This window comes from Myripristis murdjan, chromosome 1 (assembly GCF_902150065.1).
Source record: "Myripristis murdjan chromosome 1, fMyrMur1.1, whole genome shotgun sequence".
Classification (NCBI taxonomy): Eukaryota; Metazoa; Chordata; class Actinopteri; order Holocentriformes; family Holocentridae; genus Myripristis; species Myripristis murdjan.
In genome coordinates this window covers 17912577-18021338 of record NC_043980.1, presented here as the reverse complement: position 1 = coordinate 18021338, position 108762 = coordinate 17912577, and the positions used below count along the sequence as shown (strand labels likewise).

Sequence of the window (108762 nt, the reverse complement as noted above, 5' to 3'; positions counted from 1 at the left end):
TCAAGTTGTTTTTTAAATCTTAAATATATAAGCCCCTGAGAGGTGTTGTTTTGTCTATGGTGTTGAGCCTCTTACAAAATATTCAGTCAATTGTGCCAACATGTAGAACCTTGGAATTTTAAGGTAGAGGACACTTCTGAGATACTGAGCATCAAAGTTTTGACCCCCCCACTCCAGCTGGCAAAACTCTTTGTGAAACCTCCAGTTAACAAAGCCTGCAAGCCCATGGCACTCTGAATGCAAAGCACTACATTCCAAGGATAAATAGAGCTTTGATTTTATTTTTTAACAGGGTCCAAAAAGGCCTAAAACCTTGATAATTGTGTAAGCTCATTCTGGGTTTGGGTTCTTCAAGAGTCTGTTTTTGCTGTTTATTGTCAGGGAAACTGGATGAAAATGATTTCATGGTAAAACGGTTGTTATTCAGTAAAATTTGAGCACACCAAGACTACATGGCATCACAAGAAATCAATTTAGATATATATTTTCTATTTGACAGAAAATTATGCATAATTGCCTTACAATACTTTTTTTTTTTTTTTTTTTTTTTTAAATATGGATTCAACATTTTTCTGTGACAAAACCCTAAATCAATCAGCTACACATTTTGGTTTCAGGTTTGATTCAAGATCAATGGGAAACAGTACTGATTATTCTATGTCAAAGCCAGAGGTTTAGTTGGTAATCGAGATGGTGCACTATCACATGAAAAGCTGCCTTCTTGTTGTTTCTTTCCTCTCCTGACCTGCATCTCCTCAACCTACAGCTCTGACAGTCACGCCTGGCTGTACAGAGTTCAAAACAGCATCGAGGTCACAACCACAAGTTGTTTGAACAGTCCACAAAAACATATTTCAACATTCAAAATGCATCAGGCAGTGTAAATGTGATATTTATAAATCTGCAGTTCCTTGTATATGTGTGTTAACCTTTGTCAAGTTTGCTGCGCATAAAAATAGCAAAAGAGAAGTCAATACTGTAAATGTCATGTATGATTATATGCAATAGTTAATAATATTCTCTGTGCTGGTCATTGTTAAGCAAATAGTTTAATCTATTCAGCTGAAATAAAAACCGTATCTGAACCAATTCATATTTATTCTGCCAACTATATCAAATAACAAAAAAAAAAAAAAAAAAAAAAAAAGAGTTACATATTCCAAACATCCTGTCAAAAAGACACAATACAAGAGTGGGACTGTTTTTAATTAATGGTTGGGATGTTAGCTGTCAGCCTTGTCAAATGGATTTAGTGAAAAAGTATTAAAGGGGACATAGTATGCTTTTCCCTCTTTTCTGTCATATGTTTAATGTTACATGTCAAGTGTTCACATTAAACATGTATCAAATAATGAGGTTCAGTTAAATTGTATATAAACGTATATAAAAAACTTATATAAAAGTAATCCCTTACTACTTTTTTCTACTTTTTTCCCCCTTTTTTTCTCCATGACAAGCTGATGTCAGCTCTTCATGGATTTCTTTATATGGTCATCTGATTGAGGCATAGCAAGTGAGCTGAGCACTGGTGAAAAAGAGAGAGAGAGAGAGAGAGAGAGAGAGAGAGAGAAAGAGGGAGAGAGAGAGGGAGCGCAACAGCAGTGGTTGAGCAAGCTTGAGAGTGAATGAAGAGAGGGAATGGCGGTAGCAAGAACAAAGCAGCCAATCAGAGGAATAAAACGTGACTTTCTGATTGTTTCACTGCGGTTACATTCAAGAGCACAAATAAACACGCCAGCACCTCGGCACACCTCAGAACCCTGAAGGAAGGTGCCAGATTCTGTCGCGAGTTTTCTGTTCCTAAGATTTCTGTCACTCTTCAAGGAAAAAAAATGGCCAACACCACCTCGGCAGGCTTCCAGACGTTGGCCAATCAGAAGGAAGTTGTTATTTTAGGGGAGGGGGGGCCTCAAAGAAACTGGAGCTAAAACAGCTTGTTTCAGACAGAGGATGAACTGAGGAGCTGCATGAAAGCCACAATAAAATAAATTAGGATTATCTGAAGTGCAAATCACGCAAAGCGACTCAAGTGGAGTCCCAGAATTAAAAATGCAGAGCTGGAAATTAGCATAATAGGTCCCCTTTAATACCTAAGAATGTGATACACATTCTAAGTCCTTTTTCCAGACAGAACCTGGTTGAGGACTTGTAGACACAGGTTTACTTTTTGATAATCAGATAGGATGACTAAGAACACAGATTTATTTACAGCAATAGTCTGGGACGTAGCTGCAGGGGCTGCACTGCACATATAGAAGCACAAACACTTGGGAGCTGAGCAGCATCTGGCAACTTAAAGGTTATATAAGTTGCTCAGAGCCTCCTCAAAATAACTTTTTCAGTGCGCAATGTGATCATTTAGCACTTCAGCTTTAGTTTCACTTTTTATCTCATTATTTTGCACAACAGTCAGATGACAAATAAAAATAAAGACAACCAAGGTGACAGGAGTGGTCAAGAGGCTGAAGGCTTATGCATTGGACCTGTCACAAAAACAATTATGATGTAAAAAAAATCTGATCTAAAAAGAAGAAAAAAGAAGAAAAAAACAGAAGAAAAAGAACACATGGCTATATAAAATTACAGAGATTAAAACGCTGTTATATTCAGCTAAATTACGTGGTAGGCTGGGTTTAGTCGTCCATAATCAACATTTTTAATGGCCCTCTGAAAACACAAACTGAGGAGAGAAGTGTGCAGCAAAACAACGGTTAAGAACAATATTAAAAGGCTGAGATTGACTGCGATCCCCTCCAGAGCAGACCAGCCGATCTGCAAGAGGGAAAAGAAACGCTGAATCAGCAACCTGCTCAGTGACTCGGGCAGGAGGTCACAACTTGTGATTTTCAAACGAATACACTATTTTCCACATCAACCGGATCCATGGAACTTCCAGACTATAATGTCTGGCTTTGAAAAGTGTACTTTTTATGAAACTTCATGAACTGAGGGCCCTGATGAGATTCAACATTATGCCAAAAAGGGGGAAAACAAGGCAAGAACATGGCTTTTACAAGATTTTGTCTTCCTAATGCACAGTACAGGTCTGATCTGTTCTTACATCCTTTATATATCCAACTCACTCGCTAGAAAATCAGCATTGTCAAAAAAAAAAAAAAAAAACAGAGAAACAGTGAAAACAGGTGTTTAAGACAAGAGGGAAGTTATTTTTTTGTTATCACAAGTCAACGTGCCCATATTTTGATGTTTGACTTTTGAAACACTTTGGCATATTCTGAACAAATGGCTCATGTGGTTTAACATGAAAATATTGGTTTTATTTCTAGTTGGATCAGCATGCATGTATGAGTAAAAACATGAATGACTGTAGATTTCTCTTACACCAAATATGCTATCTGCTTAATCTTGATTGTGACTGAGAGGATTCAGGGTAGGCCCACAGATATGATATGCCAGAAAAAAACAAGGAATGATGCAGTGAACTCATTTTCCACTCTGATCAGTTTGGCTTTTGGAGGATAGTTTTGGACTATCCTTGTTCTGATTCATACAGATTCAATTCTGGGGGGGAATGTTTCATGTAAAGTCCATACTTGTGTATGAATCATTTTTACATGCAGGACATATTTGGATTTAAAGAATGACCACTTTGGGTCAAAAACCTTCAATAAATATAGGCCCTGTTTGGCAAATGGGTTGTGATTTTTTAATATGGCCCCTTTAGCTGAATTTTAGATTGAGTTTGACACCCCTGCATCACAGCCCTAGAATGTAACCTTGGACATACATATTCATTTACAGGGATGTGAACAAGTATGGGGGTAACCAGCCACAACTAGTAGGGTCCGGGGGCATTCTCCATCTTAGGAACATTTTGAAAGATATTTACTTACTTTATAGTTACTTTTAAGTATATTTGCATTGCCCTGAAAACTTATTCCAACAGGCATAGTGGGCTAAAACAACCCTACACAAAATGCAACAGGAATCAATAGATGTGGGAGCTGAATGCATCAACAGGACCAAAACAAGAAGACAATAACAAAATTTAAAAAAAAGATGCAAACAGACAGCCCGTTGTACCTGCAGGGACAATTATTAGCCCTGGCCTATGGAATGGAGAGGTTTACATATGGATGACCTGTAGATGTTCAGTCAGACCATAAGCCCCTTGAAGACACAGTCCAGTGCCTGAAAAAGACTACAGCACAAACAGATGTGACTAGGGGGTGTGAAGTTAAACTTTGATCCTGCCTTAGGAGGCATTTACCCCTGGTTGACTCACTGAGCCGAGCATACTGCAGGAGACCAGAGGCCCGGCTGATAAGGAGGCTGAGTGAATCAACATGCTGCATTACCTGCCAGTGTCTACTGACACACTACAAGCTATTAAGAAAGCCACAGTGTCATGTGCTGGGAAGGAGAGGAGGACCCAAATGCAGGAGACTCAGGCAGGACGGCTTGAAATGAAGACTTAGTCAATCATAACTCAAGACAGGAGCTTGGAGGATAACAGGCAGGACAACAGACTGAACAGCAAACTGGATTTAAATATGAACTGAACACATCGGCAAACTGAAGAGGGGAGGGATATAAGACTGGAGGGAACAGAGGATAGGCTGAAACAACAAGGAGATAATGCAGCACAGGTGTGGAGATGAACAAACTGACATATGGGAGAACAATAGGGACAAAAGACCACAGACACAGTCCACAGTCCAAAACCATCCCTGCATTCCAATACTCATACTATCATACTATTTAGTAGGGAAAAAAAAGATTTAGTGTGTCCCAATACATAGTATGTCAGATGCAGTATGCCAAGAGTACCAGGATGTTCTACTATATCTGGTCAGATTTCGCAGTATGGATTTCAGCATGCTGCTCTGGCCATTCTGACCAACAATCCTTTGTGCAGCGGACGTTACGTCGCACTGACTGAGTTGCGTGTACAGGCCACGCCCACATACGGACGACAACAAAACACACATATCGCACAAAACTTGCTCAGTGACAGCAGAAGCGACAGGAAGACAGAAGATAATAAATATGACAGAGGACAGCACAGTATGAAACAGCACCGGCATTTTGACAACAACATTCAAATTTGCCGCTACGGACGGCGGCGGAAGTGAGCGAGAGGGCCGGACTTCAGGGATGATGTATGTAGTGTGTCCCAATAGTATGCATTCACATGCATATTTCATACTAAACTACATACCACAACCTGGTCCTGTTAACCCCCAAGTATGTCCTTTACCAGAATTTCCCTGGTTGGGATCAATAAAGTATATCTATCTATCTATCTATCTATCTATCTATCTATACTTTGTAAGGGCAGCTGCAGTACCTACTAAAAGTAAAAAGTATAAGTATGCGATTTGGAACGCAGGGCATGAGTCTTAAAGAACAAGAGTCCATACGGAAAACACAAAAGTCCAAAACACAGACTTGTGACACACCCAACCAGCCAAATTTTATCTCATGCACCAAACACATCTGATCTCTGAAGCTCAGAACAATGGAAACGCCTACATTTTTGCCATATTAATTTCTGTCATACAAAAGCAAACAATGTCTTACCAAACCGTTTTAGGTTACTAAATCACTTCTTCTACCATAGATGGGGTCATGCTATGACCGACTGCCAATTCTCCTTGACATGCACTGTCACCTTCAAGTACCTTTATTAAGCTCCTTCATTCAAGGATGTAGTATGTGTTTGGATTGATGTGTGACCAAACTAAAGACAATTCTTCCAAATTGTGTATTATTCTTAACACAGATTAGAAGATTTTTGTCCCAGTGCTTCTTATTGAGATTAACATCTCTCTCATCTTTGTAGGATTCAGTCCTTTATGTATGCATCACAAATCTGCAGTGGTGGCCTGTCCTTTTATACATACAGCATTTAGGATGTGTCAGTCTCATGGCTTTTTTGCTATGTCCTATACTGTAACATGCTACAGTGTCCAAGAGGTTGAAATGTACAGAATAATGCCTAAAAAATAATGTAAACACCATGTTGGAGGAGAAATGACGCTTACAGTGATGATAATCTAATAAAGTATTGGCAGCTTCTGTAACTAGCAGGAACTCAGGATTCACCGTCATTCAGTTGCAAATGAATCATTCTTTAAATGTAACTTCATTTGCATTTTACATTTACATACTACCATGTGTTTTCAGCAGACTCTGTTTTGCACGAGCTGGGGTCATCAGGCAAGTCCAGTGGGCTTTAACCTGCTGATCCCTCCACCCACAAGAGAAATCTGCATGTAGTGTATGGTGTATTTTCAGATTGCACCTATCACCCTATCACAAAGTATGGCATATTAGTTACACACAGACAATGCTTTCCACGTAAGCATAACACTGCAAGGATGAAATTATTTTTCTGGCTAATGGAGCCAAATGTGAGCTTGTATTAAACAGTATAGAGAGAACCTGGGAACTGTGCAGATGAGGATGTTGAATACCATACCAACTTAAAAAGTCACCATTAGGAATGTGGGCAATAAATACTCAAAACGCTCCTTAAAAAACATATTTTATTAGCATGTTATTACATGTGATTAGTATTGTTTTCTCATTGGCTGTTACAGCTCTCATAAACTGCTGGAGCTTTACTCCAAAATGCTAAACATGTCACACAGATTTTTAGATATCTGAAATCATACAACAGCTTGACAACGTTGCTATTATAACGGACTATATTCAAAAGAGAAGGTAACATGGTTTGAAAGAGAAACATGTACAGTGGTCCCTCGTTTATCGCGGGAGTTACGTTCTAAAAATAACCCGCAATAGGCGAAATCCGCGAAGTAGTCAGCTTTATCTTTTTTTACAATTATTATAGATGTTTTAAGGCTGTAAAACCCCTCACTACACACTTTATACACTTTTCTCAGACAGGCATTAACATTTTCTCACTTTTCTCTCTTGTTTAAACACTCTCAAAGTTCAAACCTTCATAGAAAATTAAGGACGCAGAACACAATGTGCTGTAAAAACAAACAAACAAACAAACAAACAAAAAAAAACAAAGCATACCAAATTGCACTAAAAAAAATCCGTGAAACTGTGAGGCCGCGAAAGGTGAACCACGTTATGGTGAGGGACCACTGTATTACAAAGATATAATAACCCCCCCAAGCCTATACCTACAATACCAACATAATAACAATAACAATAATAACAATAATAATAATAAAAACATATCATCATTGTCAGGTGAAAGCCCAATTTGGCGAACTTCATGTTCCAGCTTTGTTTGAAGGGCTACCTACTCCTCTGTGAGCCAAGAGAGCCATCTAACTCCTGAATTTATAAAGCCTCATTTAACCAATGAGCAAGCTGAAAAATGCTCAGCAGCCATGCCAAAAACAAGGACGCTTCTCTTAGCTTCTAAGAAGACTACACCCCTGTTGTAGGTTTACATTTACATAAAATTCTTCATACAAATTCACACATAAGCATTTGAAGGGAAACAAGTAGACTACATTGATAAGTGAATGGCATGATCTACTGAATGCCCCTTAATGAGGAAAAACAATAAGAAAGGTGTCTGCGGCTGAAGAACAGTGAACTAAAGTGCATCCTGTTTCACTCAGCTTGTGGTGTGAGGTCACACCTTGTGATATTCAAATGGCTACACTATTTTCCACCAGCTCTGGGTCCATGTATGTGTATGGGACCGCAAGATTTATGTTTCTGGCTTGGATAGCTGTACTTAGAACTCTAAGCTCTCCTTGGAAATCCTGTATCAGCTTGCGGGGAACCTCCTCACTGAAATGCTCCTCCGGGTAATGACCAAGAGGGGCCTGATGAAATTCAACAAGGGGAAAAAGCACAAAACAAGGCTTTTACAAGATTTTCTTTTTTTTTTTTTTTTGATGTCAAGATTAATTGCAACTGTGTTTTTAAGAATATGCTGTTACACAGTTCCACAAAGATAATATGACATTAAAAGATAATCACAGGGTACATTACTACAAGTAGCATATTACCAGTAAAAAAAAAAAAAATGACACATTTGTAACGTAAATACGATTTAGGCTGTTGAATAAAACAAAAGGCACTTACGAAGTCAGAGGATTGCTTGCTGAGCAGCCACATGGTGGCCATGCCTTGTGCTGTTGTGTTGACAGCAGGCAGCGTCTGCAGCATCGTTCTTTCATCTGATGAGCCCTTGGTGGTTGGTGGAGGGAGTTGCAAGGAGATGGGAGTGTTGGGCATCCAGCCACCGTAGTCATACTACAATAAACGAATGAGTGATGGATGTGTGATTAATGCTGGTCATTATTTAAAGCCCTAGCACCCTTGAACCTTGAGCATGCGGGTAAATTCTGGATGAAACCTTTATTACCATTATTGCCAAACATATTACATGCAATACGAGTTTTATTTATGTTATCTTTACAGAGGTCTCGGTTCAAAGAAAACTACAAGTACCATTCAGTGATATTAAAATTAGTGGTGTCAAATTATCGCGTTAATTGAGATTAATTAATTACAGTCATATTTAGCGCGTTATGTTTTTTAATCGAGTTAATCTAATTTTTAATCTCTAACTTTACTTTTTGTGTTTGGGCTTGTTTAGCATAAGCTGATAGGCTCCTATTGTCAGGCCCGAACTGTACATCGGGAGATTTCCCGAAGCCGGCCTGTCACTGGCCCGGTGGCCTGCCCGTCTTTTTTTTTTTTTTTTTTTTTTTTTTTTTTTTTTTAAACAGGTCGCCGGCAGGCCAATCAGCTGTCGGTCCGGTCCGGCTGGCCTCACCAGTCTGATCTTTTTTTTTTTTTTAAGTCAGAGAGACAGGCCAGGCCAATCAGAGGCCAGCAACCTGTGAAGAGGTCAAGACATGATTGGTTTGTTTTGATTAACACCCGCCCCAACAGTCCGAGTCCGTTGTAAACAGGCAGCGCATGTTGAGGAGGGGGTGTCGCGACTCGTGTGTGTGTGTGTCTGACTGTGGAGGAGAGAAGAGGAGAGAGGAGGTGGAAGAAAAGGTTGCGTGATCGAAGTTAATACATTACCGTATTTATCCGAATATAAGACAATAGTTTTTCCATTGAAAATGCCCTGAAAAAACGCCCTCGTCTAATATTGGGGGTCTAAGCAAATACACATGTATTGTGCTTATGTAAACCAGTTGGTAAGCTCGCCTGATGCCGCGATTACCGGCGAATGGCCGCATTGCGCAGTCATTGCAGCCGCATATGAACAAAAATTGATATGGCAGTAGGCGATGTGTGCGCCGCTCACCTGTCAGATCCGGGAGACCAGACCCGGTGCCGCGGCCGGCTCGCCTGATGCCGACCGCTGGCTTTTTTATTCAAACAAGATTTTGTCCGTATAATTTTTTTTTTTTTTTTTTTCTCCAAAAAAGGGTCTTGAAAAAGAGGGGTCGTCCCCCCGACCCGCATCGGACTGATCTGCTACAATAATGTAATGAATTTAAAGGGAAATACCTCAAGTTGAGGGCTTTTCTCAGCAATTTTAGGTGAGATTAAAAAAGAGATTAATTAGATCAATTAATTAAAGATCATAATTAATTAATCTCTCAATTTTTTTAATCTCTTGACACCACTAATTAAAATATTGTAACTCATAATGCTGATTAATTACAAAGATGCACCTGTCCACTGTTGACAGCAGAGTGCTGGGCTGAACTAGTGAAAATCACCATGGTGACAAACTTGACCAACTCTGGCACAGTCCTGAAACTTTGGGGAATTCCTGAAAATTAGACAGAATAAGTTACATTAGTTGCAGTATAGTTGGCTTGGTGCCCGAATTAATGAATAAAATACAGATTTTATTGTTAGGAATATAAAAGTAATAATACAGGAAAACTTATTGTTATTAACATTATTATTATAATCATTATTTATTATCGCAGTACAGCCTTTTGTTCAAGCTTACCTGTGCCTTGTTGGGAAAGGAATCCATGGACATGGATATCCTGAAGCCATTTCTGCAGTTCAGAGTCTTTCTGGACCTCAGCGTCATTCTTGTAGTAGTAGGTAAGCAAGCCCTTGACAAAACTATTAAAAATGAAGAACATAAAAAGTTCCTTCTCAATTAAACCACATTTTTGAGAAAATTTAACCAGGTTTTAGGCCACCACATATTGTACTACAAAGACAACGTTCATAGATAATTGATAATCTAATGACTTCCCTTTTATAGCAGACGCTTGATTCTGTTCCTTTGATGCGCCATTGGAAACAGTGGATCATAAATTTTTAACTGACTACTTTAAGCAGAGGGCGAGCATTACAGACCCCTTTCTTTCCAATACAGCCATGTCTGTCATGACAGAACTTAATCATCTTCCTCGTCAGACATCATCTGTGGGGTGCTACAGTGCTTCAAAGCATGTGTTCATGGAAAGAAACTGATAGGACTGGGGAACATCTTTGAAAAATTTGGTATTTAACTTATTGATCTGAGCCCATCCTCGTGTGTCTCTGATTGTCACTAATCATCACAAACCATTTGTAAGCTTATAAACTATGTTCTCTCTCATGTTTGCATTTGTCGAAACTGATTGAGAATTTGTCATATCATCTTTTCTTTTCTTTTTTTGTTGAAAAGGCTTTATAAGATCTAGGATGAGCTTTTCAGTGGGTTGACAGTCCCGACTATTCATCTGAACCAGCTTAGCCGTATATCTCCCTGTATTTTCTTTTTGATATTATTTTTCATATGTGGATGTCACCTAGTCCCTAAATGCTGTATTTTTCCTTGAGTAGGTGCTTGCTGCTATGTGCAAACCTTTACTCTCGATTGTGAATTGCTCTCTCATTACTGGCTGTGTCCCTGACTATTTCAAGTGAGCTATCATTCAGCTTCTGCTGAAAAAAAAATAGCTTGATTGTATCAGACCCAACCCCAAGCTACCATTCCTGTAAAAACTTCTGTGTGACTTCCAGGTGTGCTGTAAAATAACAATGTATTTGATAAATTCTTATCTTGCTTTCATCAGTAATACCCAACTGAGACCGCTCAGCTCCTCCTCAGCTCTGCGTTTGATACCACTGATTACAGGATGCTGTTGTATACGCTCAGGCAGAGGCTAGGTCTACCTGGACCTTCCTATGCTGTGTCATCATATTCATTAAACAGAAAATTCTCTGTTTCTGTAGGTAATTATGTTTCATCTCCCCTTCTACCATATGCTATGCCCGAGGCCTCAATTTTTGGGTCCAGTTTTGTTGTCACTATATTGGTCCCCTAGGCCAAATAATACACTTCTTAGTCTATGGAAGAGGAATTGTAATGGAGTGTCAGTGTCGAGAGGGCAAAGAGAAAGTGCCTTGGCAGTTAAGAGATTTAGCAATGAAAGCATCTTAACATATTGAAACACATTCTTCCTGATAGACTGCCATAGCATTATGTTGGCCTTGGGTAAACTGTGAAGTGCTTTTAACTGAAGGACTGTTGTGGATGTGTCTCCTATTACTTGCATCTAACTTATATGAGGAAAACAGGTGCAGCAGGAGCCAACCTTCAACAACAACTTTTTTTTTTTTTTTTTTTTTTTTTTTTACAAGTAAACCAGGACGCCGCTGTGGACAATGCCTGTAGTACCTGTAGATGATGTCCCACAGCTTGAGCCCGTCATCCCTGTAGTAGAAGTTTGGAACAGATTCCAACCCGCGCTCAGCGATGTCGTCTGGTATGCAGAGGGAGGTGTATGTCAGTGAGCTCTGTGATCTCCTCAGGATCTCAAACATGCCCTCTCCACCAGAAGCTGAAAACTAGGAGACAGTCATATGTTTGACACATTAGTTCAGGTAAGCCACAAAGTCAAGCTCAGCTCACAATCCAGCCTACCTGAGGTGATAGTAGCTGATCTTAAAGCCAGCCCTCAAAAGCTGATGGCTCAGCTGGTTCCTTTCTATGCATTCAAATGGCAAATCTCATTCAGGGCACATGGGAGGTCTGGGAGGTCCACAGAGCCATACCACCAAATATAACTTACTGCAAATTGCAATAAAAGTTTTCTTTGACTAAAGTGGTCCTGACTGAAGCCAAGTTTGACGTAGAAACACAGTATCAGAAAAAAAGGATTTATGTAATTGTTTAGGCAAGGTGTTAGTCGGCATGTTGGTCATTTCTTACCTGAGTGAAAACTCCAGTGTCAGATATAAGCAGACGTCGGGCCAGGAAGTTGATCTGGAGTGTGTAGCGGGTGTGCGGGATGAGGAGCTGTAGAAAATAGGGAATTCTGTCAATAACATTACCCACAAAAACCAGTTTGGCAAAGTCAGTCTTGATGTTGCTATGTTCTTGCTATTTAACATTCAGAATATGAAACACTTGCAAAAATATAAACAGAAAAAATACAGTTGTTCTCAAATGTGAGAGGCATCATCATCATCATCATCATCATCATCATCATCATCATCATCATCACTATCGTCATCATCATTATCATCATCATCATCATCATCATCATCATCATCATCATCATCACAAAAACTGCTAAAAATAAGAAGAAATATTCTTGAATGAAGTGCAATATACTACTATCCAATTACCTTGTACAGGGGATGCACCATGGGCAGGTTGCGCAGCAGGGAGACGGCAAAAGCCTCAGCCAGCAGGTGAGTGCGCAGCAGGTGAACATTGAGTTGGTGCTCACTAAAATCTGCACTTCTCACAAAAATCTTGGCCAACAACCAGTCATACTCAGGGTCAGTCGGAAAAAAGATTGGATTGTCATCCGCTGGCTTCTGCTTCAACTACATGTGAAAAGAGCGGAAAACTCATTAATACAGATAATTCATTCAATGAAAAAAGGCATGACACAACCCAATACCAAGTAACTGTCAACAATAGTTTCAGTCAGCTGAATGATGGCCTCCCCTGCTCTATACTGTACCTGCAGCCAAAGTAGTGTCAAAATTTGTAGGTTAGCTTCTCACCTGAATAGCAATGGGCATCAGTTTATCATCAGGAGTTTTGTGAAGCAGGACGAGGGGAGCCATCAGGTACTGCTTCTTTCCATTGATGACGTTTGCCTTCACTCCATCCAAACGCTTGTAGTCACAGAGGAATATGTTGCCATTCTGTGTGAAATATTAGAAAAATTATTGCATTTCACTACTTAATCTTTAAGGCGTTATATTTTCACAGTAAGGACACACTGTAAATGCAACAGGTAAACTCCAAGAGATGTCCAGATATGAAACATGGTTCTAACATTAAGAGCGATTTGCCACGTCTACAGACACCTGGGACAAACTGTAACTGCTGGCTGAATTTATTGCTGCTTGAGCCAAGCACTATTAGTTAAAGAAGTAAGGAAGAAGCCCCAAAGGGATGACAGATAGTGTAATATGCATACCTGAGCACATAAAGTGCTGGTGTAATCTGCAGACAAACATACCTGCATTTCTTCCGATAAGCTGTGCCCACCACGAAGGAAGACCATTTCATCAGTGACGGGGAAATTCCTTGGCAGGACTGAACAACGACGGATCAACATGGGATTGACACCGTTAAGAAACTGGTAGGCAAAAAAATCGTCGTCCTTCCAGTGGTCCTGGGCATATTCTGAAAAATAAATAGATAGATAAATAAATAAATAAATAAATAAATAAATAAATAACAGGGTTTTATGACTCTCCTTTAGCTTTAAGCTTCAGGCATGAAAATCTCACTGACATTTCGTCACCTTGGAATAATAAGGTTCTAGCTGACATTTTTCACAGAAGTGAATTATTAACATATTCTTATTCTGTGACAACTTATTAACATTAGGTGGGGTGTTATTTTAAGTTTTATGCATTTTTCTTGCTTGGAGAAAATAGACTTTTTTTCACAGCAGCCATTTTGACAGGAAATGGTAGGGTAAAGTAACACCTGTGTTTACCATACTGTTTCAGCAATTTTGCTATATGGGATGCATACATTTTTCAGCTCAATATTCCAAAAGTGCTCACAACACCGATAGAACCTTATAATTCCAAGGCGTAAATTTTTAAAACTATTAACTACAAACTACACTGCGTACAGGAGCAACAGAGGATGAGTGAACATGCATGTGATTCTGCTGAATTCAGAATCACATGCATGGACATGGACTGTTTCAGAGCCTATTGGCAGAATAAGTGTATCAGACCCTTTTGCATCAACCAAATGTAAGCATAACTACAACATTTAACTTGCATAGCACATAATGACCTTTTCCACAGCAGCCATTTTGACATGAAAAAAGCAGGGTAAACACAGGTGTTACTACTGACAATACAGTAATTTAGGTTCCATTCCATAAAGGTCTAAAGGCGTATTCAGACCAAATGCGAAGTGAGTTTTTAATGCGGCATGATTACATACAAAGTCAACGCAAAGACGCAAATAGATGCAAATTCACGATGGACGACGCGAATGATGCGAATTTCTGTGTCGTGAATGACGCGAACTGGAAGAATCTGCATCATTTGCATATTGGGATCAGTTGAAATTGTTCAACTTCAGCAAATAATTCTCAGCTGTGTTTGCACAAATCCATGACGCTTCGTGTTTGGTCTGAACTCTCCGGAACAGAACCAGGCTCCGGCTGATGTGCATTCTGGTTCATTGGAAAGGCTCTGCTAAACTTAAATGGAATGAAAAGGGTTAACTGGATAGATCTCTTTAAATGTATACCATTACAGATATCAGCCACTTGGTCGAAATGTGAAAAAAGTGAGAAATTATTCCAGTCAAGGAAATCTGATTGAGGTTTGCACATAAACACACATTATATTATTTTCTTCATTTTATAAATACACAGAGCACCTGCTGTAATGTAGTGAGAACAAAGCAAAGCCCCTTTAAGAGACAGTCTGAACACTCCTTTACAGAACCAGGGTCCTGCTGTTGTGCTTTCTGGTTCATCGGAAGGGGTCTGCTGAACTTCAATGCAAAGGGTCTGATACCCTTTATAAGCCCCTTTAAGTGGCAGGGTCTGTGGTCGAAGTGAGAGAGTCATAATACTACCTGTGTATGTGAACTAGGCTGCAGTAACTGAGTAATAATATTTGTGAAATTAGTTCCAGTGGAGTTTTGATGGCCTCACGTGATCAACAGAAGAACTGCAGAGGCAATCCAAATGAAATCAGTGAAGGAGAGGGAGAGACACCCGGGTACATCATATTGAGGAGTGTTTCAGTGTAACTGGGGGGTTGTTGGTGAGGAGAAATTGCATAAGAACTCAGTGTATAATTTTCACATTTTTCTTCAGAAAACGCAGACTGTAAAAAGCCAAACATTTGTGAAAATGGTGAGACCACTGCATTGGTCAGTGTTTGAGAAATGCAAATTAAAAATTTTAAATTCCCTTTTTGTTTGGCTCACAGCCATTATGGTGTTAAAAGTAATGTGTCAAAGACAGTTTCCACCTTTCAACAGACAGATCCACCACTTGCAGAGTTAACAATTTTACTGGTAGGACATGCTCAGGCGCTTGGACAACTACTATTCAAAGTTATGTATCTGTAATTGGAGTCAGTTTTTTTAGTTAAACAAATATATTTTTTTGTCTTTTTTATTGAGTATGTAACACCACATAAGCATTGCTACTACCCATCCCAGCGGCACAGTACCTGATATTTCAGTCTTGTTTAAGCAGAAGACTCGGTTGATAGCATCGATGTCAGTCCAGTTCTCCTCAGTGTTAGACAGCCCCTTCAGCCTCAGCTCTGTCAGCCTTATGGAAACAAAGACGATCATTAATTTGATGACAGGAAAAAACAACAACATGTATTCATTCAACCTCATCTCCAGATTCTCAAAGTGGATCAATGCATCTGAAAGTATTACAGGAACTTATTGAGTTTTAGGGGATGTATTTGAGAAAATTTTGATGTAATCACCCTGTGGCTGCAGTGTACAAAAACTCTGAAGCCTTGGTGAAGGAGAAGCGGACCTCACAGGGCAGATCCAAAATGTTCCCTACTTTTATGGTGTGGGGTATCCCCTCTGTGTACACATTCCAGCTGTGGAAGAACAGAGACATGTGGATTAATAGGACAGTTTGAACCAAAATGTCATGGATTAGCAAATTCAAATTACAGTATTTATAAAGTATGAAGGAAAATTACGCAAAGCAAATATATAATATAATTTATTATTTTTGCTCTTCCAGTATATTTCCACCATGTTCATGAACTTTCAAGACCTGTTTTCTTCTCTATAAAGGTAATTTCTACCACATGAAGTATTATATAATATATTAACTGACAAGTATTCATATATCTTATAATTTCACGGCGTTCATACAATCTAATATATAAAAATAGGCCACAGCATAAGAGCACTGTCTGGTGTTTGTATCATTATGACATATCATATTTCAATCATAGCTAATCAGTGGGGGAGGAGGCTTGACTATGGATTGTCTGTGGAGCACTTAAAGGCATAAACTCAAAACTCTCACCGATACTCCTCCTCTCTCCACATCAGCTCAGTTGCCCTGCTGTGCTTGCCAAGATGATGACTATCTTCAAAGACTCGCAGAGCTGAAAACAAGAAAAAAAAAGAAAAACAAGATTTACAGCTGTTGATACATGTCGGCAAGAATTTATTCTAACCTCATTACAACTTCAATCATTCATTCATATGTTCTGTGGTCATGGTGTACACACAACATAGTAGAAAAGTAAAGCTTCATGAACCTGTGCCCTCTCTGAACAGGTGATCTTTGCTGTCCGTAATCCAGCGGTAGATGGGAAAGTGGTAAGTGTGTCCCTCTGGAGACTTGATTTCTACCTTGGAGGGGAACCAAGAATCGTCCGGAAACAAAAGGAGTGGCCTTTTGGTTATCTCTATCAGCACCAGCTTTCCAAGGGAGGCAGGGCAGCTCACCTCAAAGCTAGAAACCTGGACAGAGGAGAAAAAGGAAGAATGGGAGACAAGCCCTTACACTAAAGGAGGTGGAGAAAAGGCACATTTATTAGCTGTTTATTGATTTTGTGCTTGCCTTGTCGATCAGCATACAAACAGTGGTATTGTTGAACATACATATATATACAATACAGCACAGCACTGAATGGTCACCACTAATTTAGCATTATGACATGTAAAGTTGAAAAAACATGGTGCATAATGTACAGGAATATTCCAGACTCACTGCTCCGATGGTGAAGGCGGCAGCTCCTTTGAAGCTGATGAGCCACTCGCGCTCACTCTCCCCATCGGTGCCCACCAGCTTTATGTAGATATTGTTCAGGGTGGTAGCATGAACACGCGGTGCAGTAGTCACAGTCACTTTATACGTCACCATTTTCACTCTGGAGAGCAGATGAATCCTTGAAGGGAGCCCAGAGCATTAAAATAACCATTCTCCAATAGAGTGTGTGTGTTTATGAAGTTATCTGCCATTCACTGTAAGAATAAACCGATCTGTACAACCTTCAAGAAGTAGGAGTAATTAAGATACTTCACTAAATGTTGAAATGGCAGGCAATGCAATTACAATCGAAGATTACATTTGGGCAGAGAAAAGAGCAGAGTGTATTATAAGGGTGTTCATAAAGGGGAAAAGTTATGGCATCATTAAATTGTTTGCAAACCAACAAATATAATTGATATGCAACTTCATCAAACTAACCCTTACATATGGTGAATTATTCCTAATGAGAAAGTTTTTGCTTTCATCCCATTATCCCAGTAGCATCTCTCTTACCTTGTTTTGTGAGGCCAAGAAAAGTTCCTTGAAGAATACAAATCCCAAATGGTTGCTTCTGTTTTTTTATACACACAGCTTTGTGGGTGTGTCGCCCATGACAGTGTTGGAGGAAGTGCCTTAAGACATGAATGACAGTTGTACTAACCACATTCGCAACAGTGGAATACCTGATGATGAAAGACAATAACGAGTGTCGTAATGGTGCAAGACAGGGTTACTTCACCATAAAAAAAAAAAAAAAGCTTTCCTACCATTTATTGAGGATTCCCTTAAATTCATCAGGCTCTTATGTACATGAAGTTGCTGACATCCTGAAACTGCCATCAACAATGGCATATAATCCATAATTATGAAGACACCAGACCAGCATGTGCATTATTCTCACTCTATCAAACATACAATATGGTATTCGAGTGAGATCAAGTGACTGACTGTGAGCAGGCAGCACCTGTACATCAAGCTTCGACTTAGTTGCAGAAAGATTTTTTTTTTTTTTTAATCACTGCAAGGTTTGTACTATACAATCACACAAAGCTGTTTTCCACAGAAAATAAATCATCTATTCAACCGTGTGATAAGGAAACAGGGAGGCATAAAAAACAGTTAAATGATAACAAACAACTAGATAGTGTAAATGTTTTATTTAATCTAGTCTTTTATTACTTGTCACACCTTTGATAAGTTGTCCGATTTATCCAGTGAACTTAAAAAAAAATGGGTTAAAAAAAATGAATATTACTTGATACAGATTTTCATTGTTTGATCATTGCAAGGCGGTGATCTGAAGCACAGTTCTTTGAAGTTAGTTGCTACACACGTCTACACACAATGATGACATTTTTCTTTCATCTTTCCTTTTCAGTATCAGTACAAAACACGGTTTGTTTCCTCTGCTGCCTTTTGTTCATGTGAGGGTGAATTTGACTGTGGAATGAGGGTTGTGGTCAGATCTGGGGCGACGGCACGGTCAGGAGTCCAGTGGGCTTCATCTTGTTGATTCCTCCATCCAGGATACAAACCCGTGGAAAGTTCACTTTGACCAGATGGGCTGCAAACTAGGAAGAGGTAAAGTGGGGGTGGGGGGTGGGAAGAGAAATAAAGTTTTTTTTTTTCTTTTTTATGACGTAAACCTGTCTCCAAGCATCAGATGACCGGGCCATGAGGGGCTTCCAGGGATTATTCAGAGGCTTCCTTGCATCATCGCTCATGACTGTTGTGGGAAACAACACCTTTGCATAATAACTGCACTTTTGCACTTGAGAAAGACCTCATGACTTATTACATGACACGTTCAAACATGCTCTTACTGTCAAGGTGATTCTTCATAACATAACTGAAATGAATCCAGTGTGTGTTTACAACTGGCCAGGTGTAAGGCAGGTTTATTGGTGCATGCACTGATGATTCCCTTGGAAAAACACAGAGAAACAGATCTTGTATCCAGGCATTTTTAAGAACCTGTATTTAAATATACCCTTTCATGACTCACAGCAGTATTATGGGAAAATAGCACCTATAACAGAAATATGAAAAAATCTTTTTTTCTATTCCGAAGATCTTTTCGCACAGCTGTTGCTTTAATATGCCGTGTGTTATATGCCATGTTTAACACCTTTGTCTAGTGCTGTACATGTTAGGCTCCTGTGAGAGCGCCCTTAGATGCCCTTAGACGTCCCAGGGGGAGATGTGATGAAATTTAATTACAACACCTTTCTATCTGCTTGTAACATTACAGTGTTTAATTAAATGAAATTCTGAAATGCAATGAATGATGCCAATTATAGCTAAGGTGCCTAAAAAAAAAAGTCCCGCAAAGAGGATTAATTTAAATGCCACCTTTTCGGATTCACAGCCCTGGTAATTCACCCTCATCCACAGCCTATGGATAATTCATAAAAAATTTATTGTAATGCAGATCAAGATCAGCGGCAGAGTCCTTCTGATGTCTTTCAATACACCTTTCAATATCTAATTCATAGTGTGTTTGTTGTTTTTACTGCTGTTTTATTGTTTTTCCAGCTTACCATGTACAGTGTTGTCAGTGTAACGGCGTATTCTAACTCTTTTCTTGCCTTATTCTATATGCTATAAACAAACAAACAAACAAACAAACAAAAACACAGTGGCTTACAAATCACTGAAGATCCACTTCCATCTACTATAACAGTGTTTCCCAACCGGGGGTACATTGCAGGGGGTACGTGAAAACATAGGCGGAAATCCCGTGGGTGTCGGGGGGGACAAGAGCCCTCCATCCATAAATTTTGAGTAATATAGTAATATTCAATGAATAGCGGTGCTAATTATAAATGTAAAATAGTGGGTTTTTAAGTGTTTAAAAGTTATGACCCCCCCCCCATGCCTCAAAGTGGTTTGGTCCGCATCCTGCTCCCAGCAGAGCAGCAGCTCGGTAACTTGCAGTCAGTCCGTCAGCCTGAGAGGCAGCAGCCTGATGAGAACTAGCAAGAAAACCTCCTCAAGTGAAAGCCAGTGAGTCATTTATTACACCACTTGTTCACCAAGCACAAGGTTGTAATATGAAAAGCGATATTTTTCCCCTGCTCGGTCCAAAACCTGCCTCTTTCAGCTCAATGTTTAAGCTAATAGCTAATGACTGTTTCCAAGCTCAAGTGAGTGCAGGACTGTGAGGGAGAGAGAGGACAGACCACAGGAGGAGCAAATACTGAGCTTTTGATTCTTTCAAAAAGTCTGTCAGGATATTAATGTCAGAAATAGTTCATATTTTACTGATATTTTACTGATATTTATGGATGGAGGGCTCTTGTCCCCCCCGACACCCCCGGGACCATGATAACCCTAACCCCCCCCCCCCCGTAGCCACGTATGAGTGAGGGGGTACTCGTGGTCTGACAAAAAGGCTCAGGGGGTACACAAGACAAAAAAGGTTGGGAAACACTGTACTATAAGACAGCCTCCCCTTTGAGGCTGAAAAAAAAAACCAACCTGTTAACCTAGAAGTGAAAATGATTGCTCAGTGCTCAGTGTGTTTATACATTTGTATACGGATTGTAACTCCTAATATATCTATTTTTATGAATAGCTTTTTTCCTGGATCGAATCTTCTCGGTAGTGGTACATATTCAGCTGTATGTTGACAGTGGCTGAAACTCACACTCTGATGTATGTGAAGTTTACCTTCACAAATATCATGCACACTGGGGGACTTTCAGGGACTCAGTACGGACTTAGGACTTAAACCTGCTGAGGAACCTATCATTGAGAGGTATATGTGTCCACAAAACTTGAGACAGTGAATTTGTTTCAACACAAGGGGAAATGGCAGTTACCCCACACAGGTTAACTGAGGAATCATCCGCTTTCAAAGAGCCACAACAATGCCCAAACGCAGACAGAAAAGTCAGAGAGCACAGTTCTGCATTTGCAGGCCAAATGAAAATCCCCGCAATTCTTCAAAAGCTAGACAGGATTTTTTCTACATCTCTGATGGATTACTTTTGTTATGCTATCAATTTAGTCATTAGTACACAATCACTGGCAGGTATTATTGTCAGAAATGAAAAAAAAAACAAAACAAAACAAAAAAACTCAAATACTCTGGAAAAAAAAATGTAAAATTTGGCTCAGGTGGCTCCCCATGGAGCAAAAGGGTTTCCAAATCAAGTATTGACTCAACTGCGCCAAAACCTTAAACCTTTCTCGTAACCCCTTTGTTGCAGTGTGGGGTGTGGTAAGAGAAGTATCAACAAATGTCATCACGAGGGGATAAACCACATAACGCTTGACTGAGAATCGAAAAGAACGGAGTGACAGCTGTCCCACTGTAAGATCAAATGGGATCTAGCCCCTATGAAGTACAACAAACACATAACATCTGACATATGCCTTTGCAGTGCTTGAATCAAAACAAAGCCCACAAACAAGTCTGGTCTTGATGCCAAGAAAGCCCCTTTGCTCTCCATTAACATTTATGAAATGTGGTGGAAAAATTAGTTTGGACAATGATGATATGGCTTTACAGTTTAGTATATGGTGTTCTCTATACTAATACAGCTATGTAATATTAAACCATAAGAGGAGATACATGGGAGACTGTTCTTTCTTTTAATAAAGGTCTAAAGATAGTCCAGTATCAGCTCATGCTGCATGTAACTCATATCATATATAACTACAAGAGAGCACTCAGTATAGTGCATATCTCCACCAGGTGTATCTCCCCTTCTCCAGCACTCAGACGGCAAACCTGCCCTTTTTCACTCACCAGGAGAAGGGAAAACATGGAGGCACTGCTTGTGTATCTCCCCTTCTCTGGTGCTTAGACTTGAATGACAAACCAGCTGAGGAGGGAACACTCAAATGCAGTATAAAACATGTTTTTCAAAGGTTTTGAATGACCATAACCACGAGAGGTCCTTGATCATACAGTCAGGCTGACAGGCTCAGTAGTATGTGAGATTAGCTGCAGACACATGTATGAACACATATGCAGAAAAAAAATGCTGCTTTCCCTGCTATTATAAGACTTCCGCACAGAGTCAAAGTCAACTGAATGGGGAAAAAAGTTTTTAATATGCAATGCTCAAGGTAAAAAAAAAAAAATCTCTGAGGCAGATCCTTGTCAAATATGAACTTGTATTTTCCAAAAAGAAAAGGTTTGCTATGTGCCCATTTTGGTTGTAGTCTTGTAGTTCTGCTTTCGCTCATGTTCCAGAAAACCACAGTCAGGTCAGATATGGCTTCAGATGTGAGAGTGAGAGTGAGATTGAGAGATTAAGAGAGTGAGAGTGTGAGAGACAGAGAGACTTTTGTCTTTTATCACCTTTAAAAAAAACCATCTCCAAAGCTTCAGATTCAACTGCTAAAAAAAACCTACCCACCACATACATTATAGAAAAGATTAAATAGAAAATAAAATGAAACACGCTGCCCCTCTCCTCCTCAGACACACTCACTAACTGCACATGCACACACACATGCACACACATGAACACTACATTATCCAGAGACCCCCACCAACAACATCACATCAAAACAGATCCATACAAACAAATATACAAACCAACAATTGCACACAACCTGCCCACAGCATAAGAGGAAAAAAAAAAAAAAAAACAATCCCCGACAAATTAAAAGATTCCCATCCCTCAATGTACTGACAGCCTCACCTAAACAACAAACACACTGAAACCCCACTGAAAACTCTTTATCATTAACCGAGCAGTAATATTTCAAGTCAGCCCTAAGGCGCACAGAGAAAAACCCCTTAAACACCAACATTACATCCACAAGCCCCCCACCCTGCAGCCTGTCTCCTCTTGTGAGCCAAATGGCCAACTTTGCCCAACCAAACACAAAATTCAGCAAAACACTTTTGGCTCTCCCCTGTGCGCTGCACCAAGGCCCCAGGATGAGCGGCCCCACAGAGAAAAATACCCCTATCCTCCAACAGATCCCACACAGCAGTGCAAAAAGAGGTGACAACCTGTTTCACTCAGCAAAGACATGACACACATACTCTACTGCAAGTCTCCTGATCTCCTTGGAAGACACCACCTGAAACCGGACATCGTCTGTCCCCTCAGCTAGCTCTGCCAATAATGCTCCTGCATGTCCTATAGAGCCCTGACATTCCTGATTTTAACTAGTGCAGCATAAAGGACCTTCCCCTTCACCCCCTGAATGGACCCCCAGGCTCGGCATGGAGAAGGTCAGAAGGTTTTCCCTTCCTCTTCCTCCTCCCACTTCACCAGAGTGAGAGAGAGATAACAGCAGTGGTCGAGCGAGCTAGAGGGTGAATGAAGAGAGGGAGTAGTGAGAACAAATGTTTTTCAAAGGTCTTTCATCATCCAGTCATAACTGTGCACAAAAAATACTAGGCTGATGGGTCTAGTAGTATGTAGGCGGTCCAGTGAGATTTGTTGTGGACACACACACACACACACACACACACACACACACACACACACACACACACACACACGGTTGCCTCCTGTCTGCCACCTAGTGGAGATAATTATTGTATATAAGGATCTTTTTTTTGGCTTGAATCTTTTTGGTAGTGATACATACATATTCAAAGATTAACAAAACTGTTTACCTTGAGGACACATGAGCGCACAGTGCTTTATGTCCACTATGATCTATGTAAAGCTAGCCTTCACAAATATCATCTCAGCCTCAGTCAAATTCAGTATTTTGCAGCACATAGCTGATGGTGATGTTCCCTGTTTGTAGGGAGGAGGAGCTAGCTCTATGCAGTGTTACTCTGAACACAGTATAGTGTGAGGAAGACTAACGTCACTGGTGTCACACTCAGTGCTCACTAGCCCCATACGCTGGAGGACTTTTAGGGACTCAACAACCCCCACTAACATAAAAAAATGAATTGTGGTTTGGTTTGCTTATGGTGATGGTGATGGAGGGAGAGGGCCCCTTTGAGCAAATAGTCAACCAAAAAAAAAAAAAACCTGCTGTGCTCTGCCTTAACAAAGCTGCTGTGAACTGGAGGAGAGAGAGAGAGAGAGAGAGAGAGAGAGAGAGAGACGTGGAAAACTGTCAGATGTTTTTTGTCTGTTAATGAATGCCAAAAGAGGGAATAAAGTAAGCAATTTCACAGGGGGTACTTTTGAACCCTTTTATTTTAGAGCAGCCACAATCTGTTTTAACCTTTACGAGTCTTGCCACACTTCAAGCAGACTCACCTCAACCCAAACCGAATGGTTGTGCCACCGGTGCAGCACACATGTAAACAGCGATCAAGTGAGCTTTTGAGCTGAAGTGTCCAATGATTCATTCTTGCTCATCACAAAAGTCACACAGGGAATGTGGAGGGCTTTTACCTCATCATCCAATCATCCAATGAACTACTCTCAACCTTGATATTGATGACTGATCAAAACAGTAAAACATCTTTGCTTCTCTCTGCAGATAAATGCTCCCTGCAAATCAATACCCACAGGTCACACTGTATGAAAAATTGCTGTTTCGATTACCATTAGTTGATCCATCATATTCATGTCTATGTGGCAATTCTGATTTTGTACTGTGCTTAAACATAATGCACTGCATTGTTCTACTTAGTGATAACTCTGCAAAATCTGAAAGGTAGAGAGCCAAAATTTGTTGGAGAGTTATGACCCTGTGCTGACTTCATGAATGTATAAACCATAAACAAACTCAAGACAGCTTTAGGTTTGTCCCACTCTCTTTGGAGGTAAATCCCCCCATTACTGTATCATGCTAATCCATTGACAGTAAGGCACAGGTCTTCCGATGTGAGTGGAAACAGACCTCTCTTGTTGCTACTCACTTACAAAAATGTAGGACTGTCTCTATAATTAAGGAGAAGTTTTCTCTTTCTCTCTTTTTTTCCTCTTTCCAACATATGGAAGGAGGACACAGTTTTCTAAATCGGGAAGTAGCCTGGAGCACTATCCCTGCTGAGTTTTTAAATATAAGTTCGGCTAATTTATTCCAAAGAGAGCACAAAAAGAGGAATTTCATACGAGTATAATCATTGGTATAGTTCTGGTGTGTAATGCTGATGCAGACCTAAAGTTATTTTCGTGCACTGAAATGTCAAACAGAAAGATTCATGCAAAATGCTGTTTCAGCTCCTGTCTGTGTCCTGAAAAAGCTCTTACCTTCAAAAACCAACTTTGCAGGAATTAAAGAAATACCTTCTCTGCCGATTCAGACCCATTTTAATTTGTTTTCTGCGATAATTACAATGATTTGGGTCATGAAACATTATCTTTGACTCAAGTCACCTGCAACACTTGAAAATAACTTTCCAAGTAAACATGGTAAGTCCTCCACTGACAAAAAGGTGAAAATAGAAGTATTAACCTGTTGATAAGGAGGCTACTCATTCAATACAATTGCTTTTGGCCTAACTTCACTCACATCACTTTTATTCGGCTTTCCTCTCTGAGCCTGATAGCTGATAGCCGGTCTGTCTCATTATTGTACTGTCTGCTGGCCTTTGCCTGTCTATCTCCTACTCTTCCAATAAGGCGGTCATGCAGTAAATATCAGACATCAAGTGAAAAAGTACACTGCACTTTTCCATTAAAACACCTCTCTTCATTTACTGTATAAAGTGAGAATGACAATGTTGAGAGAATGATAACCTTTTTTCACATATTAACATCCTCCAGAATGATGGATATTCATTATATATATATATTTTATCTATTACATTATGATTTAATTTCCACAACATGTACACAATTTACTTCTATTAGGGAAAATTAAATTACATTCACAATGACATTCATTAAAAAAAGTAAAAATCTGTAAAAATTCATTGATGTAAATTAAGATTTTGAAATATTTTAGAGGTATGTATGTAATTAAGTCATACATGTTGCTGATTGATAATTGAATGCTGTCTAATGGAAAAATAAAGCCCAACACCGCCTCTTTTCTTTCATAAAATGCCAATTACAAATGCCAGTCATATGCAGAAAAAAATGACATAATGCGTAAAAAACCTTAGAAGAACTGCAAAATTTAGGGTGGAGAGAATGATACTGTGAAACAGCCTGTAGCTACCTCACAAATTCCTTGGAGCTGTCTCACCAATGTTGGGGATTTGCTGATGAAAGATCCCCAGTGTTTAAAAAAAAAAGGAAGATGAAGAAGAAGAAAAACGGATTTTATTCAAATCCTCCTCTCACCCATGAAGACCTAGTTAGCCTTCTGTTTGGGGAAAAGCTGGTGATGAGGGTGAAGGAGGCAGATCCACTCAGTGATCAGAGGAGCTGTGGAGGTGGAGGAGCCAGTGTGACCCTGAAGTCCACCCAGACATGACCCCCACCCAGGACCTTTACAGAGCAATCCATGAAACATCTCACTAAAAAAGCGGGCTTCGGGGCTTTCAACCTTCTGTGATTTTTTTCTGGAATGGTTCTATAGTTTTAAATAGATAAGACAAGTGTTCTTGTAAAGATATTCTGTGTGAAGATTGTTAGTTGTGCTAGAAAAAAGCAGAATGACTGTGCTAAAAATGAAATTAATTGCAAAATAAATGATTAACATGCCTCTACAGATTTTATTTATTTACTCCTTGGCAGATTTTACTCTACGGTTAACCAACATGAAACTGTGGTGTATTGTCACTCAAGGTAAAAGTTGTGCATGCAAAGAGTAATGAATTAATTAAGACTGTAGTTTTGTTGTCCCATCATGTGTCTGCTGTTATAGTATCAGATTCTGACCATCCCACGGTCCTTTTTAGAAATGTTCTGAGTGTAAACATTACACAATTCTTCCTGGGAAAATGAGACTGTGCCCTTACAACACAGAACAAAAACCAAAAAATAAATAAATAATGAAAAAATAAAACTCAATTCCTCTCAGCAAAGCCAATGAGGTCTTTTTCAATTTCAACCTCCTACAATGCTTTGCAGAGGAAAACTCTTTGCCATCTTTTTAAACCAGCACTGCAGTACCAAGTTTTTATCTGGTTTGCAAATTTTGGTAATCCTTGCAGTTTTACTGGAACTGGACAGAATGTCTTGCCAATTTCCTAGCAATTTTCAGATGATTTGCAGCAAAGTTGAGCATTAATTTGCATCAAGGAATAACCCAAGGAAACTGTAAAAGGCACTATTGTGTGAAGGGATTGATTACAAAAACCAGCACCACCACTATCAATGTGGGAACAACGTGGGAGTTTCGTGTCAAAACCTGCACATGAATAGCTGCTAACCATCATGCATGTTGAAATGCCAGCAGGCCTGAATAATCAAACAATCAAAATCAAAATATTATTGGAATTACAATATGGCTAAGTATAAATAGAGTATTGTGGTGCTGTAGAGATGCCCTGGCCTGCAAATCATATTGTACGGACATTAAAAAAAAAAACAAAAAAAAAAAACAAGCATGTTTGTTTGGTACACCAAGCAAAAATAACATTATCATCATTTTAATATCTTTTTCAGTGAAAATGAAAATTATGATGCAAAAATGACTCTAATTCTCACTAAAGCTGTGAATCATATTGACATCACAATATCTGTCAAAATAAATGGAATGTGATTTTCTTTACCATATCATTTATCCCCATTTGGCAAAGTTCCATAATTATAAGTTTAAGAGTATATTGTTAAATATTGTATTATTATGTGTATTCATATTTGTTTGTATGAGAGCAAACAGCATACAAATACACAGGGCTACCCAAAACACTGAAATACACAAGTGTGTGTGTGTGTGTGTGTGTGTGCATTTGTGTGTGATTGCTTTCTCACCATTGCAGCACTCTTCATGGCATGGCTGATGACCACAATGACGCGCCCTCTGAAGTTTTGGAGCGCTCCCGCTGCAGGACACTGCAGCACCTCACCGTCGGGGCCGAACGCTGTGCTGTAGGGGATGTTGATGCTGCCAGAGATGTGGCCTCTGCTGAAGCTGGACACATCAGAGGTTAAGGGCCACAGCTTTATGCTCACACCGTGGACACTGTCAGTACTGACTACAAATGAAAAATAATTTAGGTTAACTGCTTCTTAACTGTATAAGAGTCACAAAACATCTAATTCCACTTTCTGAAAGGTTACACAAGGTCTCCTTTACGCCCATTTGATAAAAACCCCTTACATTTTTAATGTACTGGTAATGGACATTTGCAATAGTAAAGAATAACTGTTTCTCTCCTAACAGGTCCGCCAAGCCATACAACCACATAGGTCATTTGTTAAAACCCTCTAATATGACCAACAGGAGTGTTTCCTAAATTAGCCACATATGTCACCCACAGAAGCATCTCTAATATGACCCAAAGGACCCAAATCTACGAGGCAAGTTAGGTCATTACCCCTCTAACTAGCTCGCTAGCCACTAAAAATACTTGGTTAAGGTTAGGAAAAGCTTAGAGAAGGGAGAAGGGAATGTCGTAATGGTTAAGGTAAGGTAAGGTAAAAAGGTCAGAGTTAGGGTTACAAAATGCTACCTAACATTGGCTGAATGGCAATTTCATTATTTACAGGAATGCTAGAGGTCACTTTACATTAAAATGTAATTATAGGTTGTAATAAGCTGCTGTGCAAACAACCTATAGGGTTGTTTTTTTGTCAGAGGACAGTCTTGTTTCTCTGTACGGGGCATAAAAACAGCTCCTTTGGACATGATTTAAGTGAACATTGGAGTGTAGACTATCCACTGCTTTGACACCGTAATGAATCTTTAGCCTCTATAAATACCAGCTTAAATTCACAGGGTCACACTGTATAGTCCCTGTTCATATTGAAAGACTATTATATTCTCTGTAAAGCAAAAGAGATACAAGGCATGGTGCGGCAGGAGGAAGGGACCCTCCACTGGTTTCCTACAGAGACTTGCTAAAATCTTTAAAAGCCAAATACAGCATGGCTCAATTTAGGTTAAGTGTCTGCTAATCAATCATTTCTTTGTGAATCTTTAACTGATAGCAATTGTGTTTCTAATGAATTGCATTATCACGGGTATCACATCAGTAGACACCATGAATACAGTGGATACCAGGAAACTGTATCAGGCCAGTTCAGTGATACCCTAATTAGCGTGCTTGTTATAATGCTTATCAGATTGATGCAGAATGAAAAAGACAGACCATCAGCGCAGCCAGAGCTATGTAAGAGAAGCCTGGAGATAGCCGTGTGGGAAAAAGTAGCCCACAAAAATGCAGGGAAGGGGAAAGGAGAGGGAGACAGGGAGGGCGAAGGAAGAATATGATGAGCCAGACAAATGAAAGTAATAGCTCAATCTCAGAGGAGAAGGTAACTCTGATTGGGGGGTGAAGGTGTGGAGGGAGAGGAGGGTGCGTGAATGAAATAATGGAGTCAGCAGAAAAAGAAAAGCAAAGAAAGAAAAGATAAAAGAATGAGAGATAAAAGAGGGAAAAGGGACTGTTGGGTCACAGAAATCACAAGATTGCTAGGCAAGTGGTGGAGGAAAGAGCACGGGGACAGTGAGCGAGCCGGAGTGGTATTTAATTGAATAATCACTCTCGAAAAAAGGAGCTTGTTCTGCTCCAGAGTGTGCAGCTATCGACATTATTGCTACATATTTTAAGACAAGCAACGCTCGGTTTCTTTGCTGGATGAATTAGTGCTATTCACTTAACGTGATGAAAGAACATTTAGGGCTGTTACATAATGTACAGTATAAGCTATGGACTGACAAATCCCACTGTGGTACATTTACGTCTGGAATTACAAGAAGCTCATGGCAGTGTTGTTTTAGCAGAGGTAAATGTTTATTATCGACCAGGTGCCAACGAAAGCTAAATCTTGACAGTACTAATTTACACCACACAGATCTGAATTTAATCCACTTTCTGTGACCACACAAACCAAAACAGCCGTGTGTCTGAGATCACAATAAAGGTGGACAGGGGTTGCCAAATCCTGCTAAAGTGGTCAAATCCTCTTTTGTCCTTGTGGGTAAGCCTGAGGAACCTCTGTTTATCAGAAGAAGGAATTTGGCGTGAGGGATTGACATTCCAGAATCCTTAACTCTCTCCACTAATCCTGACAGATTAATGGCTCTTTAGCCCCAATAAACAATTACCAGTCCACTGGCGACCTAAAGTGGGAGGCTCACATCCATTGCTTGGAAACTTTCAAAGTCAACATCAAGCTCCTGCACTTTGCCATGAGTGATAAATAAAAAGCTGCCCATTTGCAATAGTAAAATGAGAGATTAAATGGATAAAGGGGATACTGAATGTGGCAGGCCTGGACTGTACATCGGGAGAACCGGGAGATTTCCCGAAGCGCCAGCCTGTCACTGGCCTGGTGGTCTGCCCGTCTTTTTTTTTTTTTTAAGACAGGTCGCCGGCCAGGCCAATCAGCTGTCAGGCCGGTCGGCTTCGCCAGTCTGACCTTTTTTTTTTTTTTTAAAGTCAGAGAGACAGGCCAGGCGAATCAGAGGCCAGCAACCTGTGAAGAGCTCAAGATGTGATTGGTTTGTTTTGATTAACACCCGCCCCAACAGTCCAAGTCCAATATAAACAGGCAGTATGCTGAGAAGGGGGTGTCGCGACTCGCGTGTGTGTCTGACTGTGGAGGAGAGAAGAGGAGGCGGAAGCAGTGGCGGTTCTGCCTTTGTTGCCACCCTAGGCAAAATTACTGGCTTGCGCCCTTCATGTTACTACTCCGCCCCCCCCCCCTCACCGACCTGCATCCGAGTGGCACCGCATTAACCCCCCCGCCCACGCTCTGGCCTGATACCTCACTGATTCGTGGCCTGAAAAAGTCTCCCAGTCCGGCCCTGGAATGTGGCAACCAGTTGAGGATTTAATTTTCAATTTAAGGGACTTAAATTGTTTTCTTTTGGCATGGGAGCCCTACACACACATAAAGACATGCATGTGAAAGCACAGATGTTGCATGGATGCATGTGCACACACACATGCACACACAAACACAACATTTTAAATTAGATACTCAGTCATACAGTACCTGGAAACTGACTACAATGTGTTATAATGAAATGGAGATAGAAAATAGTTAATTCTACTTAGGCTTACTGTTGACAAAGGTTAATGGAGGTCAAGTGAAAATCAAATGCTCCGGTAATTTGCATCTTCTGTTTACTTGGCAAACACATTATAGCAATCCAAGGTGACAGCGAAGCCCTGAGACACATTCATCAGATTTTTTGAGACTATTAGACAAGACAATGTCTAACAGTATGAAACACACAGCACACACTCCACCTGACAAAATGTGCTTATTCCTGTAACTGGCTCTCTTATGTTTGTCAAATTCCTCCATTACTATTACAGCTATAAATCTATAGTCATGTATATTAGTCCACTGCTATATCAGGGTGACAAAAACAGCTAAAAAAAGGACAATAACAAAAGACTGGCAGCTAAAGAGCAAACCAAATATAGAAAAGGGCAGGACATGGATGAGGAAACTAGAGTATATTGAAAAGGCCAACAGAATCCATTCTCCTCAGAGTCAGAGAACAGGCTGGGGCTAATCCCTGCTCCCTCATGCCCCCATCTCTCAGATTGAGGGATACGGTAGGACAGCCTGGGCTGGAATGAAGGGCCTAACTCGACCTCTCCAGAGAATGCTGCAGAGCCTGGCAGCACGTGACTGGAGTAGATCATCCCCCTTTGAATCTGCCACAACTTGCCTGTCCTGGGAACAGAGCTGTTTCACTCTCTGTGCCCACAGTTCATTCTCGCAACCGTGCAATGCACTGGCACCTGAGAGAGATCGACAAAAGATAAGATACTCAGGCATAAAACGCACAGAGGGGGAAAGAAACTGTTTACTGGGCGCATGTGTATGAGTCTGCATGGGTGTATGTGTGTCAGGACACTTTAGAAGTTGTCTTAATATTGAAAAAAAAAAACAAAGCAGGCACAGTAAATAGGTTACTCTTCTCCTCGAGGTACAGCCTGAAGCGGTGAGACACAGACTTAAGTCCAAAGATCTTTATCCTACCGATGTCATAAGTCAGAGTCACTTTCAAAACAACACTAATCAGAGCCATGCACACCAGAGCCTTCAGAAACCTAACACTGAAAGAATGCAATTTAGAAACCATTTCCCTAGCTAAGCTGCTGCTGTTGATCTCCTGCTATGAGACAACAAACAAAAGCGATTATGAAAGGAGTTTCCATTTACATTTATACATATACATTACCTGTGTGCTTCAAATGAGTGAATGGCAGCTGGAACAACATTTCTTGTAAACTCCTGCCCCTCTTTAGTTACTGTTGCTGTATGTCTGACAATCTATCTATCCACTATCTGCCTCAACAACACGTTTTTACCGTCTTATGTGCTTGTCAAGTGTCAATCAGCTGCAACAGAGACCGTATTTCAGTACTCTCAATGTCATGTCAAACCACAGTTGTTACGAACAAGTGGCACATAGAAGTGAATACCAGGCAATCTTTGTTGGGTCACTATGTCAATCATTATTTTGCAAATGGTCAATTACTTATGTTGGATGCTCGATGGCTATTTATTGACATTTAAAGTTGTAGTCACCTAACTGGCAGCATATACCTCAGTTACATGAACGCAAAGGTTGCTGCAACAATTTAAAGACAGATCGGTTACATGGTGCCATGACTTACTCTTGCACAAATTCAGGCTTTGTCAAGGAGTCTGTATTTGTGGACACCGATACAATTTGTGTGCATAACAGTGTCTTACCAAACTGCACACCACACCAGCAGTCTGGCTTACTCAAACACTTCCAGTGTTGCACACAATGTCAACACAAGCATTTCTGTCATAGAAATACAGAATGTTTTTTTTTTTTTTTTTCCCCAGTATGTCACAAATCTGATTTCATAGCATGATGTAATTAGTGTGCCTACATGGTAGCTGGGGCAAGAAATCAAAACAGCCTGAAGGTAAGAAGTGAAATGCTGCTTGCTGGGAAGCAGCACTGCCAGTCTGCAGACACCCTTCATGAAACCGGACAGAAAAAACACCTCTTTGTAATTCTCTCAGCAATTTCTTTGCTTAACTATGGCAGAGTAGTTATAATCAAGTACCATCAAGATAACTGTGAAAACAGGCCAAGCATTAGTATCTGACTTTCAATGATGCAGTGTCACTGATGCCATAAGGATACTCCTCCACACTGCGGATGTCAACAGCGACGATTTTGGGCTTGCTGGCTTTGGTCCTCTTGGTGGACCCACCCGGTGACAGCTCACAGAGGTCGATTAAATCCTCAGCAGAGACCCTCGGTGACACTTCTGCTTTGAGGTCACTCAGCGCCAGTGGCTCTCGAGACTAGAGGAGAGGAAGTCACATGAGAGGAAGAGTTACAAAAACATGTAGTGCAGGTTTTCAGATAGCTTCTGAATATCATTTGAATAATGCAGAAGAGGAGGAGGAATCTTGTCAGTCTGTAGGCATCTATCTGTAGTATACATATGCCCCATAGTGGATGTAGATATACAATACCATAACACAGTGCAGACACTAAAACACTAGAGAGATGAATATAAAATATTTTGAAAAGTTACAAAAAATGTCACACTGATGTGATTCTCTTGTTGTTGTTGCTGTTCCGATTTGTATATTTGAACACACATGGTTGGATAATGCAGAAACTCATTACCCCCATGCCACCCCATGTGAAAAAGCACAGGGCGCATTGTTCAGTTTCTCTTGCCCAGTTTCCATATTCACTTTGAAAGTAAAATGAGAAGATAGACAAATTTCACCCACTGTATTTTTCAACATAGTGCCAGAATAGAGCTGATCTATTTTTTCTATGAAACCAAGACTTGACCTGAGAGCCTGCTGTACAGTAAGTTAATCAGCTATTTCACACTGAGCTTGAAAACGTAAAAGTTAAAATTCAGTCAAGTGAAATGTATGTATGACACTTGCAGTAAATCAGACATAATACCAAGAAAAGCATAATCAGAACCCTTAACCACAAGAACAAATTAATACTGAGTAACAAATAAAATGAAACACTGAACATATTTTCACAAGTAAGGTAATTTATACCCAAATGAAACAAGCAAAGAATACTTTATTATATTAGCTCTCTTTATACAACTCTTTCAATTTGTTTTGTCCAGAGAAATTTGGAGAACAGCCTTTCAAGTGAGATGAAATAAGGTAGTTTGTACACACACAAAAAAAACCTTAACTAGATACATTTTGAATAATTTTTGCATAATGTGTAAAAACTGAAGAGGTCCAACTTTCTTTTCTGAGTCACTTCAAAGGGACTAGCCACAAATGTCCTCGTAATGCAGGTGGTCATTTAGCAGGTGGGTGTTCTCCATCCCTGCAGTTGAAATAGAGGGAAGAATGCTAACTGAATTATCTATGAATTTCAGCAGTATGTGAAAGCTATTTACTGAGTGGCAAAGGGCCAACTGCACGTGGAGTAAGTACTAATGCTCTGCCATCCATGAAATAAAATGTTTGAAAGCACTGAGCTCTATTAGCCTGCTGAACAATCTTCCACCCATCCAATCGCAGAGAACTCACATCTGTGAGTCTTCAAAAAGGGAAAATGTTTTAGTTTGGGATATTTCCATCAGAGATCAAATTCAAGGATTTAAAAAAAAAAAAAAAAAAAAAAAAAGCTGTCCAGCTGAGCCTGTACTATGAATTTCAGGCATCAGTACAGTGTTTGTTTTACTTCTTGTTTTGTTTTGTGCTAGTCAGGCTATAACCCACTTGCAAATTTGCACATTTATGCGCACTTACATTTTGCTTTCTAAATAAATTGTCAAGTTATGACTTCACTGTAAAAAAAAAAAACAAACAAACAAAAAAAAAGTTGCTCATTTCCATGTATACTGTTACCTGAGCTATAATGAATAGAGTAGATACAGTAGATCACTCTAGAGGTTTATCAGATCAGCAAAATTAGTATGACACATCTGTGCAACATGCCCATGCACTGCAGGGTTATAAGGTATAGACAAAGTTTGGCACCTACAGCTACTTGAAAAAAAAAAAAAGATTAATTAAGTAGGCTTATAATGTCAGGCCTGCATAGTTTGCCTGGAGGCTTTCACTTAGTTCTCTGTTAGTCTTTATAACTCTGAGTATGTTCCAAATCCTTCTTTTTATGTTTAGGCAATGAGTGACAAATGCGGTTTTCATGTTTTCCTCTCAATTAGTCAACCCAATTTCCCCAATTGGGTTGACTAATTAGTTTAAATTATTTTACTAATTCAATGTCATTTTTTTTTCTTCTGATAAATAATAGGAGCATGAATATTCTGACAGTATAGTATCTGATAGCCACTGTGATTAAAACAGTGTTTCCGGTTTACATGTGTGTGAATATGTGTAAAGGATTTAGCTCCACTCTGCTGTTAATAAGAATGAACTGAAGACGGAAATGGGATTGCAGGGATGTGAAAACTGGCGGGTGTATTCAGTGCATTGTTTTTTAACTGGGCCGACTGTTTTTTCTCTTTAATTATCTACAGTGAGCTTGGGAGTACACATTCCAGGCCAAATAAAGGAGCTCACAAACTGAGCTAGGATCTACATATTCATGATGTGGTTTTATGCTGCGACCAACAATTGGGTTATATGGCTAAGATGGTTACACTGCTCTCTTGGAGCTTGTCTTTTTAAAATTCATCTCACCCAATCTGATACCTATTCATCATTGACAATTAAATATAAATTTCGATCCATGACTTCTGTCCTGCAGAGATAAACACAATATATGTTGCAGTGGAGGCTGACTGTCATTAAGATTTAGCTTCAGGGTTAGATATCGACAAAGGACAGTTGCGGGAATACTTATCTCTAAAAACAAAAACACATTTTAAACATGCTGCAGTGTAACAGAGGAGGTGTGCCTGTGCCTGAAAGTTACCTTGTATAAACCCTGCGTAAAGTCTAGGCAGGACAGACAAATGTGGAATGCAGCTGCTCTTGAGCAAGCCACTTGCTACAGTAGAGCTCTTTAGTAGAAACAGTGAAAGGTTGTGTCAGGTAACTGCAAAGTGTCAGCAAAACATGTAAGTGCACCTTTGTACTTGTGAATCAGAGCATTGCTGGTAAAGAACACACCTTCTCAGTAAACAAATACAGATGACAAAGTAAGATGAAGTGTGATGACTGGATACAAAAAAACACAAGAGGTAGGAACTCTGGGCTGTGTCTTGTTGACACAAGAGCATAACTTCAACACAACTTTTTTCAAGTGATCATCGAAGAAACCATAAAGGGAAACGTTTGACATGATAAACGGATGTTTCCATACCTACAACTGTGTTTAGGAAATTCATTGTGGATTTGCACACATACACAAATGTGGCCAAAAAACTGAAAAGAGTGATAAACGGAGTGGTTTATCACATTTAGGTATGTTCCAGATATCTAAACTAACAATTTAAAAGATGCAATGCCCTCTGAATTAAAAAAGCATGTGTGTAAGAAGTTGTAAACCAGACAATGCCAATGTAGTCTTGAGAGATTTGTTTTAAATCATAAAGATTACATAAGTCAGTCAGTCAGTTTGTGAGGAACATTTAATGCTGCACAACTGTAACAGAGAAGTAAGCTGTCAAACTGGTACGGACTTTGCTGTATGAAATGTGTGTCATTTTTTTTTAATCTAAGTTGGAGTTACAAAGAGCAAAATTCACATGTAAAGTGACTGAACACTGAGTTCAGTTTGATGTGATTTTGAAATAAATGCGGGCTATTAGTTTCTTGTCGTGCACACACTGTACTGTTGCAGTTCTGTGGGTCAACCAGGCTGGGTGGCGGCAAACACCTCTGCAACGTAAGGCAACATAAACTTAGCACAAAAAAAACTGGCTCGGGTTAAGGAAAACAGGTTTGTATGACTCGCTGCAGCACAAAAATACAGAGCTTGCCTGTGGTCAGCTAAGAAAATAAAAGAGGCGCGTGTCAATCTGTACTCTTGGTTTAGAAATCTGCATACACAATTTACACATGGATGTTCTTTATTTTCTCAGCTGACCCCAGGGGGTTCTGTCTGAAAACGCAGACACTTGAAAAATAATAGGTTATGCCTCTGCAACAAGAGATGACTCAGGCTGTGTAACTCGCATCAGTGTAACTCGCTGCCTTCTAAAAATCTGGACGCTCATCAATACACCATGTGCTCCACCATGAAAATTAACAACGATTATACACCAACATGGACCAACTCACCATAAAACTAGATGTGCGTGCGAAGTTTAAATGCAATAAGGGGAATATTTACAGCAAGCCGTCATGTCATGTTTTTCAGTTTGAGAACTGTGGACACACAAGTTGCACAATAATTTACAAGTGGCTTGTGTTTAATCACTTGGCAAACAGGACTCAGTTTGTCAGTCAGCTGAACAGTGAAGGATATCCACCTCTCTAGACCAACACCCACTGGATTCAACAAAAACATGACTATATTGCCAGTTGCAAGAATGTAAGCAGAGGACAAGATTTTTGTTCTTTAAAAATAATTTTAAAAACATTTTCAATCTGAAAAGTGAGATCATAATCAGACATGCTGCAATGATTTTATTTTTTTTTTTGTTATCAGTTACTTTGTCAATTTTATTCAAGCAGCATTTCAGCAATATTAATTACATACATGCATTTGAATATTCCCTTTTTTCACCACTAGTCTTTCCACCTGAGGCGGAGGGTCTGAATCACAGAGGGGCCACAGAAAACTGAGCTCTGGTCAAAGAGATCTGAGCTGTGAAATATGATACTACAGATTCAGGGGTCCCTAAATATTTCAGTCCAAGACCATTTATTTATGTTTATTTATGTTTGTAATTTGTACTTTACATCGCAGCAAAATAAAACTGCATCCAATTCCAGAGGGAACACAGAAGCACCAATCTCTCTCCTAAGAAAGTGACTTGAGTCACCATTTCAATTTCGGATCAGATGTGCCGGTTTGATATGTGTCTAACTCGACTGTGTCTAACTGCCGGGGATAAAGGGGGTACAGTGTGTGCGGAGCAACATTTATAGCAAGTCCAGTTGACTGTCTAACATCAGTTTATCACTGATGTCCTGTGCGTGTGGTGGGTGGGTGTGTTTTTGTGAATGCATGTGTATACACTACCTTGCACCAGAGATTAAATTCAGTGTGCATGCTTAATGAGTATGAGTATGAGCTCTATTTCATCCCTGAGAAAGATGCTCAGTTCATCGTATATTTTTTTAACACTTGTCTTGGCAGTTCTTTTACTGTTTCCTGTTGTACCTTGCAAATTTTGAGTCAACTGAATACTAATTATGTTTTTTATATGTTTTTATAGTAAATTCTGAAGTATGGAGTCCATTGTTTGGAGAACTGCTCAGTAGCTGTACGACACCTCACCACCTGTCTCTTCAGCAAAGGAAATATTGGCTCTTTGTCTCGATATAATAGTGTGACAAAAAGATGAAGGTATAAAAGTAAAATGCTGCATTCAGGTTAAAAGTCTTTCTTAACAGTTTGTTTTTATATGTAGCAGATTGATATCACAATCAAATCAAATCAACTAAAAATAAAATAAAATAAAAAAAAAAAAAACAAGTAAAAAATCTTCAGTGGCAGCCATTCATGTCATGTTTACCGCCACTCCAGTTGCTTTAACAGGCTTCAAGAAACACAAAATATTGCCAAATTTACTTTACCACCATTCATTCATCCATCCAAAATTAATGAATTTGTTCACACAGCCACTACTTCTACAGCCAGATTGGCTGGAAAAGGGTCAGCTTTACTGCTTTTGTTGTGATAGCTGTTTATCTTTAAATAAATTGCTCTAAGGTAAGGGATTTCAGCCTGCTATCTATATTGGATTTTTGCCTGTTTGTCCCTTGTGTGCTACGGAAGGTTACTGCATCTTTAACCATCTCTGACAGCTGGCAACAAATTTCACCCAGAAGCTACAGGTCTTTCTTATTTTGGCATAACCTAAAACAACATGTTGACTGCTTAGAGCATACATGGCTTCGTTCCCTTACAGAAACATAAAAAGGCCTTTACATGGCAAAGATGCATCTTTTGTGGCATTTACTGTGATTACAGCTCTTGTTCACAAATACGCCTAGATGACAAACTTTCACATGTTTGTATGTCTGAAATGGGAGAGTGTTTGGACTCATTTAAAGATAATGTGATTTGTATCAGAAAAACTGTAATGTATGTATGTATTTTTCCTGTTCTGCAATAAGTTAGCAATAAGTTAGCCTTTTGATGAGCTGTGTCTCACCAATCAGGCACAACTTCATTAACAACGTTTAACCTAGTGTAGGGACAATATTGCATTACATCATAAGAATATGGGGGAAAATATTTTCTTATATCATGATTATATAATTTAGAAGCAAATATAGTTTGGGATCTGTTGTCATATGAAAAAATACATGCTTAGAAGCATGTCTAACTGAAATGTTATGAAAGAACAGAGAGCATGGACTTTGGGTGAACTATGACTAGGACTATCTTGCGCCAGAGTCCCTAAACCCGTTATTTGGGGATTTAGCGTTCCCCCACAAAAGTTGCTATCTTGCACACCTGCCATTATCCCTAAAACACTTGCGCTACCCGTTACATTACGCATAGGCGTGGTTTGGGCGTTACGCCAGTTAAACCAATCAGTGTGCCAGGTGCCATTGCCTTTAAGAGCAGGCTGCACTATCCCAAATCCGCAAACCAAAACCCATGATGGAGAGAGGAAGGTCGCGATTTAGTACTGTCTCTGCCATTTTCTCAGGGGTTCAACTGAGGCTAAAACAAGGTGGCTTTTTACAGGCGAGTTAATTGGGGAGGTGGAGCCGCATGTGCACGTCCACATGTGTCCTAGTGGACGCGCATTGAAGCCGCCTGGGCGCGCTCTTGTAAAAACCCAAATGGGATAGCGGGTGGTTTTGAGGACCCGCTATACACTTTCCCTAATGTGTGTGGTCAAGATAGCAATTGTAGGGAAAGCGCATAAACACACCCACGGACACACCTCCAGGCACAAATAACGGAGTCAGCATAATGTGTAGCGGGTAGTGTGGCCGCAAGATACTGTTTAGGGATAGTGGAAGCTGCTAAATGCATAATTCACGGGTAGCGGGTAGTGGCAATGGGTAGCGCAGTGTGAAAGATAGAGCCCTAGGTGTCTGAGTTGCAGTCAATAAATATCTTCACTTTTCATAGGAAAGAGAAAGCAAGAACTTTAAATGTGGTTTTTGTAACACCTACCCTGCCCTCAGACCAGTTGATTTTACTAAATAAAAGCTGAGCCCCAGGAGGCCCCCTTCTTGATAGAGAGCCACCTGCCTTGTTGCATGTCCTATGATACTGTAATAAAGACTGATTCATAACATCTGAACTTGGTCAGAGATTTCTTCTGAGCAACTCTGATACAAAGGAAGAATTTCCAACCTGGTAATCTTGGACTATGGCATGAGGCTCCACTTGATAAAGTTACAGTGGGCACTTAAAAACAGCCTTTTCGTATTTCAGCAATATCAACAGAGGAAGAGAGGTCAAGATGTGTCTTGAAAGAGCCACATAAATGCTCAATATAAAATAATAATTTTGTTCCTGGCCTGATGCAAGTTGCTACATGATACATGAATAAGGGAAATGAAAAAAAGATAAATGGAGCAAGGAAGCACTTGTATTAAGAGATAAATAAATGTTTACTTTTATGGTTTGCTTTGTAGGCAGTATCTTATTCACTCAACCACACAGGCAGTGCAGCATTTATTGCTTAGTGGATCTTTGGGCTGGTATAGAGTTTTCCACCTTCATTTAAACATACAGAGAAAATGGGATAGACTGGACCAATCAGTTGATGTTGATGGAATGCTTTTAAAAGATTACCCTCTGGAGTTCAAGAAGCAAATGCACAGGTATTTGGCCTTTTAGCCAAATGGTACTCATCCAACACAAGGCCACGAGCAGGCAGTTATTATACCAAGCAAGTGCTATCCCTGCTGACGCTAATCTTTTCTGCATACAACATTAAAGAATAATTGACTGAAAGCTGGGCGTTTAGCCAGCATATGTTGTCTATTGGCACTCGAGAATATTTGTTGAAAAAATCTGTGTGGAAAGTTGTCAGACAGTGTCTGGTGCCCAAAGGTTAAGATCTATCATTCAACAAAATGGTCCTCACTGACAGTCGTAAATCAACTTCAGCTATTAGGACAACCACAAATAAAGCAATGTAACAAGAATGAGTAAAACCAAGTAATCCTGTTACACAAAGGAGACCAAACTTACACAGCAACGTCTGTGTGGTGTAAATGTCATGTGGAGCCGGAGTTAAAGATGCTTTTGCAATGGGGACGTGAAAAGGTTGATAATCAACACAAATACAAGTCCTCTCATATGTCAGACTTCAGCGTGAACAAATCACCGCTTAGAAAAAAAAAATACTTCATGACATCTAAACCATCTAAACTAAACATCAAGGCTGATAAACAAAGGAAATTTCACACAATAAATGCAGACAAGTTTGGACATGCAAATGGTGGCTGTCTGAATGATATATATTACTACCTCTCTCTCTCTCTTTAGCATTCTCCCCTTCTCTCCACACACACACACACACACACACACACACACACACACACACACACACATACACATACAAAATATAGAAGCTGGCAAAATATGCAGGCTGTCATTGCCTGGGGCTGCTGGAGCGCTGTGTGGTGACTTAAATGTCATGATGAGCAGTGTGTGCCAGCCTAGAATGGCTTAATGACACTCACACATTTCACTGGCCCAACAGTGATGAGGCTAAACTGGAGCCACTGATAAGCAGACAGAAATCCTCTCCAGTGGCGTGTGTGTGTGTGTGTGTGTGTGTGTGTGTGTGTGTGTGTGTGCATGTGTCTTTTCACTAATGCTCGTGGTGCCAAAAAAGCCCCATCAGTTTACATTTTGAACTGGTAACAACAGTTGCGTACAACTTGGATAAAGCCTGACGACAGGGCTAATGATTCATTTAATGGCTCTTTGCATTGCTTGTTTGTGACTGTGCGGAGAATTTAAAATATCAAAGCCTGTGGTTTGCATACTCTGTAGTGTTTAAGCAATAGAGAATGCATGTTGTATGCGCGTGTCTGCAGAGAAAAGCACACAGTAGAAGCTGGCAATATTCTCCAGGGCAATTCTAAAACAAACAAACAAAAAAAAAAACACATTTCATCTGCCAAGTATGCAGTCAGACAATGAGTAGAAGAGTATAATTGAGGCCGTGATCTGGGAAGATGCTGACATCAAATATCTCCTCAGAGCACAAGTGCACGGAGATACACACCTCTCTCTACACAGAGCAGGTTTTCAAAGGGATGAAACCTCCGAGCTTTTCATATATATATATTTCCTGTCCTAATTCTGGCCACACAGCAGTTACCAATATTGCTCCAAAGTGAATATGTTTTCTCGGGCAGAGCAGAAAAAAGCCGACTCTTTTTAATGAAAATTCGTTTCTATTTATGCTGACAAAAGAAAAAAAAATTATTCTTGGTGGTTCAGTCATATACTTGGATAGCTGAACTGCAGCTGTGTAAATTTAATGATGGCTGAGCAATGCATGAGCAACTTCCAGTGCACTGAAGTTTGATGATTCAAAATGCCTCTAGACGAAATATGAGGTCATGGTTTATTGCATTGTGCTCAGTCATTCATTAAATGACCATTAACTTTTGATTTGATTGATTACATCCAAAATATTGCCTAATGTTCTTGAAAATGGGCAAAAAATATGCAATACACCTGAAATACAGAAGTATCGAAGTACACAGAGGCATTATTAACTATGTTGTGATTATTTTTAATTGTAGTAAGAAGTTTCTTATACATCTGTAACATTTTTGTCTGACACTTTTATGAATGAGAATAAAAATTAGATGATTAGTCTTAATTAGGAATTAATTTCAGCTTTGTTGTTCTGGAAAACACTTTACAATGACTATCACATATAAATGGTGATTATATATTTATTTTATATTTATTAATGGTCACTGAGTCGTTTACCATTAGTTCAAGACTGAGGTTAGTTTTTATACATGATTATCAAACGATTTGTAAAACCTAAACACTATTTGGACTCTTTTTAAACTTATAAAGCTGCAACTCAGGTTTACAATATTAGTTAACTTTATTATTATTTATTTTGCTATGCTTTTTTTTTTTTTTTTTTTGTGACAGCGACAGTGGAGAGAGACAGGAAAGGCAGGAGAGAGAGAAAGAGGAGATGATGTGCAGCCAAAAGGCCCAGGCTGGATTCAAACTCAGGCTGCTGAGATTAAGGACCCAGCCTTGATACAAGGCGCGTGCCGCACCAGGTGAGCCGCCAGGGCACGCCAATATTAGTAAATTTTTAATTGGTAGCATTGTTCAGCATAAATCATCGCTGAGCCCTAATAAAGCTGTATCTGATGTTCACAATGCTGAGTAAAGGGCTGACAAATGAAATGCATGGCCCCCTTTTATAATGTAGAATCTGATGATCTGAAAATGTCAAAAGGCTGAGAGATAAGGCTGAGAGGTAAGATTGTGAGTCAATGACAATGAAAAATAAGAAACTGTTACATGTGCGCTGTCCGGTTATTTAGATATTTTAGATTTTTTTATAATATCTATTGAGATTTTTTACAATATGTATTGACTATTACTGCACTCAAGATTATGTGCAAATTTTTCTGGAATTATTATTATTATGTTTTCACTGTGAAGTTGCAAGTCACAGCCCACACATCCAATTCCTCAACTCACCTGTAGTGAAAAGGATGTTCCACCTTCACCTCGTTAACAAGCTGACATTAATTAGACTAAGGCTGTATGATATGGGAGCAATAATGCGATTTTAGTGGGACTGATCATTTTTGCATCATAATTCTCATTTCAGCTAGAAAAAAATAGTAAAAAAAAAGGATGATGTGATTTTTGCTGAGGCCTGCACCAAACCATCTTATTTTTCTTTCTTTTTTTTTTTTTTTTAACGTTTGGAGAATATGATTTGTACGCCAGACAATCTCTGTAGTCCCGCAATACTTCATTTATAATGGCATACTGTCACATTTAATCTTTACCAAAAAATTGCAGCCGCTGCAATTTGGATATTACACATATCCATATTGCAATTTTGATACGATTTTGATTAATTGTGCAGCCCTAGTACAGACGCAACATTGCTCAGATGTGTTAGTGATCAGTGCCTAGTCTGCTTAGCACAGAAGTTAACTATGTCTGTTCAGCTCTTCTGGTACTCTTAGAAGCACATTCAGGTGGCCACAGAGCTAAAGGCCTCCACTACAGCTGCCTACTCTGTTTGGAGGGAAGTAGCCAGTGGCTCCTCATTCGCTAGCATTCACCAGATGGTAGCGGGTACAAATTACCACATGAATGACATCTTCACATTTATTTAAATGCAAAGGAGGAATTCGAGACAGAGTGAGCCCATCTGACTGGATAAACTACTTGGAGAAATTTGTGACTACATAAACATGAAATACAAGCGAAGAATGTGAATATCACTAAATCTAGTGATGAAGTCATGTTAGCAGCGGTGGCAGAGTGTGTGTGTGTGGCAAACTTTGAACCACAGCTCATTACGTCTCTTACATAGATACTGACCTGGCACCCAAACTATATCCTACCCACAATGTAACTGAAAAAAAAAAAACAAGCTATTGAGTCCATCATTAGATTAGATATTAACACAAACTCTCCGCCCCAGCAGCTGCAAAGCAACCATAAGTCATCAATCAACTAACTTAATCATTTCCAAATACTGTAAGTAGCTGTAAGCATACAAACAATCTATTTGTGGGTATACAAGTATTCGCAAGCCTAAGATGTTTAGCCTGGGCAACAAATGAGAACCAAATTGTTAACCAGGGCAACCAGAAATCACTGATTTAATTTCTTAACTTACACCATAACACAGAAACATAGAAATGATGAATTGGTTTTGTATTGTGTAATTAATTCCTCACTGAGCAATGTGCACTATAACATTCACTGTTTATTAGTGAATTATTCGGAAATGAAGGAGGAAATAAGTTGTTAACCCATTCAAAATGAATAAACAGTAAAAGAAAAATGTATTAATTCTCCATTTTTATTTTTGTCTCTGCTTGTTGTGAAGTGTTTCCAATTCCTGTTGTGTGGGCTTGAATTAAAATATCACCTTACCACGCTTCCCTGAGTAACGAGCACAAATCAATTTCAAGGTAAATACTTCTGGCCTCCTCATAGCTGGATTATGCTCTGGAGCTATACACATGGTTTTGTGTGTGTGTGCGTGTGTGTGTGTGTGTGTATGTATGCGCGCGCGTGTGGCAAGCAGTCACTCCAGTGATGAGACTGACATTTCACCACTGTGCTCGCTCCTGTCCGTATGTTTTCTGAGTGCAGATGGATGTGGCCATGGATCAATGCCACCGCCCATACAAATGAGCCTCAGCTCAGGACACTGAATGAGAAAGATTACAGCAATCACTTGTGCACACAGAAGATAGGGCTGACAAGAGTGTTTGTGAGGTATCTGGACATGAGGCGTTCAGGTGTGAAAGGCAAACAGCGCTGCAGCACAAAAACAAAGACAAAAAGCTTATCTGAAAGACAGCATCACATCAGTGAATACCCCTCAAGAACCCGGTATTATGGTGAGATACTTTTGGATGGGAGCATGATGTATTTGAAAAGAACACGCATTTTAAAGCAAATCAATTTTCATCCCCTTTGGGAATTGAAGACCGTGGTGGACGTGCATCAAGCATTAAACTGTATCCATTTGATTACTGTGGAGCCCATTCCAACATAAAAAATCAATACAGCTTCACAGGCCGACTGAAGTCAAAGACACTCAGCTGAGCAACAATCAGGTCTTAATTAGTGAACAGGACTGGTGTGGGGTAATGGGCACTGAATCACGGCACATACAAATCAGAGAGTGACTGAGCCAGTGTAAATGAGTAGCAGAGGCATGGTAATGTAATGTGGTCACGGCAGGGGCCTTCCCTGTCCATGTGAAATAGCCAGTAGGCTTAAATTACAGTCTTTATTTATTCCCTCTAGCCAAACATAAATTAAGAACAAGCCAATAAAATTGACTGTTTGGCTACCGGCAAAGCAGCGTAAACCAAAGTTAGTCGAATTTTTGTTTTTTGGTTCATGAAACTAGAAACAGAAAGTAGCAGCAGACTGCTTTCTTCATTTTCTCTTTTCATTTATGGATATTCAGGATTTTTTTTTGTTTGTTTTGTTTGTTTGTTTGTTTTTTGCCTCTAGGTTAACAATATGAAAACAGAAATTCTGATCACTGGGCCAGGATGGCTTTACAGACAGAGTTCTTTAAACACTAATTATGCCCCTAATGATCCAGATGTTCAAGGAAGATTTTAGAGAAGGAAAACTGACTCCCTCTTTATCACAAGCCATTGCCCAAATGTGTTTTTCTGCAAAGTCAGGCTATCAGGTGCAACACACAAAGAAGTCAGCAACCTCCTGGTTACACCAATTGGACACAATGGATATCAAAATCAGTTTCAGTCCATGGCCCATTTGAGTTGAGCATAAAATTGAGGTATAAAAACAAGCCAATATTAGTTTGCGTTTTTGTGTTGGATTCATAAATGAATAACAAAATAACAAATCTTTCTTTTCATTTCCCAATTTTGGATTCCCAATTGAATGTGAAAAGAACATGATATACAGATTAGTGTGCTACCACTCTCTGTTTTTAGTTTCAAAAATCAAAAATCCAGCCAAATTTGGTTTGTGTTCTCTGTTGTGGACAAACAAAAATTCATTTCAGCTGTTATTCATTCTCCAAATTTATGCAGCAGAATCACAAATCAAATGAGGTACACCGGATGAAAATGTGAAATCATGAGAGATGTCCGCTGTCTTTCCCCGTTTCTGTTTTCAAAAAATGCAAAATGTAAATAAGGCTGATTTTGGTTTATTTGGCTGTGCTGACAGCCTAAAGAAAATCTATTTAGTCAGTCTGGGTCATTTCTCATTTTCCACTGTCTGGCAGCAGAATCAAAAATCAAATGGCCAAAGCATACAAGGATCCTCCATGCTGAGAATTAGTGGGAGCTAGAAGTCAAGGATTCACACCGCTGCACCCACTGTGATTGAAATCTCTGTTTTATCTAGACTTTGTACGTGAGTGAAGCAGCTTATGCCCTCTAGGTCTAGGTCTCAGGTACCCTGGTGACCTTGCAATAACAATATCCTCCAATGCATAACCACTGATCAAAAGACGCAGAACAAGACACAAAGTAATGAATAGCAATATCTGAAAACAAACAGTGCAATCTATTTTAGTATTTTAGTATTTGGTCACTGTACATACCAAGTCTGTCTTGGGCATGTCCTGGTAGTCAGAGGAGTAGTACGTTGCAGTTTTCCCATAGCCATTGTCACCAGCGGCCTTTGGTGGCTGGGCGTGTTGGCGGTACGTAGCACTCTTTGGCGTCCAGCAGAAGAGGTTGATAGATTCACGGACACACTTCTCAATGTCAATCTCTGGGTAACAAGAGGGCGAAGACAATAAAACATGCAATAAGCATGAATAATACAGCTTATTTTTGTCATAAACAGTAAACAAGAATAAGTTGCCAAATTTGAGTCAGTGACTCACAATTTAACAACAGGACAGAACTTTTTCAGAATATTTAAACATGTAAGCTAGTAAAGTTGCAAATCCTACTGATGGGATTTAAACTTCTAATACTTCATGATATGACTTCATGATATGGCTCTCTGTAGTTATCACCAAGGGAACATATGGAAATTAACTGCCTTGGCTGAAGACTGCTCCTTTCTAGATCAGAAAACCGTGTCACATAGGAGTCAATACATCGACTCACTTATTTCTCTATTTTTAAATGACAGAAATCGTATGACCTGATGTCCTAAAGAGGGAATCTATGGAAATGTAAGATACACTTGAATAGAAATAATTCTGTTCTGTATCTCCAAGATAAGCTGCATTTCCATTTAGCAAATTACTTAATTCTCCTGTGAAAAAATAGTTTTTAATAAAGGAGGGTGCTGTATGAATAAGTGAATGAATGACAGAGAAAGAGAATAACAAATGAGATACGACACGGTTGGGGGGGGTTAAGAAGTAAACATATCAGCTCACTCGATTCCTGCCAATTACAGCAGTTTGACCTTGGGATTCTGTTGTCAAGAATAATCTCAAATAGTGGCCCAGCACCTTGAGTGAGTGCCAGTGGCTCTTCCAGCTAATGAGTATAAAGTGCTATAGCAGAGACCCCCCTCATTTGAACTTTTGTCCCAAAAGAAGTTCATAGTAAAAAGTAAAACTTCTTGCTCTTTTCCTCCTAATGCCTCTGGCAGCATCCCTCCTTCTCCTGCTTCTCACGTCAAGTATAGAGAGGATTAGGGAAAGGGGACTCACTGGATTAGCCGAGGATTTGGATAAATTAGGAATTCTCTCCTCCACACTTTCACACTCTGAGCCCTTCTCTTTCACTTCCCCTTTTCATGGATAATAAGTAAGTCTGGCTAATGAGAACTCCTTGGCATGACCTGCACCTGGCCCAGGCTCAAATGAAATTATACAAAAAGATGTATCTTCGTCTCCCTCTGTCCCACAGTGGTGTCAAGGTTAGGGGGTTAGCTGTTCTCATGGGTGAGGACCTCACAGACTTAGTTACAGGGTTCATTCCAGTGAGGAAACCAACTGGCGGCTTGAGATTCCTCACCGACAGGCTTGCAGACAGTTCAGGGAAACACATTTTCCCTCCCTTGGGCAATGAATGCTGCATGCAATCACTCTTGCTAAAAAGAGGCAGAAATGAAGGAGAGGAGACTGATAGCAGTTTTAACAAGCCCTGGGCTCAGCCGGGCCTTCGAGGCCAGACAATTCTGTTTAGGTGCAATGTCTTTTTTTTTCTTTTTCTTTTTTTGGTCAGGCACAATAAGATTTGGTGATCATGTATAGAAAGTTAAATGCGGGCTGTAATTTGTTGATATAAAATGACCACTGGAGAAACATTAGTAAATGCTTGGATAATAGCAAAGACCTTTGTGGAAAAGTGCTGTCCAAAAGAGGACAGGACTAAAAATAAATTAGAATAGAGAATTCATTATCAAAGTCTGAGGAAACAGTGACAATTTTCTGGGTCGTGATAAAAGAAAAAATAGTCCCCTAATAGAGTAGCAAGCGCACCATATTAGGAAAATTGCTTTTGATTATCAGCCTGCAGAGTGGAGTGGACCAGCCCTTGGTACTTTCAACAATTACAGCTCCCTTCTGCCTTTCTCCTTAGCTCCATTCCATTTCATAGCACTTTTCTTGTTTCACTGAGAGGTCTACCGTCAGATCAATACTGTCAGTACAATATGACTCTGCCCCCTGTCTTCTTGTTGCTTGTAATGGTAGTGATATAGTAATTGAAGCTTATTCTGCTGAAGCACTCATTTTAAGTCAGTGTAAACATGACATCTAAATGCCTGAAATGTAAAATGTAAACCTGTCATGCTGAGTAATGAATGCTTCCAAGTAAAGTCTTATGTTCAAACAGCAGGTTACAAAGCCATGCACTTACAGCACTAAAGCCCTCAACATCAATACTCCACCTCTGCTTCTGCTGGTGTTCTCTGGTGCTCCTGTGCGCCATGTTGCCGCGAGCAGTTTCAGCAGCACATGGTTGTTTTTCTCCGAACTAAACGTCTATAACTAGAGCTCATCAGTTCCGTCCCGGGCTCTGCTCATTGAGACGGATGCTAATGTCCCGTGAAGGCAAATGCCGCTGCATCATCAGTAAACACACTGCTCCTGTCAGCCAGACAGCCTCTCCAGTCCATTGTGAATCACTGAAGTCTCCCAACAAGGGAAAGTTATAGATTACCTAAGGCTACAAGACTGAGCAAATGGGAATCACAAAATGAGATAAATTGTGAACAAATGGCAGGTTGAGATGTATTACTAGCTCCAAGGCAAAATGTTGCGGCACAGGTCTTACCTGTTTCACACTTAACTTTACTAGAGACTGTGATATACTGAGTGTGATATCGCTCACTAAACTTAACTGAACTTCTTTAAAGGATCTTTTCTTAAATCATGACAATGCCCTTATGGAGACGTACAGTTTTGCTGTAATATTTCTATGAAAAAGCAACCATAGGATTACAACAGTTTCTTTTGGTGAGGGACATTTACAGAACCATTAAAAGTGCATGACCAAGCAGTCTCCATCACTCCCTCTAAATCTGGACCTCTTCCCCTCCTTTTCTGGAAGACTAGTGACTATAGACTCCCAGGTCTTATGTGTAATAGCCTTGTCAATGAGAATTATTGTCACTGGCCCAAAGGAGGGAAAGTGAAGAGCACGTCTGAGGCATTTAAGAGCCTCTGTCTTGTAACTTTATCTTGACCGTTAACTTTTATTCCGCGAGTTGCAGACAGGAATAGAAAGAAGGCCAACACACAAGTACATGTCGAACCTGCTCATCTGTCTTTCAAAGTTCATCCACCCTTTGAAAACAGCATTAATATGTAAATGGATTAGCATCTGTGGTCAATACAAATAGATTAGGTGAATGTATATAATGCGGGTCAAATCATTATCTTTTGCTTTACTTTACTACTCCTAAAGCAGCTATCGCCACTGAATACAGGCTTATGTAATGCACAGGCTACAATAGACAAAACATCTGCAATGAATGGCATGAATTGGAAATTGATGTGTACCAACTGAAGCACATTTTAATGGTGGCGAAAATGCACGATAGAGCCTAGTTTAGAATGATAACTGGATGTTAGGTGATAATAAATTCAAAGCTCGCCATTGCCAAAGGGAAAGGAAAGTGCACACATGCTGGCAGAATGAAATATTAAATTCTTTCTTAGGGGGATTTGGCAGATGACGACAGCATGCACATTAAAAACAGCTTTGTATGCATTTGTGTGAATGTTTGTGAAAGCACGTGCTTGGTTTCTCTTCCCATGTGTCTCTGGCAGCTGGCTATATAAGGGCGTTTTTTTTGTTTTCTTCCTTGTTCTATAATGCTCCGCCAGCATCAGGATATGGGTTTTCCAGCACATATGGAGTTTTGTAGTCACAAGCATGTAGCGCATGTGGAGCCTATACTGAAACAAATGAATGTAAGTCTCAGTTGCATGAGGATATTCATTCTGCATGCCTGACACTGGGGAGGAGCAGGTGCAGGCCACAAATCACTGAATATGTACCATAACTCACATTTTGTGCATGTGTGTGAGTGTGTGTGAGAGTGAGAGTGTGAGAGAGAGGGAATGCTTATAAAAAACATGAATATGTGCAGGCAGAGCATATACAGACAGACCAGAAAAGTGCAGGCATACCCTAACATGCACTGTTGAAAATCAAATAGCACTGTTTGTATGTGACCGGACTTGTATTGACTTGTAAGTCCAAGTAAATGTTACGCCATGAAAAAGAGATCCTGCTAAATATATTTGCTATTCAATTGTAACTAGGGAAACACCCAAAGTGTACTTATTGAGCCTGTGATGTGCAGCACTAGGACCAAGTCTTTTCTGGTGTCATTTATCGGTGGTGCTAAATATTGTACTCTATAATGTTGTATTGTTTTATATCCAGCAGTCCTCTGTCAGAAACTAATATTGAAGTGGACCGGAGGATGGCTGAGAGCCGAAGTGCAATACTTTCCCTGGGCCGTGTACTTTGCAGTTTTAAAGAGACCTCTTATCATAAATTGGAGGACACACAGCTTTATCTCTCATTCAGGTCCAATGATTTTAGTAAGACTGCCTAAGCGCTACTGAAGACTTTTCTCCAATTGAAATGTGACAGGAAAAAAATCTTTTCATATTTCCAGGCAGCAAGCAGCTTCCAACAGTGTATCGCTCTGCTGGTTTCATTTGTTAAGCCCATCTCTAAAAATCTCGGTATTATCTCTGACCCCTGTTTGAACTTACGAGCACCATGTCAAAATACTAGCACAGTCATGCCTCATCCAAATGAGAAACACTGCCAAGGTCAAACTGGCTCAGCAATCTCAAGATTTTGAAAATGTACCCATGCTTTTATTAGCCCAAACCTTGACCACTGTAATGCCCTGTTCACTTCAGCCAATCTGCGCAATCCCATCTCCAGCTAGCTTTGAATTTGATGCATAATAACTAGACAAATATTCCACATCACCCTGATACTGGCCCTGATTTTAGCATCACTCTGTTAACTTACAAGATATTGCACAGTCAAGCTCTCATTCACTGAGCAGCTACAGCCATGTGGTATAACTCTTCTGCACAATCTGTTTTATCTGTTTTCATTTACTGTTGCGATGCACTTTGCAACCTAGTTTTTCTATGTTTCCAATTATTTAAAGCATTGTGGAATTCAATGTTTTGAAAGGTGCTACATAAGTTAAGGTTTACTTTCTTACTTGCTATCATTATTAAGTAAATAAGCCCCCTTTGAGGCCACCCCACAGGATAGAAACCATTCCTAATATAGTTTAGAGTGAGAGCCAGATACTACACTGTAAGTATCCAGGTATACACAAGCTCCGATAATGAGGCTGGCAGCAGTATACAGAAAGGAGCTGGCAGTGGCAGCCACACTCAGGGATCCTTGCCAAAGAAGTTGACTACAGCTTGAGGCCAACATATTTTTCCTTTATAAGGAGAACTGGCTCTCCTTTTCCCCTCTGCCTCAATCACATGAATCTGCTGGACTTGGTCAGTAAAACAAAGTGAAGTATGGCAACACTGAACTGAGGCAGAAGTACCAGCCTAACATTATAGAGTGCCCCTGCATCCCTGTTGGAGAAATCATCCCCGTCTCTGTGTCTTTTTTTTTTTTTTTTTTTTTTTTTTCAAACCCAATGTCATTCTGCCTTTCAGCTAGAAAAAAAGTGCTAAACAGCATTTGGAGATAGAGTTATAAAGGAAACTGATTGAGCTATCCCCCAGGCAAGAGGTACATTTTGAAGACATACATTATGAATGCTGCTCTCGGTTTCTGTGTCACTGATACTTTGCTGAAGTAATCGCTTTGTGAGAAGGAGCAGGAGCAGCAAAGTGGGCATGTATTAAGAGAGACTGTTAAACAAACTTCACTCCGCGTGGCATATACTGTACTGCAGACAAAAGGAGAAACCCCCCCTAAGGCAATGTGTCTATGTTTACACAGACACCATGTTTAAAAAACGCTTGACTTCGAGTTAGTTTGTCAATAGTGCTTATCAAATACTTCCATCCAACAGCTACTAAGTATGTAAGGCTATCGGTCTTAGAGTAAACCACAGAGTGCCTTCTTAAAATGCCACCCCTTCAGTATCCCATTGACGAGGAGACTGATGCTAGGCAAAAAAGCTCCTCTCACTGGTAATGCACTAAAACCTAAAAGGGATTTAACAACTATTCTGCTGAGCTAAGAGACTACACCCAAGTATCCCTGACATTTCCTTTTTTTTTTTTTTTTTTTTTTTTGTATCACAGTGACTTGCGGTTGATGTGCTGAAGTGAAAAGCCAAATGATCTGTAATTCAAGGTCTGCTTAATTATTTGTAATTAGTGAGAAAAAAGAGAGTAACATGAAAGACAGATGTAGGTTTATTGCTTGTTGTTTGCGTTTTTCTAAATCTGCCTGTACTCTTTCCCACCAGCACTACCATCACGCTTTCACTCTGCGTTAGCACAGGTTTTCATACAAATCTCCCATAGTATTTTAGTATGAGCAAAGAAGGTATTTGCTTGAGGCGGTGTGGAAGCCTCACATTCCCATGGCAACCATTAGCTGTCTTTTGTTGTGGCTGTCTCTACTACGTGCTTCCATAGTCCTACCACTGTAGCTCAGAGTTTGTAGACTAGTGCCACTTGGTCGCTCTGAATCCTGTTTAATAATACCAAAGAATCCAACAGCACCAACATCCACTGTGAATACTTTTGTGGAGATGGCGAGTGGTTGAAATGCTGTTAAATCATGGAGACTGGGAGGTGGGATTTCAGAGGCAGGCAGTTTTTTTTTAAGAGCTCAGTGGTTGCTCCTTTCCAAACAATCTTCCTCTGACTGCATGACAGATGCAGAGCACAGCGTGGCGTGTCTGGAGCACATCAAGGAGGGGTTTTGTCTATGTAGGAGTATAGAGATTCCTGCTATTGGGGTTATCATTAACTCAGAGACATCAGCACACATTAGTCTGTTGAAGAAGAAAACACAGCTTTGTACAAAGGAGAGCCGCTGATTCAAGTGGACAGCACTCCATTCAGACATGGAGAAGATGGTACATTAACACGACTTACCAAATGAGTTGCAGAGATATTGGGGCTTAACACAAGAAGAAAACAAAACAGAATACAGCAGATGCTGTTAGGCAGGCTTATAGTTTAGGTTACATTTCTTGTCAACTTGAGGTATACGAAGCCAAGTAAATAAATGTGGAATATAAATGAAAGGAGTAATAAAGAGAAGAGATATTATTTACGGATGTACGTGTCAGCTCCTGTTCTCACCTGGCAGGTCAGAGAAAAGCAGGATGCACTCATTGAAGCCATTAGCCAGGAGGCGATCCCTGAGCTGCTGCAGTATGGCCACGCCGATACAGAATGGGAACGAGGAGTTGCCCAGCAGGAGTGTGTCCCACAGGTGAAAGATCTTGTGCAATGGGAACACATCTGTATGGCAGGTACAGAAATAAACAAACAAAGTGAAGGTTTTGCAAAATCACTGAGTCCAAGTGTCTGAAAACAGCAATCCCTGGAGGGATACACAATAGGATCTGGTACGCAGGACAATAGCATACAACATGCACACAGTGAGAAATGGGGAACCAGTTTGCATTTAATGAGTTTAATTTGCATGAGCATAGCACATTTACTTAACACGGCTCTATGACTTTAAAATAGGGAGCTCATTGAGCAGAACTGTGCATTGGCAGAGGTAGCCTAGAGGGATATTTGAGGTGGGGGCGCAGCTGGGAAAATGTTTTTTTGTGTGGGTGTTGTTATGGAAAAATGACAGAGACATAAGAGGAACATCAGGGGGCTGAGGAGCTTTGGAGCAGGGAACCTAATGCACTGCACAGGTTATTTCAAGCCAAATAAAACCACATCCTGAGAGATGTATCCCACTACGCTTATTATTTCAGTCGTATCATTTTAAGCATTCTAAATTTTAACGTTTCCTCCAGGTTAAGATTTATGTGTGAAAACTGTTCTGCGCTCGTTTATGTCATCACAGGTTGTGTAGAGGTGGATGCTCGGCAGCAGACCTGTGTGGGCAGACTGTGACTTGTGGAGACTGAGAGAGCAGGAAGGAGGAATGCCTCGGAGGGTCTTCAACACATTAGCAGTCAGCTGAGCAGACTGGTGCATATGAGTGACAGGCAGTGTGGGTGTCCATGCATGCATGTGTGTGTGTGTGTGTGCGTGTGTGTGAACACGTGTGCATGCCTGTGTATGTGTGAATGGAAGATGACCCTCCAACCCTATCTCATATTGGATTGGGGACATTAGCAGTCAGAGGGGCACACCTCCTGAATGCTGGACTCACAGACTGCCTCAGAGGGAGGATAGGGGGTAAAAGGGTCACACCTCATGCTCTCTACCCCAGGAGAAGTAAGGAGGAAGTGTGTGTGTGTGCGTGTGTATGTGAACTGAGGAATGGCAAATACCCCATTGTAAATCCCAGGCTTCACATAAATCAATGAATGGAATGTGTCAGTTATCAGTTTGACTACAAATCCCAGTTTGCCCCTCTGGTTTTTAGGGGTCTTCAGACCAGCAACAGCTCAAATGCATTTTTTGTGAATATCATTTTGAGACAGTAAAAGAGGTTATTCGTGATGGGGCTGCACCTGGAACGCTAAACTCCTGGAGGTAGGGAAAACTTAAGAGCAAGTTTTGATTACATATAATTTAATATCTGTGACACTGAACCATGACCCCGGTTAAGATCCTCATATTTCAGAAAATCCAGCTGTGATCTCTTGGAAGGTTAAAGCATAATGCTGCCACCAACTGTCAAACAGCATGCTGAAAAGCAGGCAAAATAAAACCCTCAAGTCAATTTGATACAGCACTGTAGCTGGAGATACTCAAGACACTACCTGAAATTAAACATACTGTATTCTATTTTCACTTACACTTTAAATTCAGCCAGAATAGCTAGAAAACACATATGTGCAGGTAAAATCTGACACAATAAAAGACACAGTGGCTGAGCCCCTCTCCATCAGGGCAAGAATTAATCACCAGAGGGAAAAATGGTTTCAATAAGGCTCCTTGTCCACACCGGAGCTAGTGACCTTTTCAGTCTACCCTGTTATGATACTCTAATTGAAGAAGACTGAATCTTCCCTCTGAAATGTGTGGATTATGCTCACAGCCACATCACATCCATGCATACAAAGAACAGCTACTTACGTGTAAACATAGTCAGGAACCAGGGAATAGCATAAAGCTGTGTGGTGAGAAAAAAAAAGAGAGAAATGAGGGGGGAAATGCATTTATAAGATAACATTTTACTGATACACATATTCATATCAAATGTCAAGTTGAGATAAAAACAAATGTTTAAGGGCTCCAAAATGAATTGCTTTCTCACTGTGGAGGTCTGTCTCTGAGCAAAAGAGGACACTTTGATAAGTCCTACAGCCTCTTAGGGAGAGTGATGGCAATAAAAGCAAACTGCTGAGTTTGGTTATTAGTCAGTAGGGAGAAAGCTAACAATGAAATCTCATTACACCAATCACCTCATCCCTCCTTCCTCTCTCTCCTGCGTCCCTCTTTCACTCTCTCCATTCCACACTCCCCCAGGAGGAAACGCATGAAATTTAAATTAAAGCGCGAAAACACACACTTGCCACAAACACACACAACAGTGCATATAGACACACACACACACACACACACTCACTCACACACCACCATTAACCACCTGTTCCAACACCTGCCATTTGCTGGCCAGTCTCACTGGGGCTCTCTCATATTTAGCAGTGAGGGAGCGTTGCTGGGTGTGGAGGAATATCGGAGCTTATTTCAGCTAGTTAATTGGTAGCTAATCGCGGGGGAGCTGGTGAACGTTCAGTGGACCTCTTCTGTGCCCAGGAGTGATGAGCAGGGGAAGAGCCACTGCACTCCATGCCTCAGCCTCAATTTGAACAACTGTGCAGTAGGAGCAAGAGTCCAGCCAGATTGGATTAGTGCAGGTGTAAATGGCAGGCCCAGGAGAGGAGATGTGGCCAAATTGAAAATGGCCTGAATTAAACCACCAGCTACGTGCAGCCTGACTTGCTGCCTATGGCTTAAGCCATTATTAGAGCAAGCAGAGCCCTTTGCACACCAGAAAATTGTGAAAGATTACTAGTGGGTTTGTGTTTATTTGAAAAGATTTGTCTTTCTATCAAACAACTACTACACTGGATTACTATACAATGTTTTTCCATGCCTATATGGAAAATCACATCCACTTTATACTGTTCTGCCATAGTGTGACATTTGGTCTTTAAGGGCTGACTGGATTCGCTTCTTCAGAAAAATAACAATTCAGAGTACTCTCTTTACCTCATTGAGGAAATATTTATGTTTGTACAGCGTAATTGCCGAATTGTCATCCAAAGACTGTATCATCACAGCTTGCTCCAATATTATCGCAGCCTAACAATGAAAACAGGCATATGCAGCGCCCTTTGAAAGGCAGGTTAACACTCATGCAAAGTATCAAGCCAACATCAGAGGAAAATACTCTTCTTTGAAGAGATTCGGCTATACAACAGAGATTCTAGCTGGATCAAAGAATCACAATAAGACATCTGTTCAAGGTAATGCTCTGTTAAAAAAAAAAAAAAAAAAAAAAGTCACACAGCATGACATAAGGTGCATTTCCACCATGGGAACTTTCCCCAGGGACCAGGAATCTTTTGAGGAACTCACTGCATTTGCACTGCCAGGACCAGAGTCTAAATTAAGTTCCAGGGACATTATTTTACCCTCCCAAAACGTCTAGAGGCTTGGTACTGCTTTGCACTTTAAGAGTGGCGTTTGCAGCACTGAACCTTTCTTTTTGGATGAATACTCACAGCATTTTATATCAACCACTATTTTTCTGCAGCTGCAAACCATTTTGTTTTTTTCATTGTTAGCTGATGTCATACTATTGTTTCCCTAGCCAAAAGCTAACATTAGTTACATGCTAATGCCCACCACTAATGCTACCCTTACATTTTTTTCCCCCAACGTGTTGTTCAGATGAAATGGGCGAGCACACTGAATTGCAGTCTGCAGAGACTAGTGTGTTCACCCGTTTACCCTCATACATCAGCACACTAATTTGCCTAATCTTTGTGGGTCTTTAGACAGCAATGGAAATGCAGACATCATTGGACTGAAAGACCTTTTAAGTTCCTTGAAAAGTAGACCCTAGGACTAAAGGTCCGAGTACTTTGGGTGGAAACGCAGCTCTAGACAGAAACAACTAAAGGTAATCTTCATACAAATATTATATTTTACCAGGAGGTATCGCCTGTAATTGTCTTTCTTCTTATACTATTTTAAGTCTGACAGACAACCAACAAGCACATTTGGTCCTTCATCTGTACCGCTTTACAAAGCGAACTCTATCAGGGCTGGGCAATATGGGCAAATTCAAATATCACAATGTCTTTACCCAAATACATAAATATATTGTGATAATATTGTAAGGATAACTATAAGTGCTTTCAGACGATATTTTTATACACAAGACATTTCTGATAAATAATTGTTAGTAGCCTAATGTGGATATGATGATCAAGCAGGTGGACGCAAATAACAGCTAAAACATTCTATTATGTTTGGAAAATCGCATTTAAAACCAGGAGAGGACAACTCCATATCACTCCATATCACAACATAACAATATCCAAAATCCCAGACGATATCTAGTCCATATCACATTTTCAATATAACACCAAAATACTGCAAAGTGCTACTGCATCATCAGGAACTCTATCTGTATCTGAAAGGACAGAGTTTAAATCCTTGACTCTGTCATGATAAAGACCACACTTTCCTGTTGATAATGTCCCAGAGGCTCGTCCACTGAGGTGACACACATTCATCAGGCCACTAACTCAAACCCTAGAGAGACAGTGGAGGCTTTAACCTTGCCACTGTCAGATCAGAGATGGAGAGAGGAAAGGCAAGGGCAGGAAAAGGTGGGGCAGTGAAAGAGAAATAATGTAGGCCTGGTAGAGGACAATCATTAAAGGTGCCTAGAAGACATTACGTGCTGTATAAATCATAACCGATGGACTATGGGGAGAACTTGGTCCTGGTTCAAAATCCTGCAAAGGAGGATATGGAACAAATAATCTCAATGACAATGTAGGTTATACATGGTAATCCATGGACGACTTCCTTTGCCCCTGACGCTGGGCCAGAATCCAGAATAATTCCCTACTGTCTTTGACTTTGCATCACAGGTGAAAGAGGAGACAAATGTTATCCTAATATGTCCTCCTCTGCTCTTCATTGACAGTTTGTAAGCTGGAGCTCTTTGCCACTTACGTCTGGGATGAAGCCAATCTCATTTAAATGGTTGCTTAACTCTGGGTCATGGAAAGCAATCATTTGGGAGAAGACAGTCAAGTACTCTGAAACAGAGGCAGAAGAGAGAGAAGTTCACACATAAACTTAGTTACTGAGAAACACTTTAGTAGTAAATTAATAACTTATTTGTGGAGATTTGTCAGTCTTGGGCACTTCATGTGTGTAATTTGCTTCCCCAAAACAATAAAAGTATTGGAATACATTAAAAATCAAAGGAGATATGACAACATTAAACATAGTAAGCACAAACACAGTAAACACAGGTAACAGATAACAGATAGTGTTGCAAGTAGACAGCGGATACACTGAGATACCAAGGCAAATAACTTCTGTATTTAACAGCTTTGTGAAATGGAAAGTCCCACAATGTGAAACAGCTCCACAACCATTCTTCACTCTGTGCTCCGACATAAGTCAACAAAAGAGCTCTGACCAGACAGATAAACATTAGCCAGCTCTCTAGGGCATCTAGCAATGGAAAGAAATGATAATAGCCACATTCCCCACAGAGTTCAAGAGGTGTACAGTGTCTCAGTTTATCAGTCAAGTAGAAATCGCATCTGACATTTCTCTGCGGGCTTTTGCCATTTCATTTGTTTCCCTATCTCTAAATGATGTGGCTCAGCTGCAAACCCCATTAAGACAGACTGAAATTAGGTTTCACAGCTCAGGAACAATATGGAGCCAAAATTTAATCAACATTGAGCTGACAGCCTGTTGCGCTTTGCTAGCGGATGTTAATTTGTTTTTGAACTTAGCCGAATGCTGACCATGTTTAATGCTGATTGCTTAACTTGCAATAGTAGATAATTACATTAGCTCAACTCACAAACAGCGCTAGACAGGTATACTGGCATTATGCATAATACTGTACAAGAACTTAGTCAAGAGTGTGCAACTTACATAACAACAGGAAGAATAAAACTTTTCCAAGCAAAACAAAGCATTTGAGAACACATTATTGCATTGTGTTGCATATACATTATAACAGTGTAATATTTTTTTTTCTGGTGAGTGTAGTGAACAGCTGCTCAGCACCTTGGATGACATGAGAGTTGTCCTTCAGGAAGAAGTTGTACAGGTATTTGGGGATGAAGGCCGACATACAGGCGTATGCCAAGGCTGTAGAGGATGACGTAAGACAAAAGGAAACAAAGTGACTCAGTATTCAAGCAGTGACAGCACTGTGCTTTTTCAAAATTCACCCTTTCAAGTTGTATCACTTACCTTCATTGTTGAAATTCAAGTACAGGAATGGGGCACAAAGTGAATCCAATCCTGAAAAAATAACAACCCAAAACAATTAAAACACACATATTTACTTTATCAGCACATTTACACACATTTAATTTTATTTTGGTACGACGCTGGGAATTTAAATTGTATAACATGACTGCCATCTACTGTCCAGCCATTTAAAGTACAACCTCCAAAGGGGAGGAGAGATAAGGAGAGTAAGAAGAACGTAAAGACAACTGAGATAGAGAGACATGACAAAAAGAGGAAGAGGCAGACAGAAGAGGAACTAGCGAGAGAGAGATGGAGAACTGACCCTGCCAGTAGACCAAGTCAGGGTGGGACACCACCCAGGCTTTCAACACACGTCTGAACTTGATGTGGCCCTGGGGAGACGACAGCAGCTCGTCGTACTGATGGCAGCGTGGGATATCCACCTCAATCTGAAACCATGCAGTTGGCAAACCATTAACACTGAACTGACTCCATTTTTTTGTTACCAATAACCAGTTTTGAACACATAAACACTGGATGGATGGTGTACCTGTCGGTCAGTTGGGATCGGAGTGTCCTTGTCAATGCTGTCATATTTGGCCTGAATGTCTCCCTAGGTGCAATATAAATCAGTAAATAAATGAATCAGCTAATTGATTACTTGAACAAGTGTTATTGTATAAGCCTCATCCAATCCTCATTTTACATAGTGCTGAGATATACACAATTATCAGTTTAACTATAAACCGGGATAAAATATCTCAAATGCATTCTTATGCGTTGTTTCATTTTAAGGATCAACCATTACACAGACATCTTAGCTTGTTAGCTAAGCTTTTAATCACCCACCAATATTTTTCCTTCATTTAAATCCAGCGGCCATCACACTGTTTGTAAGCATATTCAAGATGGAGTAACACTGATATATCTTTTCAAGAAGACCCATCTGTGTCTCATATATCAAAATTTGACTTTGACTGTGTTATTATTCTAACAGTACATAACACTGATCATTTGTAGTTTTCAATACAACACATATTGAAATTATTTTAATGTCTTATTTAACATTTTCAGGAGATTTTAACAATACTACTGAAAGCCTTGATTATTTTTAGTCATGATAATTGTATTTTTGAATTTCCCTGGTGTTCCATCTCTCCACGGAGTCGAGTTTCCTTCTCTCCTACCTCAATGCCGAGCAGTGCAGCCCAGGCCAGTCCTCGAATGAGAGGGGGAATGTCCACTCTGGCCTCTTTCCACACAAGGTTCTTCTTGTAAGGATAGGCCTGGAGGCAAAAAGTACGCTGTCCAGATTTAACACTGCAATAACTAATTTGAATGATAACCACAAATGTGTATGTGTCTATGTGTGTGTTGGTATGTGTATGTGTACATTCATCTGTATGGAGCCCAGACCTTGAGAAGCCTGTCAAAGAGGATGATGCGGATGAGCTGGTACTCTGTGTCCCTCTCACGGATGATGAGTGGTAGGGTGACGGTGGCCGACAGTTCATTGCTGCTGTTGGACTGGGGCAGACTTGACTGTCTGAGGGAAGGAGAGGCAACGAGAATATGACTTTACTCAGGTCAAAATGAATGACGAGCTCAAGCGAAAAATAGTGACGGGGGTGGAGAGGAGGAGAGGAGCAAGATTACTTACTCGTCCTCCAGCAGAGGGTAATAGGCTTCTCCTGCCACATCCTTCAGTCTCTGAGAGTGGAGAAAACAGTTCTTTCACAAAAATAACACTCATCCACAATAGAGGGATAAGAAGAAAATTACAGACAAGTGTTCTGTGGAACAGTGTTATGCATAACTTTTGAATTGTTTGTTGTCTTACATTTCTGAGCTGGCAGAGAGACAGTGTCACTGTGGTGTCGTCTAGCAGGAAACTGCGATCCCTGCCCTGGCCAAATGACTCCCCATCCTCCAGAAGAAAACTAAGAGAGAGAGAGAGAGAGAGAGAGAGAGAGAGAGAGAGAGAGAGAGAGAGAGAAAGAGAGAGAGAGAGAGAGAGAGACACTGTTATACTAGACATTGTTATGATACAAAACAAACTATAACAATGTGTTTTAATCTCACCACTTTGAATCTGTTCCTCAGTAATCAAGAATGACATTTAAACAGTTTAATATTTAACACAAACCAAATTACCTTTTTATATCAGGGTCCCTCGGGTTAAAATCACTTGAAATGGAGGTCCATGGCTTAATGAAAGTCAAACTGTTTCCAAAGTTCACTTTAATTTAGTTAATGAAATTCATTCATTTCATTTTGGTGTGAAAACCCTGGGTCTAGTTTATAGTTTGTGGGGGTCTGTGTGTGTGTGTGTGTGTGTGTGTGTGTGTGTGTGTGTGTGTGTGTGTGTGTGTATGACGTACTTTGGCAGTGTGCAGACTGGAGGTTTGGACTGGATGATCTCCTTGTTTGTCAGCTCTTTCTCCAGGTCTCCGCCTGCCAGACACCACAGATGGTACACCTCATCTATGGCCCGCTCTGACAGGTAGTCTTCATCATCATCTGATGGTACACACACACACACACACACACACACAAACACAAACGGAATTTTTTTTTCTCTGAAATTCAGTCTTCATCATCATCTGACGGTACATACACACATGCTATTCATCTTAAACTGGGCAGCTAAACAAATATGACGAACGTGAAGAAATCCCTTCCAAGGCTAGAAAATCTAATTTGTGCTGTCGTCAACTTGTACAACCTGCTTTATTGTAAATGAAGAGGAGACTGACTTTGTGAACTCCCTGAATGTTTGTTTGAACTTAATACTGTGTTATTATCAGTCAGTGTATTCCAATAATAATTTCCCTGAACTAGAAAGTTTGCCTCTCTCCAGAATAAATTTCCCAAGGGTCTAGTTTTATTCCTATTTAATTCTACAATGGGCCTCACATTATGCTTCAATTTTTTTTTTTTTTTTTTTTATGACTGGACAAGCTATAACATCTGTCAGTTCTGGAAAGATGGGTTAGCAGCAAGTGCACATGAATACAAATTATGCCACAGTTAACAGGATCTAATATTTACTGGCAGTTGTGTGGTATTTTTTGCAGCATGGAAAGAGAGGCACATAGAATGAGGCATGAGTATCTCCAAACTCACTGGTTTAGAGATGTCACATGTCACTGACTCAAAGCTCTTACATACTACAACATCTTTGAACAGGCCTTGATAATTACACCTCTGAAAACAACATGAAATCAGTATTGATGTGTTCATGCTGAATTGACACTTATTACAGGTCATTAATTCAACTTTTAGACTCTGTATTTGTCAAGTCAAAATCATGTCGAGGCAGGTTTGAGCAGCGTGTGTGTGTGTGTCTGTATGTGTGTAAGCACGCCTGTGCATTTGTGTTTAGACAGGGCAGACCTTTGCAAAGGTCACTGATGTCCTCTGGGAGCTCTAGATGTGCACAGCGCAGGGAGGAGGAGAAGAGGCTAACCACCTTCTGGAAGGGAGTGTAGAGGCAGGAGACCCCATTAAACAGTGGGTCGCCCAGCAGCTCTGCAGGGGTCGGCCTGGAGGGCAGACACAAACACACTACAGTCATCTAACAGCATCAGTAATCACATCCCGCTGATTTTTGCCACGAGAATCACTTCCTCTATTTGTACCGTCACAACACAACCATATAGTACTCAGAAGATTTAGTAATACCATAACCGTATCTGTTATCAACAACAAATATTATTTTCTTTCAGTGGGTAACTAGCAATTGTTTATTTTAGTGTCAATTTTACCAGTTGGCCTCAGCATGCTGGATTCCTGTTTTCATGCTGTGAGTATTTCATGACCTTCTTGTAAGTCTATTTGCGTGACCAAAGTGTCCTGGAAAGTAAATGGCAAATGTCCTCCAACAGGATATGATATCCAACAGAGAACGTATTTACCTTTTGGACGGATGAAATGTCAAGCATTTCCGTAATAACTCTAAAACATTCTCTGGCAGCTCCTGCAAAGCACACGGACAGTTGTAATTAGTTACGCACAATATCAGTCTCCAGCTTGTCTGACAGCTTTAAAAAAAAAAAAAAATCACATTCAAAAAGTCTAGGGAAAAAAATACACTTTCACAAATTAATATAGATGCGGCTTGTAAATGAAACACATGAAGGAACAATTTTAGCACAAATTAAAGAGCAACGTAAATTTGGGTAATCCTAATTTACAGGAAAATAAATTTAAATTCAGTTTCTGCTTATGATAATTTGTAGACATTGGTAAATGACACAGAAAATGTGAATGAACAACTACACTACAAAATGTAATCAAATCGGAATATGATCCAAATATAAATGTGATTTCCAGCCTACCTTGATGGCATCCAGGGATCCATGCTCCTCAGCAAGGACAGTGACAATGTCATCCATGCAACCTGACAAAAAAAAAAATCACAGCATGAGCCTAACTGAGCTGAACAACATAATGTTCAGCACTTAAGATAATTACAACCTTTCCACTTACCCAAGGTTAGGATGAATTTTAGCCTCTCACTTATATCAATATTCTGCAGCAATCGCCTGCCCTGTGACAACAAGTTCACTGCTTCAGTTTTAAAAGGTACATAAAAATGAATACTAAAATGTAAATTCAAGCTAAACCACACTAACATCAAAGTATCATCTAAAAAGGTTCACTCTCCTTGTATGAAATTATTTTGAGGGGATTCTTACAGCACACATTTCAAAGAGCAAAACCCCAAGCGACCAGACATCTGTCTTGGGCCCTGAGGGCAGAGGAGCTTCATCGTGGGACGGGTCGCTGGGGTGGAAAGAGCCCTGGGCAATCACCTCTGGAGCAAGGTATGATGGGTACCTACGGTCATGATCACAGCACAGTGTAGCACATTACTTGGTCAGCCTCAATATGACAGTTATTTAGATATCAAGTGTTCTCCATTTAATTAAATTGAGCCGCTAAGACTCAATGTGGTGTACTGCAGCTATCTAAAGACAGAAACTTCCTTTTGCAGTTTTCCATCCATCATCAGTGAGCTTAACTGAATTTTTGCTGGGTCCTCTCCATATTAGGAAAGTGACATATGATGTTCTGCAGGCCATACAATTACTCCATCTTAAATGTGACATTGTAACTTTCCTCTAACGCAGTGATGTATGTAGTGCACAATGGTTTTCATCAACAATCTGCATTTAAGTTTGACAGACGCATTTCTTATATTTTAGAGGCAGATGTTTTATTAAAAGGCATGAACATGCAGCACGCACACACATGTTCAGACACGACACTGTTCCTCTCTTCAGTCCGCAAAAGGATATTACACAGAGATACTCTGTGGAGCACAGAGGCCTCTGGATTAGGATGAAAGTCTCGCAATCTGTTACAGCACTTCAACCAGGAAGCTACTTTCATACCCTGAACCTGGTTTCTATGAAAAAGGATGGATCACTATGCATATATTTTTTTTGCCAAAAATTTGACTAACAGCAAACAGATACAAGAGAACTTCTGACCCGCGAGCTTAAGAGTTCCAGAGGGCCATTGATAGGCATTTCCGTGTGATGAATGAGGAGGGAATGACTTACCCAATGGGAAAATCCACATCGGCTCCATGATCAGTCATGTGATATAGACCGAACTTTGCTAACTTGATGTTCCCCTACAAGAAAAAAAAATGTGAAATTTAGAGCATCAGCATTACATTTGGCTAATTCTTTCATTTTTCAACAGATGGACATTCAATCAGCAAGAAGGAGACATGAAACACCTGCACCTGCCAATGAAGAGAGGCTGTACCTTACAGTCCATGAGGACGTTGTGTGCGCTGAGGGCTCTGTGCACCATACCATGTTTGTTCATGAAGTCCAGGCCTTCCAGGACTTCATAGGCTATCTGCAACACCTTCTCTGGGCTGACACACACACACACACACACAGACACACACACACACACACACACACACACACACACACACACACACACACACAAACAGTACCACATGGTCAAGCTGATGGACAAGATATATAGGTAAATAACTAGAAATGCATGCCCATTTCCAATACCAAAGGAATTTTAACATAAGCTATTAGTTCTGTGTATAAATAAATAATGTAAGCAAGTGTTGTTGTTATGCAAGTCAGCCAGTAGATGGCAAGGTTAAGGCGTAGTATTTTTCCACTGTACATCAATAACAGTCACTCCTCTCCAGTGTGGAAAGGTCAGTTCCAAAGACAACAAGGTGTCAAAACATTGCAGTCATCACTTCATTCTTTTTACTCCTCTAATGAAGGATAACTATGATGATCTCACCTGACTGTTTTTCCCTGTTTCTGGAAATCACTCAAACTGCTCTCATAGTGTTCAGCCACAACAACCAGCCGCTCTGTAAAAAGAGTGACAACAGGAAACCACAGAAAAAGTCATGCATAAGAGGAATCAAACATGTGTTGTGCTCTAGTTTTGTATTGATTAGCTCATTGTTACAAATAAATGCTTTACTCAATTGGAAGTCACACACACAGCAAAAGCCTGCAAATAGTCAGCTCACATGGCTTAGACATTTACCTTTTAGCAGTTAATGTGTTAGTACAAAGCCTTAAATGCATTTTAATCTATTTAAAACACATTACGAACATTATATGAAACAAAAGCAAGCATGCAGTCCAAACCATGAACTAAACACCATGGTTTTCACCAACTCAGTAAATAGTGATAGGCATGAGATGACAAAAACGCTTTGGCTAAAATCACTCACTTGCTGTATCCAGTGTTCTAGTCCTCTAAACTCTTGACTGATTCCTCACATAACGGACGAAAGCAAGGCAGTTTTCAAGATAAGCTTAGTGAGAGTGTGTGTGTTTGAGCACTGAATACCAAAAGCTGCAGGGTAGTGCACTTAAGGGAGGATCTGACATATGATGTGATGATACTGGAGCCGTTATGGGGGACGCAGGCAGAGAGCCATACCATGTTTCCCTCTGGAGATGTCCACATACTGGCAAAGCCTGGGATGAGTGATGGTCTTGAGGATCTGGAAGCGCCCCAGGATTTTGATGGAGTTGGGGGTGAGGGGCAGGCCATTGCTCCCGCAGACGTCGTGGGGGAGAGCTGAGGCGAAGAAAGTGAAGGCCCCCAGCTGGGCGTCTCTGAGGGGCCGCATGCTGTCTCTGGCACAGGGCCCTTCTGAAAGACAACAGAAACGCAACCAATATGAATCTGCAAGCAAAGAAAAAAAAAGAAAAGAAAAGAAACACAATGGCTGATAATCTGTTTTCAATTCTGTTTGTGTATGTGTATGTGTGGTGTGTGGTGGTGGCAAGGGGGGTGTTGGGGATGATAAATTATGTAAACAGCATATTTCCAGTTCTAAAAACAAACATGCTATTCAGTGTTTGCCAGGAGATAAAAATAACCCCAAAACGTAACTGTTTTAGTGTTACCATCTGCCGTAATAAATACAAAAAAAAAATAATGATAATAATAATAATAACACTGGGAACAAGGATCCCTCTGTATCAGAGAAGGCGCTCTTTGTAATAACTTGATATTTAAAGCCTCACATGTGATTACTATTATTTGAAAAGTTGAATCTGGGTTGCACTGGGGCTTCAGAGTCATGTAATTCAACAGAAACACAACACAATATGAATCTGAAAGCAAAAAAAACACAGTGTGAGCCTGCAGTGATGCTGCATTGACAGCTACAGTGTCAGGACAGAAACCATCTCTGCTACTTGACCAGGAAGGAAACATGTAATGTTGCTACCTCCAAAAAAATAGTCTACTCACGCTTAGTGGAAAGTCACGTCCAGAGCATGAACTTGGTAATTACAGCAATATTATTTTCAAAATGACTCTTATTCCGGCCTCTGGGATGAGCTCGAAACAGCTGAGTGAACGTGACCAATGACGTTGATTTTGTGCGACAAAGCAATGTGTACAATAAACTTTTGGGGTATAAACGCAAAGTTGCCGGGACTCCAGTTAATAAATCATCTCTGGGTCTTTTAGCGAGCGGTTTTTGGTGGGTGGGTTTTCTGTATTTTGGACAAGTTGGTTTCATATACACAGGCGACAGAAGTTGGCTCCCTGAACTGGGACCACCGCGGCTGATCTGCAGCACATCCAGTTAGCGCATGTCAACGCGTTTAGTCGATCCAGGCAGTGCAGTGATCTACCCGCTGGGTCCTCAGTAACTCCGTCTTGTGGTGGCCGACTAGCTGCCTGTGTGACAGCGGCAGGCAGCCGAGCTAACAGGGCTAGCAGCCGCTCGCTGAAACGTGCCTGGAGCTGGTGGTTTGAGTCCATGTAAGTGTCACAAATCACTGTTTAATATCTTATCGCTTTAACCAGCTAATACAGTTGCATTTGAATCGTGAACTACCAACCTGATAGTACACTGAAGTTGTAAACCTCGCTAACTCGCTAGGATAAGTACAGAAGATGTTATTGTTAGCCACGTTAATGTTTAGTTTTTCTCTGATGCAACTTACCAGTGACATGACAGCTGTGTTAGCCCAGTATTCAGTGACACACACACACTACTATAAACTACTTCAAAGTGTGCTTAAAGCCAAGTTTCAATAGTCATTACTTCTCTAAAATCTATCTAAAATATAGGAAAGTTGGTGTTTGATTACCAATCTTAACGGTCAACTGCCAAGTGATCTGTTGCTGATTAATGAGAACATGTGTTGGGTTGTAATACTGTGTTAGTCTACCAAGGTTGACTACACACACACACACACACACACACACACACACACACACACACACACACACACACACACACACACACAAGTACAAAGAATAATCAATACCTGTCTTTTTCAGGTGATGATGGAGGTAGCTTCAATAAAAGACGAGGAGATTTCAAAATCCTGCCAGTGTTTTTCAGAGACAGAGACATGCATTCATAACTGCTGCTAAATAGCCTTTTGTTTGTTTGTTTGTTTGTTTGTTTGTTTGTTCATTTTTTTTTTAAGGTGAATAGCTTATTTTAATTCAAGCACTGATTTCAGTCATTTCCACAGAGAAATAATAACCTGCTTAGTTAAAAAAAAAAAAAAAAAGGGGTTATTCTTAGCATGCTAAGAGTTTTCAGTGATTGTCTCACCTACTATGCTGTTTTTCTGCCACGGTTGTCTTCATTTTGAATATTGTGATTATCAACATATTGTAATATAATAGTTTCGACTGGATCACTGTCCTAAAGATGTTGTTTCCAATCAAAATAAGACTGTCTTTTCACGATTTTAGTGTAGCTCTTGAATTGGTGAGCTGCATTTTCCACTTGGTCACCCAAAGTTTTACTAACCTAGTTTTTATCAGCTTATGGCCCACTGTGTCACTATTTACAAATCGGACTTCAGGAACTGCTACTTTGCTAATTACTACAACAAATCACCAGGGTGTCTCTTGGTGTGTTATTTGTTAATCAGGGGTGTTAGTTCATTTGTGCAGTGTGCAGTAGCCTAGATGAATTATGTTATGCCTGACTCCACCCCTCCAGATGAGTGGCCAGACAGTGTTGGAGCATTTGTATTGTTTAAATTTGACTATGATTTTGGACTTGGCTATCAGGCAAAAGGTAAATATGGGGTGAAGGAGAGCCCCTGGCTTTTATTATCTTTTAAATCAGTCAGTACTGGCATCCTTTACTTTAATGTCACTGTTGTTGCTCTGGCTGGCAGACAGGATGGGAAGCGTTTCTTTTCCTGTACTGTAGGAACCTCAGTGATTATAGCAGCATGAAAGTGTGTGTGTGTGTGTGTGTGTGTGTGTGTGTGTGTGTGTGTGTGTGTGTGTGTGTGTGTGTGTGTGTGTGAGAACCGGTACCCTGATTGGTTTGCTCACACACCACCATCATACTGGAGAAGGCTGGTGGTGAAATTACAAGCTACAAGGTCACAAAGGCTCTGAAGTCTCTAAAGTAAGAGTAAGTGGAAATCAACAAAGAACCATTAAAGAGCTGCAGCAGGTCATGAGCTATCAGCATCCTGATGTCCTTTTTATTACTGAAGTTTCTATTTGAAAACAGATTTAGACAGTGAATAATTGCCTGTACTCTTGTGAACTATGTGTGGCTAAGCAAACCTGTCATGCCTATTTTTAGATATCTGTTAGTATGGATGTAGTCAGATGCCTTCTGTCACTTGAGCACTATGACTCGCCTGTCGACATTCCATGTTAACCTCAACTTTCTGATAACACTGATCAGCATCTAATTTTACACGAACCAGAGGATCAAACACCGACTTTTTACTTTCCATACAGTCAAGACAGTTAAGATGGATTGGAGCTAAAGGTTTCTGCCTTCTGAAGTAGAACTTCACTTGTGATTCTGTTCCTCTGCAGCTGTCCCAGGTCACACTCGCACTTTAACATTGTTGACACATTTGGCTATTGTGTCCACAATCGAAAGCAGAAATTACCTCTTCACGACTATATGCTGTGGGCCAAATCCCAGCTCCAGGACCCATTTTGAGAGGTTATCCAAATGAGATCAGCCTTTTTGTGGCTCTTGTTATTACTCCACCACTGGTCCTGTTTAAATCAATTCAGTTCCTCAAAAAAACAATGCTTTGATCCTTGATATTATCAACTCCAGCTCTTTTGTGTTTCTAATTTCCTCATCCCCCAACATTTTGTTTTTATCTTGAGCCAGCTGTTGTTTTCCAGCGCCTCCCTATACTATGTGTAAGATGTTTTCTTCTCCATGCCTTACTCTTGTAAAAATCCTTCTTTTCCTCTTTGTTAGAAGAAGTCATTTACTGGGCTTAACATGTTAAAGGAACATTGCACAAAACCCAAACTGATGTCCAGCTGCATTTTTGTTCAGTGGCACAAGACTGTCTGATCTCTTTTAAACTCAAGCCCTAAATCAAATGCACACAACGTTGGTGCCAAGTATGGTTTGCAGGACAAACGAACTTGAATGTGATTTCACCACTTGCGCATATTAAAGAGAGGAATGAAATGAATTTGACAGACAGTATATTTTATTCACTGTCAACTGGTTTGGCTCTCCTGCTGCATTCATCAGAGAATTAAGTTTGACCAAGTTGACCTGGAACTTGTCAAGGCAATTTTGAGGTTTCCGTAGGCTGCTCTGAAAAGAAACAGCACAAACCTTTTGAATTTCCTGAGTGGGAAATGGGGATTTACTGATTTATTGTTTCATTTTTATGACAATCAACACATTTTCCTCTGATTGTCTCTCAGAATGTGTTGTTGACAGATGCCAGACCTCTGTCACTTTGGGCAGCCAGCCTAAGTGTGACAATATCATGGAAATTCCCTCAGCATATGTCATATTCCTGTTGTGCACTATATGTCTGCTTCAGGTTATGATAGCTATGTGTCCTTGTGTCCCTCAGGTTCCTAGCTCGGTCCTTGGTCAAGATGTCAGGTCACAATCCTTTGATGCGGCTGGAGCAGCGAGCGGCCGAGGCTGACCAGATCATTGAGTACCTCAAGCAGCAGGTCCAGCTGCTCAAGGAGAAAGCCAGTATGTGAACAACAGTTATAGGCCAAGTCTTTGTGTGCACGGTCTTATACTGCATAGACATTTAGGCATATAATATGAATTATGTTATGCAAACTGAATGTTGACAGTGTCAACAGTCAGACTTGTAGGCTCAGGCAGAGAGGATGATAAAGAATTTGTGGCTGACGAACGGAGTACAAACATGGTAATGTTAATGATAATATGATTATTTGACACATGAAATCTATTTTGTGTTAGTAGACCAACAAGTTTATCTACCTGCTCTTTTGACGAATATACAGGTAATGCAGCTAATTCTACTAATGCAACTTGTAGTCTGTAATTATGTGTAAATCTGTCTCTGAATCAACTTGAAGGGAGGTTAGGCCTTCAGAGTGCAGCCATTTAGTTGGATTTTGCAGTATTGTTAGTGCCCTATTTCTTCTTCTTCTTCTTCTTCTACTCATTATTATTATTATTATTATTATTATTATTATTATTATTATCATTATCATTATTATTATTATTCTTTTGGTCACTCCAGTGCAACCCAAAATTTGAAGTTTCGATTTTATATTTTTCCTAGGGACTGAAGAAAAAAAGAAGCTAAAACAACATTAACATTTTTAGTGAATAAACATTGTAAGTACTTTGTGATAAAGGCTTGTCACATTTAGAAGGGCAGAGCTGGATCTCATTGGTCTCTGTCACACATCTGAGCTTGTGTTTCTCAACTAATGTTGACTCAACTAAGTTGCAAATTGATGTATAAATCTACTCAACACACTGCAAAAAATGTTGGAATAAATTGGAATATTACAGCTTTTATGTCTTTGAATAAAATAAATCACAAAAAAGGTAACTGTTGCAGGGGAATAATCTGTTATCTCAGAAATGACCGAGGCTTGAAAAAAAGATTCTAAAAATGACAACCAGAGATTATGTCCATAGCTTGTTATGGATTTATGGAGAAACATTTCAGGAAACCAAATGTATGTACCTATACCCAGTAGCCTCCCATTTAGTTTTGCATTTTGACATTTATATCATCTTCTAATTCACTGTATAACACATTATGCAACTGCACCTTGTCAGATGTGATACCACACCAATTGAAATGGAAGATGTATCTTTTTTTCCCCCAGTGCTCCTTTTTAGAGACATTATTGTAGAGATGTGGCTTACCATTAGTAAGTATAGGTTGGTTGTGTGTGGAGTAAGTTTTTCAGAGTTATAATGCAGACCAGCTCTGTTTTGGCTCTCTGGTGCAGACATTGTGGTTAAAAATCAAACAAGATTTCACTTCATTATTGGAGATGGCTGTAACTGGTAATTCCTCTGCCCTGAGTAATAGAAAAACTATAATATGTGAAAAAGCTGCCAAATATTGTGCAATATTTTTTATTACTATTGCAGTATGTTTGTCTATCTGAAACAGCACAATGAAAGGCACAGCAATTTTAATTTCAGTAGTGAGGTAGTTTTTTAACCAAATTATCTGCTTGCAGTCCTAAAGTGTCCTGCTGGTTGTTGAATTTTCTTCCTTATTTAGTGGTGCTGTACAGTACACGTCTGACTGGAATTTGTCTCAATGCAGTTGTCCAGGCCAATATCAGAGAAGAGAAGAAACTGATGGTGGAGAATGCCAAACTGAAGAATGACATTGAGGAACTGAAAAAACAGCTGCTGGAGAAAGAGAAAAGGAGGGGAGGTATGTTCAGTCTGGTTCTCAGCAAAGACTTTCCTCGGAGATCAAATGTTTGTTTGTATTTAAAAAGACCTTGATGTTATTAGCCTGTATATCTGGTTGCAGAAGAGACTGTGTGTGGCTGATTTTGGGAAGGCTGAATATCAGTTGTTGCTCATTAGAGTATTGTTTGGTTTGTGCTATCAATGATAACATCTTGTGCATTCTCGCCTCAGCCTATTGTAACCAGACCTGTTTTGTTTTGGGAGACTTTTTATAAGCAACTGTAGTGCTCGAAGAAAACCTACTAGATTGATGTCTGTCAGCTAGCGTGCATATCTATCGACACTCAAAGGAAAACGCAGGTCAGATCATTAATGCACATGTAATGTTTTCCAGAGAGAAGCTGCAGTGATTCAAAGAAAGAAGCTGTTTATGTCGGCTCAAAAGAAACTCCTCAACATGTTGGTTTTGGAACGCTCAAGGAATGTGTTCAAAAACACCCAAGATTATGTTTTTCCACATATCTAATTGTCATGTTTATTTTTTGGGTTTCATTTCGGTGACTTTAAGGTTCCATAAAATGGCTTCATCAAAGCATGGATAAGTATAACGCTTTTTGAAGGGAATTTCAATCAGTTTAACTGATTTGTAATTGAGATGAGGAAAACAAACTGTTGAATACGAGCCTATAAGGCCTTAAGAGATACTGTTTGTGCAGCTCAGGAATGAAAACCAAGGCAGTTCAATCTCAAATTAGCCACATTGTCAACAGCTTTTCAAATGTTAATGCCTATGATTCCAAGGTAAAACTGAAAGGTCCTGATCTCAGGTCCCAACATAGAATTAAGATAATTAAAAGCATTATGGTGACAGTGGTGTGCCTGCAAACCAGTGTTTGTCAGACATAGGCACTAGATTTTGTAAGAATACAAACATCAGGCGCCTTAAATGATGGGTTCTTTTCTTCGGGAGAGTTATTGAGAACATTGTTCCCTACTTTATGGCTCCATTTCCTTGTTTCCATCAACTTGGACACTGTGTCATTTTCCCATCAAAACTGTTTGCACCAGGAGACCACTCCTCCCACTGGGTCTATAAATAAAACTCTGTATCATTTCATTGAATTATGCTGCTGTAACCAACTCTGCAGAGAAAAGGAGAACTATGAAGTAATGTTCTGTCTGTGCTTATAATGTAAGTTGTCTCTCCTGCTGCAGGACTTTAATGTTCACTTCTTCCCTACCTTTCACACAAGACACTTGGGAACCAGGTGTCTATAAGGCAGGCAAAAACTCTCATCCCCAATTAAATACTGTCTTTCTAAAGGCATCTTGCCTGTTTCTTTGCTGCAGTTCGAGACGTGGCCATGCCTTCAGGCCAGATGAATGTTGAGTGCTGTTCGAAGCCCTCTGAGCCCTCGGGCCCCGCTGTCTCTACCTCCCCTGCTGATGCTGCCAAGAGCCCCCCTCCCAAAGATGAGGGCAAAAAGAAGAAACCAGAGAAAAAAGGTAATGGCAAGGCAAAAAATTGACAGCCCCAAAAAATGGGAAAATGCAATGCAGTTCTCTTATGAATCCTTTAACAAGTTAATGTCCTCGAGGGCTCTTTAGATTTGTCATAAAACAAGAGTGGTATAATCATATTTCATTTTCGATTTGTTAGCAGAAGTGGGGCAATGTAGAGCCATTAAAACAGAGTGCTCACTTACTGTAGAGGGATTTATTTGGTCTTCTCTGAAATTTCGTTCCTTTTGGAACTTGAGCTTTTATTTAAGCTCCAGTTTTTCCATCAGCATTTGGCTGGATGGAGCTCTCTGTGCTTTAAAAGCCATTTGACATTCCTCTAACAGGTTTCACCATCTGAATTTCTAATATCTGGAAATAATGGATGGAAGGTAGGGATATCTGCCTTGTGGTGGATCCAAGTTTATACTTGGGGACTCAGTGGAAACATAATCACCAAAACTTCATTTGTCATGGTGCTAGAAAATATTTTGATTGATTTTATGAATTATAAGCTACATCTTGTTTCTGTGAGGAGGCACCCTTATGTAATCATCTTCCTGAGGATTATACATAACTCCAAAGTAAAACCCAGCTGACTTATGTGATTGATATTATGGTGTAAAAAATGATTAAAATGTTGATTTCTTGAAAGTGATTGAAATTCTGTGGCAGGGTGTTCTTTGTTTTTACTCTTAAAATTACATTAAATGTAAATCAGTGGAACATGAAGCTATCTGGAGTAATTATAGTAGCTGTCAAGGACAGATTAGGAATAATCACCCTTGGATTTATTATGGGGTTATAATTCAGAGAGGGCAAGCAAAGAGCTTTGAGGCACTGACAAACTCATTGGTGTGTCTGGCATCTCTTAAGTCCAGATGTCAGAAAGCAGTAAATATGAAATACTTTTTTTTCCCCCAGTAGACTGTTGATAAACTGTTAAACTCTTTGTTACACCAGGCTTTAATGTAGCTGTGTTCCCACCTCCTCCAACCAATCATCGCCTGTCAGTCTACACACCCATCTGTAAGCTTAGCTGAGTGCTGCTAATGTTACATTGCTGTGCTGTCATCACAACAGGGCAAAGATTTCATAGAGCAGAAATTTTGAACAGCATCCAAAGGCAGGGGTTGGAATTTTTTTTTCTTCAGAGCTGGTGTGGGCCCAAAGGAATGATTAAAGACCAAGTGATCATTTGATCAGTCGAATCCACTGGAATGAATGTCTGCATGCAAACCAGCCCACTCAGAGAAAGGTACTTTGGCTTCAAGGGGCAGCCATCTGCCTTGTCACTTGATCATTTAGCTCTCACCCCAGGCCAAAAGAGGGCATTGATATTGTCATTTAGTCAAGGCACCGCACATCTCTGGGAAGTTGTGGAAAACTAATTGAACTGTTTTTTTGAATGCATGCTGTGATCACTTAAAATGCATGCCACCCTGAGGCCTGTCATTGGTGGGCTTTGTTTTCATTTTTGGGAGGAAATTGAACCAGATCACATACAGCTGCCCGGCATAGTTTCCACACAGATTTTTTATTTTTTATTTTTTTTTTTTTTCAAACAGATCCCAATGGTTCCCCTTGGAACGATACCAGTTGGCAGAAATAACCTCAGTGCCCAAATGCCTTCAGCATTTGAATTTTTTTTTTTTTTTTTTTGGTCTGTAGTGCACATCTACTATTATTATCATAAAGCCTTTATAGATGACTTGCTTTTCAACCCAATTTAAATTAGCTTTAATAGTTACTGCCTGACTGTTGCTCAGCTGAAAACCAAGCACCATAGGACATGTCTTTACATCTTTTGTAGAATTATTTTCATAATGATCAGGCCAAGAGCCAGCAGTGTCTCAGTGAGTACTTTATTTAAGCAGGACCATGGGAAGAGCACACAGCAATGTAGTGTAGTGTTCAGAGAGAAATCAGGTAGGACCACAGTTTTCATATGGTTGGATTATTGAAAATTATTAGGTGGAGCATTGACAAAAAATGATGAGACCGCTGATAAGAGGGGAAAAGTATGAGAGAAATAAGTGGTATGGACAAAGTGGAGTAATTTCTCCTACAGTATCTGAGACTTTGTCACACTTGATTGTCATTCTCATTGACCCTATAAGGTAAAAAGAAACTGAAAATCCACTGGTTTTGTACATAATACATATAACAAATTTTCCCTCTGATTGATGCCAGGAGGGGAGAAAGCAGAGAAAAAACAGGCAGCCCCGAGCCAGGAGGACGCCAAGGTGGATGTGTCTCGTCTGGACATGCGTGTTGGACGTATAATCTCAGCCCAGAAGCACCCGGATGCAGACTCGCTATACGTGGAGCAGGTTGATGTGGGAGAGGCTTCTCCCAGGACGGTCGTCAGCGGGCTGGTTAAGCACATACCTCTGGACCAGGTACAACACAGCTTGTGTAATGATTGGGGGTTTCCGCTGGTGAAAAAAATGCTGGAATATGGTGTTTTTAGAGATTTATGCAAGAGTGCTTATGTCAAGAAATTTGTTAGATTGATGAATTGGTCACTTGAGGAGGATTTCTCAGAAACCCTTTAGAGTTTAATACACATTAATCTAGTTAGTGGCTATCAGCCTTTGAATGAACATTTTTCACATGGCAAGCTGGGTTCACCAGGGTCAACATCCAATGCCTAGAACACCATTTTGTTCATGAAAAATAGCCCTTCCAGGAAATCATCTATGTAGATCACAAAATTCAAAACTTTTCTTTGTTTTTTTTTTTTTTTTGTTTTTTTTCAGAGGAAATTAAGTAACTTTGATAAGAATTCTCTGAATAGCCCCTTTTGGCTCTTACTGTACATGGAAACCAGACTATTTGTCCCCGTTAGAAATTCTGTGAGTTGAACACAGAAAAAAAAACAGCACAAATGTCCGAGGAAGGCTTTTTTCATTTTTCTGTTTTTCATAGTCATGGAAAGGAAATTGAAGTCCTCATCAGTTCCATGGTGGAAAACCTGTATAACACTAGTTTCCTGAGGCCAAAACATTATAGCCCTCTATCCAGAGGAGATGTAGCTAACACCTGTCTATGAACTGCAATAATTTGTTCTTTCATACTCTGTTGCTGTGTTACTGTATTTCTGTGTTGCTAACATGGAAGCCTAACTCAAGGAAAAGTCACATCCACAGAATAGCAACATGATGTCTCACTCTCACAGCCTGGCTAATATCAACATCTGCTCTCTACTTTATGCAGTAAAAAGCATAAAAAAGACATTTATATACATTTAATCACATTTAATCAACTGTTATGGTGTCAGAGAGAAACACCCAAGACTAACATATGTGGTGTTGCTATTTTTACACATATTACAGTGTTCATTGTCACTTTTGTTAATATGCCTGTTGTAGATAATATAAATGTAGTGTGTCTGGAATAGAGTCTCTGTGCTCTCCATCAGAGTAACTCAGGAGTAACAGGTATTGAGTGAAGCAGACTGACGACCATAATGACCATTTGATTTTCACATTACCTCCCTAAATTCTTTGACCACAGACTGCTTTTCAGAGTTGATTTCACTAAAACCACAAGCAGCGCTGTATATGTTAATGGCTCACTAGGGTCATTACAAGGATTTATTAGTCCATTCAAAGTGATTTACTGTTTAGGTAGACTGTGTAACCAATGATTTTTGTTAGTAACAACACATTTAATGTTTGTGATTCAAGGATCTGCACAAAGCCTTGGTTTTTATTTTGCTTTCACATAGTTTTATGATTTGTCCCTCAAGTACAGTTGCCAGTTACTTTGATATTTGATAGTATTAGTAAGTAAGTAAGTAAGTAGTAAGTTATAATGCTAAGAGAAAATATTTGGAAGTGACCACCAGTTTTTCCGTGTACACAGGCAGTTATTATTAGCCTGTTAAATAAGCTTTTTGTCTGATGGCATTTTGTTACATGGTCTAATTTTGTTTTCTCTGACTGCAGTTAGAAAGGCCAAGAATTTCTCTAACACATTGCTCATGAAGCTGCTGTCAGCTTTTGGCTGGCTCTATTGGTCCATTACGTAGAGCCAATAAATACAAAGTCTAATTCTTATTTAATTTGTTTCTTGTTTATATGAGCCGTTATCCATTTCTGTCAAGCAAGAAAGACTGAACTATATGGGGGAGCAGTATTGTGGGTTTTAAGGCAATCCTCTTGGATGTCCAGAGTATCAGGAGGAATATTAGGCATGTATTCAAAAATACTGGTCTGAGACAAGTTAATCATTAAATGGTTATTACAGTGAGAGTTCATATGAAACATTGCTCAAGTGGGGAAATTTGTTAGGCAAATAGTGTTACAAGACATCCACATACGATCTCTAGCTAGCCAAAACTTGCTGCAGATAAAAAATGAAACTGACCACCAAAACCCTGTTGAAGTCATTCATCATAACAACATGAATGAATTCATATTTATCTCTAAAAGGATGTCTTTCAACGAAAAGTATGGTTACTTTCTGAGTGTTGACATGTACCATCTCCTGGGAGGCGGATTCCTCTTACTCAGTGTTTGCTAGAAACTGCCTCTTGGCGTCTGAGTTTTTAGTAATCCGCAGAGGTCTACAGGCTTACAAGTCCTGTGTTTTCTTGTTTACTTTCTTTTGGTTTATGAAATGAAACACACAAATTATCTACCATGGGAGGCAGTAATTTTAAATTAAAGTTTGCAGTTGGCATCATTGTGCATATTAGATTATGAAAACCTCAGTCCCATACAGAAACTCAGACCACACCAGTTGAAGGTGTTTTTCTTTCTTTTTTTTTTTTAATGTTCTCTGTTCTCCATAGTAAATTTGTAATTTTATTGTAAGATGATATTTCATGTTCTTTTTCCCGTTCCCCCTGCAGATGCAGAACCGCATGGCAGTGCTGCTGTGTAACCTGAAGCCAGCCAAGATGAGAGGTGTAGTGTCCCAGGCCATGGTCATGTGTGCCAGCTCCCCGGACAAGGTGGAGATTCTTGACCCCCCAAGTGGTGCCATGCCTGGGGAGAGGGTTACTTTCCAGGGATTCCCAGGTGCAATAGCATTAATTACCTTACTTTCACCACGTTAGCCAAAAGTAATAATCCACAACTTTTTCATAGAAATAAATGTTTTTGCCACTCTCTACTGTAGATTGATACCATACAGTATTGATTTAGCCTAGTTATTCCTTCCATGGTGCTGCGCCAGTGCGCCAGCAGCCTGTTGTGGCAGCTCCACTGTTTCTTGTTTGTTTTTAGTTCTTTTACTATATTTATTACTGTGTTTTTATAATGTTTTAATGCTTTTTAACCTACCTTGGACATCACAACAATGGATACAAGTTAGTGGTTGAGGGTTGTACTTGTTTGTATTTGTTGTTGGAGCACTTCTACCAGCTCGAGGCAGTGTGTGCAGAAGCAGCATTGTTTACACAAGGGACCAGCTGACAACATTATGAGAGTCAGCCGTGTTCTGGGGGAAGAGGTTGGAAGTAGTGAAAGCGCTTTGGAGGTGGAGATGGGGTGCAGACCAGACATAAAACCGTGTGAAAGGAAGAGGAAATATAAATCTGCTACCCCTCCTGTCATCATGGGGAATGTGAGAGCACTGGCCACCAAGATGGCTGAGCTAGAGGTGTTGAAGAGGAGTCAGATAGAGTTTCAGGAATGCAGCATCACGTCCTTCACCGAGCTCCGGCCACACAACCACATCCCAGACTCAAGCATGACCATCGACCGCTTTCTGACTGTGCAAGCAGACAGAGACCATTGACGAAGTTGTCATACTGTGATGATGGACACTCTCTGGGCTTCTGGCCATCGTGGACAGCCCCTCTCATCCACTGCACAAAGGTCAGAATGCAATGGTGTACCATTGAGCGGAGCCGTCAGTCCCTCTTGCCCACCGCCGTCAGACTGTTCAGCACTGACCTGGACTGATACCTCTCATTTAACGTCATTTTATTCTTCATCTTTTGCAGGAAAAATTCTCTGCCACACAGGAGGTCATATGTTCTACAGTATGTTTATGGACGCAACAACAGCATTTTTGTTTAGAATGAATATGAAAAGGTAGAAAGAAGAAATACAAGACACCACAGGCTACACTGCCTGTCTTTAGTATTCGTTGGATCAGTGCGTACATTGAGAGCGAAAAAAACAAAGCATTTACCACCAAATTGTATTGCGTATTGTGGCCATCACTTTCATTCTCAACCAAAGATTAAGCATGTCTATTGCTGTGTTCATTTCAAAGTGGAAGGTCAAAATTTCCTTGTTGAAATTTCCCACTTCTAAGTGTTCCAGAGGCACCCCACCAAATGTAAACAGAAAACATGACTGACCGTGAAAAGCTCTTGATCCTTATGTGGCAAGTGTACAGTGTGAACGTCCACAGTAGAAACTCCTTGCTTGTATAAACAAAATAGAGGAGAAAAAATTACACGTGAGGTAGCTGTTACATGTGAGTAGTTACATTGTATTTTACAGCACTTTTATACTTAAATGTACTTACAAGTTCCTTTTAGCCAGATACAAATAGGTCTGCAGGAGACCAGTCTATAAATAGACCCCTCTATTTAACATAGTCTTTTAGTTGATTGTTTACCATTGACCACACGCATCCTCATGGGTGCTGCCATTGTTTTGTTGTCAAACCTCAGACCGCTGATGCTCATGAAGTCGAGGATTTGCCTCAAGTTTGCAAGTTCTCACTTTACACTGAGTGCCGTTTCATTGTACTTTTTCTTGTAGACGTTCGCAAAAATCCCCACACATGGTTCTCTGGAATGCACCATTAAATTAGTCTAAATGCATCAACCACCATCTATCATCACGCCTCTTACCTCTACAGGAATTTACCAGATTTATCAACCAGATAACATTTGGGAGAGTCACACAGCAGTTAGTGGCTTGTTAATAAAACTCAATGAGATGAGCGTATTCGGAGAATTCTACCAAACTGGTTTTCACAAAGTGCCTTTGGATTGAGGAAATGAAGAGTGCCATTGACTCTTGTTGTTGCCAGAAATAACATTCCTTTGAGGACACCAATTCTCAGACCCCACTCAAAGCTCTCATTAGAGGACTCCTCAGCTCTGTTTAGTGGTGGTTAAATGAACTGTGACTGCTGATTGACCAGCTAATCAGCACTCATTCTGCAGAATGTAACCTGCTCTTTTTTCATAGTCTATAGGGGGAAATAAGGCTCCAAAATGTCTGTTAGGTGCAAACAATTCAAATTAGTTGAGATTAGACCATATGCACTCCATTTCCATTAAATTAACATATCACCTAAACAGTATGAGAGTCAAGGCCATGTCTTTTCAAATATTCCAAATACCATCTTGAATGAATGTGGTCTGAAGATCAGTTAAGCCAGAAACCATCCCAGAGCTACAGGCAAAATCCCTTTTGCCAATATAATTATGATTTAGACCTTTAGAGTCCCAGAACTCATAAAAATATGGCCACAGTTGGCAAAGCAAAATATTTTGGAGGAGGTGGTGAGGATAGGATTGGTCTTGTTGGAGTCATGTATTCGTTTAAGTGAACAATAACCGATTGGGAGTTCCCTGTGGAAAGAAAACAAGAGATGGATATGACGAGGGGAGGGACTGTAGAACGAGTACCCAAAGATCAACTGCATCAGCCCTGGCTTTCATCTCTGCTGTGCCCCTGCCTCACCACTCCTAAAGCTGTTTTGTTTGTTTCATGAGGGGGATCCCTGTGTCCAAAGCCTTTTTTCTTATTTACTGCTGTTACCTCAAAGAGAGCCACATTCAAATCAGCCTCTCTGAAAACATGGGCCACCAGAGATTAAAGGAGTGGAGGGCTGAAATAAGATTGAACTGGTTGATGGGTTGATGGGTTCGTATTGGTGTCAAATACCATATGAGGGTTAACGGACCTTTCTCTTCATCTATCCTTTTTCTCACCACCACCCAAATTGTAGAACCAGATAGAGCCGATGCATTGCTGGTGTGACTATGTGGTTGTAATTATTTACATTTCACAAGCTAATGGGACCCAGTATTGCTGCATAAACTGAAGACCGTGCCTAAGTTGCCCATCAAAACCTCCTTCACGCTTCTGATCAAAACTAATTGTTGCCACTCTTGCGTTGTAAAGTGGGACAAAAGCATGGCCTTGGGAAATGAAACACTTTTTTTTTTCTTCGTGTCCCAAGATGGTCGTGAAGAGGAGGGAAAAGCCAGCATCCAACAGAAGCCAGTCAACATCGGTTATGAATTCGCACAAATGCCAAGCAGCATCAAAACAGAGCCATCTTAGAATTATGAGGGTCTCCCTTAATTATTGTCTCCAAATGGCATGTTTTGAATTGGGGATGTCTTGTTTATATGTCTGGAATTAAAGCTGAGTAGACCATGAAGGGGCTTGGCTTTAGAATGAGTTTGTTTTCTTGTGTTGTTGCATTGATAAAGCATGGTAGCAATAAAACAGTTAGCAAATGCATACTAATTGTTGGTCTTTTGTCTACATTGTCTGTCCTCAGGTTTCAGGTCACATTATGTGGATGGTGTTATTGCATCTCGAGTATGATAAATACATAAAGAAATCAATGTGTCTTAGCGTCACAATTTTTTTAAAGTAACTTATGCAAGGAAAGGACAAGGAAAGTGGTCTAAGTATTTTGTATAGGTAAATAAAAGAATAATCTGTAATTTTTCCCTTTTAAATGAGAATATCGGAATCATGTTTTTTTGTTGGCAGGTGAACCAGACAAAGAGCTGAACCCCAAGAAGAAGGTGTGGGAGCAGATTCAGCCAGACCTACGCACAGATGGCCAGTGTGTTGCAACCTACAAGGGAGCTGCCTTTGAAATCACCGGCAAGGGAGTGTGCAAAGCCCAGACCATGAACAACAGTGGAATCAAATAAAATAACAAAGCGGCTTGAAATAGACCACTGTTTATTTAGCTATCTGCAGTCATGATGATTATGGTGCTAAGAAGCAGGATGGTGATGAATGCAAACCAATGTTTTGAAGATGTTTAATAAAAGAGTTTAAAAGTTATCTGTGCTTTTTTAAAAATGCGTCATAAGAATGTGCTCTTCAGCAACCGGTTCTTGTTTGACCTCTAAAACAGACATTGTCGTGGTCTGCAAAGACAAACCATTGTTAATCAATACACTTGTGTTTATGCTTTAATCTCCCTGCTTCGTCTCATACCCTGTGACACATTAGCTTGATTGTGCTGTGATTTTTGAGGTTACAACTCCAAAGGACAACTTCGTCTTGAGTGAGCATCATTGGTTTCACTTCATCTAGTCTTGGGCATTTTAATGAGCAGGAGATGAAACAGGGATGTTGTAGAACAAAGCCTGGAGAAAAACAGATCGAGTTCAGAGGCACTTAGCACAGACTATTTAAATGGTACTGAACCCAAGTGCTCCAATCTATTGGCTCACTGTCATCATCGCAATCTTGGCTCTGTGATGCTAGCGCCATTTGCTTTGTTTTATTGTTTCTTTTGAAGGAAAAGTCTGTCCACCCAACCCCCAGAAGTATCAGCCTACACTTGAAAAAAAAAAAAAAAACAGACGGCTTTGCACCAAAATCAGATTGATTTATGCTACCTCAGACTATAATGCTGTGTCAACAGTAATTAAGGCCATATACATTGCAAAACATCTGTCAGAGGTCAAAGCAGAGCGTCGTGCAGCCTTGTGCTCACTGTCTCCAGACTATGTTTTTGAGTTCTACTGTAGCCCATAGACACTTTTGTATATTCTTTGCTGCCCCTGCTCAACCACACATTTTTCATGGATCTGTTTTTGCGATGTCCTCTCAGGACCCCTATAACCCTTGAGTACTCATAAATGTTTGTAATCCTTGAAGAGGAAAACCTCTCATTTGGGCCTAAATGAACACAGACAACTCTAGTAATTGACCTCCACTAAAGCCTATTCTCACCTAAACCACAATGTTCTTTCCGGGTTTTCTGTGACCACAAGGAGTGTCGCAGAGCAAAAGAAATTTCCCTCTAAGATATTTTGAGACAAAGAGGGTTGCAGACCACACATTCCTAATTGAAATTTCAGCTGCAGCTGGTGAACTGGCATTGCGTGCACAAGAGAAGACCGTTACCTATTGCTCTAACACAAATATCTTCTCTTATTACATCCTGGGTAGTGCGATGCAGTCCATATCTGACAGTCTGCTTAGCATCAGTGTTGGCATGATAATCTTCAGAGACTGATCTGCATGTCACTATTTCAAGGAAGCCTCCATATTAGAACCAGCATTATATGTATGTGTTATGGCCCTTTAATGTGGTTATGCCAGGCAGTAATTGGGGTATGATTGTTGGTTTCACGATTTGTTGGTTCATGCACCGCACATGGTCTGTGATTAACCATGGATTAAAAAGGCTGTTGCACTGTCATGCTCAGCTGCATCCATCCTCTCTGGTACAGACATTTTCAAACAAAATGAAGGATATGCTGCAATTCACCTTTCTTTTTCTCCTGGATTATGTCCCCAACATGAAACGAGCAGGAAAAATTACAACTTTTCCAGCAGTCCTTGATGGAGTTGACACAAATATAACTACAGCACCCTCAGACTTGTGCAGAGTACGCAGAGAGGAAGGGAGAAAGAATAATTTTAGGAAAAAACTGAAAAAGCCTCTCGGTGTGACAGAATGTAACTCACCAGCCCTTAAGCCAGGATTTGATGCATTGATAGCTGTGATTAGCAGGCAACTTCGACATTTTTTTTCTTCCAGAGGTAATTCTGTGATTTCCTGGCTTGAGAGATGTCCATTATAATGTTATGAGCTCCACAAAACAGTGGCCAAGAGCCAGAACATCATGAAACAGCAAGGGCCATAAGGAATATATTTCTCATGTCTGAGGCCAAGTAGACAGTTTGCGGCAAGGCGTGAAAGTCAAAATATGACAGGTCTTTAAGATGGAATGTGTATTTCTGGGATAAAAGTCATGATTCATACTGGACAGTATGATTTGCATTTCAATATTGTGAGATTTGATTTGATGTGAATCACGACTTCATGTGTTTCTTGATTATTTCAAGACCTTTTGGATGTGTGTATGGTCCTGTCAACTTGATAAATGTGTTGTTTTTTGCAAATATTCCCCAACCTTATTTTCAAAAATGATGTAAAAGCTGCTGATCCCTTTCATTGTGTTGTTATGTGGCCATAAAAATCATCCCGTGCCAGTTCTCTTAAACTGTTCAAACAACACTGACCTCATGTCCAGATGCACCCAGCCCTGGCACAGTATTTTTGTTTTTATGTTGGTATATTATATATTAGGATATATTGTACAGTAGCTGGTCGCTGTCGGCTGGTTGGTTCCTTTCTGCATTGCTGCTGCTCTTTGAGTACGTGGGTGGCATTTAGTCTAAAGGAATACCTACAGCTTTTTCCCCTAAAAATATGCTAAAACATGACTTTTTGTAATTATTTGTCAAAAAAAGATCACGATTTAATGACAATCTTTAAATGTTACCCTTATGTTAAAACTTACTGTCATCAATTTACTAAGAGTAGTAGTGAAAATTTGCTGAAATTTGTATAGCTATTATCGGAAATCCAAAATCATGCATTCCATGGTGTGTTTTTATTAATATTTCACCTGGTGCTGATGCTTCACTGCATGTTCCCTCATAGGAAGCACATCTATATCCATCACTCACTCACTCACTCACTCACTCACACCAAGTACACCTCATTTATGAACACGCTGCATTACATCCACAAGGTGACCTTCATCTTGAAAGTTTTTCTCATCGAAGCACAACTTTACCTTTGCAACTTCACTCTTCTGTCACGACTTTCATAAACGGAGGTGCAGCACTTCCAGAAACTCAACCTTCAACGTTAAGACGCACCCAGAATTCAGAGAAAGTGCATTTTCATCAGTCATATAGCCGATCTAGTGCTCTCCACTATTATCCTTCTTCTTTTTAGCACGCTGAATCTGGTCGTTCAAAACAAATCAAGCATAGATGTTTTTTTGGTTTAGTTGGTCTTCAGTGTCATGTACTTTATATTCCAGTTAGTTGTCATATTATTTTCACTTTGTATTTCACAGTTTTTAGTTACTGCAACTGTTAGTTATGGAATGAAATACCAGAAGACAAACAAGTGAGCAGAACATGCTGTGTAACTATTTGCAAGGAATTGCAAATAACATAAACTGTGGAAATGGCTTGTTTAAAGATTTTTTATTTATTTTGTGGACCATCATCAGTTCATTAATAACACGTCTGAATGTTGATTCAAAGCGATTCTACGTATAACCAAATATGAACTTCATGATGTGGCACAAATAAATGCAATCAGAGTGGTGATAGTGGTGATTTTATGGTTATTATGCAATGGAAAATGCCTCAAATGTGAACAATCACAATTTGGACCAAATTAGCAATCAACAAAAAAACAATATCAAATAAAAATAATCAACAGCTTTGCCTCGATCAATATTGCCATTCGATGGGCAGAAACATGTTTTAGTTGGAAAACACTGCAGAGAACACTGAGGAAAAGGCAAACCTCCATGGACATATTTTGGCTGCAGTTGAAAGCGCAGCTCTTGCATGCTCCTCTGTGTGTGGTTTCATGCTTCGCCAGTGTTCACAATGAACAAAATTATCTGAGCTTCTCTCTCTGAACTGGAGGAAATCTATTACCCATATAATGGCCCTGCTGGACATTTTAAAAGCAGTGGTTACAAACAGCCAACATTCCTGTATCTCATCTTGGCAAAAAGAGCATTTTGACAGAAATGTAAAGAGCCAAGACAATTCCAAATGGTAGCATTTTAATTTACAGGCAAAATTTATCTTGTTTCCCTGTCATTTGCTGGCCAATGGTTCATTAATTGTGGCTTGTATTCTCTTGATGTTTAGTTTGGTGTTTTCCAAACTATCTGGCTGATGATTCACAGTTTAACAGCATATCTATCTTCACAGTTCATAAAAGGGTTTAATTTACGAAAGCATCTTGTCATTGCAGTTTCAGTCGACTTTTCTGGGTCATCTTGTTTTTGATCTACCATGTAGATCTGGTGCAGTTCGTACACATGGGGCCTCGAACATCCAACCACTTTGTACTGGCTACACTGCAACCAAGTAGCAAGTTCATTCCCCTGAAACAGCTGAATAACAGGACAGAGTGAAAAGACCAAATAACTCGTAAAACAAGAAAAAAATACTTGTATTAAGTTAAAGGCTTAAATAAAACATGCAAAAATGCCAGAAACAGATGCAGTGATTCAGAGACGATACCAAAACAGGAGAACTCTGAGTGAGCGGAGTGTGACTTTTCCATCCAAGTTCAATTCACAGCGGACTGGCAGGAATATTCATTGTACCTCTGAGACACCTTGAGAGTTGCCATGCTGACCACAGGAGGGCAGAACCCCACCACAAAATTACCATCCACACTGCACAGATGATTGGCCTGATGCCTTTCACTAAAGAGTTAAACACACATGATGGTGCTGACCTTTAGGATAATAAATTGTTTTTTCTGCTGGCATTTACACCAAGCTGCTCACATCCCCATGAAGTGGCAGGAGGAAAGTCCTACTCATTCAGAATCATTCACCGCAGCATTACAGAGGCACAGGGAGTATGATATGACTATATATTTTCCCAAAACATATAAATTATCCATCTGAATAAACTGCTTTGTTGATGTGATCTTTGTGATACTGATCTGTACTCAGCTGGCTCATCAAGTCATCCATTTCTTATCAATGTACTAAGTGATGAAAGGCTATATTGAAAACAGAAAATCGAGTTTTAAAAAATCTATCAGAACAGAGTAAATAAGGATGTGGTTAGCCTCCCTAATTACTGGACTTGTTGCCAAAGAAAGAATGAAAAAGAGAGTCTGCTTAGACATGTGTTTTGAGTTGCACCCTTCACTCTTATAACCTCTCTCTTCTCAGGAGATGGCTGAAAACAAGAGTGCGTCAAAGTGCTTTGAGAGGACTATTTTTGTCTGTGGAGATCATGGATCAGCGCGGCTATTTGATATATTGTCTGTCTTCTCATTAGGCTGAAATTAAAACAATTCACGCAAAAGTTGACCCTGGACCATGCTTGTGGGGTAACAACACGCTAGCCCCGCTCAGAGTCTGGTGTGTTAATGAGCTCATTCATCTTTCAGCAGTCAGCGGGCCTGTGGAGACACTTCCACAGGCCAAAGGAGATAAGACGATCACTGGTGAGACTCCAGAGGAGCTTCATCTTCTCAGACGGCGCTGGCTTGTCTTAATTTTCCTTGACACTTAATGAGTCAGTGTGAGTGTGGCTTCAGGCCCCTTGGAGGGGGGAGGAGGGAAGTTCCCAGGGGGAAACTTTTGAGGTGAGGACCATAATTAGAGCCAAACAAGGACAGCACTGTCCCCAGCATCCACAGGTGAAACCCAAGATAACAGGAAAAGAGATGTGAATGGAGGCTTTTGGACAAATTAAGGTTTGAAGCTGAGGCCCTTTACCTCTTCTGGTTTACAGCTTCCAGGCTGTTAAAGGGCTTACTTATAACGCTAATCCTGATGCTGCCTATTTATATGCCACTTGTTAAGGTGATGGATTCTTGGGTACGGTGGTGGACGACAGTCAGAAGTGTAGGGTAAGGGTAATTTTATACGTGGTGAATTGGTGAGCACAATTATTTGATTTACAGCGTGAGAGCTGGACAAGGAGCTCTTGTTTCGCTGTGGTTGTTTTCTTATAATGTATTATTATTCTGAGAATGAGATCAGTTTACCTTTCTAAGCTCTGTCAGGGATTTTTTTTTCTTTTTTTTTTTCGAGCACAAAGTCCAACTCACATGAAAGCAGATGTACTGTACATGCAGTCAATTACCATAATGCGGGCAAGTGATATTGTGATATTAGTGAAAGGCACCATGTAATCCAGCTTTGTCTTGAATAACATGCGGTGCGCTCAATGGAGCAGCTGTTTTAGGTATAAACAACGAAGACAGGCATTATTGGTGCCCACAGTCCTTAGTTGCCAGATTGGATATAATGTTCCTGTTTTAATGCTTGTTGATTTGGCTTATTTGCCCATAGCATTTTGGGGAAAACCCCATTCATGGACAGGAGGGGAAGTGCTGATGCAGGGTTTTAACATCCTGGCGCTGAATCACTAAATAACCACATATGCGCACAATCAACCAGGCTAACCTTTCATATGCCAAAAATACACTGGTATATTCTACAAGCTGATCCACTGTCAAAATAGCATATGTGTTGACAGGTCTTCATGGTATTTAATTATTAATTTTATATGTTATCAGTATTATTAATATTATATCATTGATTTATTCAGATGTTGAGCAGGTGCTTTCATTTTTAAAGACGTATGCCTTTTGGCCACACACAGCTGATACAGTTAGCGGCTGTGAGTAATTCCAACAGCCTCCGCCAAAGTAGTCAGAGACTATTCATACAAGCTGCGTAGCACTCTACTAACATAACATCAGACAATGGAAACAGTGAGTGTAATGACCTCAGCATCTCCCACAGTGAGGGGCTGAACTCCAGACCCCCAACAACACACCTGAGCCGCTCCATGTGTCTGACTCACCCGGTCCATGTGTGTGTCCTGGTTACAAAAACCACTCAGCAGCCAAAAAGGGGCAAAGTGGGCTCTGATGACACCCCTCTGTGGAAAAATACATTGGCTATGACTGTGCCTGGCAGATCTGTCCAGGAAAACTATGCTCCCATAAGTGAAGCTGCACTCGCTTCTGCCAGTAGGAATAACAACATCACAGGCTGCGTTACAATCTGTTTATCACTAATATAGACCTCACTGTACCGTGGAGCTTTGACGTTACATCTGCTTTATTCTCTGAGTTTGGGGTATTGCGTGGCTCGGGCCAGTTTTTGCACATGATGGAGCCCAGAAGTGGTATGCTAAACTACCACTGTGCTTCAATTAACCTTGTGGTCTAAAGTGCAACCGTGTAATTTTGGGTTAACCATGATAAATCTGTAGCTCACAAGCCCTGAATCTCATCCAGTGACCCTCAGTTTAAACCCTGTCAGTCAGTCTGCCCTGTTATCATCAAGCGGTTGATCAAGAGATATGCTCAATGTCACGTAGCAGTATAAAGCCATCCCTTGCACCGATCTTATCTCACAGGAGGCCTCAGATTAGGTTACAGCAGTAAACAAAAAAGAAGAAGTAGAAGAAGAAGAAGAAGCCAGCGATAAATGGAGCTCTATATACAGCTGTATTCCTCCACGGTGACAATGAAATGCAAATCATTTCCACCTAATAAACAGACCATTATCAGCTCCCTCCATCAGATGAAGGTTGGACCTATCAAAGCCATCTCTAAAATGATCAAGCCAGATAAGTTCTGCCTCGTTTAAGCTGGGAAAAGGGAAATAGGTTTTAAGGTGCAGGATTTGCTTGCTGTGGTTGCTGCACAAAACTATTCTTACATCACTTTTTGGGAAAATGATTTGCATATGATACAAAGCCCGCAGATGTGTGAACAAATGTTTAGGATTATGTCAATGAGGAAAGCCAGGCATTTATAAACTGAGCTGTCCAATGTGCTGAATCCCGAGAGAAAGATAATACGCTGCTTCAGTGGAGGCAAAACTCACACTGCGCCATTGCACTTAAAAACAAAATTAATAAATTAATTAATTAACTAAGTAATTAAAAATAAAAATGATGTCTTTATTCCCCAAACAAACAGCCACAGAGTTTATCGCTTTATTTTGTTTGTTTAAATACTCATATTATTTGCTTGTTTTTTGGTGCACTTGTTTGTTCGTTTGTTTGCTGCCTCTTCCACTCCCTAAACAAAGCATGTGGTGGGAAATAGTCACTGCTGCACTTGTGCTATATATGCATTTGTTGTGTATAGGCTAGTTGCGGGTTTTGTAAGAAGAATGGCTTGCATGGGAATCCTGCTCTTTTTCTCATAGCTGAACGCTGAAAGGATGTCCACTAAAGAATCACACTGGGCTGCCCCATGGAGACGCTTAGATAAACACACAACTAAAATAGAGGGGGTGTCAGGTTGCATGAAGAGGTATTGGTAAAAGAAAGGAGAGCAAAAAGCATTGTGAAAGCATTGTGGTCGCTCTATTTTCTATCCCGGGTAATTTTTTTTCCCCTTTGCAGACCGGACACCCATAATTTCTCAAACAAACACAAAACAACATCCTTCAAAGCCCCAAAACAAAGGCCTGGAGACCTGATATAATAATTGGGGGTGGGTGAGTAGTGGGTTTTGTCTCAGGAGTCAGCAATGGCCTGAGGAGACAGCTGGACCGGGGACGCTCTGGAAGGAAGGAGCCTACAGCCAATCGTGTCAGTGGATGGTCAACAGGGTCATGACTTGAAAAAGAAACTATGAAAAGTTGGGGGTCAGTTACAGCAACTGTCATCGCTTTGCCTCGCCTGGCTCTTTCACCTGAGGTCTCGCTGCACGGTGAAACTGCCACTGACTGATGTTTGAATCACTGTTTGAATCACTAGACAGCGCTGCAATCACAACATCCATCTTACGTCTGGGCTGTGAATTTCAGGTGTGTGCCGAGCAGCTTTAGAGCCTTTGACAGACAGGACAAAAGTTGGAATGAAAAAAAAAGCCCAACATTGTAGATGAATGTGAAAAAGCACCAAGACCCTGAGTGAAGTTTCCTCCCTGCATCAGCCTCTGTCAACCACCCACTACGACTTGAAAACCAGAGTCAAACTGCCTTTCACTGTGGTCAAATGATTTTGGTGGTGCAGAAATGTACATTTGAGCTTTTTAAAACCTCAGAACTCCTCAGACTATCATAAAAGCTTTATTTCATTTATACCCTTTACCAGAGACATTTGGAATATGTATGATATATTTTGGGAGGCAATAATAGCGGGCTCAAGTATAATCAAAGGGCTAATTCTTAATGCAATAATACTAGTGTGTGATTATTGGGTTTTTCCCACAGATGTTTTGTTTTCCTCTCAAATGAAATGAAACAAATGAAAGACCAAAGGAAAAAATGTATGTTTTGACAGACACTACCCTTCTGACATTCATTCTTCTGTGGACACCAAGATGAGCTCAGTGCAAATAGGATTAAGCTTTGTACGGAATTGTATTACGCCCATGTATTGGACATCTTCGCCACAATAGCACATTTTTCAAAAACACAGAGGCAGATTGACTTACAAAATCTGTTATTTCAAGGCAATGTTTATGGCACTGAGACTAGGACCTCACAAGTATTAGTTTTATACACATCAACAGTTTAGAGTAGAATGTTTTGAGTGGCAAAATACCCTTTTTCCGCCTTACCCAGACTGAGGAAAGAAGCTCAACACCATTTTCAACTGTGTACATCCAGTGGTTCAGCTCTTATAGATAGCATTTGTGGTTAGCTTAGCATAAAGACTTGTCGTCTATGGGAGTCATTAGCCTAGCTCTGTCAAAGTGAGAAAGTAAACCTTATAGCAACTCCAAAAGCTGTCTTACTGTCACCATCTATTATGTGTATTTGAAATACACATTTAGGGATTTTTTTTTTTTTTTTTTTTTAAATGAGAGCCTTTTTAGGTGAAGTTAGATGGTGGAACTGTAACTGCTGAACACACTGATCCCTCCGTCCATCACAGTGATCCACACACCACTGAAGGTGTAGGGAGATCTGTTTTGTTTGTTTTTTTTTTGTTTTTTTCTTGTTTGTTTTGTTTTGTTTTAATTCCAAGATGTGTATTTCAAATAGCTTCAGAGTCACTGTAAGGTTTATTTTCATCAAGTCACATTTTCTGAGCCTGTAGATAAACTGAATGCTGATAAAGACAACTGAACTGATTTTATTTGGGTCTGTGCTAGCATGCTTTTCTCTGTAATATATGGTCTAAAAAAAAGCAAGAATTATTTTGTGCTGTATAGAAAACCTGTAACAAAAGCCAAGATATTTACAGACTGGTGTACGTCTTCTTTTGTACCGTAAGTGAATTTAATTTACATGAAGGATGACTTTCATCCCCGCAAGGTTTTTATCAGAACACTGTGAAACAGATATCCACACATATGTATAATTTTTCATCTTCTGACTTCACGGTAATCAAGTCTGTCAGGTGCGCTGTGCCAAAGGAGAGGAAGGCAATCATTATGCGCAGTAATGCATGGGTAAAGTTACCAGAGAAAACACCAAAGCTCATTAATTATATACAGAGATATGTATGTATGATATGAAAAACTTGCGCAAAACATAATTCACCAAAAACATTTTATTTCAAATGAAACCCATAATTACTCCATCATAGGAAGGCTTTACATCTCATGACTTGTTAAATCGGACGGGCAACAAAGTGTTAAGCCTATGATTTTCTTTAAGGTCACATATGGATTTTTCCAAGCGGCCCACCAAGCTTGCTCTACTTTTCCTCCACGGTCTCCACTCATGCATTTGTTTTACAAAATCTCACTGCAATCACTGTGGATACATGGTGCACTATCATCATTTATAGGGTAACAAGTCTTTTGCCATATTCTGCATAAAGTCCTCAGGGAAACGGAGCTGTTAATTTCTCATGACAGTGTGGAATAGAGTTTTTGATAGAGTATCATCTTACCTGCCAATGACTACATCATTCCTGCTACAGGACACAGGCCTCTTGCTTGGCTGATCTGGATAAACAGATTGTGTTATTTCTGGGACTGTACCACTGGGAGATAATAATACATCTAAATGGCTTTTATTTACCGTGAAACTCAAAGTGTAGGGTGGATTTCACAAAAAGAGATGCCAGAGTCAGTGACCCATGCAAACTCAAGAGTCACATAATCAGCCCACTTAACATCTCTGCATAACTTCCTAAACTGAAAACGGAGGTGGGAGGTAAGAGGATTCTGCAGTGAGGAAAACTGGCTAAAATCAACTAGTCTTGATTAACAGTACAGTAGTGAAATAATCAAACTCTGCAGCTGGTAGAGGTGATATGTTATAATCCAATCCTACTATAAATTAAGCCTGAATACGTCCAACTGCCTCTCTTTCTGCAACTGCTCAGGCATACGAAGGGATACAGCCAGAGCCCTTGAGGGAGCGGCATTTCAAGCAAATATAAATCATTCCACTTGACAAGTGTCTTGACCTCTGATGGTACACGCAGACATTAGCTGGCTCCAGGAGGGCAGAGAACAAAGGAAGAAATATATATAAAATACATCTAGGAGACTAATGAAGTGAGCCAAGGCATACATACATACTGTTGCCTAGTATACATTTCTATGAGCGTGTCCTCTCATTAATCTGATGTAACATATAATACCTTTGATGGTTGACATTTTTCCGTCTTTGGAAGACGTTGGCTATTGAAACCATTATGGAAATGATAAATAAAAAAACCAAATGATAGATGAACACATGAAAGTAGTAATCTGAACATTTAAGTAAAGTTTTCCACAAGTGCACCAGCCCACACAGCACCGCACTCCCTATCAGTTGTAGCAAATGAATCTGGGTGGTAGCAGTTAATCAAGACGCAAGTGGGACGTCACCTCCAGTGTCTGTTAGAAAACCTCCCAGTAAGGCACTGATAAATGATGGGTTGGCAGAGAGTTTTGCGGTTATGTGTGTGTGTGTATGCATGTGTGTGTGTGTGTGGTGGTGGTGGTGGGGGGGTGTCTGTGTGTGACAGAGAGACCTAGAGAGGAGGGAGTCATAGCAGCCTGTGCACATGGACATTGCTGTAAAAGGAAATTACAGGCCAATGTAAAGCTGTGGGAGTATTATAGTCAAAAGTCCCATGTGTATGTGCTTGTATGTTTGAGTGTGTATGTGTGTGTGTGTGTGTGTGTGTGTGCATGTGTGTGTGTGCGTGCACGCTGTCTATTCAAGTGGAGGAAGGGGGGTGGGGGGCTGTCTCTTTAATGGCCAGAGAGAGGAAGGATGTCTCCAGCCTTGACTCTGGCGTCCCTTTGTTGTTCGTGAAAACAAAACAAAAAGAGCGCAGGACAGGGGGAGAGAGGAAGAAAAAAGGCAAAAGCATGAGGGCGAGGAAGAGGAGGGAGGGGGAGGGCGGGGGAGAGAGGGAGGGAGCGGGAAAGCAAAAAGTTTGAGCCAGTCACTGATAACAATGCAGTCTGCTCTGTGAGAGAGACATGATGTCACAGTGTGGAGTCCCTGGCGTGGGGGAGGGGGGAAGAGGTGGCTGGGTGGGGCCATACCTCTGTCCTCCCTCTTCCTCTGTATGTCTAGGAGTGTTGTTTTTTTTTTTTTTTTTTGTGAATGAACGGTGGGAAGCATAATGGCCCGGGCTCAACAGCTCCACTTCCGCACGCCCGTCATTTGAAACAGTGAGATTTCCAGGTCGTTCATTCATGCCTCAGTCCCTGCTGAGCACGCTGCTCAGAGAGAGTGAGGGAAGCCTGGTAAAGGATCGCCCTCCAGGGAGAGAGGGGGGCAAGTGTGTGTGTTTGTGTGTGTGTGCGTGTGTGTGTGTGAAGGTGTGCGCAAAGGTGTGTGTGTACGGGGGATGGTTTTGGGGGGGTATTGCTATACACCCTGGTGGAGGAGAAAAGGAGAGGAGGCATATGGTTTATGAAAGAACACTAAAATATAAATGGCCCCAATGTGCATCACGTTCACTTCACGTGTGGCAGGTTCACGGTCTGTCTGCCTCTCGCCTCTTTTCCCATGAACACACAGCTTGAGCAGAGATCACACATATGGTCTGCTGCTGTACACTCTGACATCACCGTGGGTGTAGCGCCGAGAAAATTGAGGCTGTTTACAAAGCAGTAGGTTACACTCTGCTGTCTTGCTCAGTACACGGCAAAACTTTGCCAATTATGCAGAAACTTGTGAACCGATCCTAAGACTTTGTTTATATATAAATATATGCTGTATAATATTGCAAGTCCCATCGGCGGGTTTGTCATTACAAATGCATGCTGTGCAGCCGAGCTTTTTTTTTTAAAACCACAGAATTTAATTTTAATTCTAGTTGAGATCCCACGGTTTACAAAAATACTAAACATCCCCTGCTGAATTACTAGGAAATGTGTATAAAATGATGCACATGACATTTAGATATTTTCTATTTGATGTATTGGTGCTGCTATAAAACATTGGCAGCTTGGGTTTGAATACTTCACCCAGTATAAGCGTAATGCAGCTTCAGTAAAGTGTTGTAACCAGCAGATACAGAATATATGTGTGACACTATTGTACAATATGGAAAAAAGCAGATTTTTCTAACTTTGCAACAAGTTAATGGGAAATATATGGGACAGTCAGAATTAGAAAGGTCAAACTTTACTCTTTTGACGGATGAATTCATAGTCTGGGTGTGAATATAATCCAACAGAGACTGAAACATCCGGCCTTTTCCTCCTTTACAAACACCATCAGCCTGCTGATATTCACAAGGAACCTCTTAGCTTGATTTGTGATGCTGCACACATTGTTGACATAATTACAAATTGAATACACACGCTTTTGGTGCATGTGCAGGAACACCTGGGTGGCCATTCAAGTAAAAGAGAAAAGAGCTAGTTGGCAAGGCTTCAGTTCTATAAATACACTCATCTAGCTGTAATACATGATCAGGCACAAATGGGGAATGCGGACTTGAATCTCACCGCGGTACACAAAGTCGTGCTTTTCTAATGAACTGGGTCTGGCCAGGAAGAAAGGAAAGGAACCTGTTAGGGTCCAAACCACCCATCAAGCAGCCGGTAATGAATGCAGCGCTGCCTTGGCCGCTGTGGACAAACTCTCCAGGAGGAACGGACTCCGAAACAATTTCAGTAACATTCGGCAACATTCTGGTCTGCCCTGTTCAATTTATGCAACAGAAATGACCTTAGGGAAGCTTCCATTACTGCTGTGCAGCAGGGAACAAATGGTAATGTCCACAGTCAGCTCAATTAGGCCTACATGGCGTGAAGTAGACGTTTAGCAAAGGCCAGGGCATCTCATGGTGTAAATAAATAGCAAAAATGAGCTTGCATGACTTTTCACTGAGACTCTGCATGTGTTTCTTTCATTGTCTTGATTGCTTACAGAGACGGTTGGCTCCTGCTTGCTGCTGAGCCTCAGAGCGAAATCATAGCTGGTAGTGCTGCTTGGAATATTCCACTATCGGAGCAGTGGGAGGGAAAGCAAGAGGGATCGCTATAGGTATTGAATAATAGAAAGATAGATGGACAGAGAGCTGAGAGAGCAAGGATAGAAGAGCAGGGGAACAGAGAAAGGATCTATGGATCCACCATGGGAAGGCTCCGGTAATTGTTGGAGTTTATTATCTAGCCAAAGGAAATTGTACCCTTTGCCACCCACAAGCACTCAATGGTAACTATCAAGTTAAACTGCCAAAGTGAGACATTGCGACAAAGCCTCCTTTTAGAGATGAAGGATGACAGTGAGATGGGGACGGGGTGGGGGTTAAAGCTTGTCTCCTGGGAGTAGGAGGGGCAGTGTCACCGTTTGGGCCTGTTGAAAGGAGCACAATGAAGGCCAGTATCAGGTTTGCCTGTTTGACAAATGGATCTCCTGCTGTGATCATGGCGAGTGCAAGAGCCCTTATCTGTTAACAACAACAGAGGATGTTGATAAATAAGGCCTTAGCATCTATTAAAGCAAGTGTACAAACACTTCACAAGCAAGTGTGTAGGCAAGTTTTGTGTGTGTGTGTGTATGAAATTATTAGGGCAAAGTATGAACCTTCGGGCATTTGAACAATTTTGACACCAAGGTCACTGAAATACTCAAAAACAGAAAGTGCAAAATTTTACCATACGTCTCAAAAAACCTGTGATATATTATTTGCTAAGGCGCCGTGAAAAATTCAACATATGAAAGTGTTGATTAAGCAGCACAACAACGTTGGCCACAGCACATGCAGAAACTTCAGAAATTTCATTAGTCATGACTTCTGGGGGGCTATGACAAAATAAACACAGACTGTGTTTGTTTGCAGTCAGCCACACTCAGTGTCCCAAAAAGCCTGCGGAAGCAAAACAAAATGGACACACAAGCTGTCACCACCCCTTGCAAATAAGGGAATAATATAAAACACCCATGTCACCGCCTGAAATTCCTTAATTTGCATTGAACTCAGGAGGGACTGTGGACTCCAACACAGAGGGCCTCAAGATGTGTTTGTTTCATTTTTTTACGAAAAAAGCTTACACAAGCACCAAAGAGTAATTCAAGGAGGTCAACAGTAACAAACTATTTCTGAGAATGACAGGACCGCCTCTTGCCACACACACAAACACACACACACACTCACACTCACACATGCACACACAGATGCATGCTCGCCCACACACATATACAGTACGCCTTAACCTGTTCGGTGTCTGGCCATGCAGGAGGTATCGCACTTACCTATGGATAAAAAAAAGAGCCTTTGAACTGAGAGTGTGCTGTCCTCTACTTACTCTCACCACTAGAACCACACACCAATCTTCGATCCTGGCCCTGTAAATCAGAGTGAACACTGATCAAAGAGGGGCTGTGAATCTTACATGACATATGCTGCATTCCTCACTAAACACATTCACATGCTACACTCAAAAGCATAGCACTTGTTTGTTGACCCCTTATCCACTCGAGGCACTGGGCTTTTCATTTTACTTGAAGCTGAATTCATTTGACCATTCTCACGCGCGGTGATGTCCAACCACCGTGAAAGCCGAACGCTGGTCACAGTCTGACAGCATTTGGAACACACACTTTGTTTTTGACTATCACTTATCAGCAATACAAGTTGGAGTGTGACAGACAAAGCAGTCAGCCAAATGATTTGCATTAGAGAAGCAGAAAGCAGTAAAATGCCTCAGTTCAATACAAGCACTTTTGACATTTGGGTCTTACATCCTCTTTTCAGTGAGAGCAAATTAATAACACTGTTTTAAACTAACATTTTACAGCCATTGCTTTTCACTGACTTATCACTGACAAAGGCTTCATGATCCATTGCTCCCACTGTAGCCTATTTCTATTTTTTTCACATGTTGCATTCAGCAGAGGTAGATGTAACTAATTACATTTACTCATATTATTGTAACTGAGTAGCTTTCATGTGTACTTGTACTTTTTGAGTATTTTTTAAAGCCAGTAATTTTACTTTTATTGAAGTAGATTTTTGCTTGAGTATTGCACTTCACTACATTTTACATTATATCCATTAAAGAGCACAAATGATCAGTGACAGATTGTGGAACCTTTAACAATGAAAAGTCAAAGATGAGAAGAGGAATCTGCTTCTCCTTTGTTAGTTCTACTTTTGTTGTTTCCAAATTTCTAATTAAAAGTGCACGATGAAAAACTGCAGATGGTGATAGAAGTGAGCAAACATTGAGGCTAAACTGCCAAAAATGTGGAGTAAGAGTGGAGAAAAAGTTCATTAATAGCAGTGAGCTGGCCTGGCGATGAGAACCATGTTGACTCAACCATCATATTATGCACCTATTCCAGATTTGTCAGTTGAGTCTACAGGGTCCTCATGTAAATCAACCCTCGGCAATTTTGCAGAATGCTCCTTTAAAAGAACTTATTTGAACCTTGTTTTCTTACCCTTTTATCACTGCATGGAAAAGCTCACACCTAACACAGTTACTGTTTTGAGAAAGTAACTCAGTAAATGCTATTCTGAGTACATTTTAAATGAAGTACTTTTTACTGAAGTCGATTTTTATAGCAACATTTCAACATCTACTTGAGTAAAAGATTAGCAAAGTAACAGCGCTTACACTTTAGTCTACCTTACTCTCACCTTAGAGCAGTGGTTCTCAACATGGGGGTGGGGACCCATGAGGGGGCTGTAAGATTTATGCAACTACACAAATTCATCTTAAAATCTGTTTTTTTTTTTCTTACTTTTCCTCTTTTTACCTGGTTAAATACTAAACAGTTATAAGCCTCCAGCCCTCCTTTGATTGTGAATGAAATAGCCCAAAAAGGAAAAATCATTCTTAAGTTGAACCACCACTCTGTGTGTGTAGACTGGGCTGGGGGTTCCAAGTAAGCGTTGGTTTTGTTTTACAGGGTCACAAGCCAAAAAGGTTGAGAACCGTTGCCTTAGAGAGTAGCACAGCATGTACATTTCATAGGTTTTCAAAGTGTTTTATGCTCAAACTCTGGTCAGGCTGCTACTAGGAGTTATTTTACGTCCATGGTTGTGCCTAGGCTTCATCTAATCTGTGTTGTGCTTTGTTGCACAATGAAACAGAAACCCTACTGGTCACGCATAAACACATGGTATGTTTGGCATGTAAATTAACCATGATTACTAACTAACTAACAGGTATCATGTTATCTCGCTCATTAAGAAAGACTTCAGTTCTCATGTCAGCTTTGCTGTAGCTAAACCAGCTCAAACTGGAAAATATAGTCTGATCTTTTTTATTTATGCCGGTGTTCACATCTGACTCACTTTGCCAAGGTGGCCTTTCTTTCATTATTACGCAGTCTTTCATTTGGTTGCAGTCCCCATGCTCTTTCCTGAAAAGCAAAGCAGTGTGCGTATTAATAAACATCTAGTCCCCTCTGGTGTTCTCATAAATTTTTACATTCCAGAATCTGGCATAAGGGAAGCTTAAGGCAGCCAAAACACATGTTCCAAATTTGAAAACGTGAGAAGAGAGTCATGATCACCAGACTGTGTCAGAGATCAGCTTTAACAGGTGTGAATGGGATTATTATGATGAAACGCTGTCATGAGGGACAATATCAACACAGAAACAAAGCCATATATTTCAACAGGTGCTGCTGGATATGTAGCTTTTCTCGTTTTAAATGTCCTGTAACAGAGGCAGCCAGTATTTTAAAAATAGGTATTTTAGACACTGAATAGATTAACAAAATGAGGCTGCTTTAGCTACTGTACATGATAAATATACTTTGCAAATGATGCAGCAAGAGCGGTCTCATTTTCATTGGATTTGCTGTATATGTGTGTGTAGAAGGTGGTTTGCAGATGTGAGGCCTTGTGAAATGAGAAGTTGAAGAAGTTTGATGATGTGTTGTCTGATTCGTACCTTGTGTATAAAGTTAGCAGATCAATCATTTGGATGGACTGCTGACAGTCCAGATGAACCTTGAAACTGAAACATTCCAAGAGAGGTACAGTGACAAAATCCTTTGGTGGTTAGCCATGTATTTTTGTTTGCTTGTTTTGCAGTGTTTTTAAAAAAATCTCCTCGGTTTCCCTGCCCTGTTGTCTCAGAGTTGGAGTTTACCATGTTGAAACTTCACAACTGGAAAAATGGAAAAATGAATAAATATGGACAAGATGGACAGAAAAAGACACTGTTAGGGTTTTGGCACATCAACGAGCTTTCCTTTTTCACTTCATCTCAAGCAGCCAGTGATGGAAAAATTTTCTTTTACACTACCAAACAGTTTCCTAATACTCAGCATGCCCTGCCCAGTACATACATCAAATAATTGTTCACTATGAGATGAAAGTGGATGCCCATGTAATAAAGTGAGAGCAGCTTATTGTGCTCCAAAAAGAATGGTTCACCGTTGCTGTCATTCCTCTGTATTCGAGTGCCAGTGCATGCCATCCTTCATACAGGTGGACAGAATGAAAAACAATGAGGACGTGACTGCAGCCTGTTGGAGCCATCTTCATATGATAAATAACATCTCACATCAACCTGAATTGACTGAGATAGGTTTGATTCTTTGAATAAATTGGACTGTTGGCTTACTAAATCAAACAACCACTTTGATGCCCGTCATTCCTACTGAGGTTTTGTGGTCATCCATCAGAGGAGGCCTGACCCCGCCTGAACACTTTGTGTGCAGCTCCTCCAGAGGCTTAAGTCTGAGCCTTAGCACTTGTCTCCTCCTGTGTGTTATCAGACAAAGCCAGCTATACACTGTCTGTTCATGTGGTGAAGTGATAGACAAGGTGCAAAAAGAAGGCAAAATGGTTTATGATGATTTCTTTTCAACCATCCCGCAATGCAAAGAATCCCAATAGCAACATCAACTTTTGCAGGTGATGAATAGGTGGAGGAAGTACTGATGCTCTTTTTGGCACTGTGAAATGGGCAAAGAAGATTATATGCATTGATCCAGGAAGTGTCAAGTCCATTGGCTGTAAGCAGTGCGCCATGAATGATGCTATGTGCAGATAGAAAATACTGGAGATTTTATAAATTCAGAAATTTAAGATACAGAGTATAAATTCAAAAATATAAGATATAGAGTGGTGCATCCATACTGCCTACTCAGATGTAGCAAAAGTAACTCATATTCAAGAGACAAACCATGCCTTTTTTAATAAATCATATTTAATCAGTCATGACACAACCAAAACCTTGTATATGACACTATGCATGGCATCTCTCTGGGTTATTGTGCAGTTATTACACACATTTTAGTGTTTCAGCCGCGGTCCAGCAGGCCAGGCTCCAGGGAATAAAAGTTGGCAGAGGCTTAATCTATTTGGATAACCTGTGATGTAAAAATGTCTCTTTTCTTGGACCAAGTATGCTGCAATAAGGCAAGTAATGGAAAATATTAACCATGAACCAAGCAACAATGATAAAACATAAGCTTTGCCAATTATAATGATTACTATAATCAAAGAACAGACTTCAGATTTGCTTGTAGTGGAACAAGATAAGCAAACAGCAGTGAACATCCCCACTGATACAGTTGTGGCTACGTCTATGCGTTTATACCAGAAATTTAATTCATTAGTTTTAGTCATTTATAAGAAATTTGTGTGTTTCTGGAAGCATTTGTATTTCTTTAACTGTGGATCAGGACCCAAAACGTGTTTCAGATGCCCTGTTATCTCCACATGAGTAGGAAAGCAAGAAAAGTGAGTTTTACTCAGTGATGTAATCATTTTAGGGAGCCTTTACTCCACTACATTTCAGAGTATACAGTTTATCTTGCTTCTCAAGTACATATGCACCTGTTGACTTCGAAAATACCAAAGATACTGCATCTCTGGTATATTTTAAAAGTAATGCATGTTTTGATTTTGAGTCAGCAAACAAAAATAAATAATGTGACCTGTCACAGTTGGACCAACTTTTAACACACTTGCACAAGTTAACATGCCAAAAATGGAACACTTCCAACCAGGTGTGGATATTATATTGATTCTCTTTGACTTGTGATTCTCTGCTGTATTTTATTTGAATTTTATTGTTTTTGCCTTTACCAGCTAAATTTTACAACATTTCTTGGGATTGTTCAATGATTTTTCTACCTCTGCCAGGCAGGGCTAGTGATGGCCATATGGGTAAGACTTTGCTCCAAGGCAACACATCTCAAAATTTATCAGGTGGATTGCTATGAAATTAGGTGAGCACATTCATGCGCTCCAGAAGATGCATTGGTTCAGCTTTTCTGACTTTATGGTCTTTCTTCTCATGCCAGCCTCAGGCCAAAATATTAACGTTGCACACAAGGCATAACAAAATGTGATTAGCGCACTGCAGTGATATTTGGCAGGTACATTCATATTTCCCAAAAGAAGATTCCTCTTGATTGCAGTGACCTTATGACCTTTCCTCTAGCTCCACCCTCAGGCCAAACATTTTTATTGGATGAATTGCGAGGTAATTTGCTGTATGTACTCCTGATCCCCAAAGGGTGAACACTTTCAATTTTGGTGACCTCATGACCTTTCCTGGAGCACCACCCTAAACTGATGCAAATGATCCAAAAAGTCAGTTTGCACATGAGATATCACTGAATCTACTTGAAAGACTGAAACTGATTTTCTGTGAGTGTGGCCATACTCCCTAAAGGAAGATTCCTCCTAACTTTAATGACTCAACTTTGGTGCCCTCTTCTTCCTTCTAGCGCTACCTCTTCAGCCAAAATATACAAACCCATTCCTCCCTCCACTTGTTTTCTCCCAATTTGCTCAAAGCCAGTTGGGCACTAACAGAAGAAGGTCGACCCTTGTTAATTAAGTAACAGATTTCTGTATATGTTTCACCATTGCCAGAACAAGAGTGTTGCTGTAATGTACTTATAATGGATCCCAGGCCAAAACTAAATTCCTCATATTTGGGTCCCAGGCTGAAAATTTTTGGAAATGGCTGACTTAGACAGCCACTGTGATAAGAGGTTGAGGTGTAGCCAACCACACACTTCCTGTGGTTTCAGCAAATGTGGTCTGATGAGGGTCTGCACATCTGCAATATGAGACGTTCACTGACATGTCTTTGTCTGGTCTAATGTGAATTTCTTCACTGGTAATCTTCTGTGGTGGAGACAATCTAATAAATAATTTATGTCAAACTTTCGTGTAAGAATTTTGTAAGGACTTGCTGTTCTGGTGGCTTTGCTCAGAATTAGAGTAGATACCTCTCTCTGCCTCTCTCTGTAAATCAGGACATACAGTGAGATAAAATATGAGACAATCACATGCAACACATGTTTTTCCCTACTCCACATCATCAACATCATCACCACCACAGCCATCATTATCATCATCATGTAGCTAACTATGAGCATTGCCCATCACATCCCACGCAGCTGAAGCAGAGCACATGATGAAGCATCAAGCCAAGCAGCCTCTTTGCTTGAGAATACTTTCCTTTTCTGCTGTAATAAATGTAAAAGTAAACGATACTTAGCTTTACTGATCCCAATTACATTTACCATTTAGATGGTGCCAACATGGGCACAAAATTAAAGTCTTCCATTGAGTCATTAAGGGTATTTGTTTAGCTGGCATCTTAATGGGCAGTCAACCTGTCTGTGTGAACTGCTTCATTTGTATTTTCTACTGACAAGTCTTGGAACGCGCAGAGCCAGTGACAGTCACTCTCTCATTAGCAGGTTTTCAGTGGAGACTCCAATGCCTGTGGGTGGCCTGCAGCTCAAGCAAAGTGCTTTTCGGTATCTAACTGTTCTTTCCATGGAGACCTCAAGTCTCCAGTCACCCTCACTGTACCCTTTCCAGTGTCTATGGAGATAACCACTCAAAGGCAGCCAATATTTCAGTGCATAGAAACCTTATCCAAACATAGGTAGGGTATAGTCATTATTTTCAATCAAAAGCACATGTGTAAAAATTGTCTGGACACTTGTTGGATAGAAAACACAACCTTGTAAACTGCAGAGTAAGAGTTTGGTGCAGAATAATTATAGCAGGGTTTTGCTTTTTACTGTCAAGGAATGTGAGAAAATGATTTATGGTGTCTCTCAGCACCTTAAATTGAAGAGGTAATAAAAGATCCATTAAAACCTACAGCAAATATTTGAAAATAGCGCTTATTATTTTTCTAATAGTTCTAATTGCTGTAATAATGTCTGTTGACCTAAGCAGCTGTTGTTGTTAGTGCTGTTTTTCAGAAGAAGAAGAAGAAGAAGAAGAAGAAGAAGAAGAAGAAGAAGAAGATATTAGTATCAGCTTTTAACAAATTCTGAGAGAGAAAGATGAAACATCTGGTAAACACATTCATATAAAAGGTGACTCCCAGAATGTTCCATATAGTCTGTAAAATAGGTTAATGACTGAAGGAAAAATTGAACACATATTGTATAATGATTTCCTTTACCCAAACATAGCACTTGCAGAGAGACAACAAATCATGTCCAGCAGCTATTTTATGACACAACTTTTGTAGAACATCTAAAATTGAGATTCTTAAATTGTGTCAGGACGATGGAAACCATACCAGCTTGTGTGTGATCAGTTTACAATAGCACCAGATGCTTTTTCTTCTTTTTTATTTATTTATCCTTTATTTAGCCAGGAATATCCCTTTGAGTTACAAGATGTCTTCTTCCAGGGTCAGCTTTCTCCTTACTGATCCTAATGAGCTGAATGTAACGTGGCATGCTTAACACTGTGACCTAAATGCACATTGTAATAAGCTTGCAGATTTACTCTGTATTAACTGCATACAGGTTTGTTGGAATACATTAGGATTACATTTATCATATTGTATTATAGTGTTTGGGGTGCTACATCAATTGTTAGGCTTATAATAACATTTTAAATCTATTTCATTAAACATTTCAACACTTGAGCCAGTCTTATGATGAACACATGGCACATTTGTGAATACTGATTCCCCTTTTAAGTCTGTTTTCATCAGCTGTTGTATTAATTTAACATGTATATCATTAGAGGCAGTGGGGCAGATTTTTGAAATTTGGAAATGGCAAAGCACAAGTTCCTCAGCAAATAAATGAAAGTCATTTTGAACATAATGATGCCTATTGAACAGAACAATAGCACTCCCACCACGGCAATGCATTTGATGTCCTTGCAAATTGTATGTCTCCTGTTAGCGCTGATGGAAAAAATGTGTCACTTTCTTGGCAGCAGTGGAAACACGACTGTAGAGTAGAGCTGTTCTAAAAAAGTGAGGGCATTGTTTACAAAATGGTCTTTTAAAGAGCGCTCAGCAGCAAAAAGGGTTATGTTTGCTGTTGCCACATCCTCTGAAGTGGTGAGAACAGCGATCCTGTTGAAAAATTTCAGTAGAAAATCTCTCAAACGTCAAATTAATCTATTTTACTCTTAATTGGCGCAAAAAATCAGATCGCCTGCGCCTACCCTAACACATCCTGTGTATATTTACTGTAATAAGAGAATATAAAAGTATTTTTGAGTAATACTTTATATCGACCACATCTGCTTTGCCTTATTTTCAAATACTTAGAAAAGATTTGTGCCTAAAAAACAAACACTTAATGCAGTGATAATGGTTTTAGGGATGCATGAGCTATTTCATGACTTACTGTATCAATCCTCCTGCTTGCCTTACAATAGACCATGGATATGGATTTAACAATACTACTACTACTACTACTACTACTACTACTAATAATAATAATAATAATAATAATACAGTGTAATATCAATAATAAATACAATCCTACTGTGCCTTTCCTACCTTTTAAAAAAACTACTTAAAAATAAAAACACTTAATAACATTCTAGTAATTGCCATTTGAAGTCTGCTATAAATAGCAATAATAATAAGCAAGCAATAATAATGTATAGTAAGTGACCAATAATACAAAATACATTCTTTTATTCATTCATCATTGTAAATACACAAACAAATCAGTGAAAAGTATTCACACAATATTTAGTCGGATATATTTCTTGACACCATTTACACACCATTTACACAAACTACCTTGGAAATTAATCTGCTTGCCTTTCACAAATGAAATATCCTCCAATGTGTCCAGTTTGTAACGTCAAAGCTATCTATGCCGTTCCACTTGCCAATACATAATGTGTTTACCACACATC

General features: G+C 40.1%; 4 protein-coding genes across 5 annotated transcripts in view; 1 reads left to right on the top strand and 3 right to left on the bottom strand.

Moving 5' to 3' along the window:
* Positions 1 to 7057: 7057 nt before the first annotated feature.
* LOC115367798 (arachidonate 15-lipoxygenase B-like) lies at positions 7058 to 17724 on the bottom strand. Its single transcript, XM_030063723.1, has 15 exons — positions 17646 to 17724; positions 17091 to 17268; positions 16636 to 16840; positions 16398 to 16479; positions 15835 to 15957; positions 15565 to 15668; positions 13365 to 13531; positions 12901 to 13044; positions 12514 to 12717; positions 12095 to 12181; positions 11561 to 11730; positions 9890 to 10011; positions 9603 to 9703; positions 8047 to 8217; positions 7058 to 7784 (listed from the first exon to the last, which is right to left on the bottom strand). The coding sequence occupies exons 2-15, from the start codon at positions 17241 to 17243 to the stop codon at positions 7605 to 7607; spliced, it is 2013 nt and encodes a 670-aa protein (XP_029919583.1). The 5' UTR covers positions 17244 to 17268; positions 17646 to 17724; the 3' UTR covers positions 7058 to 7604.
* Positions 17725 to 18274: 550 nt separating this feature from the next.
* Positions 18275 to 68952, bottom strand: tbck (TBC1 domain containing kinase). 2 transcript variants are annotated; one of them, XM_030054622.1, is made up of 26 exons: positions 68650 to 68952; positions 67828 to 68040; positions 67171 to 67243; positions 66658 to 66772; positions 66447 to 66520; positions 65577 to 65718; positions 65368 to 65428; positions 65217 to 65278; positions 64794 to 64855; positions 64273 to 64421; positions 63258 to 63396; positions 62717 to 62816; positions 62537 to 62586; positions 62293 to 62422; positions 62064 to 62162; positions 61427 to 61489; positions 61199 to 61325; positions 60874 to 60924; positions 60685 to 60768; positions 59605 to 59690; positions 56482 to 56518; positions 54571 to 54732; positions 47428 to 47600; positions 33228 to 33391; positions 27887 to 28046; positions 18275 to 18703 (listed from the first exon to the last, which is right to left on the bottom strand). In XM_030054622.1, exons 2-26 carry the CDS (start codon positions 68018 to 68020, stop codon positions 18593 to 18595), a joined length of 2667 nt encoding a protein of 888 aa, XP_029910482.1. In that variant the 5' UTR covers positions 68021 to 68040; positions 68650 to 68952; the 3' UTR covers positions 18275 to 18592. The 2 variants fall into 2 exon arrangements, with proteins under 2 accessions (XP_029910482.1, XP_029910474.1); XM_030054614.1 differs by having other exon boundaries at positions 67828 to 68043; positions 68650 to 68951.
* aimp1a (aminoacyl tRNA synthetase complex interacting multifunctional protein 1a) lies at positions 68935 to 84555 on the top strand. Its single transcript, XM_030054634.1, has 7 exons — positions 68935 to 69168; positions 72240 to 72370; positions 73947 to 74060; positions 75392 to 75547; positions 77735 to 77943; positions 80403 to 80571; positions 84253 to 84555. Coding segments are annotated over exons 1-7 (948 nt in total). The 5' UTR covers positions 68935 to 69166; the 3' UTR covers positions 84420 to 84555.
* Positions 84556 to 108599: 24044 nt separating this feature from the next.
* dkk2 (dickkopf WNT signaling pathway inhibitor 2) overlaps positions 108600 to 108762 on the bottom strand; it is a 12748-nt gene continuing 12585 nt past the window's right edge. Inside the window, exon 4 of the mRNA XM_030057840.1 lies at positions 108600 to 108762. This exon is cut by the window's right edge and continues 1927 nt beyond it. The gene's annotated coding sequence lies outside the window, so the exon portion shown is untranslated.

Bases quoted from the DNA above. Each gene is read 5' to 3' on its own strand.
- LOC115367798 (XM_030063723.1), bottom strand. From the start codon at position 17,243: ATGGTGACGTATAAAGTGACTGTGACTACTGCACCGCGTGTTCATGCT. The intron at 15,669-15,834 runs GTGATTACATCA...TGTTTCCATAAG, and splicing joins TTGTACACTGCAGCCACAGG to GCTGACAGAGCTGAGGCTGA. The intron at 12,182-12,513 runs GTAATTGGATAG...TATTTTCTACAG, and splicing joins TGGTGCATCCCCTGTACAAG to CTCCTCATCCCGCACACCCG.
- tbck (XM_030054622.1), bottom strand. From the start codon at position 68,020: ATGCGGCCCCTCAGAGACGCCCAGCTGGGGGCCTTCACTTTCTTCGCC. The intron at 62,817-63,257 runs GTACGTCATACA...TCTCTCTCTTAG, and splicing joins CCAGTCTGCACACTGCCAAA to TTTTCTTCTGGAGGATGGGG. The intron at 61,490-62,063 runs GTAGGAGAGAAG...TATTGCACCTAG, and splicing joins CTGCACTGCTCGGCATTGAG to GGAGACATTCAGGCCAAATA.
- aimp1a (XM_030054634.1), top strand. The intron at 72,371-73,946 runs GTATGTGAACAA...GTCTCAATGCAG, and splicing joins GCTGCTCAAGGAGAAAGCCA to TTGTCCAGGCCAATATCAGA. The intron at 77,944-80,402 runs GTACAACACAGC...TTCCCCCTGCAG, and splicing joins AGCACATACCTCTGGACCAG to ATGCAGAACCGCATGGCAGT.